Source organism: Onychostruthus taczanowskii, unplaced genomic scaffold, assembly GCF_017590055.1.
Source record: "Onychostruthus taczanowskii isolate IOZ18803 unplaced genomic scaffold, ASM1759005v1 scaffold21, whole genome shotgun sequence".
NCBI lineage: Eukaryota > Metazoa > Chordata > Aves > Passeriformes > Passeridae > Onychostruthus > Onychostruthus taczanowskii.
In genome coordinates, this window is record NW_024499351.1 from 11,444,336 (window position 1) to 11,584,512 (window position 140,177).

The 140,177-nt window shown below is 47.2% G+C and overlaps 6 protein-coding genes across 8 annotated transcripts in view; 3 read left to right on the forward strand and 3 right to left on the reverse strand.

Moving 5' to 3' along the window:
- TMEM151B (transmembrane protein 151B) overlaps nt 1-4,708 on the forward strand; it is a 10,239-nt gene extending 5,531 nt beyond the window's left edge. The window contains exon 2 of the mRNA XM_041404317.1: nt 1,576-4,708. Coding sequence (XP_041260251.1) covers nt 1,576-3,012 — 1,437 coding nt within the window. The 3' untranslated portion in view covers nt 3,013-4,708. The remainder of the gene's footprint in view (nt 1-1,575) is intronic.
- Nucleotides 4,709-15,070: 10,362 nt separating this feature from the next.
- On the reverse strand, nt 15,071-21,386 carry TCTE1 (t-complex-associated-testis-expressed 1). The gene is made up of 4 exons (XM_041404118.1): nt 21,148-21,386; nt 18,670-19,238; nt 17,162-17,611; nt 15,071-15,247 (listed from the first exon to the last, which is right to left on the reverse strand). The coding sequence occupies exons 1-4, from the start codon at nt 21,329-21,331 to the stop codon at nt 15,071-15,073; spliced, it is 1,380 nt and encodes a 459-aa protein (XP_041260052.1). The 5' UTR covers nt 21,332-21,386.
- Nucleotides 21,387-39,337: 17,951 nt separating this feature from the next.
- Nucleotides 39,338-56,503, reverse strand: AARS2 (alanyl-tRNA synthetase 2, mitochondrial). Of its 2 annotated transcripts, XR_005952656.1 has the most exons (23): nt 56,093-56,503; nt 55,547-55,735; nt 54,751-54,896; nt 53,792-53,986; nt 53,144-53,288; nt 52,568-52,713; nt 52,168-52,276; nt 51,812-51,850; nt 51,052-51,163; nt 50,397-50,524; nt 49,534-49,684; nt 47,596-47,765; nt 46,479-46,592; nt 45,938-46,078; nt 45,168-45,305; nt 44,662-44,771; nt 43,480-43,588; nt 41,863-41,985; nt 41,418-41,528; nt 40,478-40,561; nt 40,227-40,337; nt 39,986-40,102; nt 39,710-39,850 (listed from the first exon to the last, which is right to left on the reverse strand). XR_005952656.1 is itself a non-coding variant. In XM_041404382.1 (22 exons), exons 1-22 carry the CDS (start codon nt 56,501-56,503, stop codon nt 39,686-39,688), a joined length of 3,147 nt encoding a protein of 1,048 aa, XP_041260316.1. In that variant the 3' UTR covers nt 39,338-39,685. The 2 variants fall into 2 exon arrangements, 1 of the variants encoding a protein (XP_041260316.1); XM_041404382.1 differs by lacking the exon at nt 39,986-40,102 and having other exon boundaries at nt 39,338-39,850.
- Nucleotides 56,504-56,553: 50 nt separating this feature from the next.
- Nucleotides 56,554-69,355, forward strand: RNF8 (ring finger protein 8). 2 transcript variants are annotated; one of them, XM_041404386.1, is made up of 8 exons: nt 56,554-56,682; nt 59,014-59,142; nt 60,687-61,427; nt 62,513-62,575; nt 62,950-63,039; nt 64,217-64,324; nt 65,306-65,517; nt 67,349-69,355. In XM_041404386.1, the coding sequence occupies exons 1-8, from the start codon at nt 56,593-56,595 to the stop codon at nt 67,386-67,388; spliced, it is 1,473 nt and encodes a 490-aa protein (XP_041260320.1). In that variant the 5' UTR covers nt 56,554-56,592; the 3' UTR covers nt 67,389-69,355. The 2 variants fall into 2 exon arrangements, with proteins under 2 accessions (XP_041260320.1, XP_041260319.1); XM_041404385.1 differs by having other exon boundaries at nt 65,306-65,510.
- Nucleotides 69,356-71,792: 2,437 nt separating this feature from the next.
- On the forward strand, nt 71,793-98,755 carry CMTR1 (cap methyltransferase 1). Its single transcript, XM_041404383.1, has 24 exons — nt 71,793-72,113; nt 73,954-74,089; nt 77,601-77,743; nt 78,483-78,641; nt 79,076-79,168; nt 79,910-79,981; nt 81,236-81,330; nt 81,435-81,507; nt 81,705-81,903; nt 84,233-84,351; nt 84,594-84,690; nt 85,899-86,031; nt 86,966-87,145; nt 87,551-87,607; nt 88,558-88,615; nt 89,261-89,329; nt 89,494-89,625; nt 90,122-90,245; nt 90,944-91,034; nt 91,633-91,701; nt 93,120-93,167; nt 93,748-93,860; nt 94,447-94,555; nt 96,281-98,755. The coding sequence occupies exons 2-24, from the start codon at nt 73,960-73,962 to the stop codon at nt 96,411-96,413; spliced, it is 2,496 nt and encodes an 831-aa protein (XP_041260317.1). The 5' UTR covers nt 71,793-72,113; nt 73,954-73,959; the 3' UTR covers nt 96,414-98,755.
- Nucleotides 98,756-98,901: 146 nt separating this feature from the next.
- Nucleotides 98,902-111,937, reverse strand: CCDC167 (coiled-coil domain containing 167). Its single transcript, XM_041404387.1, has 4 exons — nt 111,889-111,937; nt 104,531-104,625; nt 102,088-102,140; nt 98,902-100,008 (listed from the first exon to the last, which is right to left on the reverse strand). The coding sequence occupies exons 1-4, from the start codon at nt 111,925-111,927 to the stop codon at nt 99,905-99,907; spliced, it is 291 nt and encodes a 96-aa protein (XP_041260321.1). The 5' UTR covers nt 111,928-111,937; the 3' UTR covers nt 98,902-99,904.
- Nucleotides 111,938-140,177: the final 28,240 nt, after the last annotated feature.

A 140,177-nucleotide genomic window follows, 5' to 3' on the forward strand; every position in this document is an offset into this window, starting at 1 on the left:
CCTGCCAGTGGCCTTGTGATTTCTGGTTCTTGCTTTAATTTTCCTTTTCATGCCAGAGTGAAAGTGCCCCTCCTGCTTTCTAGCAGTGTGAGCCCAATCAGTTGTTTGGGATTCCTGGATGAGAGACCTCTCCAGCCCAGCATGTTCAGGAGTGGAGAATAATGGAGCCAGGCTTAGACTGCAGTGCCATGAGCAGTGTCATTACAGCTGGAGTTGGCCCCTGCCACGGTGGAGGTGGGCTCAGGAGCTGCTGCTGCCTGCAGGTGCAGAGGGAGAGCAAAGCTTGAATCCTCTGAGAGAATTTGGTGGCGTCTGCACAAGGCTGGGGTTCTTGACCCCTTCTCTCAGGTTGCCCCTTTGGAGATTGCTGGATGAAATATTCTGTATAAGAAAGCAAATAGTTACTTTGTCTGTTCTTTCTTTGGGTAGGATGATGTCAGATCTCGCAGACAATGGATCAATACTTGAGACTTCAGAGTGTTGCAGAGTAACAGAGGTTTCCTTAACAAAGTTTTTTTCATGGGTTTGTGTGAAACCCTGCACTGTACTGTGGTAAAGGCACCAGTGCAATCCCTTTAAAAAGTCGTGTTGCTAATTTCTGCCTTTTCCTCACCATGAAGGACCTAAGAGCAGTTTTGTCAGAAGTGTGGACTGTCACATCTGAATCCCAGTGCAAGCAGGCACATTTGCCAGCAGCTGTGAGTGGCCTCTTGCCCTCCTTGCTGCTGCAGATTGTTAGGATGCTCCTCCCTTCCAGCCCGAGCACTTTTTAGGGTGTTACTCCATATTTGCTTTCTCTTCTACCAGAGGTGGCTCCATTTCAATCGTGGAAAAGTACTTTCTCATTGGGATGGTTTATAAAGCACTTGAGAAACACTTCAGAGCTCCTTAGGCTGCCAAGTGTTGCAGTGGGAATTGTCATTACCAAACACAGACCTTCCCAGCTGCAGAAGGTCTGTTTCTCCATCTTACAGGCGCACCAGGCAGCTTGTGCCGCCCTGGTGGAGGAATTGGAGTGTTGCTGTTGGTCATTACTGGGAAGCGGGGGAGAGACGTCGTGTGCAGTGGCATGAGCTGTGGTGAGGGGTTCAGGTGGGATGACATCAGTTAGAGCTGTCTGTGCTGGTGGGGTGGGTGCAAAAGCTGAGGAATGTGGAGGAGATCACCCAGACTCTTACCTGGTGCTCCAATAGCTCTCCCTGGGAAGTGGCAATGTTAGGGGTTACTCCCTGTTGGAGAAGGGAGGCGCTCAGGGTGCGGCTGACAGAGTTGTCCTCTACCACTCTCCACCATGTCCAGCTGGGCTCTGTCTGTCTCCCAGGGAGGGGCAGAGCACCAGACATGGAGGTGGGGGTGATAGTTGCCTGCACTGCATGACTGTCATCCTGTGAGAGATCCCAGTCTCTGCCCTGCCCGCTGAGGCCTGGAGGCCCATGGCATCTGCTGTTTGGTCTCTGTTTGCAGAACTAGAGATGCTACCACAGCACCCTGCTGCCTGTGCCCCTTCCCCTGCCGCTGCAGCCCACTGACTCCTCTCTTGTTTTCTCTCTCCTTCTCCCCGGTCCCCTGGAGCAGCAGCGGCCAGTGAAGCAGTCTCTCAGCAAGTCCCTGTGCCGAGAGTCCCACTGGAAATGCCTGCTGCTGTCCCTCCTCATGTATGGCTGCATGGGAGCTATGACCTGGTGCCACGTCACCAAGGTGACCCGGCTGACCTTTGACAGCGCTTACAAGGGCAAGTCCATGATGTACCATGACAGCCCCTGTTCCAACGGCTATGTCTACATCCCCTTGGCTTTCCTGGTGATGCTCTACGTGGTGTACCTGGTGGAGTGCTGGCACTGCTACACGCGCAACGAGCTGCAGTACAAAGTGGACGTGGAGAGCGTGCACGAGCGTGTGCAGCGGATGCAGCAGGCGACCCCCTGCATCTGGTGGAAGGCCATCAGCTACCACTACGTCCGCAGGACCCGGCAGGTCACCCGCTACCGCAACGGGGACGCCTACACCACCACCCAAGTGTACCACGAGCGGGTCAACACCCACGTGGCAGAGGCCGAGTTTGATTATTCCAACTGTGGAGTTAAGGACATCTCCAAGGACCTCATTGACCTGGAGAGCTACCCAGCCACACGGCTCCGCTTCACCAAGTGTTTCAGCTTTGCCAACGTGGAGTCCGAGAACTCCTATCTCACCCAGCGGGCCCGCTTCTTCACGGAGAACGAGGGCCTAGACGATTACATGGAGGCCAGGGAGGGGATGCACCTCAAAAATGTGGACTTCAAGGAATACATGGTGGCCTTTTCTGACCCAGACAACCTGCCTTGGTATGTATCTCACTATGTCTTCTGGGTGGCAGCTCTGCTGACCCTATCCTGGCCCCTGCGGGTGCTAAATGAGTACCGCACCTCCTATGTCCATTACCACGTGGAAAAACTCTTTGGGTTCGATTACGTGGCCGTGACGCCGGCCGAGGAGCGCTCCTTCTGCCGGAGGATGCCCCGTGTCAACACGGTGGACAGCACCGAGCTGGAGTGGCACATACGGTCCAACCAGCAGCTGGTGCCCAGCTACTCGGAAGCGGTCCTGATGGACTTGGTGGGGCTCTCCGGCTGCACCAGCTACTCTGCTTGCCGCTACGGGGGCTACCGGCAGAACTGCGAGCGCTGCCACAGGACTATAAGCAGCTCCTCCATCTTCTCCCGCAGTGCTCTGAGCATCTGCAACGGCAGTCCCAGGATTCCCTTCAGCAGCAGCCGCTTCTCCCTGGGCCGCTTGTACGGCTCGCGCCGCAGCTGCCTCTGGCGGAGCCGGAGTGGCAGCCTGAACGAGCAGAGCTGCCCCACTGAGCAGACACGCCTCTCCAGCCAGGTGACTGTGGAGGAGGAAGACCCCCCTCCTTATCAGGATGCCCTCTACTTCCCTGTCCTCATTGTACACCGCAACGAAGGCTGCCTGAACCATGACCACCGTCACCTCCATCGCAATGGGTCCTGCGTGGAGACCTCACTGTGAAAGCAGAAGGCGGTGAGATCTCATTGTCCATTGCCTGGCCAAGCCAGCACAGGATTTGGGGAGAGGATAGCCTAGCAAGGGGGATAGCCTAGGAGGACATCAGGATGGAGTGGACATGGCATCCTGCTCCGGCAGCCAGCAAAGGCTTCCCCCGCTGTGGCTCTGACCTCCCAGAGGGGGTTCATGCAGATGCTCCCCCTGACATGGCACAGAACTCTAGACCGATCACCACATGCAAAAAAAAACCAAACAACAACAACCAAACCAACAGCAAAACCATAATTCATGGTATCAAGACCCAAAGGGGGGAATAAAACGGCAGGCCTGATGCAGGGAGGGGGTGGCTTTGGCTCCCAGCCCTGGCTCCAGGCTGGCTCGTGCTCCAAGGAACCAGCAGCCACCAAAAAGCACCCTGCTGCACCTCTGCCCACCCTGCTTCCCACACTGGAGTGAGACCCCTCACAGGGTGGAGGAGAACAGGCCCCTTGGAGCAGGGTGTTGCTGCCTGTGACAGGAGGTCCTGGGTACCCAGGCACGTGGAGCTAAATGGCAGGTTAGAGCAAAGGCTGAAAGCCACGAATCCGCCTCTTCCCCTTCCCCCTGGCCATTCCCCACCCTCCCCACTGTTTTTTTAGACCATGCTCCGACTGTTACTTTTTTCTCACTGCTGGGAATGGCATTGCCTCCAGAGGATCCCATGCTCAGCTCCTTCGGAAGTTTCGGTGTGCCAGCTGTGAGTCAGCATCCCCTTGGTAAAGGGTTTTCTATTTGGGCATGCAGCACTAGGGAAGGGATGAATGTGCAAATCCAGATGGAGTGGAGATCTGCAGCGCTACTGGTGTGTTTGCTGGAGGAGGGCTCAGCTGGAAAGAGGAGCTGGAAACAGGAGGCCCCTGGTGAGCTGGGGAAGGGGAAGAGGATGGCACTGGCACAGACATCGTGGTATCAGGTGGCACATCAAGTGGCTGGGGACCCTTCCTGGCTTTGAAGTAAGTCCTAATTGGTTCAGCCAAGCATCAAGGAAGTCTCTGGTAGGTTCAGCTGCAGTTCACCTATTGATAATGGAGCAGCAGGTTGGTGCATGTCTGCACAAGTGAATTTTGCATAAGATCCAGCTGGGCTCTGGCTGTGAACTCTGAGCTGCAGGCTCCTGGAAGCCTCATTTTGGCAGAGAGCTCTGAGGGGATAGGAGGGACAAATGCAGAACTGTGCTGGAGCATTGAGAACTTTGGCTGGGGAAAGGAGGATCAAAAGGATTCTGTTTCTGTGTGACCCCACTCTTGGTGCAGGACCTGTGCAGGAGGCATCTGCCAAGAGGGATGCTCTGCAGAACAGAGGCTGGGGATATTGTAGAGGAAAACCTGATTAAAACCAAATGTTTTGCACAACAGAGGTTTTTGCAGGGAGGTGTCAGGCTGTTAGAAGTGAGGTGACTTCTGTGTAGCTCATTAGCTACTGGGTTCTTCTGCCTTGCTCTTGTCAGGGCAGGTTTGCTCTGAGCTTTGTGCTGCCCCTTCTGCGCTGCTGGAAAGGATCTCAGCAACATTGGGCAAAGAGCGTTCGTGTCACTGAAGCTGCAACAGTGTTTGCAGCATGCAGACACCCAGCTTTTCCTCCTCCAGCAACACATCCCCATATCTCTTGTGTCCTTGTTCTCAGAAAAGCTGTCTCCTTTTCAGTCAGCTCTTTGGGGAGTGCATGCCAAATCAGCTAGCGATTTCTCCAGACAGCACTGCTCCTCAGCTTCACCCCACTTCCCTCATCAGCTGTGGCAAACAAAAGCTAAGAGCAGCACATCTTGGGTGACAAGGGCAAGTCCATTGGCACCTGGGCATTTGTGCTTGGTGTCTGCCTCCCCATGTGTCGCAGAAGGGCAAACAGTGAGGCTCTGTATTCAGTCCAGCCATCTTCCTCCTGCCAGCCATTAGTGAGGGGTCTGGCTCTCTCATCGTGCTGCTGTACTGCTTTGCCTCCCAGGTCTTGAGGAGGCTGCAAGTGCACCCATGTACCACACTGGTCCTATTTTGAAAGTCATCTCCTGCGGGCAAGCCTGGAGTGGTCAGCACTGTGGGTGTTGTAGGGCTCCACCTTTCATTCCCCCAGAGCAGTCTGTTCTGCTCTTTGTGCCCTGCATGTCCTGGTTAGTGTCTCTTGCCCTTCAAGTCAGCTTGTCCTTCTGGATCTCGAGTGCTAAACTACAAACAGCAGTGGTTTGAATGAGAAGTCTCTTAAAATCTCACTCTGTTAATAATTCTGTCTTAGCATCTGCCCTTACTTTCACTACCAGAGCTAGACGTTGGTTTAAAGAAGAGAGTCCCTTGGAGGACAGAGAAGCATAAGGTCTCCAGCGTAGGCACATCCCTCTCTGCATTTTGTTCTCATTATTTTTGGCGTAGATTCAGACTGGGTGAAAGCAGCCCTGGGATTTCCTTGCTTAGTAATGACATTTGGTTTGCTGTGCACTCCACTTCTCTCTGCAAGGGCCTAATGTAAACCAAGGCCAATGTGGATGTTCTCTGACTCCAGGGAGATAATGGTGTGTGCTTGTGTGTCTCAGTGAATTGAGACAGTGGAGCTGCAGTGGGTCATTAGTGAGGAATGAGGTCCCTGCTTGTCCTTCCTGACATGTTCTCTTTGAAATCTGCGCTGTTGCTTAAATTAGGCTGTAATGGCTCATCTTTCTATCTCCAGCCTCCAAGGTGCCTTGGACAGATGGATTTATCTAAGTTTTGGCAGGCCTTTTAGCTCCCTGGGGCAAAGACAGTCTTCACAACAGGGACAGATTAGCAGGGTCTCTGTGGCCCCCCAGCTTTTAACACCTGCAGCAGAGTTTCAGGCACCATGTCCTTGGCTCTTTCTGGAGCTTTCCATGAGAATGCCTGGCCTTGTTCCTCTGGCCCCATTTTCACATGTGAAATCTTATTCTGGAGGTGGTCTGTCCAGGTGGATCTTCGAGGCACGGCTGCTGTTCTGACCCACAGGATCTGTACGGTCTTCCTGTTGCTGAACACCTTCCCCATCTACGTGGTGCCAGCTGCAGCCAGGTCCCAGTGCTACTGTCTGTGGCTGGTCCAGACCCACAGCACCCTGAGAAGTGGGACCTCTCTAGTCAGTATTCCCCACTGCATGCCAGGATTTCTCAGACATCCCATCCCTCATATTCTTGGTGCTACCCCAGTGCACCTGGTAGAACTGCCCCCCTGGTCCATCCCATTCCATTTTCTCAAGGGTGAAGACATGACTCAGGCTCAGGAAAGGGGGATAGTGCACTTGGACATGGCAGGGGAGAAGGACTGGGCAGCAGGGACAGGAGCTGCCTGGTGGCTTGACAGAGAAGTGGTGGAGCTGAAGAGAAACTGAAACTAGGGCTGGTCCTGGCATGTCTAGTCAGTCAGGAAAGTTCAGAGCAGAAAACTGGACTCTCCTTTCTGTCTCCTGGCATGGGACACTACCGACAAAGAGGGTTTCCTCCTGCAGTGCCCTGGGCCAAGGGCAGCTGCTGTAATTCTCCTTATGGCTCAGGTTACGAGCACAGATCCCAGAGATGGCCTGTCCCTGTTCTGGCACACGGCCTCTCCATGGTGGAGTGGTCCCATCTCCTGGCACATACACATCCCCCACCACAGCTCTGGGCTGTGCAGCAGTCAGGTGCCTGCTCTTCTTGAGGCTTGTGTCTGCTCTCTGCCGTATCCATGCTGGTGATGACGATTCCTTTGGCAGGTCATTCGATGGCCCAGTCGGCTCCTCTCAGGACAGCCTTCTCCCTTATACCTAACCTGAGTTCCCCCTGCTGTAGCTTAATCCCATTATTTCTCCTCCATTGACTGGTGAGTCTAATTGGCTCTGTTCCTTTTTCTCATGGCCTTCCTGACACAAGCAGGCCTGTTATCTGTACCCTTCTCTTCACCAAGCCCAGAGTCTTGATCTCACTTGCCGGACCCTGGCTTGAGTGGTGGTGCAGAAGTTTTCTGTGTGTAGTGAATATGTCACTCCTGCTCTGAGCCTGGCCCGGGCAAGAGGGCCAAAGGTGCGAGCAATGCCTTGGTCTGTCAGGGTGGCTGTGTCCTCGTTTCTGGTGCAGATCTCTTCGAAGTGAGCGGAGCTCACAGAGCTGCTGGCCGCTTACACAAGGAAAGCAGGACAGCACGCCTCACCCTCTGGGAAGGTCAGAGCTGGGTGCTTGTCAGCATGATGGGGGCAATAATTAGGAGGATCTCTGCAGTCAGATTGTTTTTTTCCATACATCATTCAAACATTGCAGTTTTCCATGGGCTGAGTCAGGCTCAGCATTGCACTTAGCAGTGGAGTTTCCTCATATACTAGAAAGAGGGAGGCAGGAATGCTACCAGCTGCTCTTCCTGGCCCTTCATGGTGCTAATGCAACCCAGAAGAGGGCCAGTCCTTACTGCTGCAAGGCTGGAGAATTAGTTTGGGCTATTTGGTGTTTCCTACTCTTCAATATACTTGTCAGGTACTTAAAAGCTCTCCAGCTTTTCTGAACTAGAGGAAAAGAGAGAGAGAGAGAGAGAGAAGTGTGTGAGAAGCTCTGGATTACCTGATCTTCAAGACGCATCACCACCCATTTATCTATCTTTCAACACACTGGAAGCTTCCCAAGTAGTGCCTAGCACCTTGCTTGTGCAGAACCAGTTGATGACACCAACCAGGCAAGTGGTACTACTTTGAGCCCTCTGCGTGTCATGTCTCACTCCACACCAAGGAGAGAGGTTTCAGAGAGGGCTGTTGGGGTGAGCAGCTGCAGGGGCATTCATTAGGATGGTGAGAGGGAATCTGAGCCTATGGCCAAGGCCAGGCCTTCCAGGCAAATACACAGTATTAAGGCTGGGGAAGCTGCTGTTCATCTATTGTCAAACAAATGCACCCCTCTTCCTTTCTGCTCCCCCTCAAATGCACATTAGAAATCCAGCTGGTCCCTGCCCTCTTTGTTGTCTCTTCACTCAAGAGGCTGCAGAGTTGTTTAATAACTGATGGATGCCCATGGGGTGAGAACTGCAGGAAAAGATTTATTAAGTGTAAGGTTAGGAAAGATAGGTAGCATCGATGCCAGTAAAACAGCACCTGCTGATTAGCAGGTGGGACAAATAATGCCTTTTAAGCTCTCCTTCCAGTCTTTCCAAGACTGCTGTCTAATGTCACCAGGGTGCTGCCTTTAGCAGGGGGCAGACTTTGCTGCAGTGTGCTCCTGCTCTGCTGCAGTCACTGTAGGGGCTGGGTGTGAAGTGCCACACCGCCACCGAGATGTTGTGTTACCAAAGAGCTGTGAGTCTCGAGCTGGGATGTGTCCTTCTGATCGTGTTTCATTCCTATTCAGTGGTTAGAATAAAGTCTGTAGGAATATGATCTGGATCGAGGTAATGTCAGAAATTAAACATAGTTTAAGTGATAGCTCTGTCTGGTGCTGCTGCTTCCTGTGATGCACTTGGGCCTGCACTCTCCACTGAGCCAGGCATACGTGGGGACCAAAGGCTGGTTCATAGGACCTGGGACCCCAGTGGGGACTTGGGGCTGAGCCTGCCTAGGGCTGTTTCCCTGTGGGCATTCTGGAAAAAGTGGAAAGGGGTCATAGTCACACTTCAGGTAGAAATTAATGGGCTATGTTCATTCCTCGGGTAATTTTACTGAAGCCAGTGGTATTATACTAATGTGAGGTTGGCTTAGCAGCTCCTCTGGGGGGTCTGTCCCTGAGTGCAGAAAAATTGATCTGTCACAGTGTTGCTTTAATGTTGCATTTTGTGTTGGGACTTGACCAACATGAATGAATGTTGAATATCTGTAGTTTCCACAAGCAGTGGGTTGAATTGTTCTGCTCTACTGCCTCACAGCTGCTCTGCCAAGGGGAACATTATGCCCATGGATGTGATCTCCTCAACTCCCTCAAAAGCAAGCTAACAAGCAAATTGACCTCCACAGCACCTCCACAGCACCGGGAGAAGAGCTTTCTCCCACAGGACCGTAGCCTTTCCGCCTTTGAGGTAAAAGAGGTCCCAAGGACAGAACTGAACCTGCAAGACCCGTGGCCTCGTGGCCTGCCCTTCCTCCTTCCCTCCTTACCTCATGTCAGTCTTGGGGGAGGGACAGTTTCCCTGTGGAGTGCAACAAGCTCCTCTTCCTGCGGCTCGTGAACAGGCTCTACTAACAGGTATATCATCCACCTATGCAACTCTTCCAGAAGCTGCCAGATTTTCAGGAGCCCATTACAGTGTGCAGCATGGCCATCCAGCACTGAGAATAAGCACAGCGGCTGCTGGAAAGCTAAGTGGGTTTTATTCCTCCCCCATTCCCCAGGAAGACTTTTTTTGTTGGGCCATTTTGTTTGTTTGTTCGTTTGTTTGGTTTTTGTAAACTTTATTTGGGGGAAATGAAGCTTGTGAGATATTGGTGCCCATCCTGAATCCTCCCCAGTCCTTCGAACTCTGTGAACGGATGGATCACCTACTGTGATTATAATTTAGTGGATTTTGTAGAACAAAATAACTTCACACACAGACACATGAGGTTCTTTCACTCTCCATCAGCACAAGCTGCTTCTGCAATCTTAGCTACTCACATTAGTGAAAGAAAAAGCCTATCTAGAATGTGGTGAGATGACGCAGTACTTTGTATCAGTCCCATGGTCCCAACGTCCATTAGCAGCACCGTCAGCTGCTGTGACATGAATTCAGACTTTGGATGACAGCCCATGAACCAGTCAGGGTGAAAATTTGGAAAATCCCAAGCCTGAATCTATGCACATTTCCAGAAGCAGATGCAGGGGGAGGATCAGCTGAAAGCAGGCATCACCTCCTGCTCAGCCCCGGCAGAAGCTGGTGGGCTCTGTCTGTGCTGCAGCTGCCCCCCAGGAAGAGCCTGTCCCCAGGGGCTGAGCAGAGCGGAGCGAGAGCAGCAGTGTGTCTGATGGAGCAGCACTGCTCAGCTGACTGGGAAACAGCAGTGACAGCTAGACCCCGAAATAACAGGATTTCACTTTGGGAATGCCAATGGCTTTTTCAAACTGAAATGCCACAAGAAGGCCTTAACAGCTGTGAGAAGTGTTTCACATTGCTGTTCCTTGCTTAAAAAAAAATATTTTTGGTGATGATGTGAGTTTAAACTCTCCGCTCCTTCCGTCTCTGTTAGTAAGGTGCTGTGCTGGTGGAGAAGGAATGCCCAAGGCAGATCAGGATGGTGGCCGTGGGGCTTTGCAGGGGGGTAGGTTGATCAGGAATGGAGGCCAGAGTTTAAAATCTTTCTCTGCCCCTGGAGGTGTGACATGGCCATCCACCCAGATGTGGCAGGGTGGGGTCCTGCGTGCTCATGCACAGCTGGGATCCGTGGCCCTGCGGAGGGTTGATATGTTGTGGCTGTGGTGTGGTGACACCCATCCACTCTTGCAGCAAGGGCTTTTCAGGGTGACAGAGCATTGCTTGTTCTTCGTGAGAGGAAACTCCTGACCTGGTTTCTGTGAGGAGACGGTGTGAAGTGTCACATTTGCTGCAGAGAGTGGCAGGGAGCAGGGATAAAAGCATGGAGCAAGCTGTGTTTGAGAACAAGCTAATCCACTGCTGCCTGTCTGAAACTGGAGAGCTGCCGGATCTGCTCCCTGGACAATGCTTTCCAGCTCTTCTCATTCTCCCCAAGCCTGATGTGCAAACTGTCATTCCTCTGAGCTAGCCAAAGCACTCCCCTCCCCTGAACTCCTCCGAGGCCATGCATTCCCATCATTTTGGTCCCCTCCCTGCTGGGTGCCATGAAATGCCAGCAGATGCATGATGACCACAGGCATGCTGGTGGCCAGACCTCAGCACACCCTGCTTGTGCTCAGCCTTCCAGCAGCGCTCCCTGCCCTGGCGTGCCCACTGCTTGCTTGCTGCAGAGCAACCACAGCACATCCTGGCATCACTGTGGCATCACTTTGTGCTTTCCCAGAGAACTTCGCAGCACTTGTCCTAAGTTAGAAAACAGAAGGCCTTGACGTTTTGGTGATCCTGGTCTCCAGACCAGGGAGGAGAGGAGAGGCAGGTCAGCTGTTGTGGCAGTGAGGGAGCAGGGGACAGCATCATGGCGAAAGCAGCATATCTGCTGGAGAAGTCTCCAAACATGGGCTCTGTGCTTTTCTGCTGGGGCTGAGGGCAGCTGACAAAGGGCAGATTAGGATGTGAATGCTCAGCAAGACATGGGAGGAAGAGAGCTGGTTGAGAACATTTGTAAGAGGCTTTGCAAAGGTGGTGGTTTTTACAGGAGACACAAGGTAAAATGGGGCAGGAGGATGCGGTGCTGGAGCAATGGTGCTGCAAGGCAGGGAGGGTGGGGGGGAAATGGAGCAAGGCATTTGATAGAGAAGCTCAGGAACAGAGTGGGCTTTCAAAGCAATCTGTGCATGCTCTGGCTGAGGAGAAAGGCAGGAGGTATTCCTAAGCTGAGGTTCCCAGGCCGTGTCTCGCTGTGCTGTTGGAGCAGCAATGCCACCTCCAAGCCCAGCAGTGACAGCTTGAGCACGTGTCATCAACCACGATGCCTAACGCAGCCACAAGGTGTAAATGTCACTAATGAATAAATTGCCTTGTGCCTTGGAGAGGCTAATCCATCAAAGCCAGAGACAGGGATCTGACAAGCCTGGCTATTTCAGGCGTACCCTGTAGTGAGGAGGAACGCTTCATTTCTGAGCTGTCCCCTCCACCTAGGGAAGCTGATGCAGGGCTTGGCTCTGCGCCACTTCTCATCTTCCCAGCCACACAAGCTCAGGCTTCATCCCTCTTCACTGCAACTGAAGAAGCACAAAAGGATCTAGATCTAGATTAGCCAAAAGTGCCCTGTCAGCAGGGTGGTACGTGGGGTAGCAGGTGATAGAGGTTGGAGGGAAGCTGCTGGACACAGGGCACACGTGCTGTAGGGGTGATGGAATACAGTGGTGGGTCCCCAGTGACTGGGAGAGCTTGTGTTAGTTGTCTGGGTATGTTTCAGGGCAGGAGTGCTTGGCACGATGTTTTAGAGGCATGCTGTTTCCTCCTCACCGCACTGCACTGTCCCACAGGCGGTGCACAGCACCCCCATTTTCAGGATCCCCTTTGTATGAACCCCAGCCACCAGCACTCTGGCTGACTGTGCAGAGGGTAGGTACCAAACAGGCAGGGACAGCTCAGCCTAGACAAATTTAGTTCCATGGGAGCAAAGGGAGGCTGAACACAGCAACCATTTCTGTGCACAGCCTCTGCTCATCCTTGTGGCAGCCTGCTCTTCCTCCCCAAGTCGGTGCTCAAAATCAACCTGCCATCCTGTTTGTGACATATGCCAGTGTGACACCTTGCAAATCGATGCCTGGGTCTCTGTGAGCAGAAACCGCCAGGCTTGGGAAGCTGGCCACTGTCTCCTGCTGCCGCGTGCGCTCTGCTCAGAGCAGCGGAAGGCGGGCTCGCCATCTGCTGTGGGAGGGAGCCAGCCGAGTGCCCCGGCTCCGGCCTGATGGGACACCCCCCACACAGCCCCAGGGGTGTCATTCCCTTGTGTCATTCCCCCTTCTTTACCTTCTGGCCACCCCTGTCTCTCACCATCTCTCTGGCACAAACCCATGGGTGAGGGGATGCTCCCAGCTTGTCTCTGCTGGGTGCTGCTGATGCTGTGTTGGGGGGTGGTAGCAGTGCCCAAGCTCATTCCCTCCTCCAGACAGAGGCCCACAAATGACTCCCCTTCCTCAGAGCCTGTCAGTACTCCTTGGAGATAGAACTCCTGGGAAAGCTGAGGTATTTGTTCTGGCCCTACACTCAGCACAGTAACCAGCTAGTTACCCTCCCTGTGATGGCTGGACCTGGAGCTGACAAGTGACCCATCAACACAGGAATGTTCACACTCCAGCAATCTGCTGTTGCTGTCTGGCCAGAATGTGTAGCATTTGAAATGGTTTCAACCCTTGCAGATTGGCAGATAGTTGACTGTTGGTCTTGGGGGTGGGCAAGTGCTGCAGGCTGCTTGGTTTGGACTTTGCTTTTTGGCCAAGAGGTGGATGGGAGAGAGGGCAAAGAGTTCTCCAGGCAACAGCTACCTGTTCAGGCATTCCTGCACGTGGCAGCCCGGGAGTGGGTTTGAAGGGTGCTTAAGTGGTGTTAACAGTCTCAAGCTGTTAGCAGGAAAATGAGCAGTGAATATCATGAAAAGCAAGTCAGAAGTTGTTCTGGTGATGACGTGTTTTCCCAAGGCCTTTCCATCCCTTGTCCTCACTGGCTCTGGTTGCTAATTCCTCCTCGTGTGTCTGCTAGCATGTCTGCAGGATCTCACTGCTGCCCTCCAAGCATGAGCTTTCATTGCACAACTGGCTGACCAGCTGCAGCCCTGTCCTTGGAGCTACAGGCAGGCTTGCCTAGGACCAAGCCACCCCCATTAAACCCCCACCCTCGCTGCTGGAGCTGTTGCTTCATCAGCCTGATGCTGATCTGGGTCTTTTCTGCTGTTTCTGAACATGAGTTCTCATCTCATTGAGGTGTGTTATCCAGTGAAAATATTTTGTAAATGCAAATAAAAATAAATAAGTATATTCAATACCTCGGTCTCGAGGATGGGAAACAAGTAGTGGGAGTTGCCCAGGTAGGGAGGTTTCACAGCTGCTGCTGCTGGTTAGGAATTCTTCTGGCTGTAGCCCCTGGAGCATCCATCAATAGTTGGGAAGGGAGCTACACAAACCTGTGAGGGCTTGGGGCTGAGCCCTGTCAGCACCCCTGCTGCCAGGGCAGCCTTGCACTCCATCCTTTCTGATCTATATGGGCAGACACGGTGCAGGCAAAGGTCCTGTTGGCCAGGGGCCAGTGGCACCCTCGGTGTCTGTATCCATCAGGCAGGGCAAGGCAGAAGCGGGTACATGGTGAATAAATTCTTTTGTGAACACTGGGAAATGGTTTTTACTTTTCAACTCTGTCAATATGATCTAGCTCTGTCTGTCTCTCTATATATGTACAAACAGTATATCACAATGTTGCCTTTTTTGTTGGAAATATCAAAGTACAAAGATTGTAAACCAAATCGGTGTAATAAAAGTTTCAGATGATTCACTGAGGTGGTTGCCAGCAGTGGGTCTGTGAGCACTGGTGTTGGGCAGGGCTGGGAGGCATGGAAAGCTCCTGCGTTGCTCAGAGGGTGGGAGGGGATGGAAGTTAACCCATTTGCTTAATTCCTTGATATCTCCTGAGCAGGATGGTCAGTGGACCAACTCACTCAAGTATGTGCCTTGTCCTGTCCTCAGGTGACACCGGCCTGTAGGGCAAAAGGAAGCTGCTCCATTTTGCTCCAAGCCCAAGGAAGCTGCACTGTTTTCACACTTGTGAGCTATGTGGGCCAGCAGTCCTGAAGGGACCCCTCTAGCTTGAAGTTATGCAAAACACAGATTGTTTTGGGCAGGTTTGCACAGAAGAGCACTACCAGGTAAGGTAAGCATCTGGTTGTAAAGAATTCACCTGTTGCAAGGCAGGTTAGCACTGATTAAAAGCAGAGCAACTCAAAGCAGGAAACCACAGTGGTGAGACCTCTTGATTTATTGAATTTATTTCTATTTATTTTCACCGCGCATATCAGACTCCAGAGAGATTTACTATAAATTCAAATAGATGATGGAGTAGAGCAATAGCCAGAAAAAGCTGCTGAGGAGCTAGAAACAACATTCCCTCAATCCTCTATGCCTCTCACATCCTCCTCAGCAAAATCTTAAAGTTAGGTCTGGACTGGATCATTTAGGTGGCAGAGACTTCATCTTAGCTGCTTTACAGGTGAAACAATATTCAGTTGCCTGAACTAAACTTGCTGCTGGAGCATATCAAAGCATCACAGGAGGTGAGATTTAGGGTGCAGTGGGAGAGAAGGCTTAAGAGGCAGATTGCTCTGTGGTGCCACTACAGTGCCTTGAGATCAAATGTCTGTCTCCAGTGAAGTCACAGGTTGGATGATGGGGGTCTGCGAAAGGCTGCGGTGATAGCCACAAGTTAAGTGTTTCTCAGAAAAGCAAATAAAACCAAGATCCTGAAGTAAAGTGTTTCCAAGAGTGCACACTCAAAGCTCATTGCTCCCTGGAGCACTTTATTCAGAAGGGTTCAGTGGTGGGGTGCTGCAGAGATCCCAGCCTCACCGCTTCCCGATTGGCCCACACAATTTCGTGAATGAGGAAATCAGTCTCCTGTTCCACCTCTGTGTGGCGGAGATCAAGCTCAGTCAAAGTCTTGTTTTTTGCCAGCCCTTCAAGCAGCTTCTTCCCACCTTCCTGCAAAAGGATGAGAGGGGATGGTTAAAGGAGGACACCCAAAACACAAGTGTATTGCTCCTTTTCCCTCCTCCCCAGGGCAACTTCTGCTGCTGCCAGTGGGAGGTGCATGAGATTGTGCCAAAGGGATAAAGGCCTCCACCCAGGTGCGAAATGTTGCTCACAGGAGAAGTGCAGAGGAAGAGTGTAACCTTATGCAGCTCTCTGTGACATGACACATGCTAATGACTCCCTCTGGGTACCATGTCAGGAGTTCTCAAGCTCATGCTGGTTAATAACACATCTGGCAATGATAACCTGAGAGGAGTCTGCTCCCCCCTGTCCCCTGGTTCCCAGCTTACTGCTGGCTGGAGACAAAGGGATTAGAGTGCTGTTCCTCATCTTGGCAGTTGTGAGAGCCCAGAACTGGCAGTTTTCTGTCTGGATGCCATTTCCCAGGCTGGGTTGGCTTTCCTGAGAGGAATTATCTCATGTAACTGAAGACCAGCCTTCATGAGACAGAAAATGTGATGTAGTCTCAGGGAGGCAACCCACTCAGAGGCATTTCCCCCCACTACATGAAGCACTGTATTTAGGGATGTGACAATTTGAAATTTTTTCTGCTGTTGCTATTCTCTTCCAGATACCAAATATACCTCCTGCTCCTTTTCTCCTCCATCCACATGGTCCCCTGATCCCAACACCCTGCCTTTTAGCCATTTTGCCAAAAAGGGCAGAGCAAAAAGGACTGGGAAGAGGTCTCTTTTTAGTGGGCTACAGAGGTCAGAATTGAATGCATCTCTAGCAAAACCCCCAATTTTCCCAAAGATAACATTACCAGCCACCATTTGGGCTGCCATGGAACTTCACAAATGGCTAACAGGAGAGCTCATCAGAAGGAAGATACTAAGCACAGAGATTATTATTTACTAAACAAAAATACTTCTATCCTTTCCAACCTTTGCCCCCTTCTATCATTAAACTCAAATGGTTTTCCACATCCAGGACCATAAAATTCAGAACTCACAAAAGGTTTTCTGCTATCAAATCCTTTCAAAACCCTTGTCAAACACATTGATGCCAATATTCCTGCCAGCAGGGACAGCTGGTCTTGCTGTCTCTTTATTTGACAGTGAGAATAATCGAGGCAGCACAGAAAGTTTAAAAGCCAGCATGATTGCTTTTGGCTGTCTAGTTTCAGATTTCTAAAGCTCTTTTTAATCAGCAGAAGAGAAGCGGTCTGGTTTGCAGGCATGTTGCATACTGCAGCTCTTAGGGATGCAGTAAGATCTGTGGGTGCTCTTCTGTCTAGAAAATGTAAGCCTGTGTTTTAGGAGCCACTTACAAGCACACAGACATGACACTCCTGACCCACCGCACCGCTCCCGGCCCGGAGGGTGAGTTAATGAAGCTCAACAACCAAGCCAATTTTCTAACAGTCTCCTCTGAGTGTGTGATGGACAGGAGAAATTCTGGGAAGGGTGACACTATCTGTGTGTTGCTGAGTGACAGATGGCACAGCAGATCCAAAGCAGAGAGGATATGCATGAGACCCTCATCTCATGCCGCCTATCATTAGCTACGCTCACATGTGCAAGGCGTCTGTGATTTTTCCCAGACGTGCTTCCTGATTTTCAGTTTCCTGTGGGGGAAATCCCTCTCTGCCCAAAAGTCCAAAGCCTCAAAGACACATTCAGCCCTATGAACAGAGCTAGATGTAACAAGTGAGGTAAATTCATGTTCATGCAGAGAAGGTGTCATTCTCTTTCCTGACATCTGCTACAGTCTCTTCCCTGCTCACAACTGATTGTTATCATAGCAAGAATGCAAAATGAGGGATGCATTTGCCTCTGTGCCTTTGAGACAGGCTCAGGATCTGCTTTGCAAGGCCACCACACAGGGTCACAGACTGCAGGCAGAAGAGACTTCTCTTACCAGCCCCAGGTGGTTGCATGAGAAGTTGATGCTCGTCAGAGTGATGTTCTGAGCCAGGACCTGGGAGAACACTGCCGCGGTTGGCCCTGACAGATTATTACTTCCCAGATGGAGGGACTTGAGGCTGGTGTTGGTCAGCAGGGCACGGCCAATCGCCTCCCCGCCTTTGTCCTCCACGAAGTTGAGGCGCAGATTCAGGGAGGTCAGGGTGGAGCTCTCAGCCAGGCCGTGGGCAAGAGCCTGAGCACCCAGGTGAGAGATCTGGTTGTTACACAGATTGAGGGTTTCTAGTCTGCTGTGGCTGATCAGCTTGCCAAGAGCTTGTGCCCCGTGGTCCCTGATGAGATTGTGGGACAAGTCCAGCTCCAACAAGCAAGGGTGATGCTGCAAGTTACGGGCCAGGAGCTTGATCTTGTCATCATCCACTTTGCTTCGTGTCAGCTTGAAAACCTGTGGGCATAAAAACCAGGGTCACTGCAACAGCCAATGCTTTGGACTGAGCTTTGTGCAAGATCATCATGGAGTTAAACCTATGGTCCACCAGACAGGATTCATCTCCCTTCACTTCAGACACCTTTAGCCAGCAGGCTCAAGTATTTGCTTTCCTAGTGGGCTGATACTTCCAGCAAGCAGGGCATGCCACTGATGTCCCATGCTTATTTTAGGGAAAAAGGGTTTCCTTCCTGGAAATGCCTGTTCCTCTCCTCTGACTGCACAAGATCTCTAACTGGGGGCTAAATTAAAGCAAGATAAAGCTGCCCAAACATCTGCAGCAACTAGCAGCAGAACCCAGCCCAGATCACAGTCAAACCTGTCTGAATGAACACGTGCACCAGTGATAACCACGGTACAATGTCCTCTGTGCCTGGGGCATCTTAATAGCCACAAGAGAGGTAATTTCTCTTCTGGAAGCCATATTTCCCAAAGCATGACAGTCTGTGGGGAGTTCATCCAGCTCACTCTGGCTCTACTCTGGATAGCAATGCCCACTGATGTTTCAGAGGGGCTGAGTTATCTGCATTGCAGTTGCCACAGAGCTGAAGATACTGTTAGTTCTTAGGAGGAAAATCCCTTATTGCTCTAAGGCAAGTGTGAGTGTTTCCCCATGCTGTTCTTGGGGGTCTTTGCTCCTCTGGGAGAGGCTGACATGCATTTACTACCAAAAACTCCTAATGAAAATTTCCCTCTGGACTTTTCCTCTCCTGCCTCCCAGAACTATGTGAGGAGTTAAAACAGTGGAGTGTTGCTGCCTCTTACGCTACAGGCAACAAGTTTTGTGGGAGCAAATATTTTTCTCACCGATCCCCTGACAACCCATTCTAACAAGGACACGTCAGAACAAGATACTCAGCGCTAGGCCAGCAGGTTAACATCTCTGCACTCTCTCAGAGTCTGTAATTTGCAAAAGAAAGGGTGGTACCAGCAAGCAAAACTGGTCCCTGTATTTCTATCCACAGGCAATTTGAAGATCTAGCTGAGGCAGTAAGGTTCAGTTTGGGGTATATTACTTTCAAGTTACGGCACATCTTCACGGCAGTAGCCAAGTTGGAGCAGTCCAGCTCAGTGAAGTTAAAGAGGCTCCACTCAAAGTTCATGCCACAGCTCTTCACACCATAAATGAGATGAAGCTCTTCAAGGTGAGGGAGATCAGTAATGAGATCTCTCAGGTCGTAGTGATGCATGTAGACCTCACCAATTTCAGCATCATCCTCTGTGTCAGAGAGGTCACTGGTCTCCTCCTTTTTATCCACCCGCAAAGGTGGCAGGAACTGATTGATCTCCAGTTTCCGCACATAGCCTTTGCAGAGTGGGATGAGCTCTAGGACCTCCTGGGGGTCTGTGGTGTTAGGGATGAAAAACTTCAGGATGTTCTCCAGGTGACGTTCAAAGAACATCCGTTTCCAGCTGTCTCCATAGTTGGAGACGTCACACACTTCCCAGCGCTCCATACAGCACCTCTTCCAGTACTCCTCATGGCTTACTGTGTTGGCAGTCACAGTGAGTGGAAGGCTGGTGGAGAGCCTGTCCACCACCTTCTTTTGGTGCTCAGGCAGAAGATTGTTCAAAATAGGGTTCTCTGGAAGAGACAAAAACAGTGAGAGGGTGGTCTGGGCATAGGAACAATTGCTGGCACTGTGGTTCTTCCCGGGCCCCCAGCTGTGTGCCCGTGCCCTCCCCTCTGCTGATACTGGCTCTCTCCTTGGTTGCCAGAAGCTGGAGCACAGTGCTAAGTTGGCAGAACACATGCAGGATTCCTTTGTACATTTCCAGACATTATTTCTAACTTTTACAATGGAACATCAGTGTAATTTGGTTTACTCTTGTAATATTTGGGAACTGCGCCAGAAACTGAGCTCCCCATTTAAACTTGGTTTGCAGTTTATATTCAGGGCAGGAATTCTGCTCCCAAGAGAACTAATTCAGCCTTACAGTGATGGGAGAGCTTGGCCTGCCATTTGCTGAACTTTCTCCCTTTTGGTTTCTAAGCATATTGAAGAACAGTATTTGAGAACAGCTGTGTGCTTTTCATGCAGGTCCTTGTGCCTATTTATCTTAATTCAAGCATCGGTCTTACCTCAAATTGATTCCTGTTCCTTTTTGCTGAGGCACACTCCTAGCTTTTAGGTCCACCTTTTTTAAATAAAAATTCTGTTTTCCCAGATACTCTTTCCCCAGAGTCTCTTTCCCAATACTTGCCCTAAGTCTCAGCTGTCTTCTCTGGTGGAAGTTCTTTGTGCCCAGAAATGCCAGAGAAAAGCCATGTGTACTCACACCATCAATATTTGGGCATGTGTACACAGTTGTATTGAGTAACATAAGTGAAGAAACCTATCTGTGCATGGGAAACCAGATTATGAAACACAAAGTGGTGTTAGCTTTATAGTTCCCCTGTTTCTGGGACATTCCCTTCCTAAGGACACTGACAGTTTTACCACTGTCTCTTCCTGGAGTCTATATTCCAGTGTCCCACAGCTGACACTGCGGTGACCTTCTCTGCAAAGTCCCACGACTCAAGCAGAGGTGGGACACATATGGGCAGGGCTGGGCTAGCTTCACTCAGGCTCACTCAGGCCCCACTCAGGGCAAGGTGCAGCCTCACAGCTCAGGTGACAGCACGAGGGTCCCCATGAAAAGGAGCCCACTGCTTTTACGCGTGCACAGTGCACATCCAATGCATTTGGCATCAAACTGACTGATCGGGCTGCTGGGATTGCAAGGCTGTCCCAGGTCAGACCCTCAAGTACCTTCAGCTCCTGGCATAAGGCAGCACTGAGCTCCTCTGTACTTTCTTACAGTCCCAGTGTGGACATAGCCTTAAAACTATCTTTGGTCTTTGCTGCCACTTCACTGAGTCAGCCAAAAAGACAGGCCATTCTTTTCCCCCTTCCAGTCAGTTCTCAGATGAGACATGCTTCTTCTGTTTTGCTGTGTTTCATCAGTCTACCTGCTTCAAAAGCACATTGCCTGCCTGAGGATATAACTTGTCACATCACCACCAAAAGCCATGGAGGAGGGCTGAGCCTCCATGGAGGAGGGTTTGAGGAGATGATAGCTTCTCTGGACAGGGAGCAATTCTGCATCTCTTTGTACAGCACTCAGTACAACAGGGCTCCATCCTCGAGCACTGCCCTAACTCTCTATGAATCAAGAGCAGGAAACAGCAACTGCACAGCCCCAGTCATGGTTGAGGTGAGTCCAGAAGAGCACGGATGGAAGAAGATGTGATAGAACAAGGTCAGTACAGAGTCACATCCTGGAGTGCAGCCCAGAGGACTACAACCATCCCTGGAGTATACAAATACATACTTAGCAACTAAACAGTTTGTTTAACTGGCTGCCCAAGGGGATATTTCTCCCCATCTGCTCCTTTGGCAGGGCTAGGTGCCACACTGCCTTTCAGATGCATCTGCCTGCCTTGTTGACCCTCTGCTCTCTGGGGCTGACCCTCTCTCCATGTGTCCTAGAGTAAATGTGCTCCCACTTACTTTCGAAATTGTGAGCGATGTGCTGGATGCAGAGCTCAGTGAGCTGGGGGACAGTGACCAGGGACCAGCTGAGATCCTCAGTGATGCAGCGGCGTGTGTAGAATGAGCCATCAGTGAGGTTGCCCTGAGGTGAACATGGTGAGGGAATGGCTCTGCTCTTGTCACCAGCTTCTGGCTGCTGCATCCTTGCTCAGGACCTACTTCTCCTTCAGGAGAAGCAAGGGGAAAATTCCTGGAGAGTCACCACTATGTGGTTACCTGCAAAATAAAAAGGCAGCTTTAGAAAGAAGCTAGCAATATTAATGGTCAGCTCACACTACTCTCCTGTAGCACACTTGCCCTTTGCCTGCCTCCTCTGCTTTGGACTGGAAGCAGTGCAGCCAAACAACTATTACTCAACCTCATCTTTATACCCTGCCCTGTGCAAAGAGGTCTCTAGGCACCACATGCAATAAGGAGATAATAACGTGGTGTTAAGTCAGAGTGCTGTTGAAGAGGATGGACAGGAATTGATTGTTTACTGTCTTTTCCAATAAAAGTAATAGGGGAAGCTGGCAGAAGCTAGGCTTAAAGCAAAGTGTTCTTCACACAGTTGAACTGGGGAATTCCTTGCCACAGGATGCTGTGGATGTTAAGGGTCTGCAGACTCTAAGAAAAGTCCGTGGTAGAGAAACTCTTTGAGGATGAAATACACAGAAGTCATGTGGCTCAGTGTGAGCAGCTGAACACAGCTGGGGGTGGGCAGAGTGCTGGAGGAAAGAACACACACTTGCATTGTTTTTCTACTCTTCTCCAGGTGTCTGCTTCTAGCCACTGTCAGAGATGGGGTTTTGGGCCAGCTATCCCCTGGTTTGATCTGGTATGCCTGTTCTTATGACTCTCTAAAGACAGATGCTTTACAGATGAATACATTATAAATGTATCCTTTTCCTGCTTTTCTCCATTATTCTCTGGCTGAACTCCTTCCAAACATCCATTAAATGATGAGATGGGTCAGACCTGTTCAGACCACACTGAGCCTAAGCAGATATGAGCTAAAAGAACCAGCCTGGAGCAGAAGGAAGGATGCCTGGTCCTATTAACTTTGCAGAGCTTTCCCAGACCGAAGTTTTCCATTTGCTGTTTCCTATTCCAACCTCAAGGCCAGCACTCTCAGAATCCCACATGTATGGTTATTGCCTGGAAGTTCTAATGGTTCTCTAACCAGCCAGTCTGAAAGAGGCAGAAAAGACACCAGGAAGGAATCATCCACTTGAGTTTTGGGTTCTACAAGAGCACCTAGGTCTGGTGAGCATCCCCCAGGGCACACAGACCCATGCTGATCCCCAGTCCTGGGGCTAACTGGACTTAACAGGGCTGCAGCACAGGGCTGGGCAGTGACAGGCTGCAGACACCTAAAAGAAGCATGAGGCAGAGGCGGATGGCAATGTCAGAGGTGAAAACACCTTCCTGCATGACCAAGAGGATATCTCAAGGCAGTGGTGGCCTTGCACCACCACAGAGTCAAAGGATCCTGTGGAAGAATAACTGCCATGTACTATCTTTGGCCACCATATCCCTCACCTGAAGGGTGGTTTGATCCCAACCAGCTCCTCCTTTGTGAGGGATGTGACCCAGACAGTGATCCACAGATGAACCATTTAGTCTTTCCTTTCCCTGCACAAGGTTGCTCCTTTCACCTCTGCCTTCCCAGCTGGTGCTGCTTCTGCCAGCACTGCCCTCTTCCTAAAAGCTTTGGAGCTGGCTTTGCTAGTCTTACTCCCTCTGCTCCTTCCCCCTCGAAAAGGCATCTGAGGAGGGGCCTGCAAAAGAGGGAAGAGAGGAGATCTGTGAAATGCTGAGGTCTAGAAGAGAGGAGCAAATGATCCATGCTGCAAATATGTCAGCAAAGGTTTCTTCAAATGCACTTGAGGCAGGCCTGAGAAGGACAGTCAGGAAAGGGTGGAGATGGCAGTGGCAGGGCATTCTCTGGCTCAAAGGATGAAGGGTGCCAAGGACAGGGAAGCTGTATTTCTTGGGAGGCAGTAGTGCACAGATGACAAAGGTAAAGGCTGTAGAAAAAGGGAGCCTGATCTGGTGAAGGGTGGAAGTGGAAAGAGAAGGAATGGGTGTTAGGCAGCTGTGAGAATGCTGGGAATGCTTTCCCTGCAAAGGCCCTTGTGCCTAAGGAAGGTGCTACGATGATGGGCCACCTTTCAGGGGGAAAAGAAGAGACCTGATTCTCCACAGCACACTAACCCAGCTGAGACCCAACTCCTGGTGCTCAATGGACTTCCATGGAAGGGCAAAACACAGCTAGAAGGCAGTGAGGTGGCATTAATAGAAATGATTGGGAAAATTTTCTCCTTGCTCAGTCCTTTGTCCTATTGGAAAAGCATCTGTATCATTTTATCCCCCAGGCCAATCACAGCTGATTGGAGTTTCTGATGGCTTTCCTGATCTTTTGGAAACAATCATTAAAAGCCAGCTGTTGGGGCAAGCCAGTGCAACATTTGTGGCCTAAGATTATTTCCTGTCTGTTCCAGCAGACAATGGGATTGCCTGTTTACTGATGGCAGGTTGATTTTCAGAGGGTGGGTAACCCGTGGCACATGCAGGGCTGCTGAATGGGCTCCAAGAGTCCAGGCAGGAGACACAGCTGCCCTGGGAAGAGCTGCCCAGGCTGCTGAGAGGCTTTCCCTTCATCTGAGCCCCAGAGCAAGTCAGCCCAGCTGACTCCACCATGCCCACTTGTCATTCACTACAAAACCAACAAGGCTGCAAAGCACCCAAAGCAACCCCATGTCTGTGGTGCCAGGTCTGATCCTGAGCCACTGCTCCCAGTCCATCCATTCCCACCATGCCAGCGTGGTGAACACACCTGCCACATGTCCTTACCACCAGGGAAGGGATTCCTTCCCTGCTCACCCCCTCTGCCTCAGCTGTGGGCATCTCACCCAGCCAGAGCTGAGACTCTAAGCCAGCTTCCAGAGCCGGGTTGGCTAAGCACTATTGAAACACAGGGGTAGCGCCATAATTCACTATCAATAAACCAAGTCAACACTGTTAATGCACGCTCCTTCCCACCCACTCTGCATACACCTCAGTCACCTATCCTAAAAAGGCTTTATTAGACAATATACAGTGAACAGAGCCATGTAGTAAATTCCCAATGTTTATCATTTAACACCCAGATTAGACTGAAAAGTAAATAATGCTTGAACTTCTTAAAAAAAAAAAATAAAGGAAATCCCACTTTCCTTCCCCAGGAGGAACTGACAGAAATCTACTCACACAACCAAATTATGCTGCTACTAACATGCCTTACAAATTTTCTTCAGCTAAACCTGTTTTGATCTGGAAATAAAAGATTTTTGCTCTTTTCATTCATACCAAATCCCAGAGAGACCAAAAAAGAAGAGTTGCATGGAAACTGGTGACCTTTGGCTGATGCTCCTACTAGGATTACAGAGATCCAAGAAATGGAACCACAGTAAACACTGTGCTTACTGGAGAGTTTGTAAGAGCAGGATGAATTATTTCTGAGGATGGCTATGCCCCAGCCAAGACTGCATTTGCACTGAAGCTTTGTCTGCCCATTAATTGAGGAAGCTCTTATGCCACTGCAGCAGCACCCTGCAAATGCCAGTTGTTCTGCAGGTGTGCTGACCTTAATGCTGTTACCTGCAGTGCAGGCAAGTCATCCTGAGTCTGCCTAACACCACTGATCCCACTGACACCTGTGGGGATTTGCTATGCTCTCTGGCACTTCCAAAGGCTAATTAATGCAAAGTGTGCATTTGGACACCGTGTTGCAGGCTAATCCAGGGCCTGAGACACTGCAATGGGCTTTAAGGGAGTTTAAAAAAAAAAAAAAAAAAAAAAAAAAAAAAAAAAAAAAAAAAAAAAAAAAAAAAGTGCCAAATGAGTGAGGAATCTATTTAGCTTCAGATATAATGAAATTTGTCTGTAATGGGAGATTGGGCAGAGTGAGGCCAGCTGGCCGTTGGGGAATTTGGTTCATGTCACCACTGTAATCCTGGCGCTGTGAAGGGCCAAAACTGTCCTCCTGCATCTCTGTCAGCACGAGCTGGGAAGGGCCACTGCCCTGGTGGGATGTCACAAAACCAAAAGCCCTTTCGGACCTGAGCACTGCCCACCACAGCCCCGGCCACTGCGCGCAGCTGGCTCTGCCGTGCCAGCCCCCGGAGGCTCCGAGAGGGGTCCCTTCCCCAGGGGACAAAGGAGAACGCCTGGGCGCCCCCGCCAGCCCCACCAGCCCAGCTCCGTGGGATGCCGGCCCTGCGCTCCCCCCTGCCAGCCAAGCTCCTCTCCAGAGGCCCCGAGAGGGACGGAAACTCATCGGCGCGGCCGCTTCGTCACGAGTCAGACCTGCGAACGGCCGGGGAAGAGCCCGGCCGCGGGCGCTGGCTGCGCCCAGCCCCGCAGCGCCGGGGGCACCGGGGCGTCAGACGCGCGGCTCCCTCCCGACACCGGGGCCTGGGGGATTCGGCTGCGGGCTCTGTCCTGCTGCCGGGGCAGGGAACGGAGCGGGAGCGGGAGCGGCCCGGCCCCCGCGCTCGCCACCGCCGCTGTCGCCACGGACGCGGCCGTTGCCGGGGCGCGGCTCCCGCGGGCTGCGACCCCCGGCCGGGCACGCTGCGGCTCGCGGGGCCGCTCCCAGCGCGCTGCTGCTCGCGGCCTGTCACAGCGCTGCCCGCTGCCGGGCCATGCGGGCCGGCCTGAGCCAGCAGGAAGGCAGAGGGACGGGATTCGGGATGGCGCTCCCGCCCCGGGCAGCTGCTGAGAGTTAGTGCCGTGGTGAGTAGGAGCCCCCTCTTCCAGCACCGAGGGGATGTGTGAGCTCGCCACCATGTTCCACGAGTGCTGGGTGGGGAGGGAACGTTTGCCAAAGTCCCGGACGCTCCTACAGCAGCAGCTGCTACTGTGGCATCATGGAAAGAATGGGGCAAGGTGTGCAGTGCGAATGTTTTGGACCCAGTCAGTATTCAAAGCATGAATACATTGCTATCCTTAATATACCTGTTTCCTTGAATGTTTGTACGGCTAAAGGTATGCTGTCTGTGCCTGAAATGGGCTTGCTTCAAGGCCTCATATTTTGGGGCAGAATGATATCACAGCCAGGTCTGAGGGGGAGGAAAGCAAATCTGAGAAATCCACTAATGGCAGGGAGATCTTGGTCCATCTGCTGCATGTTCGTTTCTTCTCCTCGACCTGTTAGTTTTTCATTCTGCTGTTAAGCATCCTCTACAGAGGTGGGGAAAGACCAGAATCCTCATCAAGACACATATCATGCTGTGGAATATAAAGAGTAAACAAGGGGATGAAAACATGCATCTCCTCTTTCCCATTTCTCAGATCTAAGCCTTGCAGTATTTGCCAGGGCATTTCCAGCCTGAGACAGGTTTTTCTTTCACTCCTTTGGAATGCTGATGTAGTGGGCACAAGAGGAGTGCAGCCAGCCTGTGCCCTGTGGGAGCATACATAACACTGGTGCCAGCTCTCATGATAGTTCTGCAAGTCCCATAATAGCTGGCAGTTTTAGGAAGCTGTGCTGACTTTCATATAAAATTTACCTTCTGGTCATGAAGAAGATGTTAAGAGCATGATCCCAGATCACCCCAAAGGCTCAGCAACAAAACAATAAATGCAAAGAGGCATAGATTAAAAAAAGAGATCAAGACTCTGAGGCTTCCTTTGTGAATTGCAGAGATGGAAAGTTAGACCTTGGCAGCAATGCACTTCTTTTTCTAGGTGTGGCCTGATTCTGTCACTCAGCTCCCCAGAAGACAGTGACACTCCCTGTGAGTCAAGCTGGTGTTTAGCACAGTGGGTAGTCAGAAGGCTTGCAAAGCCCTTCACAAATGCTGGCCTCACACTGACCATGTTACTCCTGGGAACACATCTCCAGGGCTTTTGAGACCTTGAAAAGCAGAAAGGAGAGCAACATAAAGCCAGGGATATTTTCTCTTGCACTGATTTCCATGCACACATTCAGTCAGACTCCTGAATTGCAAAGGAGATAGCCAAACCAGATCCACAGAAATAGCATCCCTGAGTTGCCTGCATAACAGTGATCAATTTCTGAGCTGAGCCTTCAGCAAGCCATCAACACTGAGGTTTTTAGCCCACCTCATGGACAATATAATACAAATGTCATGTTTTGGAGACTTCACAGTACAATGGAGTTCAGCTGTGTCTACCCAGTCATTGATTCCCAGAGACACCAGTGCCGAATATTGCAGTCAGTTGTCAAAATGGATGCAATCAGGTGTTGAATCATATGCTGAAAAGAAACAGTGGTAGTCCAGAAATAGCTATGTTAACTCTTTCTGTACCTTAGCATTTATTTTCATGAGTGCAGACATTGGTGTTGTTCCCAGTGGGGTGTGCAGTGGCAGTTGCTGCTTAAATGCTGTGAAGTGGGAATGCAGGGTAAAACATTGCATCCATTCCCATTCCCCTCCCCACTGTTGATAGCTGAGAGTGAGGATGAGGGAAGGTGCTGCTTCCTAGCCCTAGTGACTAAGGCACTGTCCTACCAGCAGATCCCAGGTGCCCTCTGTATCCCTCCAGCTACCAGGTCTCAGATTTCCCCTAGGCAGCACCTGTGATGGTGTTGTGCATTATCAGCTCTGCCAGCTTTGCCTGGAGTTGGAGGACAGTGTAACAACAGTCCAACCTCAAATCACAACAAATAAATTGGACAGGAGCCAGGTCCTGCAGTGCCTTGTGTGGGAGGAACACATCCCACAGGGCATCTTCTGCTGCTAATGTGAAGATTCAGGTGCTGTTCTGGAAACAGAGCTGTGGCTGTAGGGTGACAACCTTTTTTAGTGTCCCAGCATGATGGACTAGAAACATTATCCTCCCTGGCTTTGCTCAGCCACCAACACATCCTGCAGCCAAGCATTTCTCCTCTACCTCACCCTCTTCCTCTTCCTTTCCTTCTCTCCAGTTACACCAGCGCCAGCTGTCTCTTCAGGGACTGCAGGAACACATCTGGTGAGCTTTCTGCCCACAGCAAGTAGCAGGCTGTTTGTTTGCAGTAGCAGCTGGAGGTAGAAGGAGTGAAAAAAACCCCTCTCTGTGTCCTCCTGGTCAGCTCTGCTAGTGCATCTCCTGCAGCCTGCAGTGTCCTCACGTCACACCATGATGGCAGAAGTCCCCACACCAGTCGAGGATATAATTTCATTTGAGTCCTGTGCTCCGTGTGGGGCAGCCTCTCTAGCTGATGCCTGCAGCGAGGCAGCCTCCATCTGTCAGATGTGGTTCATGTCTCCGTGGGGAAGAACCGTGGGCACAGCTGAAGGTCAGGTTTGAGAGGAGCCCACTGGTGTTTGATGTCTGCCTGACACCAAAGGGATTCACTAGGGTAGGAGCCAGTGAGGTTTGTCCTCAGCACCGGAGTCTTCTTTCATTAGTGGCTTCTACCCTTTCAATGAGGAGCACAGAAAGTTGCTAAAACTGAGCAGGACTCAGAAAATTGAGGATGTTGAGGAGCAGGGACTGGCTCCAAAGCTCTATTTCCAGGCCCTCCTCTGGCTGGCTCCCTGCAGCTCTTGCTGGAAAACACTGCTTACAAGCAGCCAGCAGTTCCTGGAGTCCTGGGGGAAGCAGCAAAACAAATGACATCCTGGAAGCAGGAAAATTGCCCCTGTACAGCCAGTGCTGAAGGATGGGGGAGCAGGATGCTCTCTGTGGTGCTGCTCTCCCAAAGCTTTCTGCTCTCCCTGGGTCACAGCAGGAACCACGCAGCTGCTGACAGCTATTAATAGATGGGGAGAACGTGGGCTCTTTTTCCTACTGCTTCCTGGGATGAATGGTAATTACCCTTAATGAAACTGGATTTGGTTCTGCCTCCTACCTTCCAGCCCCCTTGCCTGTGCTGGCAGGGAGAGGCCAGCCCATCTGCTGCCTGCACTCCTCTGTGGGGAGCAGAGCTTGACAGCAGGAGTGGAGGCTCATCTCCCCGGGACATCCCCCAGGCCTTGCTCGTGGATGCTGGGCACAGGGCAGGAGGCAGAGCCTGCCAGCTGACAGGCTGCAGCAGCTCCCCTCAGCCTGGCCTTTCCAGTGCACACAGGAGCCCCGTGGGGGGTGAGATAAATGATCCCACCACGGGCTGAGCGTGCAGCTGGCTTGGATGCTCTCTCTTTGAGATTAATTAAAGAAACAAAACAGGGGAACAAATAATCAGGGAATCTGACCTATTGCTATGATTGGCATCCCCATCATCATGCATCACACCAAGGTTTGTGAAAAGGGGTATCTTTCCTCCCTTGCTGGTGCAAAACCAGCCCTAGAATATTCCTGGACTTGCCCCCCATCTTCCACAGGGCACAGTCTAGCTGCCAAAGGGTTAATCAGGATATGACCTGCACAAGGGGGATGGCTTTGTTGTTGTCACACCACCGAGCCTCTGACCTGAACTCTGAAGCAGGAAGGTTTCTTTCATTCAGGTTGCTTCAAAAATACTGCATAAATAGTGCAGGAGGTTTTCTTCATCCACTGGGAGGCTGTGCCTCCTAGGAATCACCTCCAAGTAGATGGATGCAAATGTTAAATCTTTCTTGTACATCCCAGACTCTGGCTCTGGGGCAGGATATCCTCTGCATTAGTGTTTGCCCAAGATGCTTGGTAAGGCTGCACTTCACAACCCCACCTCTGTGCTGGCCTTCCCATCTGGACAGCCACAGTGCCTCAATGACTCTTTACCACTCCCTGAAAACTGACTTTTCCTTTCTTGGTTCAGCTTGGCAGCTGGTAACACTTTCCACCATGGGGACCCCTTCCCTTCACTGACCCATACTGCTTGCAGCAGGGCAAAGGGTAAAAGGCTGCCCCATCTTGCCAAGCTGAAACTTCCCAGGCAAGACAGTTTATTTGCCTCTTAGTTTTTAATTAGTTTTTTTCCAGATCATATGTTTTCTTGGCTGAATCAAAAAAACCTTCCTGCAGGCAGGATGTGTGATCCGTGCCCAGGGACCTACTGGCTCCCATTTGCAAACCCCTGCCTCCTTGCTTCTGGAGCCCTCTCTTTTTCCCTCTCTCTGAGATCCCTCCAACGTCACACCAGAAGTTTCAAGTCCCTCTGCTGACTCCCACTCAGCCCCTTGTGTTGCATCCAAGTGCCAGATGGCACTCTAGGATCGAGAAGGAGCTGTGCCAGGCTCCCCTCCCTTTCTCTCCACCCTTCAATCTAGGGAAAAGAGACAGAGAAACAGCCCTGCCAGATTTCAGGCTGCCGTGTTTGTGCCAGCTTCCATGGTCTGCAGCCCCAGTTGCAGTGGGATTGACATGGGAGGTACTGGCACAACCCTGGAGCAAGGGGTGCCAGGGAAGAGAGGATGTACTCTGAAGCTCCCCTCTGTGCCCAGCTCTGTGTTATAATTAACAACCAATGCTGGGGACACAACCACAGCCACTGCTTCCTCCATTCTCCCCCAGCCCTGCTTCCTTCTTTTCTTGTTGGAAAATTTCTTGTTTGTCTGGGTTGCTGACCAGCACTGGGTAACTGCCTGCAAAGGTCTGCAGGTCTGAAGGTTTAGCAAGCTCCTCTTGGGCAGGACAAGCACCCAGGCCCCCTATACTGAAACGAGGAGGAGGAGGAAGAGAGGAAAAGCAGAGCAACTGCTCTGCCAGAAAGTGGATCACAGAGGCTGTGGGCAGCAGAAACATCCTGTTTGTGAGTCCTGCTGGGAGCATGGGGTTGTGTTTGGACAGCAGAAGGAACTTGAGGAGGATGTGATCAGATATTCCCAGCCTTTCTGCTTCAGATAGCTGCGTTAGCAGAGGGCCTGTTGCTTTGGCTCAGAACTGGCTGCCCCCTCGAATAAACCCTCCTTTTATGGAGGGACTCTGAGACTTTTTGCTGGCTCTTCTTGATGCTCAGTGATGGACATCTCCATTAGTACTGCCTCAGCTCTAGGGTCTCTGCTGTCACTACTGTGTCACAGCAGTCCCCACAGGTCCTGTCTCTGGAGCATGTGTCTCTTCACTGCCAGGTTGCTGTCACTCAGCTCCGTGGAGGGGATGAGGAAGACATGACCCTTAGCAGAGTCCAGGAGGAGACATGCACAGAAGATATGAGATGCATCCTGCTGCAAGAGGGCTGGTCATGAGGGAGGTAATTGATACAGAAACTCTGATCACTGAGATTTTGCTAGCCCTCCTCCTCAGTTCCTGGTGAATGGGGTGATATTGTGTCCTTGCCAAGGATGCCAGCTGTGGCCAGCTTCCCTCGGCCATGCTGTCACATTCTGCCCTGTCCTGTCCACCTGGCTGCAGGGCTCTGTGACAGGGAGATGTGGCATCACCGCTCGACCATTCTGGCACTGGCCATGTGAGCCAAGCTGGGGTGCCATGCGGGAGAAGAGAGCTGGCTGCATATTTGCGTGGAGGAGGGAAAGCTTCTAGTTAGTGACTTCTATTCCTGTCTGGGCTTGTTGCAGACTTCATGACATTCAGAGCAGGTGTGAAGCTTTTCCCTTACCAGGCTGGGGATGAGAGTTAGTGGGAGGCTGTTTTCTAGCACTCTCATGGAGATGATCCATTGGTTTTACATTGGTCTCTTTTTTTCCACAGGATGGTCCATGATTTGCATTTTAGCTTGTGACTCTGTGTCATTCCCTTCCCTGCCCCAATTTCCACCTCTCCTTGTTGTGCTGTATTTAGATAAATCCAAGTGCTTGCAACAGTGTAGGTGCTCTAGAGGGATGTGAAGCAGGATCAGTTCCTACAGCACAGGCAGTGCATTGTGAGATTTTGAAAATCCCAGAGGAGGCAGTGCATCATCCTTCCCTTGTGTGGCCACCAGAAAGCAGCTCAGAGGTCTATGGTCCTTGTTATATTTGAAATGAGGGCATCCTTCCTGCTTGCCTTTTTTACCTTCAAGGCCAGCTGGCCTGTGATGTCCTTTGCAAAGGGAACAACCAACACCCCTCACAAGCAGACACCCCTTCCCTTGGAGGCTGACCCACAGAAGAAGGAGAGGACTGGGAGGGGGGTCAGCTGGGCTGTGTGGGCTGGGGAGGTGGGGGCACGTGGGGAAGGAGGCACATTTTCCATCTCTCAGACCCGTGGTGTCTCCCAGGAGCAGCTCCATATATATCTTATACGAGGAGTTGCAGGGCCTGGTGCAGGGCAACCTGCAGGAGCAGAAGGGGCCCTGTTCACCCCATCACAGCAAGAACAACGTCGGGGCGGCCGCTGTGGTGGGAGTTGGACGCTGATGGGACAGGACAGGCTGGGAGCCAGCGCCAAGGGCTGCTGAGTTGACACTGTCCTTTGGTGCCCTCTTCCCAGCCCAGCGGAGCCCAGCACCGGCAGAGCTGTGGAGCTGCCAGCTGCCATCACTGTCCCTCCAGAGCCATGCTCTGTGACAGATCTGCTTCCTGCTGCTGCGCCCAGCTCCCGGCCACTCCCTGGCCTCACTGCAGGGCACGGGGCCATGGCAGAGCCACGGTCCCCTTGGTGCTCAGGGCTCAGCTGGTGGAGCAGGGCCCCAAAACACCGTGCTGTGTGCTGGGGGCAGCTGGGTGCGCTGCCAGATGCCCCCCTGCAGCTCTCTGCCACTGCCTCCCTAAACTCTCTGCCGTGTCCGCAGCATCACAGGCCAGCCCAGGGAGAATCACTGGGCTTCCTTCTTGTGCCCCATTGCTGCATCCGGGCTACACTGCCAGAGGGAGCTGGACTGGCATGCTGCAGGCTGTGCCAGGCTCTCTGGAAACCCTACACTTGAGGATTTGTTCAAGGGTCAGAGATTGCCTGATGCCCACAGGGTGCTTTTGAACCTCCAAGAAGCAACCTGGAGTGTTCCCAAGGACTTCTGCCATGCCAGCAATGTGCCAAGGCCAGCTGCTGCCTCTGTGTCTGGTCTGTCCCTGGGTTATGCCCTGTGGTGCTTCCTCTGGACCAGTGTAAAGCTTTCCATCCCTGATTCTAAGTCCAGCTGTCCCCCTCCACTGTAAGGCCTCTGGCTCTGCCTGCTAGGGCCAACTCATCCCGCTCAGCTGTGGTTTTTGGCTGCACTGCTTGGTGGGTCTCTCCTTCCATCTCCCTGGCTGGGTGCCCAGGGTGATGCTGCTCGCCCAGGGCTGGGAAGCCCGGCTGCAGAGCCCTCACTTGCTGTCTTTTCCACAAAGAAATGCCAATGTGCAAGCTCCATGGCCCTCAGATGTGGACAGCAGGAGGTCTCTTCTCCCAGACCCTGCCTTTGTAGGGAGGGGTTGTGCCTGTGGTGGGGACACCCCAGACATCCCAGCTCATCCTGCTGCTGCAGTGCTGTGAAAGCCAGCAACTCTTGGGTCACTCTTGGGGCAACCAGCTCCAGCAGGAAGTTCTCCTGGCTCTCTGGATGTCCAGTCTGTTCCAGGTGGGTGATTCCTGTGTTTCTAACAAGGCTGGGAAAGAAAATTAAAAACCCAAGTGAGCAAAGCAGCCAGGCTGAGCCAGGAAACGTCAGAAATGCCTCTGTCAACACTGCAGCTGAGGCAAGCAGGCAGGCAGGCAGCTTCTTAATTATTGATGGTGCTTATAAATAAATGCTGGGGTAGGGAGGAGAAGGTTATAACAGAGCAGAGGAGCCACTTCTGGGTGGGGGAGGGAACCTGAGAACTTGCTTGTTTTAAAGGTCATTTAGTTTTGTCTCTGTTTCCCCTTTTTTCTGTAAAACTCGGTGATATTTGAGTTGGTGGATTATCTTCCCTGTGCATCTTCTTCTTGCACTTGCCTAACCTGGCCATCCAGGAGGAGGAGAGAGGAAAGACACCCGTGAGGGCAGTGAGAGAAAGAAGGGGGAGGGAGGGAGGAAACACTGTGTGGAATGTGGGACAAATAGGCAAACGAGGAGACAACGAAATTAGTAGAGCAGCAAATCCCAACCCGAGTGTAAATAATTTTTCACCATGTGAAAAGAAGGTCTACGTAGGCTCAGATTTATCTTCCTGTTCCTGGAGCTCAAGCCCAGGCAACCTCTGATGTAAAGCAAGAGGAAAGTGCGTGACATGAGGCTGGGCAAGGACTAGAAGGAGATGCAGGGATCCTGGTTGGGGACTGGAATAGTAACCCAGTGTCTGCATAGCCTCAGGGACTTTTGCAGCAGGCTCAGGGTGGTGTGTCCTAGAAAAACCAGACTATGATGGCAATAGTTCTGGGATAGGGATCCCACAGCCAGCTGAAAACACAGGAAGGGTTTTGGGTTAGGATTTTGGACTGGAATTACACTAGTACTTTGAGGCTGACAGCCCCCACAGGAATCTTAAGTGATAGTGCAAGGTAGGACTTCACAACTTGTTCTGAAGCCCTCCAGCTCGCAGAAGCGAACACACAGGCACTGGGTGCAAAAGGGACTCGGGTACAATGGAGCTCCTTCTGGTCTACACCACACAGACTCCACAGGGTCATCTCCCATCCCCCTGTCTCAAGGGAGCCACTGCATGTGGTGGGCAGCAGCACCCCAGTGCCTGGGGCTGGTCATGGGTGCAGCTTTGCTCATCTTTCCACTGGAGCCTGCAATGGTTACACACCTGCAGGACAAGCAGCTCTGCAGTGCACGGGGGATGCAGCAGCACACTGGCTCTCTGGATGCAGACTGGGTATCACCATGACAGCCTCACTGCATTCCCTCTGTGCTGACACCCTGGGACGCCACAGCCACCCTCCAGCCACCCAGAATGACACCAATCAATCAAAATTCAGCCCTCAATGGAAATGGGCTGCTCCCAGCCAGGAGGGTGGGCTCAGTAGCAGGGTGCTCCTGACAACAGTCGGGATGGTGATGGGGAGGAGATGTAAGGGGAAGCAGAAACATTCTCCCAGCCCTGTGGTTCCACCAGGTGCGTTCTGGAGGAGAGAGGAGCTTTGGGTTGCAGCTGAGGAAGTCATGCCTCTCTGCAAGCGGCATGGAAACGCCAGCTGCAATCCAGGCTGAGGAGCTGAATGCAAAGTGCTCTCACACAGGGAACCAGCTGGCCGTGAAGGGCACAGCAAAGGGCTGCTGGGATTCCCCAGGAAATGCCTCTCCTGCCTCTTTGGGCTCTCAGCTTGCTGCTGTGGACAGCGTTCTGCACTGGAAACTTCTCTTCCCCAAAAATGCTCCCCAGAAGCCGGGGACCCAGAGCTGGAGGAGTGATTCAGCCATGGGGTGTTCCTGCCCAGCCCATACTGCCTGTCCCACAGCTGAACACCTCTAGCACAGAACCATTCCTCTCCTTTCCCAAGCATCTGGGATGTAGGAGGTGAGCAGCAGCACCAGCTGGACATGGCCCTGAGCTGCTCCCGAGGGATGAGAAGTCTCGCCTCACCATGGCTGCTGAGTCCATGGTTCCCCTCCAGAGCCTCGTGTGTGCTGGGCAGCAGCTGCCCACGAGTGGGTGTTGGCTGCTGCAGGAACAGGGAGCCTGTGGTGCAGGGAGAGAGCCTGCAAGTGTAACACAGAATTCCAGATATGTGGAAGCTTGGGTTCCTGGATTACACATGTACATGTGTGGTGTGACCAGTTCAGTGCACACTATCACTGTGCATGTAGAATCACAGAATCATAGGACAGTTTGGGTTGGCAAGGACCTTTAAAGGTCACCTCTGGTTCCCTGCCCCTGAGGTGCTCTCCCTCCCTGCGGGGCTCACTTTGGACATGCTACATTATGTTCAGTGTTGCTGGGAGACGGCTCAGCACCAGATCTGATAGACCAAGCCCCACAGCTTTTGAGCCTCTGGCTCAGCATGGTTTTAACATCCTCTGCATGGCTCAGCTCTGCTACTACCACAACAATCCCAGGACCTTCCTGAAGTGAGTCCTATGGCACTAAAGGTGCAGCACATAAGGATCCTGCAGCAGCCTGTCCCAAGGCTTGGGGTGGCAGGGGTGCCTAGGGAGAGCTGGGCTCCTCCCTGACATGGTGTGCCAGCCTCCCAGTCTGCAGCCCAGGCTACTGAGAGTGAAGCTCCTGCAGCAAAGTGTGTGACAACAGACATGCAAGTGCTTTCTGCTCCCCTTTTGCCAATGTCAGGTAGCTGCTTGGGGTTGATGCTGGCAAACCCTTGCATTGCAGGTGCCCTTAAGGGACCTCGGGATCCATCTGGCCTTGTGAAGGTGTTGCCAACCTGACAGCACCGGCTCACAGCAAAAACCCCATTGTCTTTTAATTAGTTTCCCACTTCCTGCCACCCCTTCTGTGTGCATGTGTTTGGAGGTGCAAATGTGTGCCCAGGATACTGCTCACACCTTAGATCTTTGATGTTGGTAAGCGAATGTAGGCTGCAATTTTGGCCAGAGAACTTTATTTCAAATTTGTGTTTCATTTCCCAAAGCCCTCCCAGCTAAGCAGTGCCTGACCTGGTGCTGACATGCAGGGCACACCAGGCACAAATGTGGCAGCTACTGCAGCTGCAGCACAGTACGTGAATGTCCTGTCCTCCTACAGCAGGGGATGTAAGTCTGTGCACTAGGACTTCACCAGGAGAACGACAGGAAATGCCCTCTCCTAGAATCAGCAGCCTGGCATGGCCGCAGCAGCAACTCCAGCATTTCTACTGCAGTGACCCATTTTACCAGCCTGAGGTGACATGGGCACCATGGATGACTCCACAGAATCACTCTTTGGTAGGATAAGATCCATTTTCTCCCTCAATTCCAGAACACTTTTAGTGCTACTGCACGTACAAGATCAGGATTTGGTTATGCTGTGACATCATTGATTCTTGCAAGCTCAGAAAGGATACGGGAAATACTGAATTTCATGTCTATAAAAGCCAAGAGCAGCAAAGGAGGAGGAAGAAAATGGGGTTCCAAAGACAGCCCCAGATGAGGCAGAGGAGCACCACTGCAGCAGCTCAGCCCTGCTTACAGACCAGGTGGTTCTTCAGGTTTATAGGTGGTGCAGGAGCTGCAGCAGCCCTGTGTGTGGCAGGTGCTGGGGCTGCTGCAAATACCCTGGGAACAGAGAGTTATTTTCCCATGGAACACAGGCGGGGATGAACAGATCTGAAATGCCAAGGCATCAGGTCTTTGCTGCTCACTCACACACAGTGCTGAGAGCCCAAGAGCACCACAGTGGAGATGGATATGGATCTCCTTCCAGCTTCCAAAAGCTCTAAGAGCTGCTCCTCTGTGGTGCCTCTAGCAGCAGCCCTCTGCCCTCCACGGGAGTGGTGTCAGGGACTCAGTAAAGGCAGTACCTGGAAGGGCAGCACCCAGACCTCTGCCCTTTAAGGGGCTGGGCAAAAGTCTATGAGGTCAGTGGCTTTTATGCTAACAGTCAAGCCAAAGCAGGTTAATTCCCTAAGGCTGCTGCTGGCAAGCTCAGGCTCTGCTTTTGGAGCATAATGCAGGAGCAGCCCAAGCCAGCATTCCTTTCCTCCTCCTCACACCTACTCTCCAACACCGAGAGGAGACGACATCTCCTGTAGCAGCTATTAATAAAGTAGCACAACAGCACTCTGGGAAAGTGCTTTCCCAGTAAGACAGAACACTCCTTCCCATTCCACCTGGTGCTGCTGGGGCCCAAGTGAAACAGGAATTGTGAACACTGGGCACTGATGCTGCTTTCAGCTGGTGGCACGAACCATCCTCTGGAACTCCACACACCTCTCCAGCACCCTACCAGCCTTGTCACAAGGGCCCTGAAGCACTGGGCTAGGTGTTCCAGCTCTCCTCACTGCTTTGATGCAGGGATGTTAGGAGCACCACTAGCACCTCTGCATCCAGAAATGGAAAGAATTTGAGAAGGCATCAAGCTGCTCTGCTACAGTGAATGCAGGCAGGCTCTGGGATGAGCAGTAACCTGCCCTACTGACAGTGATCAAAGAAAGGGGCCTGTGCACCCTCTGATGGCTGAACTCTTGGCAGCAGGGGCAGATGCCAGAGACCTTGGCTCACACATCCCTTTGCAATAAGCCCTGCTTTAAGCTTCCTGGCTGGAAGCAGCATTCACTGAACCACAGGCTTAAGGTCTGCACTCTTGCTGTAGCTGTCAGTGATTTTGGGGAGAAGGGAAGGACACCTCTAAAGGCTCCCCATTCCTTCTGCCTCTGAGTCCTCACATTTATATCTGGCACTTTCCAATGCAAAACCAGCTGCTGACAAAGATGAGTAGGAGCCACATTAAGCCATAGGGACCACATATGAGATTTTCTGCTAGACAACCACTGGGATATGGAAGAAAACCCCTTGTCTGCTAATGATGCCCCCCAAAATCCACATCCCTTTCCCCCCTAAGATAAGGTGTTCACTGAAGGGAAATGAGGCTCTGCTCTATTCCCTTCAGCAGCTATTCCCCCTCCCTCAGGCAGTTAAGTGGGAAGCCTCTCATTTGGACACGGCCATTCCCCACTACATCCTCTTCAGTAACCTGTATCTATGTGACAGCCATTTCCTGCTACCTGCTTTCCATCAGCATCACTATGCTTCTAAACCTCCTCCCTCCCCAAAAGCAGCTACTGGTCCCTCCCCCTTCACAGTAACAGGCAACCCTATCTGATGGTGAAATTCATTTGTCAGGCTAGTCCTGCTGCTTACAGGGTGAAAACCTGCTTGTATCACTATCCTGTTGCTCTTTTGGCTCAGCTACCATTTATGATCTCTATTTAGGTCAATACTGTATCTAAAATAATGATGCTTTGGCCAGCAGCTCTCAACATCACTCTAACACTGAACTCTGAAATGTCTTTATGAATTGAATTTGCTGGGTCCACCACGGCTTGTGAAAAATAACCAGTTTATGAGACGTGCTCACCTCAAGACAAAGCAGGGCACAGTCCTGCTGCAGGGACTTCCATGCTGCAACACAGCAACAGTTTTCATTCTCACAACTCATTATATCAGTGTTGGTTTTTAGGTATGAGCCAGTAAGAAGCCAGAAGGAAGGACTTGCAAGGGAGTGGCAGGAAGAAACAGAACATTCATCCAAAGCAAAGATGTGGAGAGTGGGACAATTTTGTTCCCTCACTGCTGAGGACTGGCTTCAGCTCTACCCATTCATAGCCTAACAAGCCTGAGCCCGCAAGCAAGGTGGGATTTCTCTAATTTCTAAATTAGAGTAGCATTTTTAATCAGAAGGGTATCCTGAGTTCTGCAGTAGGAAGGAACTGCTTAGACAAGAGTACATGCTGACTTCTGGAGCTGCAGGGGCAGAATGAACCCCTCTGTCAGAGCAGGAAAAAAAAAGTGCAGTTACAAGAAACATCATGATTGGATTCTCTCGACTCTTTAATGGCTTTAAGATAACAGTGCCAACTCCCCATGTTCTCACAAAATCTCTGTGCTGGTCTTGTGGCAAGATTTGCACTGTTCCATGAGAAGCAGGATCTGCTGTTGCGACTCGTGTTTTCCAAGGCTCCATCCCCACATGCTTGTGCTGAGAACAGGCAGCATCATTCTGTCAGCGGGCTCACTGCTGATCCTGGATGGTCAGAGGTCCAGTGCTCCAAGGCAGTGGTTGCAGCAATGTTCAGCTGCTAATCCTTTCAGATGGGCAGAGTATATGCTTGGTATCAAGTGTCCAGCTGGGTGCATACAGCTGTCCTGGCACCAAAAGCATCACAGTTTGCTCTGAGCGAACTCCAGTGCTGTAGTCAGAGCTCCCTGCATGCCTTTGGCATTTCCACTGCCCTTAGCCACGATGGCAGAGCCTCCTGCCTTCCCTTCCATCTGTGTACAGACAGCCACGGCCCAGTCAGCAGCAGAGAACGCGGGGAGGCAGCTCTGGGGAAGAGACACAGCCAAGTTATTTGTACTGTGGGGCAGCCTGCAGTCTGTGAATAAAGACAGGTAACAGCATCCTCTCCTCACCCAGCCTGAGGCAGCCATGACCCTGAGGACTACAAAGGCAGAGCTTACATGTTAACGCTGTGTCTTGCCCCTGGGCAAACACAGCCTGGAGGATCCAGGGATATCTGTGCCCAGCAGAGACTGAAAGCACATCTGGTCCCAGTACAGTCATCTCAGGTCCTGCCCCTGTGTGATTAACCACCAACACTGGGCAAAACCCCAGGAAAAGCCTCCAGCAGGACCTGCTGAGCAGTGGGTCCAGCCCTCTTGGCAGGCAGGTTCCCCTTGTCTCTATCAGGCTTCTGCTTACCTTGGATACCTGACAGGCACAGAACACCTCACCCGAAGCCTGAGGGCTGAGCAGCAAGACTGAGGTGCCAGGAGACTTGTCACACAGCTGGTTCACTACTTTCATTAGGATCTAGGAGAGGCAGGGAGAACAGAGGTCAGACAACAGCAAAGAAGACCCAGCATCCAGCAGAAAATGTGCCCAGAAACTCCCTCTTGCTGTTTGAAGCACCTGAGGAAGCACTGGGCCAACAAAGAATGTGGACTACTCACAGAGAGGGAATCAGCTGGGATAGTATCAATGATGACAGGCTGGTTGCAGTATTTTGCTAGCAAGATTTTTGCCGCCTTCTCAGCCTGAAGAGAGAAAAACAGAGAACTTTGAAGGGCTACAGGTGGCACAGGGTGGGCTGCATGGGGATATATCCATGTAATATATATGCAAAGGGAATGCAAGCGCTGCTCTGTGGGACAGATGGGAGATGTTTGATAGCAAAAGTCAAAGTAAGACTGGCAGACTGAAATCTCCATGTGGAGACCTGTACAGCCCCCCTTCCCCAAATGCAAGCAGAGAAGAACCCCTGTCAGAAGGGGAATAGAGAATGACTCAGTCCCCAGCCTCTCTCCTAGACCTATACAGTGCCACATGCCTCAGGAAGGCTTTGGTGGCAAGATGCTCCTACTTGAAAAAAGGGACAATTCTTCTTGAGATTTCTAAGTTACCAGTAAGTATTTCTAATCTGCTTTTAATGTAAATTGGCAGAATGCAAATACATGTGGGAAGCACAGCAAAATCCATGTAGCTGTAGGAAAGACTCTGTCCTGTCACTGACTGTGTAACTTTGTTAAGCCCACTGTGAGGACCATCACATCTTCTCCACGCATAAACACGGAGGTGATGCCTAGTGCCTATTGATGCTAGCCAAAAGTGCTGGTATGGGGGTCTGTTCTCACAGGCAGGGAAACATGGGAATTCTGCAGGTGCTAAAACCCCAGCCAGTCATTCCCTGCATTTCAACCAAGGGCCCCATAAACAAAGGCCAGCGAAACCAACCCAACACGGGGCCAGTGTTGCACCGTGCGTGATTGTACCGGTTTTCTTCTGCCTTCTCAGACTCTAGTGACTGAGTGGCTCTGAAGTGGGACAGAAACATCAGGTCCACTGGTGTGTGCTACCAGCTGGCTGCAAGTCAGTGTGCTGCTGCCTCAGTACCTGCTGCAGCTCCAGTTTCTTGATAGCTGTGTTGGCTGTTCGCTGTAGTGCTTTCAGAATGGTCTGTAGTTCTTTTCTTTGCCACTGAGGCATTGCAGTGCTGGCCACCACCTGCAAGACAATTTTCTCTGTAAGAACATTAAACTGTACCCCTAGACATGAAGAGCTATCTCTCTGGGAGGTCAGGCTGCAGCACGGCCTCTTCCCAGACCCTGCTTTAACCAGGTGACCAGAGCAGCCAGTCACTGTGCTGAGCAGTTTCTCTCTTCAGCCATCTGCAACACAGCCACATGGACACTGGCAAAAATCCTTATGACCAAAGAGGCAACAGCAGGTAGCAACCTGCCCTTGCTACTGACCATGGTAAGAAGTGAACCTGATAAGGAAAGAGTCATGTGTCTCATGTGCCCATGCTGGGCTTTCTGTACAGGAGTGTAACCCTTACTTTGGTCAACTGGCCCACTTCTTTGGAGAGGTTCTGCATCTCAGGAATAGAGGTGATCCTCTGCTTCATCCGTAGGGAGACAGAGTCCACTTCCATAGCCAAGCACTGGCCTACTTCCCGGGCCTGCAGAGATGGAAGGAATGCGTGCTTCAAATGCACCAACAGAAACAGTCCACAGGGATGGAGAAGGCAGGGAGACAGCAGGGTCATGAACACTGAAGTGCTGCTCAGAATCCAGACATCTACAGATGGTTTAGGAATGACTGTTCTGCAAGACTCTGAAAGAAAACATTCCTCTCTAGATTTGCAACCAACACTAGATGGTCACACTCAGGCAGACCAAGCTGTTGAGCTTTAGGTGATATTTATGGTTGAAATGAATGTTTCCTCAAAAATTTGCACCAAAATCATTAGGATTTCATTGAGGAAAACTGGGAAGCTCTGTAGAGCATCTTAGAAATCTTTTTCCGTTAGCAAATGCAATCTTGAGACTGCTGACTGAAGAAGCAAAAGAAACACTAACACTAAAAGAAACCTCATCAGCCATTGAAGCATATTTCCTGATTTTACCTATCCTGATATATTTCTTATTGTTTTCACCAACAATGCTACTATAAATAATTTTTTTCAAAAGCTGTTACAAGCTTTTTTCACCAGTGAAAATCCTTATGTTTTGGAGCATTTCCTCTCTACCAGACCTCTGTGCCCATGATGGTCCTGCAAGACTTCAGAGCAGGACAGCAGAGGACTGCTCTGCCTAGCTAGGCTACACAACCCTTGTTTCAAGTAAATCTCTCTGCAGTCTCCCTTGTCTCATTAACACTTGCACAGAGCTCCTCTCAGGGGCTCTCCAGGTCAGCACTTCCAGCCAAGCATGCAGATGTGCCCTGCAGCTTTTTGTTCTTCTGCATGAAGAAAAGCCTCTCTGGGACACAGATGCACAGGGGATGGCCAGCCAAAAAGGAACAGATTTGCAGGGGTGGGCTTTGCCTTTAGTCTTTCCAATTCCAGTGACTATGAGTCACTCTCCTCTGACAGCAGCCTCAAAGGAAGAGGGGAAGCTTATGGGGCACCTGATGCTTCCGAATACTCAAAGGACAGAGTGATCTCACAAACACAACAGTAGGTTGCTTACTTTTTATACAGAACCAGCCAGACCAGAATCACAGTTTAGCAGGAGAAAGACTAAAGACAGGAAGCAAAAGGGCTGTAAGAATGAGGCCAAAACCCTGTAATCATAAAGTGTAAATCCAGCTGTGATAAGCAGGAGGCAAAATCAATGCACAAAGAATTACACCTTAAAATACCTACTGGGGGGCTGAAATTTATAGACCAGAGGCTTCCTGATATTTTGTGTAAGTTTTTATCTTGGAAAAGGCAGTCTGAAGGGAGAAATGAAGGTCAAGGACACAGAGAACTAAGATGGGAGGGAATGGAGGTGAAAGTGAGGTAAAGTAGCAGAGCGGAGTCCAAGGCTGAAGCAGGAAGTCAGATGTGGCACAGCAGGGAGGCTCCAACCAAAGCAGTGGGGAGCTAATTGTCTATGAGGAACCTGCAAAGGTTGTTCCTTCTGGCACTGCCTTGACATGGCAGAAATCTCATTTCCCTCTTTCTCACCTCTTTGGCTCGTCCCCCTGTCACTGCAATGACACGGCTAATCCCTTTGACAAGCTGACGCTCGCTGATGATGGCCAGATCTTCCATTGATCCAGTTTGGAGAAGGTGCCTAGAACGTCAGCAGAGAACAGGAAAGAAAGCAAGTTGCTCTTTGCAAACAGAAATCAAGAAACCTGCTTGCTTTTTCAAAAACTCTGAAGTCCAGCAGCCCTTTCCTAATCCTAATCCCAGTACCTTGAATCCTTTGCCATCCCTAAAATCCTGATGGTACCTTGTCAGGCAAGAGACAGCAGAGTTGAGGCTACCCCAGAGGAACCTCTGTGCTACCTGCCCAGCAAGCTCCAGTCAAATGGTGCAGCCAAGTTCTGTCCTCCTTTCCTCCTTCATCAGTGAGATGTGTTTTTCTCCTCTACTCCACCACTCTCTTGTCAGGCCAGCTCCACTGCCTGGCGAGTAGACTCCAGACAAAGGACAGTTGTGCAATCTCAGGACACTGACAACATCCCTTTTCCTTCTTGTTTATTCAATGCTGGATAAGAAAACTACAGTGTCTTGGGTTCTGTTACCACAAGCAATCATTCCAGACATCTTCATAAGAATTGATCATCTCCCAAGCACTTTCTTGTCCCACTACTCCCACAAGAAGATCTCATGGGTAGAAAATTGCTCATTTCCAGCTCAATCTGCTCTAAGGCCAGTTTGTTCCTTCTTTTTTTTTTTTTTTTGGTGTCAGCACCGTCCTAAGATCGATTAATTTTTCTTCTACTCTCATTGGTGCTAAAAGCAGAAGAGGGTGAAGACAATAAATTAAAATAATCAGAGCAGTCTCAAGTTCTCACAAGCTGAATTGGACTCTCCAGCCAGGTACCCAGCCCTCTGTAACCCCAAAGGCAAAGCACCACAACACTGGTGACAAGTCACAGCTTCCCCATACTCTGCTGGTCCTCTCTGGCTTCCAGGTTGGTTTCAGACTACGAAGTAATGAAAAATGCTGTGCATTTCATTAACGTTTGCTCACCCTGGAACTTCCAAAGCTTTGTAAATAGCCCATCCTGTCCTCACAATATTTTTCCAGTGAGGAAACTTAGTTTCACAGGGACGTGAGCTTGTTGTAGTGATGTTTCTACCTCAGCCACCAGTGCCCACACACACGCCTTCTGGCTGCAAGTAAAAGTCACTTACGTCCCACAGCAGAGCTCCACAGAGGTCTGCATTGCAGCCTTGGAGTCACAGGTCAGCACATTCTCCACAGGGACCCCCAGGGACACTATCCTCACTGGATCTGGATACCCCTGACAGAGGAGACAGGGGTCAGCAGCTAACAACATGGTTTTTCAGGGGCACTTACAGACTAACTAGATGGCCTCAGGTGTCTGCCTCATCTTCCCCCTAGTCTAGAGGAGCCCCTGAGTCAGGGGAGGCACTACTTCTCCTTCACAACCAGTGGGAGAAAGAAACAATTGGTGACATGACAGGCTTTGGTCCACAAGCATAAACAGAAAACCTGTGTATCACCAGTCTCCATGTTTTACAACAGTGTCCTGAGACCTCATCTCTGTTCTATCTTCCCATCTGAGTTTTGGGAGACAATTCCTTTGCAGAAACATGTTGTGTCAACATCTTGTGTCTCAGATGATTCCTGCTGAAGGAGAAGGCTCATAAAGATGTGTGCTGCCATCCTGTCATACCTCATCCACTGCACGGAGTCCCTGAACTCTTCTTGCCAGTGTGAGTGGGACTTCAGCCATATGCACCACCTCATTTTTCTGGATCAGGTCCTGGACCACTTGTTCCACTTGCTGCAGCTGCTCCACGGTCACATGGCCCTGAGGAAGCAAATCAGCCACATTCAGGAGAAGCCTCCTGAGAGGTACAGAATGAAGGAGGGAGATCTGGGGCACAGCCACCAGATGACTCAGCTTGGGCACACCACTCTTTCCCTGCATCTCATCTTCTCGGCTTGTAAAAGGGAACTGCGAACATCATGGCCCTCCCACCTTCTCCTCCCATGAGACATAAGGATTTTTGATGCAAGAGCACCAGCCAAAGTCTTCCAAAGAGATACTAGAATGAGTGACAGGTTACCAGAGCCAGCACTCAGCCTGACCCAAAGCTTCACAAATGCTCTCACCTGAATGCCCAGGCATCAGATATGTGCCACAGCCAAGCACCATCTCTCAAAGACTCCTTTACACTATTTTGTGTCAGTCCATGACCACTGGCCTTGCTAAGTCCTTTCCTTTCTGATCCCCATTCATCCCCTCAGCAAGCCCTGCTCAGGGTCCATTCAATGCAAATGGACACAGTCACGCCCAGAGGACCAAGCTTCATTACTCAGATAAAATGTGACTTGTCTCTAAAGGAGTGATTATGGGGAGAGGGGAAAAATCCCTGGAGAGAGGGGCTGTACTGGAATTCTGGTACTGCTGAGAAGTAGGGAACTGGATTTCAGAGTCACCTTGGTATCAAAGTCGAAGCGCAGCCGCTCTGCTGTCACGTGGGAGCCCCGCTGCTCGGTGCTGTCCCCCAGGACACAGCGGAGCGCGAAGTTCAGCAGGTGGGTGGCAGTGTGGTTCGTCATGCAGGCCAGGCGCTGCGCCTGAAAGCACACACCAGCTAGCACCGAGTGCTGGCTCTCCACAGCTCGGGGGAGCAGGGGATGGCACGAAGAGATAAGGAAAAGGCTCCTATCCCCTCCTATCAGGAGATAGGAGAAGATGGAGGGAAAAAAATGGGTAGTACAGCTGTCAGATGAGTTATGTGACAGGGCAGATCTAACTCCTTTTTTCATGGGATCATCTTTGTAAAACAGTAAAGGGTAGGCTGGATACTTTTGCACAGACCACTGGCTCACTAAGATTACAGAGTCAATTGTGAAATCTCCTTCCCACTGCACCCTATGATAAAGAACAGACTCAAGAATACAAGGGATAAAGCCCTGCTGTGACTGGGTTTCTCAGGACATCACAAGGAAAAGGTTAAGAGCACTAAGTTATCACCTCATCCACAAAGAGCTGCACTTGGTCACCAGCACGCAGGGTTTCCACAGCAGTGACCTCGTGGATCACGTAGCCACCACAGAGATGAACTGACTCTACAGGGAAGAGTACATCCTGAGCAAAGAGACAGAAAAATGAGTTAGGACACAGGGAAGATCCAAATATCTGTGCTATGTACCTGCTCAGTCCTACGGGGGAACACAATTCCCACCGATCCCTAAAACACAGGGATGGGGTGGGAAAAGCAGAGAGAAGCTTACTGCAAACATAACCAAGGTGTCTCACACCTCACCATTACCCAGCTACTCACTACACAGTATGCTGAGGCTGCCAGCTTGCAGTGGAGGGGCAGTAACACCATCCAGGCTGACAAATTTTCTTAACAATTGCGCTCATCCGTGAAAAAATGAACAACATCTCCCAAGGCATGTCTCTGGCATCCAAGGTACCATTTCTGCCTCACTGCGATGGCAACAAAACTGGACCACCACTGTAGCTTGAGGAGAAGTGCTGAGCAAGGTACTGTAACCCTCTGCAAGGCTAAAAAGGCCCAAGGGTGATTATCGAGACTTGGAAACAGGGAAAGGAGAAAAGGCTGCACCCTGTGTAACTTCCCAGAACAGGGTCAAAGCTCTCTCTTTGGCAAGGCTGAAGGAACATGCTGCAGAAGTGGAGGTCCTCCCTGATGCTCTTGGGAGGAATAAGAGTTTTTGCATTGGGTCTCATGTTGGGCAGCACTTGCAGCTGTCCAGGACTGACCAGAGAGAAGTTACTCAGTTCACAGACTCTCTGATCAATGTTTGCCCTCTCTCAGCATTACAACCCCAGCTGGCAAGAACACAGCACATTTTGAAGGAAGACCTGAGAAGACTTTAGCCTTCCTCAGCAAGATGAAATTGCAAAGGGCTGTGAGAGACAACCAGAGCAGCAAGAATGCCCTTGTGAAGTTACTGCTGATTCTGCCTTACCCCACCAACTCTGACGCTATGCCAAGGGAACTGTCAAGAGTCAGCAGCTTGCAAATTAACACAGTAGAACAACCCAACCCATCACTTGGAGAATTCTGCCTGGCCTCAGAACCCATGGCAGCCTTGGGTTAGGCAGCAAAAGGCCTTACCTGCTGTCCTAAACGTATCATGTAGCCTCGGTCAGAGTCCTGCCCTCCCTGCTCTGCATAGAAGTTAGTCCTGTCCAAGATGACACCACAGCGTTGCCCTGCCTCAACCTCCTTGTGGAGAGACTGATCTCTGTACAGCATCAGGACAGTGGCCTGGCACGGGCTGAACTCTGTCAGGGGGAAGAAGACACCAGCTGTTAGTGCATACAGCCTGTCAGATTGCAACAGGAAAGGAGGGATCACTTCCTTGTGCCAACCCTGGAAATACCTGGGCTACACTGAAAGTTGGCACTTGGCCTTGGTAGGAGAGGAACAGCTACTGGCAGAAGGGACAAAGGACTGGAACTAAGTCACCCCTCACTCTCCTAATGACAGAACTGCAGAGTAGCAGCTAAGCAGGCAGGGACACCCAATCCAGCTCCACATGAGCCTGTGAAGAAAATGTGACACAGACACATCTGCATCTTACTACACTGCAAGCTTGGCAAACCTGACTGACTTTTATGAAGATGCTGTGGATAGGGGACAGCAGGGATGTCACATCCCTGGGTGCAGCAAGCTTCTAACATGCTCTCCTGTAGGCTCCCTGAACCGAAACTTGGGCACTGTGGACAAGAGGACCATAAACTGGGTGTGTAATTGGCAGGGCAGAGGGCCCCAGTGAGAACTGCTCAGTAGTTCAATGTTCAACTGATATTCAGCTACAAGCAGCACTACTTGGTGGCTCATATAAGGGACAACACCACTTAGCATCTTCATTAATGACCAGCCATGACAAAATGGGATGTACCCATATTCCACTTAATTGGCAGGGACTGGCTGAAGAACTGGACTGTTTTTTGAAGGCACCTGAGCAGTCTACGGAAATGAACTGACAGAAATCTTAGGTTCTTGGGAGCAAGCTGAATACAAGCCAGCACAGTGCCCTTGCAGCATGGAAGGCTGCCTGCCTGCTGAGCTGTATGAACACAAACATAGCCAACAGTCAAAGAAAGAGGTTATTCATCCCTATTTAGCATTTGGGAGACTGCATCTAGAGTACAGGAAATTCTGGCTGTACATAGAGAAAAAAACCTTTACACACTAAGAGTGATAAAGAACAGGGAACAGATAGGCTGTGAGATTTTTGTCCCTGAAGATACTGAAAACCTCTGAGCAATGCGATCCAACTGTGAAACTGAATGTTACTTTTAACAAGAAATTGGACGTCCAGAGATCCCCTTCAACCCAATTATTCCATGATTCAGAAGCTGAGAAGGTGGGACAGTTCTAGTTTGGGGATTTGAGCCAATGTCACTGCTAGGCTTTTTTCCTCTGTTGTGCTCTTGCTGTAGTATATATAGCCTGCATTGCCTCACTTTCTGCTTAGCGTGGGCTGCCACCAGCACACTGGGTAAAAGGGAGTTGGCTGTACACAGCCTTCTCTAATTGTCTGTGACAGCCACACCACCTCTTGCTCCCTGTGGCTTATCTTCCTGCCTTCCGCAGAGCACGGGCAGCCTCAGTTACCCCAGGTGATGAAAAGCCTGCGCTGGCACCTAGCGGTCTGCCACGGAAACAGCAAGGGCATGGTTTCACACAACCACCTAAAACCCTTGCGTAATTACCCTTCTTTCTATCGAGCACACACCCAGAAGCCTAATTGCTGGAGACAGACTTATCTCTAGAAGAAATCAACAGTCCCTGTTTCATCACTGCACCCAGTGGTGCCAACCCAGAGCTCAGCCTTGTCACCAGCCCAGAGCCTTCCTAGGGATGTACCAACAGCACTAAGAAAAGCACCCCGTTTGGGATGAGGTACAGGGGTAGGGAAGAGACATGGCAGTGGACAGGTTTGGACCACGAAGTACACGTTGTACATGCATGGGGTTCGGCAGCAAAAGCAGCCATGTGAGGGACTCCAGTAGAGCTTGCTTTGCAGGGGGGCCAGGCACTCACCGTACTGCCCGTGCTGCCCCAGCGTGTACGCGTACTTCGGAGAGTCATCCGTGGCAGGCACGTTGCTGCCCTGCAGCCAAGCCAGCGAGTGCACATCCAGGTGGGTGTTCGTGCTCCCTGCCTGTCCTGCCTGTGGGCCACCAGCCTTCCGCTGCAGCAGAGCAAAGGCACAGTTAGATGGAAGATCCCTGGGGGCAAGCAAACAGGTAACTGGAGCTGTAAGGCCAGGAACAGCTTCTTCCATCTCCATGGAAAAGGCTTGCTCAGATCCAGGCTGATGTAGGCTATTGCTAACTAACCCCCCATCCCTTCAAACCTCACAAGCACTGAATACCACTCTGTGCTAGCCCTGAGCCAGGCCATACCAACTGTTAACACATCCCTCTTGGCACAGCTTCCAGGCCACTAAAGTGCAGGAGAGCAAGGCCTCAAACCAATTACTGCACTGGGGGTGGTGGTGGCGGGTGGGCAGTGCAAGTATATCAGCACTACAGAGATCATAGAGATTTTGTAAACTCTTCATAAATAATTTGCTGCTTCAGCTGTCTAAACTGGTTCTACTATGTGTGAGAAGTTAGACTACATGACTAGCAGAGGATTGTCCTAACCTATATAAATATTTCATAACCTTCACTCCAGCATCATAAAATACCTGAAGAAAAATCACCAACCAATACTTCAGTTCCACCTTCAGATACAAGGGGATTGTGATGACACTGCTATTTCAGACTCACTTCCCCTTCAGAGAGAAGGCATGTAGCCCTGTGGTGCTCTGAAGAGCCTCAGCAGTGAACGGGATCCTGCTTCCACATTCACAGGAGACAGGTAAGGCTTTGAATTATTATGACAAGTCTCCCTCTTACCTTTGCATCTTCTAGAACAAGCTCATTAAAAGCAGCTGAATCCAAACTGATTCCCTTCTCTTCAAGCATCAAGTCAATCAGATCCAGGGGGAATCCCAAACTCCCATAGAGAGACCAGGCTACTTCAGCTGTAAGACAAAAAGAAGGTCAAGAACTCAGTGGAAACACAGAAAGCAAAGGCATCTGAAGATTTGTCTGGGTGGGACCAATCTAGTGTGTACTTTGGTAACTGGATCCACCTGTGTACTGTGTGCAACTGTACAGTTAATGGGGAAGAGAAGCCTTGGAGTTCTTGCATGTGACTGAGTATTAATAATGCTCCACAGCCCCCTTCCTGCTAAAATTCAGTGCAGCACATCTAGACAGGCAGCTGCACTGGCTGGGTCCTGTGCTACTCCTCCCAGTCGTGTCATACAATGACCTCATTGATCAGTCAATAAAACAGCAAGGGAATGCTTCTAACTTGCCTGGTACCTACTTTGTTGTACTAGAAAACAACTGCAATTTGGAGAAAGAACATCTGCTCCTCTGTCTGGGGCTAGACAGTCACAGAAAATGCAGGGGAGGCAAACATTCACCAGTTTTGACTGCAATGCTCGTGAGGACTTGGAGCAAACTGTCTCTAAGTGCAGCCCGTCAGAGGAAGGACACTCACCTGGGAAATTTGTGGAGGGCTCCATCTGCTGCACTGTCCGCTCGATGATGCGCCTCCCACGCTCCAGGGAGGACAGAAATGCGGCCTCGTTCTCATTGATGATATCCTTGATCTGCCCAAGGATCAGAAGGGTTACCCACATTTCAGGGAGTTCCCCAGATCACCTCAGCCCTGCTCAGTCAGCTCAAAGCATATCAACCAGCCTTTCTGTTCTGCACGTATCCATCACAACATGGCTCTGACACATTGAACAGTGCCAAAGTCATTGTGCCTCCTGTCACCATTCCTGTCAAAGAAATATTGACCATCCACGTGGGGAAAGCTTTAGGCTGACAAATGTTCCCTATTGGGCATTCATATCTGTGACCCAATTACAACTGTATGTCTGGAACAGCCACAGAAGTTGCTGTCAGTGGAAGCAAGCTGGGACTAGCCTTAAATCATCATTCCACTTTAGACAAAGGGTACCCGGGCGAGGACAGGCTGTACTTGCACTCAACCAAAAAAGCTACTGCAGCTTTTTTAGAGCAACAGCTGCCTTCCACAGCACATGCAGTCCCTGGTAAGGACCTAGTGGACCATATGGAAATCTGCCACAGATACTTGTGCCCAGAACATCTCAGTCCACCCATGAGAACACGGCTGCGGAGGAGGCTACGCAAACTCCTCCAGCCAAGTCCCAAGGGCGGGCTGATTTCTGGGCTTGAGAGCAATGTCTCACAAAGATAATGAGATAATGAGGGAATTCCACATTGCTCACCTGGTTGGCATTCCTTGTCAGCTCTGGATAAGCATCTCCCTGTGGAAGTGAGCCTCAGTTAGTGATAACATCCTCAGCATCTTCCTCAGGGGATCTCGCAGCACATCAGAAACATAGAAGTTATTTGCATACATTTACACATGCTTGTGCTGACTGTACCATTGATGACATCAGGCCCCCTCCCTCCCATCACAAATGATATGGGGACAAGAGGTTTTTAATGCTGGAATGCATAGCATCAGGTACACCTTCCTGGACCCTTCCCAAGATTGACTCCTGACAGTGTGCAGAAAACAAACATGGGGTTGAATAGGATGTGTGATGACTTTTTCCCCCAAGCAAACAGTTTTACTCACCAGCACTTCCACTACACTAGGCACCAGGGAGGCCAGGAGCCCAGGTGGAGCCTGTAGAACTTCAGAGCAAAAGCGTACAGCCCTGCGCAGGATCCGACGCAGCACCAGTCTGAAAGCAGAGCAGGATTCCTCAGGCAGCCTTGTGCGCACCCCTGCCCAGCTGCCACATCCAGCATCCCCCAGCTCATCTGGTCTGATTCTTCAGCATAGGCCAGCTGCTTCCAACACTCTACACTCATCCAAGGAGAAGTCTGAAGATTGGCACCCCTTCCCAGTTCTCATCTTCCTGTCTCTCCAAAAGCTCATGCACTCCCTATCTGGGAGAACCTCTTCCCTGGCTGTTCATACTCCTTTCTAGACCTAACTTCCTCCACCCCATGCCATTTCCTTGTGTCCTTACTCTGCTCCAGAGAAGCCTGGGTAGATGCCATCAGTGATGCACACGCACAGGGTGCGCACGTGATCTGCCACCACACGGTAGGCCATGTTCACACGCCCAACATCAGCATTCCCGACCAAACCTTGGTAGCTGGGTGCCCTGCAGCCCTAAAAGAGAAGGTAGGGAGACAAGTCAGCAGAAAGTAATGGCTGCAGAAGAAGTTTCAAAGCAAGAGGCAGCCAGCTACGTCTGATATCCTGTTTTTCAACAACCTTTGCACCTCATGCATCTCAGATGTACTCATTAAATCCTTCCACAACACTACAGACTGAGACTTCCGTACCTAACACAGGCCAGCCAATGCCCTGGCACTGAGAAACTTAAGACACTTTGATGGAAAAATGAATTAGCTGTGCTGATATTCCAGCAGATTTCCCATCTGGAATACTCCCTTTTTTCTAGAACACTGCATTGGACCTGGAAGGACATAACCTCCTGTCTCAAGATACTGCTCACTAACTGCTCAGAGAAGGCTGTACTATGCTACCCAGCGAGGAACTTTTGTTGAGCTGTGACTCTGAGCAGAAGCACCATCACCTTGTGAATGGCATCCAAGATGGGAGTGAAGAGATCTGTGTCATAGTTGGAACGTTTGTTCTGCAGAACTGTCACCAGCCTTTCCAGACCCATTCCTGTATCCACATGGTGCTGTGGCAAGGGAAGGAGATTCCCATCCACCTCTCTGTCAGCCAGGCAGGAAAAATAAAAGGCAAAAGATAAGCAAGGATCAGTTCATGGGCAAAAATAAGGAACAGGTGAATCAAAGAGAATGGGGGAAGTGACAGGGGATGGAAAAAGTGGGTGACCCAGCATAAGGAAGCTCAGGGACAAGAGTGACAGCAGCCTGCCTCGGCCCTGTCAGGCAGCCAGGATCTGACCATCACACAGTCAGGATAGGCTGCAATGTAAGGAACAAGGCCTCCTCCTCTTCCTCCTCCAGGCTGCTGCAGACCTCAAGAAATCTCTGGAATGCAGCATTAAGGGGGAATATGAAGTGAAGGTTGAAGAAGACAGGGAAATACAACAAAGGGGGCCAAGAGCCATGCTGGACAAATCTCCATAGCTTCTCTCTTGCTCCTGGTGTTGCCACTTTCTGGAAAACAGTGATAAGTCCAAGAATATACACATGATTTTGGAGTCAGGCTAGGGGAAAAGGCTCTGGAATTCAGATGACAAGCTTGGTACCTGCTGTACTGCATGAAAACCAAGTTCCAGATCTCCACTACATCGGGGCTACCCTGGTTCACCAGTGCTGCAGCATTTCTGCCACCACCCACATGGTCATAGTGGATCTCTGTGCAGGGACCGCAGGGACCTGTGTCCCCCATCTCCCAGAAGTTATCCTTCAATGGGAAAGGAAGCACGTGACTGGCAGGAACCCTGGAAAGGCAAATAACAGAGATGGCAGTGCTAAGGCATACACACAAACCACACAATAGCCTAGATCACAGAGAAAGTTGGAAGAAAGGAATCCTTTCTTCCTACTACAGACTCAATAAGCAAACACGTCAGAATTCCTCTGCTTCTCTGCTTCCTTCTATTCACACAGAATTACTCTCCTTAGGGATATTAAGTGAGCCAAACCATACAGGACCCTAGTCTCAGCCCAGAATGACAGGCAAACACAGCCTGTCCCCTGCTGACCAAGACAGGCTCTTTACCGGGTTTGCAGAGCATCTTGCTCTTGGAGCAGAGACAAGGCCTGAACACCATCAGTGGCACAGATATGGCTGCCCTGGGATCAAAGCTGACACACAGCCTGGAACAAGCTCCCAAAGCACAGCAGTGCTCTCTGCAATGGCTGCACCCTCCCACTGAAGCAGTCATTGCTTGCTTTCAGAGAATGTACTCTCATGATGGAGAGGAACCAAAGGATTGGAGATTCTGTACACACTTCATCCAGGCCAGCCAGTTTCAGGCACATACCCACCCCAAAATACTATCTGAGAATGAACCAAAAGCTCAAGAGACCCAGTGAGCTCAGAGCCCAGCTGACTTTTAACAGCCCAAAGAAACCAGAAACAAAATGGATTTAAAACACACTCTCTGGCTCCTACACCTGATCAACTAAAAAGCAAATGCAAGACTGTGGAAAGTGAAATGTCAGCACCTGCTGCTCAGAACTTCTTCTGTAACACACTTACCCCAGGCGGAGCCACACGTCCCTGCACTCCTCATCTGAGCTCAGCCCCAGCGAGGGGTCTCCACCAAAGTAGGTGACATAGAGACGATCTTTGGGGATCTCATAGACCTCTGTCAAGAGCTCCCACGCCATGCTACATGCCTCCTCCTGAGCAGGTAGGGAACATAAATGAAGCACAGTAATTCAGGAAGGGTCTTTAGAATGGGAGTCAAACAACAAAGAAGATAATTTCAGCTGCTTCTCTCTCTAATTTTCAGGTGTATTGCAAAGAACAGGATGCAGATCAGGAGCGTGAGATAGCTCACTGCTGCCGGTGGAAAACTGACATTCCTAAAATGTTGTGAGACCCTCACATCTATGTGTATCTGTATGCATCTATGAGCTTACTGTCAGTTACATGGATTTTCTTCTTTCAAAAGAAAAAATGTATTTGCCACCTAAAAAACCTACCATCCTTTATCCTTCTTCCCTTTTCAAACTTTCTAGTACTAAGCATCAAATGAACTGGTAACCTCTTTTCACCACATGAAGTGGTCAACACTGGCATTCTCACAGAGAACTTTGATTTTTACATGCTGGTCACAGCTTTGACAGGCTGAAGGGCTTTGAAAGTCTGCAGGACACATTCAGCGACAGAGCCCATGAGCTGACCACCTCTGTTCCAAGCCACAGAGCTCCCAGGAATTAATCTGGATCTTACCAAAACGCCTTCTGCACACAGTACCATGGCACTACAGCACAGCTCCGAATGGCAGGCTGTGTTTTCCCCTAGAAAGGGTTCCCTCCTATTACCTCACCTTAAAATAATCTCCAAAGGACCAGTTCCCCAGCATCTCGAAGAACGTGTGATGGTAAGTATCTCGGCCCACATCCTCCAGATCGTTGTGCTTCCCTCCCGCACGCACACACTTCTGGCTGTTCACCACGCGCCGGTGCTGGGCCAGCTCGCTCCGGGGGTGCACCGTGCCCAGGAAAATGGGCTTGAACTGGAAATGAGAGACACCCGCTGTGGACAGGTGCCACTCAGCGCAGGGACCTGCGCCTGGGGCTCCTGACACACACAGCGGGTCATCTGGTCCAACCTCCCTGCTTAAGCAAGTTCGTTCTAGAACACACGGCACAGGATTGTGTTCAGATGTCTCTTAACTATCGCCAGCGAGGGAGACTCCCACAGCACTACGGCACTAGGAGAGGCGCCGGCCCGGGAGGACGGCGGCGCGGGCAGCCCAAAGCACCGCCGGACATCTCCGTGGTGGGGGACACCCCAAGCCGGGCCGCGCTCCTCTGAGACGGGGAAGCGCCGGTGAGCCGGAGGAGGGGAGGTGCGGGAGCGGGGAGAGCACCTGGTTCATGCCCGCGTTGACGAAGAGGAGGCGCGGGTCGCCGCGGGGACGCACGGGGGCCGAGGGCAGGCGGCGGTGGCCGTGGCGCTCCTCAAAGAAGCGCAGGAAGGCGGCTCGGATCTGCCCCGCTGACGGGCAGGCGGCACCGCCGCGGCGGGGGCTGCAGCACCAGCGCCACGGCACCTCCAGCAGCAGCCGCCGCCGCAGCCGGGCGGCCGCAGCCATGGCGCCCCACGGCGGACGGCAGCGCCGGGGCGCCCGGAAGGGGCGGTGCGAGGGGGAGGCGGGACGCGGAGGAGAGCGGCGGGACTGAGGGAAGCACCGCGGGACGGTGGGAAAGCGCCGCGCCGCCGTTCTCGCGGCGCACGCGCGGACTCCGGTCACAGCCCGGGCTCGGTCGGGGGTGGCCATCCCATCCCACCCCGTCCCGTCCCCTGCGAGGGCGTCCCCGCCGCCGCCGCCGCAGCGATCGCTGCCGCCGGTCGCGGCGGGCGGGCGCCATGGCGGTGCGCGGGGTGCCGTGCCTGGCCTGGTGCCTCCGCCGAGTTGGGGCCAGCGGCGACTGGCTCCTGCTGGAGGCCGGCACGCAGGTGAGCCGCGCCGGGCTCCGGCCCCTCGGAGCGGGCGGGTGGGCACGGCTCTCGGGGCGCGGGTTGGTGGGATCTCGTGCTTTCTTACAGCGTTTCGCAGGAGGAAAAAGCAGCGCCTCGTCCCGGTTAAGGAGCAGCCTCTGTTCGGGGCCGTTGGCAGGGGCCGCCCGGCCTCCCCGCCGGGCCGCCTGAGCGGGCGCTGTTAGCCCCGGTAACGCCCGAGGGCGGGCAGGGCGGACCCAGGCGCTGGAGTCGCCTTGGCCAAGCCTTCGCTTGTTTATATCTTTAAATTCTTATGTCGTATTTAGATAGCGTTGTTCGTGTGACGGTAACGTAAGTGAGGACGAAGGGAGTCCATAGCCTAAGTAACAAGGCGATGCCTTTGGCGAGGTTACCAGTACTTAAGGCATAAGGTATTCAGCTGTAAACGAGGTCACGGTTAAATTGTTTTGGTTATGTTTTGGTACGGAACAGAATAGCCGTTTTCTTAGCGATTGTGTTTTTTAACTGAAAAATGGGCCCTGGTACTGTTCCTATGACCCAGCAGGCAAAGACAGGTGATGACGTCGGGGCAGTGTGAAAGGATTGCTGTTCTGGTGGTCAAAATCAGGTGGTGTTGGTGATGCTGTGGCCAAAGCCTTGTGCTCACACACGGCAAAAGGCACCCATCCAAACGTATGCTTTTGTTATTCTCCCGTCATATATTTGAAGCCCTGAGATGTGCAGATCTCCTCGGACTGGAGGTAACAACTTGCAGCCAGGTGCTGATAATTGTGTAGGGAATCCAATATGCGATGTTACTGCTCTGATTGTCTGTGCAGTGGTTGCCATTTGCAGCAGGGAGGCTGATAGCATTCTGGTGCTGTAGGTGTGCCAGGCCACAGAGCACAAACTGCTTTTGCTGGAGATTTAAATCATAATCGTAGAATATCCCGAGTATGTGGAGACCTACAAGGATCACTGAGTCCAGCTCCAGACTCTGCCCAGGACAGCCCTAAGAATCACACCACATGCCTGAGAGTGTTGTCCAAACACTTCTTGAACCCTGTCAGGCTTGATGCTCTGACCACTTTGGTGCTAAAGGACACTGCTGATATGTGGGGATGAGGTGTGATTTGCCAGTCTGCTGTGAGCAGCACTGAACTCCAGCAGGTGAGGGGTAACATCTTGGAACCCTGTTTGCTAAATGAACTTGTTCAGGGGGGAGTTTTGTGACTGGCCCTGCTTGCTCTCACTCATACTGGTATCTGAGATCCTGCAGATGTGTGTGACTGGGCGGTGAGGATACCACTGCAGGGACAAATGCAAAGCTGATTTTATGTTTGAATCCTCGTGAAGAGGGGAGTCTTTATCCATTTGATTCTCTGTACCTCTTACATATATAATCCATGCTGACAGAAAACTATGTGAAGCATTCAAGAGGTAGGCACTAACATGGTTAAGTTTGCTTTTGTCATCTTAGTTTTCTTCCTTGCCTTTGGTTATGACATGGGGGTCTAAGTTTTTCCTCTAAACTCAAGATGAGAACTGCTCAGGTAATGCAGTGCACACTTGAATTAAGAGAAGTATGCAGAGGAGGCAGCTGAGGGAGGGAGAGCAGGGATGGGCTTTAAATGGCAATCTGAAATTAGATGAGATTTAATAAGATACTGTGCAATAGTACAATTAAATTATGTCCCTTCTTCCAGAAGATACTATTAGACTTTAATCCAGTTACTTAGATCACTTTTACTGCTGGTTATGAGCTGCGTGTAGCTTAGATTCTGAGCCATAAGATCGATGGTGTGATTTACAAAAGACCTGTGTATTTAGGGCAATGTTGAGTGTGTGCTTTTTTTGATGGCAGTTTTCTGGGCTATTTTTTTTCCTGTATCTTTCCTGTTCACAAATGGTTGAACAGATGCAACTAGCAAAATAACAGGGTAAGAAGTAATCTTGAGACCCACACACAATAGTGCTAGTTTGAAGAAATGGTGTTTGGTTAGGTAATGACTGAGGTGGGACACAGATGGTTTGTGAGTGGCTTTGAGCAGCTTTGGTGCTGAGGAAGATTTTCATGAAACCAAGGTTGTAATGTGCTTCAGAGAAATCAAAATTTCCTCAGTGGGAGAGAAAGATAATACTTAGAGAAAGATAATACTTCAAACTTTGTAAGCTTCCATTTTCTATATACTCTTAAATTGAAATGAAAAAAAAAATCATATTATGCCAAACTTTTTGTAATAACCATAAGATGTTAATCTAGAGTTTTGCTGTACTTAAATTAAAATGCCATAAACTGAATTTACCATGCCATTACTGATTGCAGTAACTACAGTACTTTATTTTTAGGTGACTATTGGCCGAGGATTAGATACCACATACCAGCTGGTGTCAAAAACCTGTCCCTTGATGATCTCTCGTAAGCACTGTGTCTTCCAGCAGAATGCAGAAGGGCAGTGGACTGTCAAGGATAACAAGGTACAGAGACCAACTGAAGACCTTGTACTCTGAGATTCATGGAATAGAATCCATTGTTTTGGGTCTAGCAATCTATGGGCTATGATATAGCATAAGTGCGATAGAAGGTCCATGGGAATGTGTCTTGCCTGTTGTGCACTTCCAGCAGGAAACTTCAGTCTGCTGCAGTCGGGATGCAAACTAGATTAGTTTCTGTATGTAGATCCACCTCTTGGTTTAGCATTTTTCAGACCAGTGTGGCCTGGCCAAGGGCACTTTGCAGTCTGTGAACCTGTTTGGTGTCGCTTTCTTAAAAGATATCCTATATGAATTTTGACATAGGATTTTATCCTCTCAAAAGGATAACACTCTTGTAGTGCTAATAAAAAGATAAAGTGCACCTCCTTATTGTAGTGACACAATTGCTTTAATTATAATCAACTTCAACAAGAATCTAGTGTTGAAAAACCATGCTGTGTTCAAATGAGTTTCTCCTGAAAGTTCTTCTCAGCTGATGAGGATAAAATGTTGATGTCAGAGTCCTCAACTGGGTCTCACTTTGACTTCAGTACTCTGTTTTTTACATCATGATCTCTCCATTTTCTCATTCGGTCTGAAAACAGTAAAATGAGTATTTTGCTTTAAAACAGCACTGGTAGAACCAAAATGTTCAACGCATCATGCAGATTTGAAGGCTGTTTGGGTTGACAGCAGATTAGTCAGAAAGGAATGGAGTGGCTGCTATTAAAATTACACTTCCCCTTAAACAAAACCCTCTTGTAGTACATGTATAAACTTGAAGGCCTAATGTTAGTGCATGATAGGAAACATCTACCATAGATTAACTATTAACATGTCCTGTCTGTTTTCACTGTTGACCAGTTGGTCAGCTTCTTTCATTGAATGTCATTGAGATATGTCCGTTCCTAGTGTTTCTACAGGTCATTATGAGCACAGACCAGTTTTACTGGTTTTGAAAACTATTTCTTGAATTTTGAAATTTTGAAACCGTTTTTGTGCTTTGAACGTTATATCTAGAAGAAGATTTTCCTTTTTTACAGTTTTCTTGTATTTATAAAAAACTTTGTTTTTTCAAGGAGTATAGCCAATGCTTCTTTTTATTTACTTTTTTTTTTTCCTGGAATTTCAGGTAACATTAATTGTCAAGAATAATTGCTGTAGTATTCTATGTTCCTGGCAATGATCTATTGTGGAGTCATTTTATTATTTAGTTCTTGTTTCTGAAGCTTTTGTGCATGTTTTTCCCCTCAGAGTTCATTGTTTTCCTTCTTCACAAGCACATATGTCAAAATGTTGTTCTTGGTGCTTGTACACAAAATCTGTAACGTAAAAGAATAATGTGCAGTAGATAATGCAGTGTAGTAACTGTAATAAATTCAATGCTGAGCCAATAAACTGGATATTGCAAGGTTTATTTGAAGAGGTGGTTTGTTCTGATTGAAGCATTGAAGAGGCTGGCTGTGTTTATTTACAGCTGCCAGAAATAACTTTCAGAGGATGCTGTAACTACATATTAAATTTTGGTGTTCTGTGTTTATTGGCAGAGTCTAAATGGAGTTTGGCTTAATAAACAGCGCCTGGATCCATCAAAAGTCTATCCTATTGCTGAAGGAGACCGTATTGAGTTGGGAGTGCCTTTGGAAAACAGAGAGACGGCTGAATATGAGTATGAAGTAATTAGAGATGAATGGGAGAAAATTAAACCCTTTTTAGCTCAAAGAAGTGACCTGGGGAAAGCTAAGAGTTCAAGACCTAAACGTAAATTTAGTTTGGAGGAGTTGGAGACATGTGAATCAGAAGGCCCTTCAGACTCCAGATGCAAAAGAGACAGAATGTCCTGTGGCAATGAACCTTTAGATGAATCATGGCGACAGGCAGAAGAGGCCAAACGGCTGACAGAGAAGATGGATGTCAAGCTGCCTTCTCCTGGACCCAGTGAGGGGGATAGTGGTCCAGTGCATGGTAGCCCTGTTCACTCCAAGAAAGCTGTGACTGTCGCCCAGAAGGACCAGAAAGGCTCTGATCTTGTAGAGTCATGGACTGGCTTGAAAAAGCTGAGAAAATCTCTAGAAGATACAATGAAATTAAAGGCCAAAGTGCAGGAGAAGCAGACTGCAGTTCTAAATGTCAAGCAGAAGTGCAGGAAGTGTGATCAGAAGGAGATCCTAGTAATGGAACAGGAGCTGCAGGAGTTGCAGAACCAACTCTGCATGGAACAAGAGCATCAGCAGCAGCAGGTGGAAGAGTTGGAGAGGACATTCTGTAAAGAGCAGCAGAAGCTAGAGGTATAATGGTGGCAGTAATTTTGGCCTGTGTCTTCACTTTGATGGAATGCCTCGTATAAGGCATTGATCCAAAATAGCTCTTGAACCATACAGTAACAAAAATAGTCCTTATGTGATTTACCCCTGCTAAAGTTTTCATGGAAGTATTTAACTTAGAATGTAGCACAGTGCACGTACCAAAAGAAAGTGCAGAGACAGAAGAGATTTTGCTGCCTAGGGAGTTCAGAAAAAGGTGCAAAAGAAAGCATTTCAGTTGGTAAAGAAGCATGTTTTTAAATAGAAAAGTGAAAGTCATTGCCTGATCTCTCTTGCTTATAGAGAGGACAAGTTGAAAAGTAATCCCTTTAAGTGTGAGTTTCTCCCAGTATATGGCTGAAATAAAGCCCAGTTTGCATGGCAAGTGCACTGTCTTTACAGTCAATGAAATACTGCATGCCTTAATCCCTGGAGGGAAGGAGATTTTTTTGCTACTTTCAAACAACCCTCTCTTGCCATCTGTAACTACCTTTAAGTGGTAAGTGTATCCGATAAGTTGCTTTTTCGGTAACAGACTGAAATCTGTTTGAACTTGAGACTGCTCAAAATCTGGTTTCAAGAAAGGGAGGATTCATCTTGGAGTGAGTCTAATAATTTATTAGTTACTTCCTTAAAGTCTACTGCTAAAAGGCAAGATACCAGTATCAGAAGTACAGGAAATTTAGAGTTCTGTCCTTAGAAACAATGGGACATTTACCTGGATCTTTAGGTACCTCTGAAGTCTTTGAATGTACTCAAAGACAGAGTTGCACTTTTCAAACTGTTGCTGATCTCTTTGCTTCTATGAATATGCTGGTGCCTTTTGAGCTAGAATAATGTGGAGGTATTCAAAATATGAAACTGTAAATGATATATCCATTTTAACTCATCACAGTTACATGATAGCTCTAATTTCTGTTGTACACCCTAGAGTGAAACATCCTGCCATTTGTTGAAAATCAGTGTTGTTTGTTTAAGCATATCCTCTAAAGAGAGTGTGCAGAGTAGTAATTTTCTGTCTCTTATGTTCTTCAAGTCTCTTTTTTCCCCCCACTTCTTATCCCACCCAGGGAGAAAAGTGTCAACAAGGGGAAGAGAATCTGAAGGAGCAGCTCGCCCAGGTCCTGCAAGAGGCAAGTGATTATGAGTCTAGGTTTGGTCTAACTGTGTAACTCAGATATTTAAGTCTTTCCAAGTGTTGTGGCCTCTTGATAGAAGACAAGGACTTTGCCTTAGGTGACTGAAAAACCTAACTGTTTTCAGTGAAAGAATAAACTGGAAGAGGGAATGCAAAGTGTGATGGCACTGGGAAGGTCATAAATAACTGTCAGTGCTTTCCAGTTTTAAGTTAAGGATAAACTGCCTTAACTTAAACTGCCTTATGTGTTGCTCTTCTAGGAGGAGAATAGGAGAAATAGTGTGCTGAACCTTATGACTATGACCATGTATCTTTAATAGGATGGCTTATAATGGTACTCTTATAACTTCTGGAATGGTATTGTTACAGCATCGTGCTTTGATGGTAGAACTGAATCAAAATAAAAAAGATTTTGAGGAGATAATTCGAGCCAAGAATAAAGAACTGGAAGAAACCAAGGTAAGGAGTAATTGCATTCTTAGTTTTATTCATAAGTGAAATATGATATGCTGCATGAGCAGAGGAAATGGTTTATTTAACATTTGTCTTGGCTCTGCCTGGCCTCCTATAGTGCAAAATTTCTGTGTTTTGAGGTGGCAGCTGATGTTGGGGGAGGAGGCACCTTGACCTTTTTATAAATTGGTGTTGAACAGTTGTTATTAGATCTTTCCCAATCATAAAGAAAGCCCAAAGCACCTGAACAGTGCATTTTGGAAGAGAAATGGGCCCATTGCACCCTTTCTTTGAAAAACAAACAAAAAAATCAAACCAGAAATAAAAGGAAAAAAAAATCCACCGACAAACCAAAAGTGTTTGAAAAATTAGGTGCTTCGTTTTCACTTAAAGTGCATTCAAGTAAAATTGCATTGTGACAGCAGTTCTATAAGGGAGTGTAGGACTGAAGCAACATGGAATTTGAATAATCAACAAGGTAAGTCACAGTTCTTCCTGCCCTTGACACAAAGTGATGAGCGGAAAATAATTAAGCAGGTCCTTTCCTGTGTCTTACTTTTGGAAATTATCACATTACCCACCACTGACAGTTTGCTTTGTTTTTTTAATGTCATCTTTGGAAATTTGTTGCTGTTTCAATTATAGCTTCAATTAGAAGACTTTTCCTATTATTTTTAGAAGAGAGAGCAGGTACTTTGCCTAATCAGCCTAATTTAACTCTTAACAAGCAAACAAAAAAGTTATTAAGTTGTTAAATGAAGGTGAATGTTTTAAACTTTATTGCTTCCTTTTTTTAGTGTTTGAGGTGTTTAGTCTGTTGGGTGTTCTGCTTTTTATATCAGACATCAAAAAAAAAAATACTGATTGAAGTCAAACTCTTGCTAGGAACAGGCTGAAAAAGATTCCGAAAAGATTGATCAGCTGGTAGTTCCTTTAGGCTGAAGGGAATTTTGGTAATGGCTGTTCTCTCTTCCAAGTTCTCTGTGGTGGGTGGAAATATTCTCAGTTCTGCTGAGACTACAAAGAGGAAAGAGATTACAGATCTGGGTATGTGATGGATACCTACTCCACTTGACATGTGGAGATTTGCAGTATGATTTTCTTCCCTTGCACGCACACTTCCTGCCAATTGAGAAAACAGTTGTTCTTTGTTGATACACAACCATGTGTACTTTTCCACCAGGAGGAGAAGGAAAAGGTGAGAGCCCAAAAAGAAGAGGTGTTGAATCAGATGAATGATGTGTTGGAGAATGAGTTGCAGTGCACAATCTGTTCTGAGCACTTTATCGAGGTATGTTTAATCCTGTATGGGTTTGCCAGTAAAAAAGAGACTTGAGAAGCTTTCCATAGCTCTAGTAACACAATATTTAAGCCCTTTTCTTTAGTTGTTTAACAGTCCAAACAGACCCACAGTGAGTTCTTATGGGAAAGAGTTCATCCAAAGGTCTGTTGTCTGCCCTGACTCTTCTTTGCTTGACAGCAAAGTCAGCTTTAATGTCTGCTTAGACATGAGGTGCTTAATTCTAAAATGCACATAAGTTTGGAGCACTTGTGTAGGTTTTTGAGCTGGTGCTCTGAGTTGCTGCTGACAGCTGCTTGGGGAAGAATTATTTTGTAGTGGACCTTGCTTTAAGCTGACTAGAGTTGGACTGTTTGAGGTTTAGATATATGGAGAGGTTAGCAAAGGAAGGGAGGTACAGTATTCAGTCAAGTCCTGGGATGTTTATATTGTTCAGATAAACTCTCTTTGAGAAATTGGCCTGTTTTCATTTGATTCTACAAGTAATAGGCTATGCTTGTTGTGTAGACTGTTATTTTTGTTCGTGTTTTGCTAGAACGTCAGTTTCATTACATTATTTTTTTACTGTGGGAAACCTGATGTGTTAGCCTTGTTAAAATGGCTTAAGAGCTAGCTGAAATTTTAATTTCTGGTTTCTCAGTACATTAAGATGCCATTTTGCAGTATCTGAGTTTTTTCCATAATTTATCCTTTTCAAACTGGGGTAACTTGTAATAAAATTAATTACTTTCTTCTGTTTCTGACTTGTGATGACTTACAGTGACTCCATTAACTGACTTGTAATGCTGGCCTGACCTCTGGCATGGGGGAGTCTGCGTGTGACTCCTGTGAAGGCCCTAAAGGCTTTGGGCTCTCCAGTCCCTTTCCCTGTACAAAATATTCATCTAATATTTCCCTGTATTCAGTATGTTTTTGCTTGACAGTGCCAGTGCAAGCACGCTGTGACCGGTATCTTTCTGCTGCATTCCACAGGCTGTCACTCTGAACTGTGCACACAGCTTCTGCTCCTACTGTATCAGTGAGTGGACAAAACGTAAAGTGGAGTGCCCTATCTGCAGGCAGGAGATCAAATCAAAGACACGCTCTCTGGTGCTGGATAACTGCATTAACAGGATGGTAGAAAAACTGGATGTGGGAATGAAAGAGCATCGCCTGAGCCTTATCAGAGGGCGGAAAGGTGAGAGGTGGGTGGATGTGGCATGATGAGTACAATCTCTTATTCCATCTGTTTTGCACAACTTTCTTTGGCACCTGTATACCAAGAAGATGCTCAGGGAATGCTGCAGAAACAGTAAAAAATAATAATGAGATCTCTCAACTAACTAGCTTTACTGCACAGTAAAATAAAATTAGTGCAAAGTTTGGAAAAATAATTCAGTATGAATTCCATGGTCTGGTGGGAAAACTTAGTTTAACCATGCTAAAGGTTATGATCTTTCAAAGAGATTACTAATAAAAGCAAATATACTTAGAATGGTCCTTGAAAAATTTACTTTTGATTAAACTGTGGAGTACATAATTACAGAAAGTCAGCAGACCTGACAAGAAGCTCTGAATTCTTTTCTATGTGCTAGATTTATGTAGGAAATCTCTGAAAGAGACACTGGTGTATCATGTAAGTATGGCTGAGCAGACAGTTGCTCTGACATGTTTATTTTTGTGGAATTAAAGCCACTGTGGCTTACAGGCATCACATCTTGCCTAGTCGTTGCTAAAATACCGTGCATGATGGTGATTGCTTTATTAAAAACCCCAATATGGGTTATTCTTAGTCTGCTTCCTTCTAAATTTCTTTCTAGAGCCCTTGACATTGGTATCTAGGTGCTGAAATGTAGATGTCTGTTCGTGCTACCCCTTAAATTTCTATTGCTGTGTTAAGTAATTGTTTTGTTTTCCCTTCATGGAGATGAGTGCATGATCCTTAATTTTGCAGTGTATCAAATTGTATTGTTACCAAAAGAAAGGTGCTTTTGAAACCTTTCAGGTGTGCCATGGTGACAGAGAAATGACATCACCAAGCAGTGCTAGTTCAAGCCTGAAATTATAACCTATGTAACCCTTTCAGTCTTGTTCCCTCAGGAAGTGCTGCATTGCTGAGAGGCTGCCCGGCTCAGCTACAAGAATTGCTTTTACCTCTGTGGAACCGAGGCAGCCCTTGTGCAATGCGTGCATCTGCAGAGTGCCACAGTACTCCTAAGTGTCTGGTCAGGTAGCTGATGGGCACTAGCTGAAGTGATGCCTTCATTGCAGCCCATTGTGTGCTACACCAATGGTCTTCATCCTTGTTCAAACAAAAAGCAAATGAGTTCATAGCCTACCTTCAGAAATAACTACCAATAGGAAATAATTTAAATTTACTGTGACACACTTCAGCTGGAAGGTGAAATTGTTTCTGTGCCTCTTTTTGTGCAGTGATGGAAACATTTTGAAGTGGAGATAACCGTTTGTCTATTTAAAATTAATTCCTAAGAAATATACCTGTTAAAAGAAGAGTAATATTGGAAGTAGCACTTAAGAAGCTGTCAAGGCTTTCCGAGAAACCTTTCTAGGAGTCTTAGTAACCCCGGCACTAGAAGGACAGCTTGCAGTCTTAAATAGATGGATCTTTTCATGAGGCTATAAATGTCCTGAACAATCACTAGTTGTTTGAGAGCCCCTTACCACATTTTTTTCCTTTTCTTACCCAGCAAGACACTGAAATACTTAGCCACTTTCATTGCCAGTTGTGTCCCTGTGAAGGGGTGGAGAAGGTCTCCTCATCTGTGTTACCTTAATAGTAAAAGACATATAGAACACTTCAGAGCACTTAAGAAAACAAGCAAACAAATAACTCCCATTACTTTGTTCTTTTATGCTGGAAACTGAAATGAAAAAGACCTATTTCCTGCAGCTTGAAAGACTTATTGCAAACTGACAGTGAGAAGCTGAAATATAATTTCAAAGACAACTATTAATTTAGCACTTGTGGGTACAGTGGTCACAGCTAACTTTTTTATCTGTGTGTTTTGAATGCAGAGAAACAGAATGTGATGGTGAAACCAGCCACAGACAGTGACAACGGTGTCCCTTCTACCACCTCCTCCATCTTGTCAATGAGAAGTTGTGACAGTGAGAACTCTGAGGAGGATTCTTCCTATAGTGAAACCTACTATGCTATCTGAACATTGTTACTGCAGACTCATTGCCCCTGTGCTGCCTAGAACCAACCTAATGGTGATTGGTTGACTGCTGCTGGAGGAGGGGACTCTGCACCTGGAAGGACCTGTGAAGAGGCTGGAGCTGTAAACTAGCAGCATTTGGAAGAAGGATCTTGTTTTCCAAATGAATGTACAGAAGCTTGATCTCTACAACAAAATTGGGTTTGTGAGAGAACAGACTGCCATTATGCTGGCTAATTGACTTACAAACCCTAAACTTCTTCGTTAGTTTGTGACCTGCTCAGTGTAATGAAAGAGTTTGTATTGAATCATTGCCCTTTCCTTAATAAATTACATATTTACATCAGCATCCCTTATTTCAGGCAGCAGAGGGAATGTCCCAGGCCTTTCGAGAACTTGGCCATCCCCACCAGCAAGTAGGAGATAGGTATAGCAGGAAAAAGTGCCAGTGTGGGTTTTCCTCTTGAATTTCATATGGCAACTAGAGTCATCCCAGGCCTTTGGCATTAAAGGTGATAAAGGGTGGGATACAGACACTGTTGGCTGCAAGTGCATTGTAAGCTAGCTGCTGGCCATCGGCTTGCTCTGTTTATGTAGCCCGTTTTCCATTAGATAGGGATAGAGGAGATTAAATCTCCAGAAGTCTTTTCATATAGTGTCTTTGGTTTGTTCCCTCTTCAGGCTTTCACATAAAGGGTTTTAGAACTGGGAAGCAGCACTTCCAGAACTTTTTAGCAATGACTGTAAAAACATATAAGCAGCAGCAAGAGAGGAACCTCTGCATTTTCAGGTGTGCTGCTCACCAAATTAATGAAATCTCCTGTTAGCAGGGTAGGAAAGCAGCATCTGTAGACAACCACAAGATACAGAATGAAGCACTTCTTTTTATTGTTTACAAGTCATAACTGTTGAGCTGTGGGTTGCACTACCCTCATGCCAAATCACTTGCTCATAAGAGATTGATCATGTCTTGCCTCATCCTGTCATGTATTTGTCTATTGAGTTCCATTTTCTAGTGACTTACGCTTTTGACTTAGCTGTTACATGGAAAGGACGCTTACACTGTGAGAACAGGATGGGGAAGCCCTTCTCATCTGTAATATTTCTTTGGCTTTTTGTATATACCTTTTTGTTTCTATGTTTATTTTGTTTAAGAACAAAAATATAAATCCATTTCTGCATTAGTCTTCTTTTGTTCAGCCACTGAAATGTCTTCTAGTTGTCTTTAGACTTTTTTGAGAAAACAGATTATCTAATCTAATGACTTTGCTTTATGTTTTGATTGCTGTATGCAGTGTGACTATTGTAAAGTTAATTGAAAGACGTTTGTATTCAGGAACTGATCAAAGACAGCCCAATCTTTCAAGACTGTGACTACCCTAATGCTAATTTAATAGCTACAATCATACTTCTTACCTGCTTCCCCCAAGAAAGATCCCTTTAAAAAGGTGCATGAATGATGTCCTAAGGACGTAGTGTATTCTGACAAATTTGGTCAGTAGGATTCAAACAGGAGAGGCCTGAACTGTGGGCCAGGCAGCTTGCTTAAAACTTTAGTGTAAGGTTTCTTTTGTGAAGGAGACATTACATCTTCTGTAGTCTTCTTTCTCTTTTAATGTTCACTTTCTGTATGTGCTCTCGAGAGTTTCTTTTGTGAATAGATGCTTTCTAGAACAGTCAAGAGCAGAGCATTCCTCAAAATGCTCATGAGGTAAGCTGATGTGGAACAGGCATTTCCAATGAAGAGGAGTAGAAGGAAAATATTCTGGTTACATAGGACTGTGAATTCTTCAACTCTGTATCTCTTCCATACTGCTGTGCTTTTTTTCTCATTTCATTTTGCAAATACATATTTATTTTATCATGTTGGTGTTTATGCATATTGCAGAGAAGGATAATACTTCCCCTAGTAACAGAGTGGTAATCTTTGGTTTGGTTTCTGAGTGTGTCCTCTTTTCACTAGAACATGAAGAATGTAAGTGGTGTATTCCAAATTATTTTCACTCTTACTGGTAGGTGCACACTGTGTAAACGTCCACAGAGCAAGGTTAAGTATTAATACTGTCCACGTACAAAAGCTTTTCACATACAAAAGCAAATCTGTATATCTGCAGTGTGCTCTCCTTTGCTCTAAGGTCTGGATCCTTTCTTCTGCTTGGTTGTCTACTTGGTTCCACTTGGATGTGCCCTTGGAGATGTTATGCCCTGAACTGTTACCTGTCTTGGGATGGCATCAAGTGCTTCCAGGTGTCAGGTTACAACTGAGCTAGTCACAGATGATGCAGGGCAGGTTCAAGACTTGCTGTTTTCCCTTGGAAGACAGCTGTCAGGTAGTGTGATATTATCAGACACTTTCAGGGCAATAGGTTGTCAGCATCAGTGGAAGAGTTGGGAAGGGGCGCTAGTAAAAGGGGACCATCGCAGAGGGATGTTTGCCTCATACAGATCTGCGGAGTCCAAGACCAATCTGACAATGTTGTGCGAGTGAAATGGAGCACATGTGTGGTGAGCCTGTCACAGGCAGAGTGGGGGCTTCAGACAGCTTAAAGAAGCCCTCCTATTGAGTCACGAGGTGCAGACAGGGCCCTCTTGCTTTCTAAAATCCTTCTGAGGGAGGAGCCTGGATGTGGCTGGATCCTGTCTTAGCCCCAGACTGTCAGTGGTTCATGAGTAAAGGATTACATAAGTGTAAATGAACCTTTATACAACTTGGTCCTGGAGGATTTAAGGATGGCAAACCAGATACATAAATATGTATGATTTATTATGATAATGATTGGACAAAAAGATCTTAATCAGAATTATTTACTACACAGTATAGGAGGTAGAACAGCTCTTATAGTGCACTCTTATGTAATATTGAAGCAATTGTTTTAAAGCAATTGTATTAAAGCTAGGAAAAAAAACAGTTAAGTAGAGATAATGTTATTCATTCATGACTGTGGACTAATTTCTTTTGCTCAGTCATGAGGATTAACCTTGAGCAGCATCCCCAGTCAAGGGGATGAAATCTCCACACATACACTTCAGGAAAGGGTATATTAGAAGACTCTGCCCTTAAAATTTGGGACTGGGCTTTTATAGCATGAAGTTATTGACTGTCAGTCATAGCTAGCTGTGTCAGCTCAGCAACTTTGGATAAATTATCTGTAATATCACTTACTGGTTCTGGGTATTTTACCAGGTCTACTGCATCTTCATCTCACTATCAGGATGTTTAATTTCAGGACTGATGAGTCAGACTGGTTTCAGCATTACTGAGTATCAAAAGCAGCATGATGATCCCTTCTTCATTTACCACAGATAGCTTTTCCCATAGTTGTCGACTGTTTTTCCCATTCCAGACAAGCATCCTGCTACAGAGCCTTAGCAACAGCTGTCAAATTTAACTGCAGAATGTGTAACAGGCAATTCAATAATCCAGCTGTGCCCCCCTTCCTCCAAGTGAAGTGCAGGTTTTCTTTCCCAAAGCTATGCTCTGACTAGTCAGTTTTACTTCCTTCTCATCCTCCGTCCTGCCATAACTCAGCCTATTTAGACACACAGTTTACAGCAACTACATAACCATGAGCTACACTTCCCATGTAGGCTCCTCCTGTCCCTGATACTACCGCGTTCGCTTTGGTTTTGTGAGACTAAGCATTCAGGCTTGTGTGCTGAGCTCTATGTCCCCGGGGTTCGAGCTTAATGCAAAGTACAAGACAGCTCCCAGGATCAGGATGGAAAAGACCTCTGAGGTCATCGAGTCCAGCCCGTGCCTGAACGCCACCATGGGAGCTAGGCACTGGGAGTGCCGCATCCAGTCTTTCCTTGAACACCTCCAGGGATGGTGACTCCACCACCTCCCCGGGCAGCACATTCCAATGTCCAATCATCCTTTCTATAGAGGAATTCCTCCAGCTGTCCAACCTGAACCTCTCCTGCGCAGCCTGAGGTTGTGTCCTCTTGTCCTGGCACTGGTGGCCAGGGGGAAGAGGCCGATCCCCGCCTGGCTGCGACCTTCTGGGAGTTGTAGAGAGCGATAAAGTCATCCCTGAGCCTCCTCTTCTCCAGCCTAAAAACACTCCTCACTCCTATCTTCCGCTACGCTACACGATCGATAAACATTTTCGTATCCATATATTTACAAATTATTAAGCCTGTGCAGCGTTTTCCACCCAATTCCGGTGTTTTCAGCCGGGGCTGCCCGGGGCCCGCCGGAGGGGCCCGGCCCGCGGGCGGTGCGTCACTGCCGCGCGCCGGCGGCCGGCGAGGCCCCGCGCCAGGGGCGGGCCGGGGGCGGTGACGGCGCCGCGTCAGAGCGGGGAAACGAAAGCGGCGGCAGCGGCGGCGGCCTCGCGTCCTCCCCTCGCCGCGCCCTGCGAGCCCGAGCCCTTCGGAGCCGGCCGCCTGCTCCGCTTTCGCCGTGAGTGCCGCCCGCTCCAGCACGGTGCTGTCCGCCGAGCCCGGTCGTGTGTGGGTCAGCGCGGGGCGCGACCGCCGGCGGCTCCCGCCGTGCCCTCGCTGCCCGCCCTCCGCCTGCGGGGGGTCTCGGCTCGGCCTCTGGGACCGGGGCTGCGCGGCGGGCGGTGTGACGGCGGTGAGAGGCAGAGGAGGCAGCGAAGCTGGTGAAGGGTTGGAGGGTAAGTACTGTGAGGATCGGCTGACGGAGCTGGGGGTGTTTAGCCTGGAGAAGATGAGGTTCAGGGGAGACCTTATCGCTCCTACAACCGTCTGAAAGGAGCTCGTAGCCAGGAGGGGCTCGCCCCTTCTCCCAGGCAGCCAGGACAAGAGGACACAGCCTCAGGCTGCGCCAGGGGAGGTTTAGACTGGACAGCAGGAGGAATTTCTCCACAGAAGAAGTAATTAGACATTGGAGTGGACAGCCCAGGGAAGTGGTGGAGTCACCATCTCTGCAGGTGTTCAAGGAAAGACTGGATGTGGCACTCGGTGCCATTGCCTAGCTCCCATGGTGGCGTTCAGGCATGGGTTGGACTCGGTGACTTCAGAGGTCTTTTCCAACCTAAATGATTCTGTGAGAGGCCCGTGCTGCAGTGCAAGGGGGCTGTGGGGCATGGGTGGGCTTTCCCTCGCAGCTGCGGGGCTCCTGGGGGGTTGGGTGTCCCTAACTTGCGACTAATTTTGCATGGTTTGAAATTTGTCGGGAAGGTAGGTGCACCGAGGGACCCTTAGTGGAGTTTGGAGGGTGGGGGTCTTGATAGGAAGCTGGCAAGAGTGAGCTGAGAGTGTTGGTCTCTCATTTGGCTCTCTCAGAAGAAATATAAAATGGCTGGTTTGTTAGAGATAAACAAGGGTAGAAAACCTCTGAAGTCACCGAGTAGAAAAAGTTTGTTTTTTTGGTAGAAAACCAAAACCCTCAACTGAGACAAGAGCTGATAAAGGTGAGTTGTCAGTAATAGAACTTCTAGTGGAAGGGAAAAGATTTCTTAGCCATAGTGCAGTGAGGTTGTGGGATCATTTTGCAGTCACAGTTGTGGGGATAAATAAAGGATTTGGCCTTAAGCTGCCTTGTATGTATTTGTGGAAATAAGTTTGATAACTTATAGGTTTGAATTATAACTTAAAGGTTTGAATTGGTGACCTGGGGCATCTTTTATAGCCCAACAATCCTATGTAGAATAATAACCACTAATCAAAGTACAGTTTCTTTTTTTTTTTTTTTTTTTTTCAGTAGCAGGGAGGTTTTAGCTGGTGTGATAAACATTTTTGCCTTTAAATTTTTCACTTTCCTTGCTTGTTGTCTTCTGCAAGCCTTCCAAGTTGGCTTCTAGGCCATCCATCTTTAAGCATTAGACATTTCTCTGAGTTTATGCAAAATTTTTCAGCCACATACAGAAGCTGGATATTTTACCAGTGATTCCTGGTGAAAAACACAACTGCACACACAAGTTGAGCACACATATTTAATAAAGTTCTACTATAAAAGTTGTGCAGAAAAGCTCCTTTATTAACTAAGATTTGCAGAGGTGAGGTCATAGTTGTTTGGAGTCTCGTGAGAAATTGGTTCCACCTTGCATATTCTCCATTAGATGGATCTGACATTTTTGCAGTGTGTTTGGATAAAATGAATCTTTGATTCAATAGTAGTAATGAACTGCCCTATATTTAAGTTATTTAACTGTGTACATCTGGGTTGACTTCATCTGCTTGCATTTGGGGATAAGTAGGTTGTAGAAGTGATTTGAAATTCATAAGTTATAGGGAAATTTCCATATCAGTTTCCCATTTTATTAGTTAGACTAGGTGTCTAACTAAGGCGAGTTGAAAAGAAGCTAAGACTTTTCCCTCAAGGCATTTAAATTGAGAAGCCTAATACTGAACAGCATAATGTGATCTATGCCACCATGCTGCTATGCATTACAGAAAGTTATGCTTAATGTTTGCCAAGTGTAATCATCTCCTCCTCCTTCTCCTTCTGCCTTCTTCCTTTTCTTCTTCTTTCTTCTTCTTCTTGCATTTCAGGAAAACATGAAGAGAAGGACAGAACCCGAATTTAGCAGCCCCCAAAATAAGCAAAAGAAGAGGATAGAAGACTTGGGATTAACCCTCAGTTCTACTTCAGATGATGAAAATCAATTTAGTAACCATACTACTCAAGGTAAGGTTGGAGATCTGGAATGTGCTGCTGCAGGGGATGTAAATAATAACCAGGAACTGAGCCTACATCTCCTGAATCCTAATTGATAGCCTGAATTTCAAGGGTGTACTCTCTCTTTAGGAAAAAAAGCTGCATTATTTCTTTTCACAACCTTGGATTGGTGTGAATTATTTTAGGCTTTTTAAAAATCTTAGGTAAACCTTTTAATCTGGGAATTGTATGAATTCAGATGTAGAAAACTGGATTTGAAGGAGATGACGTGCATGATCCAAAGCTCTAAACATCCTTGTCATACTTATCTTTTCAGTCTCAGCAGTTATTTCTGGTTTGAAAACTCAGTACTGAGGCATTGTGAGTGTTACACCATAAAGAAGCATCATAATTTTGTTTAAAAAGGAAGAAAGAAATCAGTAGTCTTACCACATTTCTGCAGACAGGAGAAATTTAGATGAATACCATGGGGCCAGTTGGTTGAGGCTTCTACTTTGTAGGACCATCTCTCGTGCTGGCTCAGTGTGATTTCGCCAGGGGACAGAGTTGTGAGCTCACAGGTGTTTCTTTTCAGAAAGATTTTTTCAGAGTTAACTCATTGCCTACTTTTTCTTGGAGTGTGCTTTCTCACCTGGAGTTGGGATGTACCACAGACTCATGAGGCACGTGACCTATACAATTGGTGTCACTGTTGTGGGACACTTTAAACTCTCTCTTCAGGTTACTTCACTGCCGTGCCTGCTATGTCAGAGTCTTAGGATTTCTCATGGCCATGAATTGTCCAAGTGCCTGAACACATAAAGAAGCCTTCCCTTGTGAAAATGGAAGGGGGTGTGTGTGGAAGATGAGCGGGTTGGTGTGGGAGTAGCTGCAGTTGCAGGGTATAGTGTGTGTACCTGTCTGACAAGGCCCAAGGTGAGGGAGGAGGCCAGAGGTGCAGAATGTGAGAGCTGGGGTAGGGAATGCTCTGTGCACTTAGGGCTGAGCTAAAAAATTAAAACTGATTTTTTTTTTTCATTTTCCCCCCTCTTGTGATTATTGAGTTCATACATGAATCAAAACAGGTGTAAGCCTTGGTGTTTAAGAAACAAATTGATACAGTTCAAGGACAATATTTTGGGTAGAGTTAATTGTTTATTAGTCTGTTACACCCATTGTGGTTTCTAATGAAAGAAGGGAGGTTGGGGAAAGAAGTGATTTGAGATTTATTCTCAGCTGAGCATGGCTTAGCAAATCTTAAAAACAAGAAGAATTGTAAAGGGACTCCAATGAAACTTATGCAGTAGGTAATTGTGTTTAAGGCACTTTATGAGTATCTAGAAAATAAGATAGGTAGCAGTTAGCAAAAAGTTAAAAAGCAGGTAGCTTTAAAAGTTAATTGAAACTGTGTGCCGAAGAAGCAGAAAGCAGTAACTGACCCTAAAGCAAAAATCCTGTGCGAGTGTGTTCTTAGGTAAAAGCTCTGTGAAAGAAACAGGAATATATGTCGTGATAGATATCTGAAAATCAAGATGGATATAGAATGTTGCAAACACAGGTTGAATCATAACCTTCCTTGTCTCGAGCTGGAAGCCTCAAATGTTGATAGTGTAAAACTCTAATGTAGTACTTGTGTGGGGACACAAGTGCTGAATCTTAAAAACTGATTGCTCAGCAACAAGCACTGAAGGCACACTGAAAGGGTTTTAACTGCACTTGTGTATTTTACGGTGGTGTCTTTCATTTTTACTTCACTTTCTTGTAATGGCCTTTTTTTGCTGATTTTTCAGTTGTTTCCTGTTACTTCACTGATTTTTCCAGAACAGGAAAATGCAGAGATCTGTGAGTTGAGAGAGAAATAGTCTGTGTTTTTTCTTAAATTAGACAAATCTAAGAAAAGTTCAATCCTTCTTTTTAAGTATTATAATATCTTTTGGGTTTTTTAGCTCTTCTGTGGTGCTAAATTATTCCTTCTTAAGAGATAAACAGAAAAAGATCAACTCTGCTAACAACCCTCTGTTTTACATCAGGACAACTTTTGTAGTTCAACTCCCCCTATTTGTACAAAGCAGCACAGAATTATTTCTAGCACTTGGCGAACAGGGGAGCTCAAGAGGCAGAGGGCCAACACAGGGCATGGCTGTGCTTGCTGTGGATTGCTGCTCCTGTAGTCTGTATGAATTAGCTGTAGTAAGAAACTTGTGCCACTGCTTCATCCTCATAGTGATATTACCCCATGAAAAACAGGACTCATTGGATTGTAGGGCCTCCCTGGGCACCCAGCTGGTACAGAGCAGGCTGAGACAAATGAGACTACCATGATTCCTGCCCAGATCCCAGTTACATCCTGCCTGGAGCAAGTAGATTTGGGCAACTCACAGCTGGAGAGCAGCAGTCAGGACTATACAGCTCATACAGGCCTAGGTTCTTATCAACTAGATCCCAAGGTGGTTGTATTGTGTTTTGTTATGCTGTGTGCCGATTTGGTTTGTTCCTTACACCCCTTTCTGTTATAATGGTTGTGTGGGTTAGCAGCCCTCTCTCTCTCTCAGCCGCGGATCCTCGTCCCTGAAGGCGAAAGCCTTAGGCGCTCCCCTGGCCGAGCCCCGGATCGGGAGAGGGCCCCCGTGCTGCCGGCGGTGCTGGCCGCAGCTAGCCGGGACACACCTTAAGGTCAGCCGCTGCACAAGGTAGAACTGGGCACAGACAGAGCTTCATTATTTGGTGCCCATGAAGGTTGTGGTGCATCAGTTTCTGCTGAGGAAGGCTTATTTTGAGTGCTTGCTATGTATGTTGATATTACCTTGACTGAACCATTGACTTATTTTCATTCTCAAACCTCTCTCAAGGTATTTTAGAGAAGATTGGTGTCCTCTGGCCTTATCTTTCACTTGAGTTTGTATGTATCTGCAAACTCTAGTGGTGAAAAACTGTCTCACTTGCTGCAGTGAACTTGGGGATCCTTGCTATTTAACTGGATAGTGGGGGTCTAACTGAAGTATAATAAATCTAGCTTTCTCTTCTTTCTGCAGTGTTGGCCATTTGGTAGATGCCTGTGTACTCCATGTGAGTTTTTGGCTAAGTTAGGGATGGATTTGCACTTGCGGTTAGATAGCATATGGAAGAAAATTCAAAATGTTTCATCAGGGTGTAATTGTCACTATTCTAAGGAGGGAATCCCTGTGGACCTTCTCAGTTCCTCAGGATCATTGTGAAGGTCAGGCACACCACAGTAGTGTTGTAGTCATGCTGTGGCTGCTCTGCTGTGTGATGGGGTTTGCCCAGCCCTTTGTGGGGCCTGGAATCCATGGGGTCAGAGAGGCTGCGTGTGTCCCTGAGGCAACAGGGAAGATAACCAAGTGTTGGTTGCACAGGGTGTTATATTACACCTGCATGCTTCCTGTAACACATTTGAGACACTGAAGTGTCCTCTGTGTGTTTGGAGGATTTAATGAGTCTCACTATGTTCTAATGTGATTACTGAGATGTCTTTCTTCCATTTGATTTTTATTTTCATTCTCACTTTTTTGCTTGTTTTCAGAATCTTCGAGTAGCACCAGTGGGTCTGACAGTGAGAATGATGAAAAAAGACCAGTCTTCAGCAATGAGTTCAAACAAGACTCTCTTGTGGAGGGTACTTCATCTCGCTACTCAATGTATAACAGTGTCTCCCAAAAGCTTATGGTAGGTCAAAATAGTTTTGGATAAAATTGTTACGAACTGATGAGAGCAAAGTGAAAAGACCAGTTTGTTATAAAAAAATACTTTGATTTTGATCCTCTTTGTATCAGGGTTCTCTGTCTTTTATTTCCTTACTGTCTTGTACATACATGAAATTGACTGCATCCCCGCTTTTTGTTATTATTCTCTTATTGCTAAAATTTACCAAGAGAAAAGCCTGAAAAACTAGCAGATAATGAACATAGTTCTTTCAACCTAAGAGATGGGTATGTGTGTCAGGAGCAGCGTCTTGCATTCCTCCTCTGAGTTTTACATGGATTTTTAACTGGTATTTGAAATGTATGTGAATACATGTTCACAACAAAGAATATCATCACAATGTGATTTTTTCCTATACCAACACCTTTTTTTATGAGCCATCCATGCTTACTGCACCCTGTGATGCATGGCTTCAGACTCCTCACTACTTTTCTCTCTGAGCAGGCTCTTCCCGCCTTACTGAACCTTCTGTAATTTGCTGTCATCTCAAACATCATTCTTCAGATCTAATTTTTTTGTATCTTGCCTCAGTGAAGTGAACTCACTTGAAAGTCCTGAAAGCTACAATTGAGATTAAAAATGCTCAGTGCCTGCAAGTCACTTCAGGGTGATGTGCCATTTTCTGCACTACTCTTTGACCTTAGCAGTAGTACACAAACTTAAGTCTGCTTGCCTCAGAGTGCTCCCTTTGCTCCCTTTATAGGCCAAGATGGGCTTCCGGGAAGGAGAAGGTCTGGGAAAATATGGCCAAGGCAGGAAAGATATTGTTGAGGCCTCCAATCAGAAGGGAAGGAGAGGCTTTGGCTTGACCCTCAAAGGATTTGATGGGGAGCTCAATATTGATTGGCAGGATGAGCCAGAGGTAAGTACTTTCTGTTTTAAGCCCCATTTCTCCTGTTGTGTTCAGCAAAAACTGTGAGAAAGAATGTGTAAACTGTGTTTTTTCTTGGCAGCTGTATCTTTTCCGGTGTCTCTAAACTGTACTTTGAGTACTTGACTTCTGTTTTGCCTTGATTTTCAGACTCTAATAAAGGGGAACGTGGTGAGGTGTTTTGTTTTGTTTTGGTTTTTTTTTTTTTTTTTTTTTTTTTGTGGTGGAGGTGTTTGAGGTTGTTTTTCATTTTAAAAATAAAGAAGACATCTTTCAGTCCAGGAGGAAAAAACTCTACAGTTGGCACTGAAGTCATGGTATGACCCCTTATGCTAGCATTGGGAGACAAACTTTTGGGGAGCAATTAGTTTTTATATTTTTCTAGTAAAACCATCTTTGGCTCTTCCCATGACTTGTGTTTGCAGCCTAGTGCCTATGAGAAGGTGGACTGGTGCCCTGAGTGTACCACGGAGATCCCAGATGCTCAGGAGCTGAAGGAGTGGATGACTGTGGGGAAGGTAATTTTTTGTGTATTGGTACTTACCAGACTAAGACAAAGCAGGAGTACTCAGCCTGGGATGGGACAGTTGCCGTGTCAAATAGCATGAACTGTGAACAAGCTCTTGAGGTTGCTAGTTTAGCTTCCTGCATAAAGCAGATCCAGCTAGATCTGATCATGTTGCTCAAGGCCTTGTTTAATGGAGTTTTGAGTATTTTCAAGGATGGAAGCTTCACAGACTGTTTGGACATCTGTTCAGTGTTTGACAACCCAAATGACAAAAGAAAATTTACATATGGCTAATTCGCATTTTTTTATGTGGCTTTTGTCCATTGTTTCTTGTCATGTTGCTGTACATCTCTAGGAGCCTAAGTCAGTCTTTTTTTGCCTCCTGTTAGGGACTTGTCCCTTTGGTAGGTACAGCAATAGGATTTCCCTTTCTGCATTCTGAGCAAACTGTTCTCAGCTTTTTGTCATACACCAGATGCTTTTTGACCCTTGTCATTTTGGTGGCCCTTTTGCTGCTTTTGTTCCAGCATGTCTGTTCTTATACTGGGGAGTGCTTAAACTGGATACAGTATTTCATATGTGATCTCAAGATGCCTAACACGGGAGAAAATGCCTCAGCCTAATTGCCATGCTTTTGCTGATACAGCCTAGTGTGTGATTGGCAGCCTTCATCCATTATTGGTACATGCTGCATTCTGAAATGACAATATCATGCTTGCTAATTGCTCCCTGTGCTCTTGTCCTGTTGCAGAGGAAGTTGGTGATTGAAGATGAAACAGAGTTCTGTAATGAAGAGCTTTTGCATAATGTCCTGCAGTGCAAGGTGAGCCCCCTTTTTAGAGAGGAACTAAAATTTTGGGGAAGCAGGTGAGATAAATAAAGAGGATTGAGTAGTTAGGTAATTGACAAGAGCTCAGAATGTCCTCTGTCACCTCGATGTCACTGGGATGACCTAGCATCCTGTTTTTTATTATCTGTTCAGCAGCCTGTTTTGAACCTCAGCCTTCTGAGAGATTTTCTTGGTATAACTCCAGTTGGCAGCTGAGCCCCCTGCAGCTGCTCACCCATTCTCCCACCAGCGTGTGTGGGGAGAGCATGGGAAGGGTAAAAGTGAAGAAAAGTCATAGGTTTAGATAAAGGTAATTTAATAAGTAAAACAAAAGCCACTCAATGGAAGGAAAGCAAAACAAGGAATTAATTCACTCCTTGCCATGGACAAGGTGTTCAGCCATCTATCTTCAGGAGAGCAGGGCTCCATCACATGCAAGGGTTACTTGGGAAGACAAAATCCATAACTCCGAATGTCCTCAGTTTTCTCCTTCTTCCCCCAGCTTTACATACTGAGCATTATGGGGTATGGTATGGAATATCTCTTTGGACAGTTTGGGTCACCTGTCCCAGCTATGTCCCCTCCAAACTCCACAAGAATGCATTCCCCACCTACTTGCTGGCAGGGGGGTGTGAGAAGCAGAAAAGGTCTCAATGCTGTTCAACCACTGCTCAGAAGTAACAAAAACATCTTTATCTTATCAACACTGTTACCATCACAAATCCAAAATGTATCTCAATACTAGCTAATATGAAACTACTACTATGAAACAAATTAACTCTACCCCAGCCAAAACCGGCTCGGAGATGATAGAAAGCAGTCACCCTCCCTTAGTCGACTGAAAGGCTGAAGGCTTGGATAAACTGAGGAAATGAGCTTCCCTTCTTTTCTTGTCTGTTCAGTCTTCCCTCCTCAATTTTATCATGCCCTTGTATACTGCAGTAGAGTGTGTGTATATATATGTGAAAGAAATACTTTAGGCTGGGACTGCTTTTGAAGTGGCTAACCATATTATCAGGCTCTGGAGCTATCAGTACAGAGTTTTTCAGTGTTATTAAATTTGCTTAAGAGCTGAGGTGGCTTAGAATAAGAGTAAATATCATTGTGAGATAGAAAAGCATTTTGTATTGGTGAACCAAATCCTGCATGGAGTTTGCTGTCTAAGGAGAGGAAGATAGGAATTGCTGATGCCTACCCATCCCTCCAGCCTGTGCCAGGTCCAGCTGAGCTTTGTTTATGTTTGTGCAGAGTGTATTTGATGAGCTGGATGGAGAAGAAATGCGTCGAGCCCGAACAAGGTCTAACCCCTATGAGATGATCCGTGGAGCTTTCTTCCTGAACAGGTTTGTAGAATGTCTGGTACTGTAATCCCTTTCCCATGTATGTCCATTTTCAGCTGTGGGAGCCAAGGATGAAACTTAACAAGGCCATATTTATGTGTTCACAGGGCTGCAATGAAGATGGCAAATATGGACCACGTCTTTGACTACATGTTTACAAACCCTAAGGACTGCCACGGGGTGAGTTCCTCTAACTTTCAAATAGCAGTGCTTCCTCAGAGAATGTGGAAGGTGGGAAGAAAGGAGAATCTTTAGGATACTAGCTGGGAAAACAGGTCCTTGAAAGATTCCTCTGAGCAGTGTAGTTTATGGTGTATGTGGTTTGACTGATGGGAGCTGTTATGGGTCAGTAGAATTTCCTCAGTTTCCTTTTGCAGGTGCCTTTGATAAAGGAGTATGATGCAGAGCTGCTTTACTTTGCTGATGTGTGTGCTGGTCCCGGAGGCTTCTCTGAATATGTCTTGTGGAGGCGGAAGTGGCACGCGAAAGGATTTGGCATGACCTTGAAAGGACCAAATGATTTTAAACTGGAGGACTTCTATTCTGCTTCCAGTGAGCTCTTTGAACCTTATTATGGTATGTAGTACACCCATGAGTGTAACCGGATGTTTTTGCTCATGCTGCAGCCTCTGTATTAGTGGCAGGACTGGTGTTGATTCCAGCAGGGGGATCTAGAAGAAGCCTAGGGAACCATTTTGCAAGGTAGAAGCGGGCTGTCATTGGAGGAAAGGGTTGAGATTGGTGAGTTTGCATATTGAGTAATACTGACAAGTAATTTTCATTTTTTCAGTCATTTGTATTTGTTACCTGTCTGGTCTGGGAATATGTTTCATTGTAGCAGTTGATAGCTGACCAACTCCCCTACTGTGAACAGGGATACCTTCCATGAGATCAGATTGCTCAAAGTGCCGTCCAAGCTAGCCATGAACTAGACTGAGCATCCACAACTTTTCTGGGCAATGTGTCCCAGTGACTCATCACTCTGAGTAAATTTCTTGTTAATGTCTATTTTAAATGTACCCTCTTTCAGTTTGAAGCCATTATGCATTATTCTATCACTACACTCCCTGATAATAAGTCCCTTCCCACCTTTACTGTAGCTCACTTTAGGTACTGAAGGGTGCCTAGACTCCCTAGAGCCTTCTCTTCTCTTGGCTAAACAGCCTCAGTGTTCAGTCTATCCTTATGGGAGACGTGCTTCAGCCTCCCAATGTGCCCAAAGATCTATCAGCAGAGCCAGAGTTAGACACCTCATTTACCCGACTGTCAGCATGTTTCTGTATCAGACCTTCCTAGCTGTGCTCTCATAATTGATTGTGGGCTCTTAGTAAAGATAAACAAAACGGATTTGGGCTAGAGGCTGTATCTGAATCACTGTGACTAAATGAGCTGCTTAATCCAAGGAGGTTTGTTATGTTAGCATGTTTTACCTTGCTTTGAGACAGACTAAACAGGTGTACACAGACAATTGCTGCGTCTCATATCGTGCATTGTAACTTGTTAATCTTGATGTGTTTGAGCCCTCTATCTGCCTTGCCTTTAGGACTAGCAGGGAAAATCCAAGGATTGCTAGTATTCGTGCTTCTTATTTCAGACTGTATAAAAGAAACTGTCTTGTAGAGGGTGTGCTTTTCTGTTGTTGTGCCTTGTGTGGTTTTTTTCCCTCTCCACCACTGACTTTTGTTGGCTGCCACTCTTGACACTGACTATGAACACTCTTGGCATATGACTATGAACTCTTAGAGAATGGTTAGTAGCACTTGAGGATTAGGTCTTAGTTAAAGTTCATGGCAAGGGCAGCAAGGCAGATAAACACCTTGTTCTAATGGTGTTTGGATCTTCATAGTTCACGGCAAACTGTTGTTACGGAGAGGAGGAGATACCTGGAAAAATTAATAGCCCAATGATTTTGATTAATTTTCTCGATCCCTTTCTGTTATGCTGTAAAGTCTAGTGAAGTATGTACAGACTCTTCCACTGATGGGAAGGAAGTAGCCTGACATGATATTTCTGTTGTGAAGAATGGTAAAGAATTCCAGTGTCACTTCACTTATTGACAGGATGGCTGTGAGGAGTTTGGTTATCAAAACCATATCATGTCCTCATCTCTTCTGCTTTCTAGTCCTCCAGCTGAGGTAATAGAACCTGTAGTTGTAGAAGATTTACAGGGTCTAATATTAAACAGTTCAGCCTTACTTGAGGCACAATTGGTGAGCTCTAGAATACACCTTAGGTCAGCTTTCTAAAACACCAGCTGGGAGACTTTGTAGCTCTCTTTTAAAAGAGCCATACGGGAAAACTGTACAAGTATTTGTGCACAAATCCTACATCTTTTTCCCTACTCCCTTCATAAATTTGTTCACATGTTTTTGTTCGGGGCGGGGGGCGGGGGGGGTTGCTTTTGTAAAGCCCAAATTACACTGTGCTTGAAAATAGACTATTATGTTCCTTTGGAATTATTTGTGTTCTTAGTAGAAGGTTACAAATGCACAATATAGAGAATTTTGCCTTGTCTGTAATAATGTGTTTTTAACAGGTGAACTGTGCAGTGAAGTTGACTCTTACATTTTCAGTAGATTCAGCTATGTGCCACTCCTGCTTGGATGAGAATATTATTTTGTCAAATAGTCTTTATTTGTCTTGTGCTGAGGCTAATGTAGAACTCATCATTTGAGCATGGTTACTGTATGCTCTTGTTTCAGCCCCCTGACCACTCAATCTGAATAATTTTTTTGAATTAAAAAGCATCTTTGGTAGTGGACAAGGGACTTTGTTAATGTTTATTTCACCTATCAATGACTTTGTAATTTCTAGCTAAATGTAGATTGAATACAATAGATCATCTGCACATACTGATCTTTTGTACTTGCAAATGTATTATTGATTGTCTCCTTTTTTTCTTTAGGAGAGGGTGGGATTGATGGAGATGGAGACATCACTCGATCAGAGAACATTACTGCTTTCCAGAATTTTGTTTTGGATAATACTGATCGCAAGGGAGTGCATTTCTTAATGGCTGATGGGGTTAGTTAATTTATTTTTCTTCCTGCACTAAAACAAACCCAACAAAACAGACACCTTTGTCTGCATACAATGACATGTGTAGTTACAATATGAAATTCTACAGGCCTTGCCATTACAATTCCTGGTGCTGATTCTTTTACTTTAAACAGAAATGATCGTGATTCCCTGATTTAGTTCCTCAGAATCCTTTGCTTGACCAACAGATTTGTGGAGATACTAATCATATGCTATGCACTTTGCAGGGTTTCTCAGTGGAGGGTCAGGAAAATCTGCAAGAAATCCTAAGCAAACAACTCATGCTTTGCCAGTTCCTCACAGCACTGTCCATTGTCCGGACAGGTATGTTTTGTCCATTAATCTTCCTCCTTCTCTAAGGTGTGGGTGGCACTGGGGAATGTTGCTGTACAATTTTTATTAGTGCCTTGAAGTCTGCTCTGCCATGAGTTGCACAGAACTGAATGTGTACGCATAAGTCCTGAGATGGTTGTCACAAAGCTAAGATATCTGGTGAGAAAAATAAGCTAATCTATATCTGTTTTGCTTTTGATTAAAAGTATAACTAAAATACATGAATTTAAAACACTTAATTTGTTGGGTTATGTAGCTGTCTTGGGGTAAGGTCATGCAGTGTGATAACTGGACAGCCTGCCTGAGATTTATGGCACTAGCTGGACCAACTTCCTCAATATCCCAGCTGATTGGAACAGTGGTGTTTATCCAGTTCTTTCTTTCCTCTAGCTTCTGAAGGCTTTTCTCCTTTAAATCTGCCATCTGTGTGATAAGAGCTAATGATGCCTTACCCTGTCTTAGCTGCCCCTCTTTGTTGCTAAATGATGGACTTTACACTGTGTCTGATTCTGATGGCTCCTGTCTTCCACTGAGTTTAGTTAGCCCTTGGCACTGATATAAAAGACAAATTGTAACAAAATGATAATTTGTATCTTGTGCCCTATGTTTAGAAGAACCTGAGGCAATGATCTACTAGTCTTACATGTGATATGATGAAAGGGCAGCTTTCTTTAAGTCTTTTCTACATGGGTAGATGATAGTTCTGAAAAAATGCCTGCATTTTGCTTGAGGAAATTGGGAATATTGTTTGAAGGAGAGGGGCAACACAGACTCTTTTCTCTCTAGATGGCAAGTTGTTCTGTTTAGGTAACATCTATTAGTCTTCTCCTCTAGTCTGAGGTTCCTTGTTGCATATATCAGGGCTCCTCTTCCCTGGAGGCTTTGGGATACATGCTGCCAGGCCATAGGGCACAGGCTGGGCCGGAAGGGGAGGATGAGAGGCAGATAGAAGGTTTGCTTGTGAGACAGCCTACATGCTGATTAGATGCTTGCCAAAGGAATGCTTTACTCTCTTCTCTGCAGAGACATAGGGAAGATGTTTCATGAAGTCTTGCTGGCTCACTTCATAGCTGTTTTCTGGATGCTGTTTAATTGCACAAAAATTCTGTTACTAGTTCTGCAGAAGGATTGAGGTGCTTGGTATCTCCTTGTTTCCCTATTATCTGCTGGCATCAGTGTACTTCCTCTTTTTTTTACAGGAGGACATTTTGTCTGCAAAACCTTTGACCTGTTTACTCCATTCAGTGTGGGTCTTGTTTATCTGCTCTATTGCTGCTTTGAGAGAGTTTGCATCTTTAAACCTGTGACAAGCCGCCCTGCTAACTCGGAGAGGTGAGATGCTTGAGCATGAGGGTGTACTAAAGAAAACAATCCTCTGAATACAGTGAAAGATGGATTTGGGTAAGCCTAGTGTAGGCTTTGTGACCTGCCTCAATTAGCAGCTGTCTTGGAGGAGGAAACATTTTAGATGTTCAGTAAATTATGTACAAGGTAAAGATTATATTTGCCAAATTGTTGTTATGGGAAGGAAGCTGTGGAACTGGATATGTAACAAATCTTGTTTTGCATGAAACAACTATGGTTTCAGTGAATCCAGAGGATATATGAGAGGTTGGACATGAGCTGGCACTGTGTTTTTACTGCCCAGAAAGCCAGTTGTATCCCGGGCTGCATCCAAAGCAGCGTGGCCAGCAGGATAAGGGAGGGGACTGTGCCCTGCTACTCTGCTCTGGTGAGACCCATCTTGCAGTGTTGCATCCAGCTCTGGGGTCCCCTGCACAAGGATGGACATGGATCTGTTGGAGCAAGTCCAGAGGAGGAGCACCAACATGATTGCAATGATGGAGCACATTTCCTATGAGGAAAGGCTGAGAATTAGGATTTTTCAGCCTGGAAAAGAGAAAGCTTAGGGGTGACCTAACTGGGGCCTTCCACCACTTGAAGGTACTGGATGATCTTTAAGATCCCTTCCAACCCAAATCAGTCTATGATTCTGTGATACTATCTGTGTTTTCATTGTACCTGTCAATTTCAGAATTGGTTTGCTACTTGAGGGAGATATATGGGAGGTTTACATAGGATTGCATTTCCCTGTCTTTTCAGAGCTTAGAAGATGTACGATGACTCAGTGATAGGTCAGTTTGCATCTTTGTAAGGATATTTAGGAGGAAAGAGTTCCTGGGGTTTGGTAAGCTCCCCTCATAATGGGAGTGTGGCGGAAAAGTTTGCTGTGTGAAAGAACTGATCTCTCTGCCTTGCTCTGCAGGTACGTGGTGTGCAAAGGCCTGAAGTCAGGGATTGAAGATGTGCGGGATTACCTCTTCACAGTGAACATCAGACTCAACCAGCTGCGCAATTCTGACGTGGATGTGAATCTTATCGTCCCACTGAACGTGATCAAAGACAACCAGGATTTCTACAATTATGTTGTCCAGTCCAATGAAAAGTGAGTTACTATGGGTGATGAAGGCTGCTGGCTGTAGACAGATTCATTTAACATAGCTTTTGGGTGTAACTTCCTGCACTCATGGAAGTGCTTGTTGATGCTGCCACACTGCTGTGCTTTCGTTCTCTGAGAGGCTGAGCAGAACAGGGGAACTCTGCAAACAGAAATTCTGTATTACTGTCAGTGACTGTTTGGCCTCAGAGCACTGTGTAGAAAAGAAAGTACTGCCTAATTTGTTCCAGTGATCTTCCTGTCAGTTTGAATATGTTGGCTAAGATCCCTCATTGCTCTGTGAATCAGACTGGCTTCCCCCTGTTGTCTCAGCACTCTTTCTTGTTTGAAACAGTAGAACAATGTTGATGGCGATTAATTTGCTCCCTGACTAAAACTTTTATTCTCTTTTAGCCACTGCAAAGTTCAGATAAAGGCACTAGCCAAAATTCGTGCCTTTGTTCAAGACACGTGAGTATATTCCTCTGCCTTTTGGTGAAGACTGAATTAACCTACTATTAATGAATTGTTTTGCCCTTGTTTAATAAGTTGTTGATTTGAGCTAATATCTGTTTTGGCCTTTGTAGATAGGAAAGTGAAAAGTGCTTTTAGGTAGCTCAGTTTGTTCTCCACCTGAATTATTTGCAGAGATGTGTGGGTGTCTGGAGTAGTCCTGAAAATTGATAGTCTATTATCATCCTTGTTGGGAAGGCTTCCATGCATTGGATGATTTCCAGTTACCATAAATGAGCTTGCTTCTTAGCTGGAATGTAAGCAGAAAAGTAACTTGCAGCTGGTATTTTCAATTCAACAGTGACCATCCAAGTCGAGTGTGGTTCATAGCTGTTCATTTTTCCATTTGCAATTCAAAACATCTGTGTTACAGACGTAGAATTACCTAAAGGTTGACATCAATTTCTTGCATAAAACTAAAGCCATTGCAATGTTTCCCTGCTATACTTTTTCTGCTCAGGTGTTATTCAGGCATAATATGTGGTAGAAAGTTGAGTGAATATGGTAGTTAGAAATTGTCTTAGAGCTGATTCTACCTTGACACTGTTTTTTGTATGGCCTTCAGCAGGTTTTCACTGTTGTTCTTATGTAGAGCTGTGTACCCAGCTTTTGGAGATTAGCATAAGTTTGTACAAATACATAACTTACTGAAAACGTTTATACCCAGTGGTACTTTCATGGAATGAAGTGACGGCTGATAGTCAGTAGTGCAGACCAAAGCTAAACACAGGAACTGGAGGCTGGGGAGGGAAGACAGCATCCTCTTTCATAGAACCCGTTGTGGAGCAGTTCATGTTTGTTGTTCTCAAGCCAGATGATGAAAGTTCCACATTTTATAAGGCTGGGATATATAATGCTGCAAGATCAAGGATGTTTCACCATCTTAACAGTCTGCTGTCTTTCTTTAGAACGCTGGTTGAGCCACGGCAGGCTGAAATCCGAAAGGAGTGTCTTCAGCTATGGGGGGTAAGTAAGGTGTCAAGCAGGCAAATTGTGAAGGTGTCATTGCTGTAGTGAAACTAGAGTGGAGTTGCAGTAAAGATGGACTTTCTAGACAGAGGTTTAATGTCTTGTGGGAAAGTCAGAAACTGTTTCAAGCTGTTATGTAATCAAACAGGATGTGCCTGATTTATTGTGTATGGCTCAACTGAGCAGGCTTCTCTGCAGTTGAGAATATTTCACTGTACACAGAGTGAACTCAGCACCTAGATCCCAAGCAGCAGAGCTCTCTAAATAGTCTTGTTTTATGAGTCTGCAGTTTGTGTTTCCTAAGTTTTTGACCGCAGTGGGGCCATAGATGTGGCAGTTATTTTCACAGGATGATGGTGTGTCTTTGATGAAAGGATATTTCATCAAAACATGCATGACATCAAAGGTTTAGACTAAATCTTTCTGGAGTTGCTGGTTGGTTTCTGTGAGATGTGGTATGCCTACATTAAATTTACAAAACGTGAGACATTTTATTTGCAACATGACATCTCTTCTTGATCTCAAATCCTAAGAGCAGGGGTTTCAGGGGCAGAATGTCCTGTCATATATTGAAACCAGAAATGTTCCTTTGAATGTGCCAAAGAATAACACTCAGTATCAATTGTTTGGATTTGTATTCAGATTCCTGATCAGGCTCGTGTTGCTCCTTCATCTTCAGATCCCAAGTCCAAGTTTTTTGAGCTGATTCAGGTGAGAGCTTGCCTAGAGTCCTTTCATACAAATATAACTTTTTTTTCATATTGGAATTAAGGGATGAAGAAGGTAGTCCTGGATTATTGCTTCATGTAAAGTTATGTTTACCTGCCTGTTGATGTTTTGTGTCTATCTTGCCTTTTCCATACTTTGCTCTTTAGGGCACAGACATTGATACCTTCAGTTATAAACCCACGCCTCTGAATTCCAGCACACTGGAGAAAATTCGCCAAGTGTTAGATTACCGGTGTATGGTGTCTGGAAGTGAGCAGAAGTTCCTCTTGGGGTTAGGGGTAAGTGCTAAGAACAGTCTGGGAGTCTTGCTGATTAATTTCAATGCTGCTATTCTGCCTTGCAGTTTCATCCCATCCTTTTCTGTCCCTAAAGGCCTAAACCCATCCTCATCAGCAGTACCTGAGACTGCTAGTTATTTATGTCTCTTACTCCTGATGTCACTGCCTTTCACACTAATTAACCCTTTTTCTGTAATCTCAGCCTACACAGAGATCTGCACTTCTGCTAGTGTCTCTAATTATCTTCACTGTCCTTTTAAAGGTTCTATTTCTGGTTCTTTGTGTGGGTGTGAAAAGTCACTGGTAGATTAGAACTGGTGGTTTTGTTCCTTTGCTGTAGAGGTTAAGGTTCTTCCTTAAAACTTAGGACAAAGAAACTGCCTGTGATAGCCTAGGACAAAAAGATTCTCTGAGGGTTGCTCTGCAGTTAGAGGTCTCTTCTCCACCCCTTCCCTCAGGAAGCCTTGGCTGAATCTGACTCTGTCTTTATGTACAGAAATCACAGATCTACACCTGGGGTGGTCGCCAGTCAGACCGCTGGACAAAGCTGGATTTGAAAACTGAGCTGCCACGAGATACTCTTCTCTCTGTGGAGATTGTTCATGAGCTGAAAGGAGAGGTAGGAGCCTACTCTATCTTATCATTGTGATACAAAGAGTAGTTTCACTTAATCTCTCCAAGATACTGCAGAATAAATGCTCCATCTGTGCTGGGTACAAGGTGGGTTTTTTTTGTATATGATCTTAAGAGTAACTATTTTGGATTAAGTTCTCCTTTCTGTCTAGTCCTAGAAATATGAGCTTTCAACATTGTTTTGAAAACACTCTGGACCTGATGTGTTGCTGTTCTAAGTGGAGCTGCACGTGACATTGCCACCATGACTTAGTGTGTCTGTGGCTTTGTGGGTACATAACTGTACTGTAGTGACTGCAGGCTATGGGGAGAAGATCTTTGTGGTATATTTACAGTGTAAGGTGAAAAATCCCAGCTGCCTGGGAGTTTCCCTGCCCTCTTGCACCTCAGACAAGGATACTGTAGTGTGCTGGGCTTTGTGATACCTGATAAGGCACAGATAGCTGGTGAATGGCAGCTGTGATCCCGCCCTCTCTCCCTCCCCTAAGACAGAATTGAGTATTTGAGATGCACCAGTTCTTGGAGGATGCCATGTTCCCATATAACAGGCAGCAGGGAATTTGTGTGTTTCTAATATCTGGAAAGGTGCCTTCTTGCTAGAAGAGATGTCCTGTCAAAAAACAGGCTATAAATCAAAGCTGAAATATCAACAGTGTAAATATTAAATCTCTGTACTGCCCTCCTTGGAAAGCCCAGCGAAAAATCAGTGCCATCCACATCCTTGATGTCTTGGTGCTGAATGGCAATGATGTTCGAACACAGCATTTCAACCAGAGGTATGTAGGTTCTGGAAAAGCTTTTTTCTGTACATGTGTAGGAGTGACTGGGAAATAGTGTTTAGACTATTCTGCTAAGCAGAATGCTTAGCACAAGGAGACAAGTGCATTCAGCTGAAACACTGCTATAAAGATGAACTGTGAATGAAGCTGCTCTGAACTGAAGTACATATAGGCTTTTCCTACTGTATCTTCTCTGTGTATGAAGGCAGCTCTAGGTTCTTTCTTAGCGTAGGGTGAGCCAGGCACGGCTGGGGTAAACTGACCATTCTGGGAATGAGCTGAGAGAAAAGGAACAAGCCCCTCTGTTTCCTTCCTCAGGGATATAATGTCTCTGCTAATCCTGCTAGCCTGATAAATATATCAGTGTTCAACAGCATGTGGACTTAGAGAGTAAGCTATGGAGACTCATTCGTAATGGCAGTATCATTGGGCACTGAATTGGGAGGGTGGGGTGAGAAGAAGTCTTGCTAGACCAATTTGCCTAGCAGTCTGCATGTCCTGAGCTGTCAAATCACTTACTCTGTTGAAGCTGTTACCTACCTTCTGTGCCAAAGGCCTCCTTAAATTGCTGGATTCTCTTTCCATGTTCATTCAGGATTCGGCTGGCAGAGAAGTTTGTCAAAGCTGTTTCTAAACCCAGCCGGCCAGATATGAACCCCATCCGGTGAGTGCCACCTCCTTCCCCTCAGCCTCGCTCGCTTTGCTGTCAGTGTGTTGGAGGACATGAAGGGAAGTTAAGTTACAGGCTGAAATTCATAGTTCTGTTATGTTATGAAAGAGGCTAAAAGCTTTTTATATTTTTAAGGTAAATACCGTTAATGGAGAAGTTGTGCCCTCCTTTCACATGTTAAACAGTTATATTTTCATTATAGGTGGATTGGCTGGTGTTGATTCCAAATATGTGTGATTGTAGGTCTAGCACCCAGTGAGCTTAATCATTGCAAAGAATTCTGTCCTTGCCTGCCCTGAAGGGTCAGCAGCAGTACAGTGATGCTGACTGTTAGTAAATGCAGGACTGACCAGCACCTCTGAGGACGAGGCTTTAGTTACAACCCCCAGGAAAGTTCTTGATAAAGGGCTTCAGCTTTGGTTTTCTCCTGGCCTTCTATTTCATTAATTCTAATGCAGTGTAGCATAAGAGCATCACTGTGAAGGCATCAGTTACATATCATGCACAAAACAGCTTCTCATTCACAAGCTGAAGTGCAGCAATATTGTGAAAACATCTGGAGGAAGGGAAAGAGGATCTTCTCCTTGATGGCTTAATGAAAGGTAATGAGTGGAATCTCTGCCTAATGACAAACAGACAGTTGTAATAATTGGAGGAGCCCAAAATGCTGGGGAAGGCTGAAGGTGAAGTGAGAAGGAGAGCTGGGGAAATAGATTGTAGAGGGGTCATTTGCTGCTTTTGTGGAAAGGTGTTAAAGTGTTCCTGCTGTGCTCTTTGAAGCCTGATGCTTGTAGCAGTATGTGGGAAATGAGTGGTTGGGGTGTCCAGTCAGAGGCAGTGCTTTTTTAACTTACTGATTGTTTTTCTGTCTCAAAACCACAAAACCAGTTTGATGTAATGACAGAATGAGGACTCAAAATACTCTTTACTGATTTAGAAAAAAAGTTCTTTTTACTCCAGGGTAACTAACAAGTTTGTTGCATCTCTGAGGATAGTAATGGTGAAGATCAGATCGTTAATTTTATTGTGAGGCCAGCGTGCTGAGGCCAGAACATGACTGGGACTGGCCTTGGTCAATTTATCTGATGGGAAAACAAAAGCACCTGACTTTCACTGTTTTTACTTTTCTGTATAGTCAACCTGAGGTAAAAATGCACAGTTTCCTTAGCAGCAAGGATATTTATCTGCTGCTTACAGCAATCCAGCCATGAGCATGCAGGTGTCAGGTTTTCTCAAGCCAGGAAAAACTAGGCACTGAAGCATAAAGATAGAAGAGATAAAGAAGGGTGAACCTCAGTTGAGCCTACCTCATGCTGTATAAAACCAACCATTTGTCTGCTCCCTGTTGCTGGGCAGAAGAAACCCCACAGTTTAAACTTTTTTGAAAGAATGTTTTTGTCTTTTCTTCCCAGAGTGAAGGAAGTATACAGATTGGAAGAAATGGACAAGATTTTTGTGAGGTAAGCGATTGGTGCAAATAAAATGTCAAGGCCCTCTGAGGTTATCAGCCACTGGTGCACAGGAACGGGAGGGATGTTCTGATCTGTGCTAGTGGGGTCATGGAGACAGAGCTGTTAGAGCTCGTGGTGGCTGCTGCTTCTGAGATGCTGCTCACTCAGAGCCTCATTCTGCTACATTCTAATGCCATAGATGTGGCCAATGCACTTCATAACAGTTGGAGTAGCAGCAGTGCCTGAGTTTGGGCACAGGAGTATCAGTGGCTTCTCAGTGGCTTGAAAGGTCAAGAATTCACACTTGAAATAGGAACCCCATTTGATTAATTATGGTAGCTTATCACAGATTTTTCACCACAGCACTCAATTTGCAGCCTGATCTAGACAGGTCTGACTGGTTTCTCTTGGCCTGTGTGGGAAAGCAAAAACCTCAGTTTTTCAGGGTGTGATGATTTGATCCTGTCCTGTGCAGTGCTGTCAGTTCTCACTGTGACACTCTGGAGAAGGGGGTGCAGGTGGTACGAGGTGTGTACAAGCACAATAAAGGAAGAAACACTCTCTATCATTGCCTTCTCTCAACATTTAGGTTAGAGATGAAAGTCATCAAGAGTTCAGGGGGAATGCCCCGGCTGTCCTACACTGGCCAAGATGATCGGCATTTCGTGCCCACAGGACTCTACATTGTACGGACTATGAACGGTAGGAAGAGAGAGTCCCCACTCCCTCTCAACTTTTCTTTGTCTCTCCAAGTAAAAAGTACTGACCAGGCTTGCTCATCTTAATTTGGTAAAAAATTAATGTCAATATTTGAATGGTTAAGTAATGAGGGTAATTTGCATCTATGAGGGTAGCTTGGATTAGGGTGAGGTTTAGGGTGTTATATGTTAGTTTTTCTGTTGTGGGTCGATTAGCTATCGTGTGGATAATTCCATTTATTTACATGACTGACTACATTCTTTTTTAATGAGATCATAATTTTTCATAAAGTTTTCCAGAGTAATAGGATATGGAAATACCCTGTTTCAAATGTCAGCTTCTAAATGGAGGGAGAAGGGATTTTTCTCAGTGAATAGAGAACAGCTTGGGAAGCAGGTTATCCTGGGAGAAGGAAGGAAAAAGGAGTAATGAAAGGATCACAGTTATTCTTTATAGATTCCTCCTTCCTACTTTTACTGTATGTGTAAGTAAAATAAAGCACAGAAGTGATTTATTTCTTCTGTGATCCCCCCCCCCCCCCCCCCCGCCCCTTTTATTTTCTACCTGATCCCTGTAACCCCTCTGCTAGATCCATGGACAATGGCATACAGCAAAAAATGCAAGAAGAAATTCTTCTTCAACAAAATGACCAATGTAGCGACATACAACCTCCTTCCTGAAGCCATTGCACCCTTTCAGTGAGTATGAGCCAGAGCTGAGGCTGTGGACAGGTGTGTGTCTGCCAGCGTGTGTGTGCGTGTGCCTGGGTGTTTGGAAGGGAGCTCTGCAGTGCTGTGTCCTTGCAGTCGTTTGCAGTGCAAGTGCAGTTGGTCACCAGAAGGGTGTGCTGCAGGAGCTGGCACCTTGTCAGGCTTTCAGGAAACTGCTGATGTGGAATCATGGATTTTGCAATTAATGGCTATGAATAACAAACATGTCACAAATTCATTCTGCTGTCTGCAGCAGACTACAAGTTACTGAACCTCCTATCTGCAGGGAAGTAGAAATTGAGCCCAGCAACTGTAGTTTGCTGCATCTCTGTATTTAACGTGTATGGTTGGAAGTTGCTAATTTAAAAGCAAATCCCAGTTCATTTAGACCAGGCTCTGGAATAACCTGTGGGAAGCTGGGAGCTTTTTTTAAAGAGAGTGAGACAGTAAAACAGTAGCTTCTTGGGAAAGGATGGAGTGGCCTGTCATTGGACAATCATTAACATTGCAGCTGCTGAAAACCATCTGTATCTACTGAGTATTAACTGAGGGCATTACCTAAGTACAGCAAATCCTGAGTCTGATGCCTCAGGGCTCCTGGGTGGAGATGTTCTGCACTACCACCATTACCCAGGACTGTGCCTCTGAGTCAGAACTTCACATGAAATAGCACTGCTGATTTTCTCAGTTTGAACCTCCTTACCTGTCTTAGAGCAGCACTTTCAAGAATCCTTAAGCCTTTCTTCATGTGGTGAATGGCAGAACAGGCTTAAAAGGAGAGGCACATGATGCTTTTTCTCTCCATGTGGGGTTAGTTCTGCCTATGCACTCTGAAACAGGCCAGCATGAACCTACAGGAATGGCTGAGGAGGTGGAGGGAGTGCTTGTGTGAGACTCCAGAAAGGATGTGTTGTGGTTAGTGAGTACTAATATGTCTATAATTAGCCACTGACATGTGCTCTTGTTGCTGTGCTAGTACTGCTTTGTTAGAACAGAAGCATTAAATAAGCTATGAATATTAAGTGTCAGTAATTGTACAAAACTAAAGGCTGCTGTGTTGGCAGTAATTAGCAGCTCTGATTTCATTATGGCTGGGACTGTGTTGATGCAGTGAGGGAGTGCTGTGCTTGATGGATGGAGTGGGAGATGCCATTGCAGGACCAGAACTCTCAGCAGCAAAGCAGGGCTCAGTTATTTCACATGAGGGGAAAGAGGGAATGATCCTAGCTGCTTTTGTGCCGTGGGAAGTGCTGTTTGTTTGCAAAGCTCCATAGGACAGCTGTTACTGATTATAGTAGGTATGTGGTGAGGGATTAGGTTGCTGCTCCTGGCAGACTTTCTGAATTCTTCATTAAGGTCTTTCCATTGCCTGCAATGACAGTTTCATCCTCTGAGAAACTTAGGGGGAGGTAGGGTTTTTCCCTAGTGACCTGACTCCTTCCAGAAAATACAGAACTGAATTTGATTGAAGCTAGAATTAACAAGTTTGTTTCCATGGAAATCTCTTAGGCTTGGCTGTTGCTGTACTTTGAGGGCTGTAGAGTTTGTAAGGTGAATGAATTAATGAATAAATGCACTGGTCTTTTCCAAGGCACCTGTTCTGAGTATTTCTATGTGGCTCCCATAGCAAGGGCAGGTGTCTGTCACTTGGGATGAAAGTGTTTTCTTTTCCCTTCCCTGCCAAACTAATCTTGCTCTCCTCTCTGCCCACAGTGTCTGCCATTACAGCCGCCTCTTCTGGGAATGGGGGGAAGGTGTTAAAGTGCACGACTCTCAGAAAAGACAAGATCCAGAGAAGCTATCAAAGGAGACTGTTCTGTCTTTCATCCAAGCACACTATCCCTAACCCTGCTCTCTTGAGGGTGCAGGGAGGGGCTGAGCCCAGCTTGGATTCTTCAGGGACTGATGGGACTGGGAAGGCTCCGCAACTTCTATCCTGATATTCTCCAGAGCTGATTTCCTGGAGATGATCGAACCAGAGGGTGCTACGCAGAAGGCACAGGATGAGGCTTTACCCTGGTAGTGTATATAAGAGTACAGCCCAGGTAGCACCTGGTGCCAGAGTACCTAAGGTGCCTCCTGGAGCCAAGGCCTAATGTCCTTGTATCCTGACCTGCATGCATGAGGCCAAGGGGCTGGCAGCTTTCTTTGCTCCTATTGAAACATTCAGCAAGGTTTGTGGAGCTCTGTGTGTGCCAGAACTCTCCAGGCTTCTGCTTCTCTTGCAGTGTGGGAAGGAGCAGAGATGTTTTGATGGCAGAGCTGGGCAACAGCACATTGAAGCGGCCCTGCATTGCTCCTGGCAGCTGTCTCCTTGGCCTTGTCAAAGGCTACACTCTCCAGTGGAGGGTGTTAAGTCTTTGGTGAACTGTGGGCAAAAGTTATATATTCTTGTTGGTGTCTCCAACACTTCTGTTTATCAAGGCACTCAGCTAGCCACTGGCAATTCATATGTGATGGACAAAGGCCAGTGCAGGTGATGAGTACAGTTCCTGGCATAGATCTGATGTGCTCACACCTCTGCAAGCTGCTGTGACAAGGATTTCCCCTCTCCAGGTTAGTGACTTACGCCAAGCCAGCAGCCTGGGGCTAATTTGTGGAAATGTACCATGGTTGGTGTATGTGCTTCATGGTACTTCTGAGACAAAAGTGGTTTGATTCTTGGTACTCAACATTATTACCTAAACCTTCAGGGAGGAAAGTGGACGTGGGAGGGAAGACACAGAAAAGCTAGGATGCTGAAGTCTCTGGAAGAAATGATGGGAATGTCTAACTTAGTTAAAAAGACCCAGGGCTTCAGTAGAAAGATATCTTGACTTTAACCATGTAGGTTAATAAGAAGCAATTCTGTCCCCTGACTGTGCCCACTGGAAAGGTTACCAGATTTTCCTTTTAAAATATCAGAGAGGCTTTGAAATCCTCTGTATCTCATTTGACTCTGGAACTGCATCTGAGGTGAAGGCACGGAGCCAGGAAACTCCTCTCAGTATGGCATTTGTGTCAAGACTTCTCCATGCACTTCTGTGCCAGGCTCAAAGTTGGCTTCTGTTGCATGTTTTACCTTCACTTCTGGCTTCCATGGCACTTTGCCAAGTCTTCCACATAAATCAGAAGATAACACGTAGTTGAATGCTTTGGGACAAACAGCAAGATAGTCCCTTTTTTGTTTTGTTTTGTTTGTTCTTGGCTTGTTTTTAAACATGGATTGGCAGTAGGGAGAAAAATGATTTAGGGGTTTGTCTGAATTGTGCCTTAAAGAAAGCTATAGTTCTAGCATCTATAGCAGTTGTTTAGACTGTGTCTTTTTCTCCACATCCATATGAATGATTTGACCGAGCCTGTGCAGCAAAACATAGAAACTTTGACTTAGGCACAGGTCTGTCAAAGCAGTTGAAGGACTGCAGGCTGTTAATGCATCCTCTTGGCTGATCTGTAGACCCTCTCCACTCTAAAACATTGGTAAAACATGTATGAAAGAAATGGTGGCTCTTCCCCCTAAGCAACAAGAGGTGTGTCATTAGTAGCTTTGTCTTGGCAAAGGCACATCCATGAGGGATGGGGAGCAATCTCTCCCAGTGGGCAATAAAGTACCTCAACCTCTGGTGTCCAGGCCTGTGTACAGCTGGCTTTTTAAACCAACCAGCAGTTTGAGTTCTGAGGACCTCTGTGGACTGCCTTGAGGCTGTTCAGTGCCAGCAATGCATGCTGCTCCCCCCGCCAGGCTCCTTTGCAGTGTTGTGTCCTCAGCTCAGAGCTTTGACTCCTGTGGGCTGGCACACAGAAGAATGACAAGGAAGTAAACTAGGATCAGTGTAGGCCTTAGAGGGTACAAAAAAACCTGGTCAGTCTGCAGGAATAGATATGAATGGATACTTCAGTTACTCAGTTGTCTCTAGTTGCTCATTTTAATTTGCTTTTATTATTTTTGATGCACTGAACCTTGATTTTCAATCTCCCTTCAAGAAGGCAAGCATGAGCCACCAAGCTACTTGCTTCCCTGCTGATGAGGGTACGTTGGGAAGGGCGGGTGAGGAAGGTCTTGCTGAAGGGAGTGTTTATGTATGTTAATTGCACAATGTGTTGTTATTAGGCTTTGTATCATTTTGTGTTGTTATTAGGCTTTGTATCATTTTGTGTTGACTTCTATGCTTTCATGTTCTATTACCAATACAGCCCCTTTAGTTCACAGCAGCGCTTCTTTCCTTTGCTTCCCACACAATTTGGGCCAGCAGTGTCTGTCAGTGTGGCAACAGAGAAATGCCAGCAGAGTTAAATATTCAAGGCAGTCCCTTTTAAAGGTTTTTGTGGCAAGTTTAGAGCATTGGAATGAGAGAGCATTACAGGGGGCAGTCTCTGGCACTCCTGCAGCAAGGGCAGGCTCCTGTTCCAGTCAAAGGAAGTACACTCCAGACCACAACAGGCCAGTAACCGACTGCTGAGAGCTCACTGACCAAAGGCTTAAGTGCCTAACCTAGTCTAGGCTTACCACGGTGCAATGTGTGCCAGTAGGGAAACAGTAGGATGAGAATAAAGCAGTGGCTGAGAAACAGGACAGAACAGGGGAAAAAACCAAATAAACAAACCAGGAGATTAAAAGGTCAAATTATTTTATTTAAAGCTCTACACAAGCACTTTGATCTCTGGGGGTTGATAGTAAATTGTCTTCTGGAAATGCTGGTTCTCAAAGGCACAAAATGGCTACCAAGCTCTGAGGCACTGGAGAGGTAGGCAGACCATCTCACAGCCCAAGCAGCCATATCTCAATGTGGATGCTCCCTGCTTGCAGAGATACCTACATCCCATCTGCTTTTGTAGATGTAGGATTCCTCTGGTCCTGGAAGTCAGGGTGGAGGAGGAAGCATCTTTAGTTCAGCTCTGGGAATATACAGAACTGCAGTACCTACAGATTACCCTTTGCATCAAGAGCTTGGTCCCTTCAGTTTATGACTGTCACAGGAGCAGCCAAGGTGTGTATTCCACCAGGGCTGGGCAGAAAGCACCTGTCTGCAATCACAAAGGTCCTCTTCAAAAGGGAGAAGAATGTATTGCCTTCCTGGATCAGGCTGGATGGTCCTGACTGTGTTTTGGCTAAGATGGCGCCACCTTGAGCTCTGCTTGACCTGATTTCCAAGCACAAGTGTGCTGTGATTTCTGGTTTGTCTCCTGTCCTCCTCAATTTGCAGCAAAAAAATCTTCCCTACAACAAGGCTTGGAGACAATAAACAAGAACAGTAATTTGAAATGCTGATCCTCACCCTTGGGGGAGGCACAGTGGTGAGAGGAGGAAGAGCTCCTTGCAGGAGTCATTTGTTCAGCAGGGAGAATTCTTAAGTGCAATCACATTGTCCAGCAGGCGTAAATAAGAGCAATCAGCAATGCCATGGCCACAGCAAGGGCAGCATTCTTGCGATTTTCCTTACGAAGCACACTCAGTTCTTTCTCTGGGAAGCAAACAAAAGACTTGCCTGTGAAGGTTCTTCATGTTGCAGCTACACCTCTTTTCAAAACTCTTAGAAGCACAAAGCTACCTTGGCCATAGGCAAAAATTTTGGGAGCAGTATGCAAAGCTGCCAACAGGATGTGCTGAATGGGAAGTAAATACCCAAACTAGTAGGAACCTTTTCATTTGCTCTCATCCTGACACTCGTGGTAGCTGTGCTTGGGAATACTCCAGTGCCAGGCCAGTTCCTGTTGGCAAATGACATTGCTGTAGGCCTCGACTAAGGACAGACTGTGTCATTAGAATAACTGCTTGTTCCCTAAGAGAACGAAGGAGTCAGGAGGGCAGAGAGCTATTTCTACCATCTTCTAGATGTAACAGCCTGGTATCTCTTTCTAGTGCTAAAATTTAAATATAACTGTAGTGACCTTTGAGTGCTGCAGAATCTATACTTCCTTACATCAGAAGGATCAGTGAGGAAAAGGTCTGAACCTGGGCACTTACTCTGTTGGGGTCTGAAGCTCTTTAGAGATAGGTAAACTAGGGAGAAGGAAAGCAACCTAAGAACCACAGATGCAGAGAGAGGAAGACAGTGGCTACTTCAAGTATGGAGTCTTGCCAATCTCCATTTCTGTTTGGTTCCCTTTACCGAAGATGAGAACCCCACTCTTAGTAGTTCTGTTCCACAGACTTTGCTGGCTGGTAGAGGCAAGCAGTGAGGCCTCCAGCCTTACAGACTGCAAGGCCAAACAGCACTAAGTGTGTGGCAGGCAAGGTTGGGTGTGGACTGGCCAGAGACAGCCTGTTTTTGTTGCCGAGTTCATCTGCAGAGACCACACACGTTACTGTCTCTACAGTTTGCACAAGCAGCTTCCAGCAGTTCTCCAAGTGGTGCTGGTAATCAAAAAAGACTTCTAGCTGTTCTTTCTGCTCCATTGTTCACCTAATACAAGCATTCTCATGCAGCCAGAGAGCAATCTGCTTGAATCTGCAAGGCCACAAAGGAGGTGACAGGGTCACATAACCTCATGCACAGCAGTGCCAGCTTAAACTGATGCTGACAATGCCATTGTCAGCAGCTGCTGTTCATGGACTCAAGTGCATCAGCTGGAATAAGGAAAGATTTAGTCAGAGGCCAAAGCTGTGATGTCACCATTAGGTGAGGCTGTTGCTGCTGTCTGAGCTGCTGTCAGACTGCTCTGCTGATGGCACCAGGGATGGCTGACTGCTGGCTGGTAAAAGGGTGGCAGCAATTTCCAGTCTTCTGCTGTCTCTAGCGGTAGGCCCTTAGAGAACAGCTTTCAGTCTGTTTAAAGTAACTGTTATTCTTCTGGAAACAGTCCTCTAGCACAAGTTATAATTACAAATTTGCTGGCCATACCCCAGCTTTCAACCCTCTAGACCTAAAACAATCCTTGTGCCTCTTTCCTTGTGTGAGCTCTGCTGCTTGCAGATCTGCAGAGTACTGCCAAGCAGGTAAAACACTGATCAATACCAGGAGCCTGAAGATGTACAAAGCAGCACCTCTAGTGGAATGGAAGTCCTGTCAAGTGTGGTATCTCAGAGAGACTTTCATTCTAACTGTCTACAGTAGGACTTGCACCAAGGAAAGACCACATCCGTGTGAGTTGCTATGCTCTTCTGCTGAGTGGCCTCATAAATTGATGCAGTAAGAACCTTCCCCAAGGAAGGTATATTTTGCTACACTCCTGATAGCAATTGCCTTCTTGCCTAGCAAGCCTCTACTAGGAAAAAAAAAAGGTTGGGGAGAGGGATGTTAAAAGCTACTTGAGCCAATCTGTTAGCTATCTAAAGACTGGTAATTTGGGGTATGGGGAGGGGGACATTTTCTCCCCTTCATTAGCTGATGCTTATTTTTTTCCCTATGGAAGTACAGCTCAAGTAGGAGGATGCAGACTCCTATTATAATATGCTGACTACATTTCCATTAGTCTAGCTCCCTTTGGTTGAAGCTAAATTCAAAGGCAGAAGTCAGAGGTGGCAGGAGCTTGAAGACAAAGCTAAGCTGCAGCACTGATCCCATCCTGCCCAGAGGGACCATTTTTAATGAAGCTCTTACCATAGTTGTCAGCTTTGGTCATTAGTAAGTTTCGCTCTCTCTCCAGTGACTTTCTGTAATGAGAAGAGGAGTTCATTACCTGCGAGGCAGAACACAGCCTATTTCTTTGCTTACATGATGGAAGAGAGACTGTTCCCACTGCTGGGAATATCTGCTCAGAGGATGAGCCCCTCACCCCTCCCTGTTGGAAGGGTGACAGTTTAGAAGTACCCAGTGCAAGAGAAGAGATGCAGCATTTTAGATTATTTTTTTCTTCCCCTAAATTGCTTCCTATCTCTCCTTTCAGGAGAGCAGTGTAGGTAAACAGCTAGAAAGGGCTCTTGGGTCGTTCCCCTACTCTAGTTCCCCCTAGGTGAGGCAGGAAGTTCTGACACAGCTATGGGATGGGGCAGGGTCCTTATATCCTCTCTGGAGGATCCTGCCCCTCCACCACATTTGGCTTAGTGCTGGAACAGTAATTCTTCTCAACATTTGATGCTGGGACCCCTTTGTCAGAGGTATCCAATTTACAGAAATTGGTGAACTCAAGGAAACAAGCTGAATCCAAACCTAGTACTAATGAGGTAAACAACCTGTCATTAGACTGAAGACTCATAATAACAAAAAAGACTAAGTTAGGCCAACCCAGCCCTTGTCTTAAACTGCACAAGATGATTAATTAATATACAGATTAAAATATAAACCCAAAATAAAATTTCTGAAAGCAGCAGTGTTTCTGTTATGGCAGTGAGGACACGTCAGTCCTTTCAGACTCTGCACATAAATAAACATGCACTAACAAATAATATCCTGGTTCAGAGAAGGCAGAAAGTGTAACAGAGTTTGTTGTTCCCCTTGGGGCACAGCAAGAACAACCTGTAGGAGGAAAGAGATCCAAATCTATGTGTACAGCTAGTTAAGTGTAAGTGCAAGAAAGCAAGCTACATCAGGAGCAGCAGGAAAGGGCTCTAAAAGAAAACTGGGTGGAGAGCAGCCAGGAGGAAGTGAGAAGACATTTACCAACATGACTGAGCTGCCACTTAGAAATTTGCCTTGTGAAGAGAGTCAAGGGAAGAAGCTTTGAGAAAGAGACCTGAAGAAACCATGACAACTGAACTTCAAAGTGGAAGAGCAGAACTCCTCTTTGTGTGCTATACACTGAATCGATAATTTTGATCACAGTACCTTCCCTCCAGGGTTTTTCAAAGGGTCTGGAATAGGACAATGGAAGTTCTGTTTCTATTTCCATACAAGCTGTAAAACTCACAGAGGGCCCCAAGAATCTTAATTCATAACTCTTTGCTCTAGACCCTATATTTCAGTCAGAAGCTATCATCTATCACACCCTGTCAAGTTATCACAACTGTAGGTTTGGTTGTTGGCCACCTAAGCCCCAAATAAAGAATACAAGCAGTAACAAGGAGAATTTAGGCCAGAAAAGGATTGTTGTGATGAGGAACTACAGAGAAGAGGGACAGGAAGAGACAGGATCCTCTCTAAATATGGATGGGGATATAAAACTCCAGTAAAGGAAGAGGGGGGAGTGCAAAGGAGAGCTTAACAAAGAAGTTAAACTAAGCCTGATAAATATCAGGGGATGGAGACATCACTATTACTATGATCATTTCTAATGGGGTTCTACAGACAGTACTGTAGAGTGAAGACCAGGATGATCAGGACCACTCCCTAGGCTGATGACTGAGCTTCCCAGACTTTTTGCTTTGAGCAGAGCAGTAGGATGCTAGTGACTGAAAAAATGTCCTCAAGCAGAGAGATTTGAGAATCAGCTGGGACATCTAAAATCTCTTGTTTCACACTCAAGAGAAACAGCAGGTTCTGCCTATGTCATCTACAAAATCCAGGCCAAAGTCCTTGCTTGAGTCCCAGCTCTAGAAGCAACAACTGCTGCCTCTATGGCAGCCACAGATTTCAGGGGAATTATCCCTCTTAGCATTCCCAAGAAAAGCCAGTGTGTTAATTCATCCCTATATCCAGACACAATAGCAACACAGGCACAGGTATTTTCCCTCAGCTTCTTTTGCAGCTGGATCCCAACCTGGTTTAGCCCTCAGTAGTAGTCACTGCACATCTCCCTGACTGAACCCAGGTGGCTTCATCAAGGCTTGAGCAGCAGGGTGCAGAAAACCTTTGCCAGACTCACAGAGCAGGTTCATAACAGGCCAGGAGCCAGGCCTGCAAATGAACTGGCAAGTGTCAGGCACTACTTCTCTGGCTGTGGCACAGCTTGGAGTCAGGCTGTTAATAAGATACAGCTCTATCTCTATATCACTGCACTTCTCACAGGGGCAAGTTCCCCAAGAAAGCTTCAAGCTGTGGGAATAGAGTCTTGTTATGGGGAAATCACACATTTCCACCCCTTCAAGAGCCCTTGTTTGGTCCTGCAGCATGATGACAGCTAAGCTAAAGTGTACACACAGCTGTGTAAGCAGCTGGTCAGCAGTACCTTCCTTCGGGGCTGAGCTTCTCCCTGCGCAGCTTAAGGTCCACCTCTTCCATGCTCTGTCTGCAGCGTGCCAGCTTCTCCTCCAATCCATCAATCTGAAAAACATCACACCAGTCACCATCATTTCTTCTCCCAGTTTACAAGGACTCATTCCCATTCAGATGGTGGTAGTTCAGCCACTATTCCTCCCCAGACCAAGGGAAGAATCCCAAATCTGCGCAGAGATCATAGCACAGAGAGCTCATCATCTCCCAGCTCAGCCTGTATTCTAGCCTAGACAACTGTAACATCATCACCCTAGACACAGCCAAACCAGCCCTGATACTGCCTATTGTGTGGCCAGCACCCTTTTGCTAGGATCTGATCCTGTTCCAGCCTGCTCTAGTTTCTTTGCATGTGGATCTACAAGCAAAGGTGTGATCTTAGGTATCTTTATGCAATTAAAGGATAAAAAGAGAGACACTGGCCTAAACCAAAGCCTGAGGAACAGGGTGTTATTTTAGCACTGTGAATGGATGCAGAAATCTACAAAGCACCCTCAGCTGTCTGGTTGGGTGAAGAGGGAACAAAGGGATACTTCCAGTCTCTTTTACCCAACTAAATCTACAACAGCAACAGGAGTCTGCACAGTATGGTCAAGAGAGTATTCACCACTGGCTCCTTCAACCTGTACCAAGTGCTGGCACCAACATGTTTCCATGCAGAAAAACATTGGTTATAGTGGCTTCATGAGCTCTGTCACTGCCCACAGCTTCAGTGCCACTTGATTATAGATTCAGGTTATCTCCTTGTGTCTCTTCATCAAGTATCCCAACAGCCACCCCTGTGTCTTCCTGTGGAGGGGAGTAACCACAGCTAAGCACAGGAGGGTTCATTTCCTTGTATGCAAACAGACTGCTCAGGAGGGAATCCTACCATGGCCCACAGTTCTGGGAATCATTCCTCTCTTCTGCCTGGCAACCACAGCATAGACATCTCAAGGAAAACTTTGTCTTTCAAGCTTGCTTCCAGCAGGGAAACTAATCAGGCAATATGAACACAACAACCTAGCCTGAAAGAAAATGGCCTCGGTGCACTAAGGTGGCAATGACCTCTCTTCTGAGCTACTTAGTGCAACACTCCTGCTGTGCCTGGTTCTCCAGGGAAGGCCAAGGCTGGCAGCACAGCCACCCTGTGGTGGGAGCTTTCACACACCAGACGCTAAGAGGCAGCACAGTCCCGGGTAAAGGTGGAATGAGCTGCCTGGACACCAGCCTCAGAAGCAGCCCAGAGCACAAACACACTCATAAACAGTAATAAGGGAAACAAAATCAAAGGTAGTGATCCCTAATTATTGCTGCTTTGGGGATCAGCTCTGTTCTGATCAGCTCCTGTTAATGAGCTCATTAACAATCTCACACCTTCAGCTCAGGAAAAGCAGGCAAGCATTATAACTAAGCAGGACTGGAGAGAAGAGGCTTGACACAAAGCAGACCATGAAATGAAGTTTAACCAGTCAGTTAAATAGTCTGGAAGGAGCACAGCAGAGCTGGGGAGGCAGACATATAAGAAGGCTCAAATAAATCTTTGATTTATCAGGTAGCAATCTCAAAGTCCTGGGCTATTAGGCAACTCTGCCGGTGCTCAAGATGCCAAACTCCCCAGAGGCACATGTACAGCTTCCTGAGCCCAAGGGGAGCACCAAGGCATATCACCTGATCCCAAAGCTCAGGGAATAGCACTTCAGTGTTTGGCAATGCTTGGGTTTGCCTGGATGAGGATAGTTGTCCTCCTCCATTTCCAGCTGTGCCAGTTAAGAATGTTAACTGCAGCTGCTCATCACCATGTCATGCACTACAACTCGGTCAGCATGATGCATTGCCCCAGTCTGCTTCAGGGACAAAAAAGGACTTCACCCAGGCCAGCTCTGACCACACATATCAGCAAGTTAATTTAATAGCACAGTGTGGTACAGCACAGGTGGAGTGTTGGTCCAGTGAAATTTAAGAATGACCATCTCCCTCACCAGTTCCTACCATTTGCAAATGGCTGTTTCTGCTCCCTTAGCTGTTGGAAACCCTTACATGCACACACAGGAAAAGATTCTTCAGCATGTGTTACCTGGCTCCTCTTTAGCCTGTTACATTATTACAGTGCACCATGGCTTCTCTGGAAATATATTTTAAACTAATGCTAAATAATACATTAAAGAATTAATGAGAGCTTTAGTTAGTCAGCTGCCAACCCCACCACTAAATTATCCATGCTACTGCACTCCAATCCTCTCCTCCATGCCTGCTCCTCCTAGCTGGCAGTTGCTCTCACTAGTATATTCTCTGCCCATACTTCCCTCATTTCATGAGACTTAACAAGAGTATATTCTGCCCAGCTTTGTCAGTGCTTTCACTTTCTGCTGACTAAAAATCTCCAGATTCCACATAATACTTTAAAGTTTCAACTGGTTTTACTGCTCTTAAATCAAAACCCAAGTTTGGGTCCCCTGCTGGAGAGCAATAATTTGCTAATAAACCACATGCCCCAGAACTGCACCATCAGCTGTGCTGAGCTGGGGGCACAAGGGATAAAAAATAACCAGAAAAAAAAAGAAAAAGCAAGGAAGGAGGAACAGATTGCTGAATGAACAAAATACTTTTCTGTCAGAATCTCACTACTTCTTTTCTTCTGGCTAGCCTGGATTATTAGGGGTTATAAGGAAGGAGAAGAGTGGGGATTCACAGATGTTATCTATTCACTGTGCCTCAGTTTCCCTACTTATAAATTAAGACAATATAATCTGCCTCCTGCAGGCAGCTTATTTGAATAAGAAGACACCGACCCAAACTATGGGCAGAGCTTATCTTGATATGTCAATGCCATTGCCTTGCTTGGCATTTAGGAGCTGCTCCTGCAAGCCAGGAGTGTCTTGGCAACTCAGCCATCCAAGTAACTCTTCACTGCAGAACAAAAGAAAGAAACAGAAAATAAGCACAGGGAAAAAAAAGAGTAATGCTGGGCAACTATTGATTACTCTCTGGGCTGCTAAGGAAACTCCTAGGAGGGGCCAGAGTCTGTAAAATTGTAGCACAAGAAAACCTGTAGGGCTTTGCCATAATTCCCTGCTACAGCCAGTGCTCCCAGGAGAGCAATCCTAGAAGCAGGTGCTCACCTGAGCTTGCTGTGGATGGAAAGCTTTCCCTCCTACTAAAAAATACTTGTGGTTAGTTGGGGTACATACCTGTGCACACTGGAAGCCCACAGGAAAACAAGGAGCCAAGCTCATTTAGCTGAACCACCCTTGCACTTCACACTGCTTTATCTCTTTAGTGGCAATCTCAGCACAGTGCCTCCTAAGTTGCAAAGATGAACCTTTCCTCCTTTTAGCCCTCCTTTCCTTGAAGGGGATCCTCTGGGACAGAGCTGAAATGCAGCAAGCAGAAAGCTCACAGGACAGATCCTCAGGTTCACACAGATGGTAGCAGGGACACAGGACTTCACTCACAGCAACATTCTTTAAGTAGTTCCAGTTAAAAAGGGGAAGTGAAACATGTACTTCACATCCAGGCAGCAGATCTGGGCACACAGAGCTGCCCTTCTGAAGCTCCTCAGGAGACACTCCAGAAAGTCAAGTCCCAGCAGCTTTGGATACACACAGGGATCTAAGACCAGATGCCTCCTTTGCTCCACAGGTATGATAAGGCATTCAGCTATTTTTGCTAAATTCTGGCAACACTTGCTCATGATCTGGAAACCTTTTTAAACTAGAGAGACCTGGAATGGATTTCAATCCAAACTGATTTACCTGCTTATTACAAATTCTATTTGTTGGGACCATCTTGGGCAGAGAGCCCGAAATGGCTCACATAAAGGCAGAGACAAAGAGAGAAGTGAAAAAGAAGCAGCTTTGCTTATAGAATTGAGCTGGACCCCATTTAATACATTTTGTAGCGAATTAATGAAAGCTTTCTTTTCCAGCAGAAAGGCTAAAAGCGCTTTTCAAGAACTGGCATCCACCCTCTGCTTTTATGAATTCCCTAATTAAGATACTGGCAAAGAGCCATATCACACATACATTGACATCCAACAGCATTAGGTAATGAGGTTTTCATCTTCTGACCCTCATAAAACAGATCAAAGCCAGCTGAAGAGGTGGGGGCAAAGAAAAAACCCCTTCCCTGAGCAGTCTTTACATGCCTTGTCACCTGCCAGCACACTTGAGCTGTTCTTTCACCGAAGAATTAATGGTTCCTGCATCCACAAATTTGGCTGGATTATTAAAATCAGTCCAGCAGAGACAAATTTTGTTTAAATTCAAGTGCTAACTTGCTGTTCATGGACACACTTCCATTTTCTCCATGCTCTTGGAATCATTCTGCACGCTGGAAAACCATTTCACAGACATGCCGCCCACAGCACGCTTGGAAATATTTACCAGCTATTCAGAGCAGAGGATGATCCACCAGCAAAGTCTAAGATGGCTCATGCAGAACAACCCTGTGTGTTGCTAAAGGAGGAAAGGCTGGATCCTACCTACACCTCCTCCTCCAGCTTTGCAGGGACCATCTTGTTAGTCAGTGGCTCCTGCCTCAGTGCAGACCAGCGGCTTTGCAGGACCACACACAGATGTGACCACAGGGCACGTGAGCCAGATTTTCAAAAACTTCTGCAAGAACAACTTCACTGAGCATGAACTGTGTCAGCCTTTTCCCTTTTCTTTATGTTCCTTCATAGACACTGATCAGCCATTGCCCTGTCAGAAGCAGCAACACATGTAACAATACTTTATAGAAACACACACCTGACATTTTGCTGGCCAGGCACTGCTTTAATTTAATGAACTTTTCTGTTTCTCTGATTTTTTTCAGTTGTTGCCTGAGCCACAAGTATATTTTTAGTGGTTACAATATCCCTTGGCAAGAAGTTTCACAAGAGGTTATGGGAAGAACCAACCCCTCCTGTTTGTTCTGAGCTTGTCAGCTGCTGGTTTCATTTGATAGCCCTAACTTTGTATTAACAGTGTATGTTCATTTTTCATTTAAAGCCACAAACAGTATGCAGAGGATATAGGCTTATATTGGGTGCCCTTGCAGTCAGGTTTTCCAGCTTAAAAGGACCTGGAATGCTTGGTAGTTTCCTTCATAAAGTTCTCCACACCTTTGGTCATCCATGTCACTCTCTTGAGTAAATTCCATTTTCACTATTTTGGTAGAAAATGGACCAGCAGTCTTGCCAGTTTCATTTTCCTGAAGAGTTTCCTCAAGCAGCTCCTATGCAGCATTGTCAATAGGGCTGCCTGTCAAAAGACTAGAGCTATATGAAAGAAGTGGCATGAAATTAAACCAACACAACATTATGGAGACCCATTTATATCTATTTAAACCAGATCATACCAATTACATCTGCAATTTGTAAGTGCAAGCTAATCTGATAAGTGTCCATATAGAAAATTGCATTCATTTAGCATCATGACTTCAGTTAAACAAGCATGACTCTGCCTAGATGAGGCCTTTCAAAGCTAGTCATGCATCACACCATACTAAGACTAATTTGAAAAGTTTTCTTTACAATCATAACAGCTCAGAAGGTAATACTGAACAGAGTAATTTTAACTTATGAATCTAGTATCTTGGTTGTCATGCAAACTGAAACACAGCCCTCTTTTCCTCTGGCTTAAAGGCATTTTTTTAGTTCCTCCCTAACTTCTCTTCAGCAGTGTTCTCATCACTGCAAGTGGAAAGAATTTTATCTTGTAGTAGTGTCTTTGCACAGAGATTTTTACCTGTAACACACAAAAAAGAGTAGTTTCAAAACTAGTATGTTCCGTCCTGAAAACTTCTAAAAAAAAACCCCAAAACTTAATCTAAAGCTACTACAAGTTCTCAAACACTTTGCAGGAATTTTCTGTGGCAGCTAAAATCAGTCCCTCTTCATTCTGTGAACAGCAAGTCCCTAACAGGCTGAGCCATTTTGCGACCTCTCTTTTTGTAAGGTAGACCCTACCACCTCAACTCTTCTTGTGTGCCACTTCTCAAACCACAACCAAAAAAAAAAAAAAATCACTGTTCAATTCTCTCTGGTAGGCTCGCCAAAGGAAGCCTGGACACCCCTCTGGACTCCCTTTGGTGGTTATTTGGGTTAGAGTGCCCAGAACTGTGTTTCTCTAATGAAAGTCTAACCAATGAAACACACCACATAACCATAAACTCAACTCCCATTCCACACAGCAGGATGAGAGGGGTTCTCATCAATACATATAAATATCTTAAAAGTGGGTGTGAAGAGGTTGGTGCCAAACTCTTTTCAGTGGTGCCCACTGACAGTAGGAGGAGCAATGCCTCTAAAACACAGAAGTTCCACCTCAATGTGAGGAAAAAACCTTTTTACACTGAAACAGACCACTGGAACAGGCTGGCAGGCTATAGTTTCCCTCTCTGGAGACATTCAAAATCTACCTGGTCACATTCCTGTGTGACCTGCTCTAGGTGACCCTGCCCTGGCCAGGGTGTTGGATGAGATGGTATCCAGAGGTCCTTTCCAGCCCTAAGGATTCTGTGACGCTCACCTTTACGTTACTAGCTGATGACACATATATGACATGCCCTGCCATTTTCTGGGCCTTTCCACTCTGGTTACCTTGGTCTGTGAGCATGTGCTCACTTGAAAACACTTCAGAGAGGTGACCAGTGAGAGTCACTGAATGAATTCTGCCCCATTTCAGCCATTTGTGAGGTACATTCAGGATTTGCTGTCCCCAGTATTCAGTCCCTGAAACTTGAACTCAGACTTGAGCCCAGACAGCACTGTTCAGTGCAGGAGCCAGAAAGACACATGCTTCAGAGAGATCCTAACTAACACAACTCAGGATGTTTACAGAAAGACAAAGCTTCAACAGAGCTTACCAGCAGCCCTCCTGCCACCCAGGAAATCACGGAATGGGTAAGATTTGAAGGGACCACAGTGGGTCATCTGCTCCAACCTCCCTGCTCAAGAAAAGTCATCCTCAAACACATGGCACAGGTGCAATCTCCAGTGAGGGAGAGACAAAGCACCCAAGCACAACGAAAAGGCAGTTTCAGAAGGGAGACATACTCTTAAAACGCAGCTTTTCCCCTTTCTCCTCGCTGTGATTTACAGGCCCCTCACATGCCGCTTTCCCACTGGGCTGCTCTCAAGAAGCAGCAGCAGCACACGGCTGCCTTCCACAGCCGCACGCACACAACGGGCTGCTGGTCACGGCCCCCGCAGCACACCCACGGGCACACACACCCCCACGGCCCCTCACGGCACAGGCTCAAGGGCTCGGCAGGAGCGAGGACACCGCACGCCGCCGCTCAAGGCGGGACCGAGGATGTAGCTCCAAGCCCCCGCCGCGCCCCCCTCACCTCCTGGGCCACGCTCGGCCCCGCTCGTCTCCTGCCCATGGTCCGGCCCCGCCCGCCGCGCATGCGCGCGCCGCCGCCGTGGCGCGGGGCCGCGCGCTGGGCTGGGCTGGGCGGGTGCCATGTTGGGGGGGGCGCCGCTGTCTGCCCCCGCCCATGGAGCCGCTGCCCCGGGACCGGGGCCGGCCCTGCGAGCCCGCTCGGCCTGGTTCCGACGCAGCCCAGGGCGAGCGGCAGCCAGAGCGGCGCCTCCCGCGTTGTGCCGCTGCTGGCCGCATCCTGCTGTGCCCTCTGTAGTGGTGGCGGATGAGGGATGGCTCCGGGAGGACCAGCAGGCTGGGAAGGCCGGGAAGCTGAGATGGGACTTCTTGGTCATGCCTGGTCCTGCCTCTCCGCCCCTCAGAGACCCGGCTCCCTCGGGTGCTGTCTGGGCAGATCCGAAGTGACCAGCTGGTTTTCCCGTGAGTGGAGCCAGCGCATCCCTGGCCACTCCAAACCTGGGCTTGTAGTGCCGGGCGTCACTCAGGAAGAAGGCAGGCTCGGAAACACCAGGCAAACCCAGAACGGCTGCTTTGTGCCATGTTGGGATAAATGAGAATGTTTTTGGACATCAGGAGGGATTTCTGCACTGAAAGGGTTGTAGACATTGGAACAGGCTGCCCAAGGAGGTGGTGAAGTCACCATCCCTGGAGGTGTTTAGGAAAAGATGATGTGGAACGCAGTGTCATGGTCTAGTTGACAGAATGGTATTTCATCACAGGTTGGACTCAGAGGTCTTTTCCAACCTAATTGATTCTGTGATTGTCTTATTCAGAGTGTCCTTGGGGCTTCCTACTCAAATGCTAGCGTTGTGTTAAAGTGGCTGAGGAAAAGCTGGCTGTGTTATCTACCTGGGAATGCACCTTCATGCATGCCAGCCAGTTCAGTGCAAGATACTAATCATGATGTTACATATGCATGACAACACTTGTTCTGACCAAGAAAGCTTTTTATGAAACACTGCAATCTTGTATTAAAAAAAAAAAAAAAAAAAAAAAGCAACACCACTGAAGTGCATCCATCTTCAGGGCAGGACATGGCTGCTACATGACAGAGAGCAGCAGCGCTATTTGTTGGCAAAAAAGGAAGGCTGGGCAGCAGCACCGTTTAGTAGGCATACAGAATTTTCATTTTGACTAAATACCCTCTGCTGACTGAAATTTTGCTGGAATGGCGGGAGTGCAGATGTGTGCCACACAAGTAGTGATAACACTGATACCTAATTGGTGTGTTTCATTTTTCTTTCAAACACCCCCCCTTCCTTCATTTTTACTGTGGTAGATGGCATGTGTTGGTAACAGCATCCCTCTCATTTTATGTCTGGAGAAAAATGAGGGACAGCTGTACTCTTTTCTGCTCCCCAGTGTGGTACTTGACTCTCTGCAACAGAGTCTATGCTTCTCAACCCAAAGGAGCCAGAACTCCCATCTCCAAGCTGAGACACTGTGGGATAACTGCTTTCCAAGCAGAAGCAGCTAGTCAGAAGGCAGTAAAGAAGCTGAGTGGTACCCAGCCAGCAGCCCTGGAGAAGCATAGCATCAGGGGGAGGGAGAAAATGAAAAAGTGGGAGAATGTTATTTTTCCCCTCTTAGACAGAAGACTTGATTAGTGAGTGTAAATACAATCTAAAAATGCATAGAGGTTTGAAGAAACCCATCTGTTATGGTTTACAATGGGCTGAAATAGCCATTAGTTCAACAGAAAGCATTTTCTCCTTCACAGAGGTGAGTATTGATTCAGGGGAGGACTGTCAATTCTCACATACACTTCTCCACAGAGAGACAAACACGCACCATTTTGCGGGCAGATGGCTGTGACCTTTGTTGTCACATCTTTTGGGAAGACAGAAAAGGGGAACTGGTTCCTCCCTCATAAGCAAGGCACCATTCCCACCACTGCAAGCAGCAGTTTTCAATTTATGTATTACTCCTTCTGGCACTCCTAAATCCATCAAGCTGATAACCTCATTATGCCTGTTACGTGGTCTTGTGTCTCCTGGTTCTGCCCTCAGCTGACACCTTTTCTTCATCCATCCCTGTTATGCCTTCATTTCCTATGTAATGTCATTCATGCCATCTACATGCTAATGCAAGAAAGAAAAACTTCCCTTTTCTCTGCAAATTTATGGCATTTTTCTTCTTGAAACATGAAGAACAGATCTGGAAGTTTTTCACATGCAATGACACTGGCTTCTGTGTTTTAGAATATTCACGGACATGAGTACGAACTTGAACTACTCCATATCAAGCAGCTGCTACTGACAACATGCATATCTAAGCTGGAAATCAAAAGTTTGTAGCTTGGAGAGCAGTCATATTATGGAACACACCTCCTGCCAGAAAGATGGGAGGAAAAGGATGAAATAGTTTTTAGTAGGCTCTGGAATGGGATGGTCTAACAGAAAGCCTGTAAGGGGAAGGTGCAGGATGTGATGACACAGGTGGGCACCAAATAACATATCCAGTAATGAGGCTGGATACATTCCTGGTGAGACCCTGCTCCGTGTCCCTGGTTGTGCTGTCCCTACTGCATCCTTGCAGCCAAAATGAGTGACAAAGTGGTGTTAGAAACTAAAAATATACAACTGTCAGCCTTAAAGGAACATTCAGGATACACTGCACTACGTGTCCAGAGGCAGGATCAGATACACTGATGCCACCCAAACAGGTGTTTTCCGTACCTGTGCATAACACAGCAGGAATGCTGGCACCTCCTCAGCACCTGTTACTCTGCTCATTGACTGGCAGAATCAAAGTTTTCAGGAAGGTTTGTCTCCTCTCTGTAAACTAATTGAGCTTGTTGCGTGTTGACCTATTCTCAGCACACATGGGGAGCAATTGATCAGCAACTTCTAACAACCTTATGTATTTGAGGTTCATTATCATATGCCCTCTTCTGTTTTCTTCCTGTTAGACTCAGTCCTCTTCTTTCAATCCTATGTGCATTTTGCACCTTTTATACTGTTTTTACTTTTCTCCCATCCAGACCTAGACTAATCCAATCTAACTTGGATGTATTGAGAAAGCAAAAATTATCCCCTTTGTCTTATAGGCAGTATGCCCTACTAATGCAGCCTACTAAGAACGAAATTTGTCTTTTAATACAATACTTTCATAATGGCAATTCATATTTGGTTCACAGCCCTGTAACTCCTCAATGTTTCCTCAGTGCTGAAGTGTAGGTAGGTATTACCCATTTCTTTACTGGTGTATTTAATTTCTTCCCCTTCTCAGTTCAGTATTTTGCATCAGTTTTATGAAATTTTAGCCAGCTGAATGTGAGCTATTTCTCCATTTTGCCAAAATGTTTTTTCCCCTATTGTGCCTTCTGTCTTGCATGATCTTCCAGAGGCCAACTATACATTTTATAAACGTACTTTATTTGATTATCCAAGTCCCTGGGGAAAACAGTTGATAGATTTGTTCTTTGTAAGTCCTCCTGATCTGATGACAAACTACTGGTAGTTAGTTTCAGAGTGCATACCTGTGACAAAAAAAGCCTTATAAAGCCTTACTACACACCAGGATAGTCTGCATTGCTGGGCTTGCTCTCTCTACTATTTCAGTTACTGTGACAAAGCCAAACAGTTTACATTATTTGTTCTTGGTTTTTTCTCTGCTGTTTTTTTTGTATTACCTGATTATCTTTAAGTGATAACAAATTGATTATTTAATATTTTTTCCCACATTTATTGAGGAGATGGTTAAGTAATGACTGAATAATCAAAGTTTTCAGGAAGGTTTAGGAATACTTGCTGATTTTTATCAGGACAGTGCTGACTTTGAGGGTAATTTAATAGAACAGACATTAAGTCTTCACTAGCAATTAAGTCTTTACTAGTAAATTAAGCACTATCAGGAAATGTTCCTAGAATACAAACTCAATCATCAGATTTTAGTGTCAGCATACCCCTGGCATGCTTTTATTTGGTCCCACTAGGACTGTCTCAGACAATTTTCAGGCATGATTTGGGAGTTATAGGCAGAGGACCATTCCCAGTGGGCTGTTCAATGAGGTCATGGTTTCAGAGGTGAAGAGAGTTTAATAATATGGATGTGAGCCATTGGGTGCTAGTTTACAGGATGTATCTAGGACAATGTTCCTGGGCACTCCTGATTTACTACCTTCCTACCTCTTTTTGCATTCTCCATCTGCAAGATTCACTGTGCTTTGTAAGGACAAATGAATCAGTCCTCTGACAACTCTGAGAGGAAGCTGAGGCCAGATGTCTCACTTTATTGATGTGAGGCAGTATCTGACCCAGTCTTCACAGCAATGAAGTAGCTGGGCTAGTGCTGAATCAAGGACCTGAGCTCTTACAGCCTCTGGCTGTACCATGGGGAGCAGCCCTTTGTGTCCCAAGCACATCCTTTCCCAGCTTGCTAGACAATGTCTCAATGGACCATGAGACAGGAGGGGACCTTCCAGGAACCTTCTGAGAACAGTTGTCCCCCAGCATAGTGCGTGTCCAGCTCCAGCCCAATGCTATGTCTCCTCTCCCCTCCCAGCCCCGCTGTACCGCATGCAGCTGGCCGCTGGGAGCACAGGAGGAAGGAGATCACTGTGCTGTATTGATGGAGAAGCCTCTCTGCAGAGAAAAGCAGACGTGAGAGTAGGCAGGATGAGCTGGCCTCTGTCTGTATACTTGCACCTGTGAAGTGTTGGAGGGAAGCATCTTGATGCTGAAGGCAGCCAGGAATGGGGAATCCCTGTGACATGATGAGTCCTAACACATTGGAATAAGTAGAAGATTTCTCTGGGGAAGAGGTTGTGTGTTGACCTCCTGAGGGAAAAAAAAAAACCAAAAAACTAAGTGCAAACAAGGCAGACAACAAGCTGAGAGGTGACGTGAGCTAGAACTGGACTATGGAGCTTAATTATTCCCCCACCTTCCTCTTGTAGCACCAACATATAAATTTCCTGCCTTCTCCCCAATCTCTATAAGCAGGGATGAAATTGCTTCTTTGAAATGATGACCAGGGGACAAAAATTCCAGTGCAGACATGTCTGCCCCTACCAGCAAAGACAGTAGAATTAAATGCCACCAGGGAGCAGAAGAGCAACAAAAACCACTGTCAGATTTCAGATGTCTGAAAGATGCTCCTGTAGTGTGGGAGGTTTTTTTCCTCTGGGAAGATAAATATTGAGAATCCAATGGACTGCATCTTCAGTTTATGTGCATCATGTTCTCTGCTTCTACCTTGATGGGCTTCACACACATTCTGGGAACAGCTTGAGATGATAGAATTAATTAAACGAAATTAATCAAAACAACCTACCGGAGACAAAACTGGCATCAGTGAAATGCAGAGTTGGACCAAGAAGGGATTCTGTAGTTCAAGCTAATGCCTGCCCTCATCAATAGATTCTGTTTGGATGAAAGCCTGTGTCATATACAACTCGGTCAAACATGAGGGGCTCTGAGGGGTTGTGTGCCTCATGCAAGATCACGTCTGTCCATGCAGTGCAGTAATTGTGGTGGGAACAGATGGAGTCCTGCTTTTCACAGAGCCAGGCGCAGCGTGTAATCACAGATCTTGCTTTGATGCTGAATGAAACTGAACTCCGAATTGTGGTGTGTTAATGTGGAGGAAGCAGGAGAACTGGAGCAATGGCTTTTAGAGATGTGATCTAAGAGGGTTCCATGGGTCGACTGGATGTGTCCCACTCTGCAGACCTGGAAACAGAGGTACAGATTTGCCCGAATGGATTACTGAAATTGGAGATTGCCTTCTGCTTTAGTCTCTGCCCATTACCCCAGCACATGTCAGCCCAGCTGTTCTTATGCCAGGTACCAGTTTGGAGGCATTCTTTTGGGCCTGTCCCAGTAATTTTTGTTCTATGCTTTATGAGAGTATTTCTGTCCTCACCAAACCACACTGCATCATCTTGAGGATCTAAGAAATTGTGTAGGCATGGTTTCTATCTATTGAGCAAGGATAACAGCGCAGTTACAAGAAAAAAAAATCTGTTTGAGTGTGAAGTGGTCAGATATATTGTGGGGATGGGTCCCTTATAAATATCTGAGAATAGTGAGAGAGACCCAAGCAGCTTTATGAAGTGCTGTGTTATTGGGGCCACAACCAGTGTGCCTGAGTTTATTCTGCAGCCAGCAGAGGTGCATCCATCACAGGGACAGGCAGCGTGATGCAGAGGCAGTACAGGGTCCTGCGGGTTGCCTGGGAAGTCACGGGGAGCTGTGTATCTCTGAATCAGGGCATGGCTGAGTAAAACAATGTGCCCCACTTCTAACATTTGCCAGGTATCAGGGGAGGGACAACGTGGCCATCACAGTTACCCCAGACAAGTTTGCTTCTGATGTGCTTTAGGGATCTTGAAGAGTCTCTTGAGGAGAACCCCCTGAGCTCCCCTGCCAGTTCAAAATTGGGTGACTTGGCTTTATAACAATGTTTTTAACTTGGGGTCCCTCAGCTATGTTCAGAACCTGAGCCCTTTCTTGGAGATTTATACCCTTTAATAGGCTTCAGGGAACCAGAAAGTACTTACTTGGCAAGTAGGCTGCAGAGATTTAGGGTGGCAAGATTGGCCTGGTGGTGATGCAGAGCTTACACACTGCATTTGTGGTCCTGTGCTGGGTGTCTGGTTTCTAGCTCAGTCATCTGGTGCACAGTGTCTCCATTCCTGCCCTAGTCACCCTGTTCTCACCTGCTCTACTTCCTTGCCTGTTAGGAGATAATGCGTGGGTGGCAAATCCTCTTCTGTTCCCATCTTGACTTTTTGACTCAATTTTATGTGTGGCATTCTCCCATCTCTTGTCCCAGGGGCATTAAGATCTCTGGTTTCAGCTGACAGTGCTGTAAAAGGCATGAGAAAGCTGAATCACATCTGCTGTTTGTCAAAAGTACCATATTCTCTATTCAGATCCCATGAGGAACTTGTCCTACAAGGTTCCAGGTGCTGTTAGAGTAGTGGTGTTCAAGGATTCTGTAGTCTTGCTGAAAGAGGCAGGAGAAACCAAATCTGTACCTCTTCCCCTATTCTGCAGGCCTGTCATGTGGCAGAGAGGCTGCTGAGTGCTGTGGCCAGTCGTAACAGAGCTGTCAGTTGTTATGAGAGAGGACAGCCATGTAAATGTATTCCCTGGCTCATGCACCTTGCTGTGCAGTCAGACTGAGTCCATCCTCATCTGCAGGGACAGTGAGGGACTCATCCTCTTGTGTGTCCTGTGGTTCCTGTGGTTTTCTGGACAGTAAGATGCTTTTTGAAAAGAAAGTGCCTAATATTTATGCTAAGCACTGTCCTTCCCAGCACCCTCCTGCTTCAAAGCCCTTCTTGTTCATCCTGGTGGTCATCAGGCCCCTGTACTGCTGGGCGAACATGAGTTGACCCTTTGCTTCTCTTTTTCCCTGGGTAATGGGCGAGAGGCTTGTAAGGAATGGGGGTGCTTTGGGCTCCCTGTGGAGGGAGAATAGAGAAGTTCGCTCCTACACGAAGATGTCTGCAAATGGGAGGTGACAGCCCTGTGCATCCCTGCATGTTCTTGTCTTGTTTAGGTAGAAAGAGGGTGATCAGATCCTTCCAGGTCTTTGCTGAGCTCCAAGGGAACATGCGGCTCACTGCCTGTGATCAAGAGGCTAGTAGGGAGTCTGAAAATAGCATTATTTCTCCTGCTATCATTTCTGCTTTCTCAAATGACTTACTGGGTGATTGGTGGAGACAAATGCTCCAGAAATGGGAACCTGGAAAGAAATCTGAATGCCCCCAAGTCTGAGATGACCAAAGAGCTGAAATCAGACAGACAGACACACGCACACATCATTAGCTGCTAGCCTGCATGTGTAATCAATTGAGATTTCCTGAGCTGGGATCCAGCTGGCGCCCTAATGAAGACTTGCTTTCATTCTTGCAAGCAGACAATAAAAAACAACCCTGATACACCCCCAGCTTCCCCAGCCATTTCTGTTATATAAGTAGTCTGGCTCTTGATCAGTGGTTCTTTAATTATCTCTGTGCACCCACATAAATATACTGTGTGTGTGTTCACACAAAATCCATCTATTTATCCACCCCACAAACCATTTTGCTGGAAGACAGCATGGTCTCCTGAATTTTTTATGGCTCTGCTTAGGTTGGAAACAACCCAAAGGTCAAACACTGTGCTGTATCTCCAGTCACCTTGTCAGTCAGCACTGAGCATGGGTCTCTGATACTTTCTGAATCTCTGGATCGCCCACAGGGCACTAAATTACAGCTATTACACTGCAATTCGCTGTACAATTTTATTCTTTGATACACTACCTGCCTTTGTCTATCTGCATAGCAGCGAGAGCAGTATGCATTATTTACCAGGCTAAGTACACTGCTGCTGCTACTGAGGGGGGAAATAAAGAGAACAGGAACAGGCTTGAAAAATAAAAAGATGGCACAAATACAGCTTCCTGGGAAATGGTTTCACAGCTATGTAAAACTTTCTGAAGTTTTGCAGTGCCTTTTGCTCCCTTCACAGAGGTGTCTGTGGCCTCCTGAAGTTCTTTAGGAAGAACAGAGGTTCTACAGCAGAGGGGAAGTCCAATCTGGTCAGTGCTCTGGCTTCAAGAGGACCCCATGTCAAGTGCTGTGCCTGTTGGGGAAGAATAATGAAAAGCACATAGTGAGGAGAGCAGGATGCTGCTCCTCTCCTCATGGGATACTCCAGGCCCTTAAAGTTGCCCTGTGTTTCTTCTGTTTTGGTCAGAAATCCTTCTGGGCACTATGAAGCCATTACTATGTTACTTCAGTTGATATGTTCCAGCCTTTCTTCAACCTAGCTATGGTTTGTTTTCCCTCCAGGCTGTCCCTTTGAACCTTGAACTTACTGGGGCAGGGATCTGGGGAATAAAATCAGTTTCAGAATATCTCCATTTAGTGCAGAGATCATCAAAAAAGTTCTTCCTCTACTTTGACAGCCTGAGAAAATCAGGTTTTGCTGCCCTGCATTGGCTGCATTGTCCTTTGGGCTTCATTCCAGGGCAAGAGTCTGTCTGCCAGGCAGCTTTTGGAACGTGCCTGGGTGGAGCTGGCTGGGTGATGCTGCCCCTGGCTGACCTGCTGAGGGGCAGCTCCAGGCTTCCCTGTAGTGTAAACAGCTAGTGGAGGTGACAAGGCAGAGCTGGGCAAATCCTGGCAGGAAGGCAGGAGTGAGTGGCAGAGCCAAGGCCAGCCCCGAAAGGGCAAGCCTGGGGATACAGAGGTTTGCTGTTTCCACGTGGTGAGAAGAGGTGGGATATGCATGGTGACCCACTTGTTTCTCTTCTTCCCTGCAGATGTTCCCTTCATTTCCCCCTCATCAGCTGGCAGCAACAGCCTGACCAGCTTGCTGTGTCTCTGGTTTAAGCACTACACAGAGCAATGGTCAGATATCACCTTATCCATCAAGCTGTGAGTACACTGGGTGCTAATCCTTTAGGGAGAGTGAAAGCAGCTCTGCACAAACCATCTGAAGAAAGAACTGAGTGGAGTCATGCACTCAGACCAGCTCTTGGTCTTTTATTTGTTGAGATAAGCTGCAGACAGAGTGGTTTTAAATCTAATCTGTGGTCAGGAGTTTGCTTACTCTTTGAATGTCTTGAGGTAGATTTGGAGGAGAGAGAGAGCTGGGGCTCTGATTAGTGCAGAGCTGGTTGAAAACTATCATCTTGAATTGTGGCAGTCACTGTTCTGATTGTTTCCACTCTCCCCAGTGGCTGGAGCCTTATTCACTTTCTTTCTATCTGCTTTTCATTTCACCTGGTCCTATTATTGCTCAGCAATATGAAGTAGATTGCAGGTTGCTTTCTCTGTTTGGACCCCAAAGCAGTCCTTACAGGAGATGTATTTCTGATTGAAATTCTCCCTGTCAATTGCTGCAGGGGTGGTTCCTACACAGCATGAAGATAATTCTTGTGAAATTGCTAGGAAGAGACGGCTGTGTTTCCGTGAGGCTCAGGCTCCCACTTCCTTCCTTTTCCTGGCAATGCAATAGTGTTCCCATTTAGACATGCTTTGCACCCCCTTCAGCTTTTGGAGGCTCCTGAAGTGGGAGCATCAAAGCAACCTATGGAGGAATGTCCCCAACCCTCTCTCTTCAACAAGCAAGATTGCAGGCTGGAACACCCTAGATAGGCATCTTCCTGAAATCAGTGCTGAGAGCTGCATGTTTTCCCTTTCCCTCATGAGATAAACTAGTCCTGGGTGAATCCCAAAGACTGTGTTTCTGAAGCACAAAGCTTCAGTTGTTTTCCTGTCCCTTGTGTGTGGGCTGTGCTAGGCAATGCTGCTCTCCCTTGGGCCTGACTATGGGAACAGGAATTGAACCCCCACCTGGATGAGATACAGCCCCCTTGCTGAGACCCCATTCTAGCCTCTCAGCATTTGTTCCAGGTTGACAGTATATTTTTTAGCCCAGTCAAAATGTGTTCAGTTATGGTAATTCCTACCAGGAATTCTGACCAGGTGAATCTGTGCATACAGGTTAAACACAATCTGAAGTTTGGATGGGGTCCTGTCTACAAGCTGTGCTGGAGGAATGCAGGAGCATCCTTTTTGTTGCTGGTTCTGGAGGCTGCTCTGGCAGACCAATGTGGATACAGTCCAAGAGACTATTTAACTCAGCTGGGAGGCGGTTCAGGAACAGTTTGATGTGTTTCTGCCTTGTTTCAAGGGTGACATTTCAACCATCAGGATGCTGGTGTGAAAAGGGACTTCCCTTTGCTGTGACGTTTTCCTTCTGGGCACAGCAGAGGCTGTAGCTGTGTGAAGCAGACTAATAACCTTATTACCTTCTCCTCTCAGACTGTCTGTCTGATGAATGTAAAGAAGTGAAACATCAGCATCATTTTCTCCATCCCATCCTTCATCTGACATTTTCTGCTTTTGTCTCAGACCTGAGAAAAGCTTTAAGTGTCATCTGTCTTTTCCAGTTAGAACAGCTGGAAAACTGATTCTCCAGCCTCACTTATTAGGGATAAAGCAGCTGTCCTGATTGGGCTGATTCCTCTCCCAGGAAAAATATGGCACCTTCATGCTCTTCTGATTGCTCTGAACCTGGGCAGCTTGCACATGGAGATGAGGCCAGATACAGCTGGTCTGTGCTGCTCCAGGTTGTGCCTCACAGCCATTGCCTTGGCTGTGGATGTGGCATTGGCAGCTAGAAGGGAGACCAGGGCATGGGGGAAAGGGGCCACAGCACAAGGTTTGCATTTTCTTTGCTAATTTTATTTTCTAATTAGGAATTTGAACTGTGTGTAGCACATGCAGGTGGGATTTGAATGCTTTTTGATAACTTTACAAAAGAACTCCACTGTTCCTCGATTTCACAACCAGGAAAGAGGAAACGAGTAGGCCGACAAAGCTGTTTTGTGTCCCAGCTGCTGCTAAGACTGACAAACATGGCTTAGCCACATTTTGCTCCCAGGTCTTGGGAGGTCTTGGGTGTTTTCCACACATGTTCATCCCTGCAGTTTAACTCAAGAAGGGAGTTCTTCCTCTTGGCTGACATGCAGCCCAGCAAACACCATGCCTCACTTGCACTGGCAGATGCTCTTTTGAAGGCTTTGTGGATAAACTGACCTGTATCTTACTGGAACATGTTGGGATCTTGGCCTGGAACACCAGTCTCTGATCTGTTAAGGTTGATGTAAATTCCTTTAAAGAAGGACCCATGCTGGGGCTGAAGATGTTGAAGAACCATGAAAATGTGAGGTCCCAGAGCACTTCTGACACTTTGCTTCTGTGATGTAAGTTTCTTCCCATTCAGGGCAATTTGAAGATGGAGGTCATGTGGTTCCCTCACTGAAAAAACATGCTGTTCCCCTGTTTCACATTTTGGACTCTCAAGGTCTCTGCCAGCAGCAGAGCTTTTAGAGAACTAGAGACAAGAAACCTGGGAAGAGATCCCATTTCTCCTGGGATTTCCCGCATGCATTTCCTACACTTCCCATAGGAGTGTGCTGAAGGCAGCACTTTATGTGCAGGCTGTCCTGACTTTGGGCAGCCCTGTCAGCTGACAGCTCTGTTCGCTCTGTTTCATGACACTTCTTCACCCTCTTCCAAGAGCTCTGTGTTCACTGGTAACCCAGTGTGTGGGCAAGAAAGAGAGTGTGATAGAAAATCCAGCTTTTGGCAGCCCTAATTCTATGTTGAGCCTGGCTGCTTTTCCCTGGCTCTCCTAAGGGACTGTGGGGGGTAGTGGAGAATGCGGGTGACCTGATGGCAGGGTGAAAGACAGGGACATTAGTGGCTTGAACCCCTTGGCTCTGTGCTTCCCCAGCACAGGGGCAGATGATCCCTGTGGAACACAGGGTGCTGCAGAGCCTGGCTGCAGGAGTCCCTAACACCCAGTGCCAGGTGCCTCGAGGAGCCTAGGGTTTGGTTGGGACCTTCTGTGTCTGTGTCTCTGCTGAGGGAAATGCTTTTTCCCCACCAGATGTATGTTTGGCATTTGAAGGCAGCAGGTACACCAGCGAAGACCCATTCCATGAACTGCATTGAGGCAATGCTCCTTCCAGCTTCAAAAATGCTCAACAGGAGATCTGATTTTTAAATTAGCAAGAACAGTGTTTTTACGACTTCTCTCACAGTCCCTGAGTGGCTGCGAGCCCTGAAAGCAGCAGGGACCCCAGGCTGTCATTTGAAAGCCCTGACAATGGCAAAGTGGTTACAGAAACACTCTGGATAAGCTTGTTGGAGAAACCCTCAGAACAATTCAGTTCAGAGACTGGTATTAGCTAATTTCTGCTTTCCTGTGCCCTTTATTAGCAGCCTGGAAGCAGACACCTCACCCCTTTGAAATGTCTCCTGACTCTCCCACTCTGGTCTCCATCTCCTGTCACCAGCAGCCCAGGCACCTCCAGGGAAGTGAAGGGGAAAGCTGTGCATGGCAGATCAGCAGGTTTGGTAAGACAGCAGACACCAGGAGCTGGTAGCAGTTCAGTTCAGAGGTTAATATTCCATATGGGAGCACTCCAGGAACACAATGTGCACAATACCTGCCATGAAAGAAAAATTTACTCAGCAGGATGGTAGTTGCAGTTCATGAGGAGCCAATCCCTCATTAATTTTGTGCTGTGTGTAAAATAAAGCTGTTAATGATATTTAGTCCTTCTTTTGCACCTTCCCTTTGAGGCGCTTGAAAGCATTTTGCAGGCACTAATTAGTAGTGGGTTGCAACTCCCTGGGAAAACACAACAAAAATGTAATTTTTTATGCCTGGGTAAACTGAGGAAGAAGGACAAGGCATTTCCTACGTGAGCCCAGGAGAACACTAAGCAGCAGATAACTAGGTTGGAGACATAGTGGGGGTTTCTGTACCTGTGTGTGTGTAAAACAACCAGCCCTGTTCACTCAGAGCAGGCCAATGTGGGAATACAGGACAGACAGCACAGGTCAATCTGCAGCCATTGCAGGGTTTGCAGAAGCAGCTTGCAGGACTGCAGGAAATCCTGACCCTTGCTGTTTGCCTCTCAGCTTGAACTGCAGTAGCTCTGTCTGCCCTGCTCTGGCAGAAAGACAGAAGCAGAAATGAGAAAAACTTTTGTCTGTTAAAAGGCAGGCTGAACTGAGTACCTACCAGAATGCTTTGGAATCTTTTCTGCTGATGGTCAAAGAAGAAAAGAGGAGTGAGGAAGTGAAGATGCCCCCCTGTCACTGGGTAGCTGATGCCTCTCCAGGGTTTGTTTGTGCAAGCTCTTCACATAAGAAGATTATGACTTGCCAACATGCTTCTATTTACTGGGCTGCAAACTCAGCACATTCAACAGCAGAAAAGCAAGTCAAATTTCCCTTGTTGTACCCAGCAAAGACACCAAAAGGAGTGCTTTTAATTGGAAGAGTTCTGGGAGAAGGACTTTATTCTCCAGGTGACCAGGCACTGCTCTTTAGTGGGGTTGGGTGTGCTTGAGTTTGACTCAGCCTGTGCTTCAGCCTGAATGTGAGAGGGACGTGTGGATGGGTCACAGGCAATGACTCTTTTGTGGCCACATTGGAGATTGTTCTTTCAGAGCTTTACAGGCATAGCCAGTAATTTTTAGGCCTGGCAAGCCAGTAGCTCATCTCACCTGCATAAAACAGGCTGTAGAACTTCATGCTGGTCCCTTCTATTGTGTCCAGCTGTGGAAACAGTCACGCACATTAGCCACTGAAGTCCACTCTCCCGCTCCTCTCCACTAAGCTCTGTTCCTCACTGCCACTGGGATGATTTGTGCAGAAATATTCCCAGCATTTTATTCTTGGTTTTCTTGCCTCTGCAGTGACAGACTTGGTGTTTCCCTCCTGCCTTTTTAATGAGCGTTGCTTCTGCAGGAGCTGTTCTCCAGGGGTTCTGCTCCAGTATGCTTAAGATGTAGCATAAACCCTGCTATGAAGGGCAGTGGGATTTTGAACACAGGAGGAAGATGGGAAGTTATTTATTTTACTTTTTTGCAGTCTTATCTAAGTTCAGTAACGGTGACTTTTCATCCAGGGAAAAGGCTCGCTGTCCTCTGCTTTATTCAAGTGAGAAGAGATTCTCTTGGAAGAGTGTATTTTCTACTTAGAAAAATATTTGTCAATTATTGTTATTAAGGCCTGGTGAATGCATGGCAGCTACTGTGTGAAATGAGTTTGGCAAGCTTATTTGACATCCTAGACTGTAAAGTATAGGTGTCAGAAACCAGGAGCTGTCTCTTGCCTGGCTGCGGCCACTAAAGAATCCAACAGCCTTTGGGATCGGGGACCTTAAGAACTGCCAAATCAATTGCAAGGCGAGGTGGAGGGAGAGGAGCAGGCAGTGCTCTTTCTCAGTATTGCTGCAGAAAAATCACAGGCTTTCTGGAGGTTTCAGCTGGTTGCCTTTGTCTGGGGCTACACAAGAAGGTGAAGAAGAGGCATTTCAAGGTCTGACAGGCACAATCTGTAAGCAGTTCACTGACACCATGCCTTTGCTACAGTTTGAAAAAGGTTGACTGACTATGGGTTAATTGCTGCTGAAAAGCCTCCCCCAGGCAGCTCTTACCCTAATGTAGCAACAGCATGGCTGCAGTATCCTCTGATCCATTACAGCCTTATCTGGAGTTCTTTATTCATCTTCTAAAATCCCTTTAATTCATGTCTTCCCAGAAGACGATCAACCATCTTCTGACTTCATCCTACTTAGCCATGTGTATAATCACCTAAAGTAATTCACAAAAACAGTCCTGATACCTTGCTGCATGGGTAATAAAAATCCACTTTATCCTCCATAGGAAGAACTCCTTCTTCCTTTTTCTTCAGACAGATTAATAATTTCCTGGGGGAAAATTTATCACAACCCCCATGGGTGCCAGACTGTTCCTCATGCCTGGTATAGACTGTACTGTTCTTTGATGCTAAGTTCAGCATCGCTTCCAGTATTTTGGTAGCACTCCATCATAAACAGTTGCTTACTATTTGCTGTGTATTCTGCTCTCAATTCTTTCCTATTTTTTTTTTCCTCTAGTATCACATAGATTTGATTTATTCCCTGGGGGTAGCTGTGAGATGTGACTTGGGGTATCTCTCAAAAATACCTGGGAGCAAAGGCTACTGAGTGCAGTTGTGCATGGTGCATGAGAGTGAGCAAGCATCTGCCACTCACCTGACCTGCAAGGTCAAGCTGACTGGTACCTCTCCTGGACTCACAGAGCCCTGGATTAAGCACCTTGGCTTTCTGATAGGGGGAGAGAAAGTCACAACTAACACAGCCTTCCTTTAGGACCGTGCATCCACTTCAGCCTCTGCAATCCTCCCTTGAGGGCAGGAAACACTATCTGAAAGGCAGCCTCTCACCAGCTTTTCATTTATCACTTGTCCAATGCAAGATCCAGGAGCTCATCAAGCTGTGCTGACAAGGTTCAAAAGAGAAACCATGTGTTCTTCACACATGGTGTAGTTAAGCAGTAGAAGTCCTTGCTACAGGATGTTGTGTGTGCTTAAACTACACTTATGTTCAGGAGGAAATTGGATAGGCTCCTGGTGGCTAGATGGGCTTTGGTGGGACTGAGCCAGTTTCAGGATGTTTCTTAGAGTTCTTGACCCAAAGGGGAAATGGGTTCAGCTCCTTGTGGTGTGCTTGTGATCATCAAGCCCAAATCCCAACAGGAGCCACCTGGCTGAACACCAAGGCTGATGTCATTCCCTAGGCCTTCTCTGGGGAGAGAAGAAGAAGCCAGATGTGGGCTTGCCATGTCTTGGCTGTGCCTGTACCTGCTGAGCTGAGCTAAGGCATTTCAGGCACAGCAGCAGCAGAGTTTCTCCCAGCTGTGCCTTGCACAGTGGCTGGCTCTGGCAGCATGCTCTGAGCAGGCCTAGCAAGGGGAAGCAGGCAGCTGGAGAGTTGCCTGGTTGATGTATTGCAAGGCTCTTAGCTACTCACCGAGCAATAATTGTGCCTTATAGGCCCTGCAGGGATGTTTTAAGTGTTTGTATTTTGTGCTCACACAGGCTGCTTAATTCACGTCAATTTTTCAAGTCCAAATGGAGATGGTTTTCACCTACCTGCTTCCTTGGTGTGTTGGGCTGCTGAGACAATCTTAATGAAATCTTTTGTAGTCTTGGGATGAAGACAGTCCACAGAGAGAAGAGTTAATGTTATCACTCCTAGGCAGGGGAAGGTGGCCGCAGAATGAAGGCCTAAGAGATTGGTTACAAGTTTTCTCCTTGGGACAGGTGGCAAACCATATTCCTCTGCCACACTTTCTTCTTCTGGGAAGAAGGGATAATGCAACATGCCTCATGGGGAACCATCAGTGCTGATCTCAGTGGCCAGTAGTAAGTGAAGCTGAGGTCTTCTGAGTGAGGGGTAAATACTGAATGTAAAATGGCACTGAGACAAGGCCAGTCTCCTCTGTAAATCCCTTAAAGAAAAACTAGCTCCTAAGTATTTACTCTCCAGCTTCAGGTAAGCATAATTACTTTATAACTGGTCTTTCTATGAAAATACTGAAGTTATGGGTGATGTCAAGATGATTAGCTGAAAACCAGCCAACTCTTCTGCCAAGGAGAGATACTTTGGTTGGATTTGCAAGAGCTAAAACAATAGTCTCATCTGGCAGAAAGTAGGCTGAATTCTCCTTTCGTATGGAGATATTAAGCTGCTTCTTTGGCCTTGGGAACTGGCAGATGGTTGAACAATGCAAGGATGGAAATGAAAAGCAACTAAAATCCCTTCTACCAGACTGCTGGAATTATCATCCAAGAGCATCTCTGGTGTCTCTCTGACTCATTTTGGTCCTCTCTCTCTTTCCAGCACTGAGAGTTTTAGAGAAGGTGACAGCCACTGTGGTGGATATCCACAATTTAGAACAGAAAACATGCCCAGGAGACATCTCCCCTTTCCCCTCCTAGTCAAGCAGCAGAGGTTCTCACTGGGCCTGGAGGAGTTAAAATTCTTTCCAGAGAGATTTTATTCTGTCAAGTGTAACAGTGAATATTTTCATTATTCATATCAATGGCTTTTTCTCTTCTGAATGCTGCTAAGCCTCCATCCTCGGTAAAATCACATGGCAGTGAACTTTACCGGTTAAGTATTCATTGTCTAAAAATAGTTTTTCCTTTTATCAGTTCAAAATTCATTGCCTTTCATTCTAATTGCATGTCCTCTCTTCTGGTATCATTGGGCAGTCTATATGAGGGAACAATTTACTTCTGCCTGTCTGGGGTTATTTTCTACCTATTTTTCCCATCCCTTGCATTCATCTTCTTTCTATATTACACCACCTCAATCTCCCTATCTCTCCCCATCAGAAGGCTCTACTGTCTTCTAATCGTTTTTGCTACGCTCTTTGTTTCCTACTGTGTCATTTTGCAGAGCTGTCATAGACAAAGCCAGAAGATGGGACTCACCCTCGTGTGTCCCATGCTTCAATCCCAGAGTCAAATAGGGCTGCACTTGGGTGACACAGTGGCAGAGCAGGCACAGGCCATTATCGCAGAATCACAGAATATTCTGAGTTGGAGCTAATCCCAAGTTCCACGAGGATCAAGTTCAACTTTTAAGTGAATAGCTCATATGGGGATTGAACCAACAACCTTGGTGTTTTCAGTAGCAGTTTCCACCAACAGAGCTAGTCTGGGTCTATCAGTTTTTGTTGTTTGTATCTCATTCTTTATGCACCCAAATGCTGTGTTGACTTGACAACACACAGCCCAGAGGGCATTTGCCTTGTGGACACCCTTTGGGGTACCACATCTGGCAGGAAAGATGATTCCCATCAGCACTGCTTGCTGTGCTCCACTTGTGTCTGTCATTAAGAGCCCTGCACTATCCCAGCTGTGGTCCCTCTAACACATCACAAGGCAAGAGGCAGCTCCAAAATGAGTTGGCTTCAAAGTTATGTTGCTGTAAATACTTTTTTTGGTTGTTGTTGAATTTCCTTTTATCTGGGCTTTTAAAATGCTTAGCAAATGCAGCTTCCAGCTTCTCTTTCTGTAATCATGTGGTTTGAAAATCTATAGAGGGATGAGATGAGCTGAGATGCTCAGGAAATGGTATGCCACCAGGAAGTGAGGATTTGAGACTCCCCCTTTTCCTGTCCTTTGAGTAGTATAAAATTCATGGAAGAAAGGTAGACTGATAACACAGGCTCAACTGGCTTTCCATGGTTTCCTCCAGGACAGGTGAACACAGACACTTTTGTGTGATCTTGGAGAGGTGGCAGAGGTGCTCTTGTAATAGAGCTACACAAAGGGAGGAGGAGAATGCTAAAGACTCCTTGGGCTGTGATCATTTGTTAATTCTATTGCCCATACAGCTGCTGCTACCTGTGAAATCACTCACCAGATTGACCACTGATTGTGTTTTAGCAGTTCTTTGAACCGGTTTTTGATCTTCAATAGCTGCTTACATCTTGCTTTTGACTTCTTTTCTTTCAAATAATGCCAGTCAGCTTGAGGAATGAGATGGAGGGTTTTTGATAGTCCAAAGAAACTACCTCACTTTTCCTTTATCTGCCGTTTTGCTGACATGCACAAAGCATTCTAGAAGTTGTGTGAGGCATTAATACTTTTGCTGAAGCAGTGTTGGTTTGTTCCTGTTATATCACCACTGTCATCTAGATGTTTTATTCTTTGAGTTTTAATTATCTTTTCAGCTAATTTGCCTAGTTCAGAGTAAGGCTCATTGGTCTGTAATTCCCAGGATCATCACTAATGCCAATTTTAAATAAGATAGGTATGCTTTTACTGCCCTCTAATCCTCCTTTTATACAGTAGCTTATTTTAATGAAACATAGTAAGCATTAGACTACCTGGATAAAGCATTGAGGCTCTGTGCCTTCCTGATCTCTGGATACATTAGGTTTTTCTGGCACCTACTCTCTGAGTTTCTCAGTCCTTTGTAATCAATCCCTTTTGCATTTTGCTCAAAAAGAGTGATCCTGGACTTGCCTCATCCTCTTACTCCCCTGTCCTCCAAATGTGTGCTGGGAGGGATGCTGAGGAGAGACCACCTTCTTTCCCTGCAGTGCCTTTCCTTGCCCTAGCAGTCTCTCTGTCTTGCAGCTGACTCCTGATGGTGCTCCCTGCTCCTGGCAGTGCCTTGAACAGAGATTTCCCAGCCATTTTGATCCATGGACTGGCAGCTGTGGTCCCTCAATGGTGGTGTGGTACCCAGCAGATGTAAGGCCTCAGGTGGCCAGCATGTGCTCCTTACTCCTCTTTACTTCCTCAAAGAGGGCACAAAGGCTGTGGGGGGAAACTGCCTCGTTGCAAATCTCATTTCTTCAAGGCTGAGTTTCTGCTATCACTTCAGTGGTTCTCTGCAACCTTTTGGGGCTAGCATTTCCTCATGTCAGCTCCCCCACGGCAGCAGAACTGCTGTGGGCTGGTCACAAGGCAGGATCTGCATTTCAGACAATGGAAAGTAAGAGAGGATAATCTGCTTTCATCACTTTCTGGGTCTTCAGGCTGCCACTGTCTTGTTTCTTGCTTCCTTTAGTAGTGCTGAATTCTCATGAGTTGAGGTGAAGAGCCCCACAGAAGAAAAGGTCTTCGTGATTTGAAGCCTGCAGGGTTTGGTGCCTCACTCACGTGAAGGGCTGAAGGGCTTGCTGGGGTCGTAAGTCAGGGCAAAGGCTGTGCTGTGAATGCTTGTGGGGTAAGACAGAAGTCTTTCCTCCTGGGGGCTCAAGGTGGGCCAGGGTACCTCCAAGCCCAGCTGCAGGAGGCTAAAGAAGCTTTGCATGGGCCGCGTCAGGCTTTAGCAGAACTGTTGTTGTCCAGCTTCCCTCAGCACCACAAAGGGATGATGCACATGCTGAGGCCTTATGAATAACCTCACTGGTGAATAAAGCCTGGAGCTGATCTCTTAGTAAAGCTGGATCCTTTATGAGGCATAAGGGGAGGCAGGTACACTGCTTTTTTTTTCACCTCCTTCCATGCTGTTCTTTTCAACTAGGATTGATTTATTTACATAAGAATGACATTTAAGGGCAATCTGTTCACATTTGGTACATAGCAATTTATAACCCATATCTGCACCTTGTTTAATCCTGCTGCTCTAAAGCAAGTCTCTTTATCATCAGCTGGAAGGCTCAGTAAGTGAAATGATACATCTTTGCTCATTAAAAACACAACTCCCTTTCTTTGTGATGAGTATGTAGCATAAAATATTTTAGCATCCCATTTGCTTTTCATTTTCTCATGCTCACTATCTGTCAAATGGGTCTTTTACCTTTTAATATACTGATTTTGTGTACGCATGCATCTGCCTTTCAACAGCCTTCTCTATTTCTGTAAAGTGCTATGTCAGAAATCACAGATCTGATGGTGATTTATAGAGAGTGACTTGGGTGACCTCTTGTTGAAGTTTCTCCTAGCCTTTCCTGGTAATGTCACACTTAGGAGCTTCAGTAAATGTGTCTGAGACCTGAGTGAGTGTGTCTGAAGATGACATCTAAGCATAAACTCAGTCTTGCTGGCAGAGGATAATCTGTGGTGACTAGTAGCACATCTAAACCACACCATGATCATCAGCAGTGTCAAACCTCTGTGTCCAGCGCTGTCTGGAGATGGGGCAGACATGGTTTAATGGTAGCATCTGCTGTGTTCCACAGGAGGCAACCTGCTGATCCAGCCTGGATTGTCTAATGATTAGCAGTCTGATGGAGAAGACACCAATTGTTCCGTGCCAAGCAGGAGCTCAGCAATCCCATTTCAACCATAATAAATGGAGTAAAGGCAGCCAGCACAGCCTGGAGGAATATGCCACACAGTGAGCCACACATCTCTGCAAGCTGCATAGGCAAAAGTGAGATTTAGTTGCTGGAATATAGACAGATGCATGAGATGTTTGAGACACCCTGGGGCATCCAGGGTGTTCTCACTGGACCCAGAGCCCCCTAAGGAGCAGCTGAGGGAGGCTGGGAGTCCACAGAGTCATTTTGGTAGAGTAGTGATTAGCTCAACCGTGTGGGAAACATGTTAACTTGAACTCTTACTTTGGGTTCAGACCGATTGTGAGATGGGAAAATGAGTGGTCATAGGCACTGATATAATGACAGAAGGCATTCATAGAATGTCAGGTTATCAACTCAGACAATGGTATCTGAACATCTTCACCCTGCTCCATTGTGTCAAATTGGTTTGGATGTGGAGAGGAAAAGACTTTTTAAAAAATACACATTAGGGAGCTCTTAAACTTAAAAAAGAGAGTCCTTATCAATGCAAATAGAAACACAGATTTTTGCAGGCACTGAACATGCATCAGAATCTGCTTCTTTTCTCAACAGGATTTCTAGTTCAGAGGGGGGAAAAAAGCCGTAAAATAAAGTCATGTTCTGATATCCTCAGCAAAGTGCCAGATACCTCTTTTATACCCATCCACCTAATCTCTGCACAGAGTCAGTGTCCCGAGGACATCTACTGATGACACAGCTTCTGGAGAGATGGATTACTGCACAGATACTTTATGGACTTGCTTTCCGTGTGCGCATAGAAAATAATCTGGCAGCAACATGTAAGAAACCTGCTTGGGTGGCGAAGGGACAAATGAGGACAGTGTGTTTAATTTTAACTGTCGATGCTACATGCTGTCCTCATTTGTTCCTCCGCCAAGCTACTAGCATGTTTTTCTCTTAATTTGATCTACTACTCCTAACCTACTTTATTTCTAGCACAACCTTTTACCACAACAGTTACCCATCTGCCAGCTGCACAAACATTCTTAATGCAGGGAATAAAATAAAACATCTCCTTCTGTGCTGGAGCTCCTAAAAGCCCTAGACCAAACCTGTGGGTGATGCCTGTAGGGAAAGCAGCCCTGATGCCACCTGGAAGAGGCTCTGAGCGTCTTGCACCCTCTGGGCATAAGCCACTGGAGGCTGCTGCCATCTCATTCCCATTCTGGCCCTTCCCAATTTGCTTTTCAGTTTGAAGCAGTTGTATTACACTATCAGCATGTTCTCCCTCTTTAGATGACCAGCTGAGAGAGAGCATTAGGTACCAGGCAGTCAGTGATCACATCAGGGTGGAAGCAGACTTCAAATGCTGAATGTGGTCAGTATGGGTAATTTGCATTTCCAAACTCTGAAAGACTTGCATGCAAATGACAAGCATCTGGCATGGAGCTTTGATGCATCTTTCAAACTATGAATAACACCTGATTAGAGATTAGCAAAGTTAGGATCTCTAGTGAATAAGGGTGAAAATGGTTCTCTGGGCATGCGCTTGGCCACATCTGACCTCAGCAATATTTAAAGCTTTTGGGCAACTTGTGAAGGATGGACAAATTAGCAGAGGTAAATGGAAAAGGTCATACAATGAAACATGATTTTGCCCTTGGCAGATCATGACAGATGAATCTGATATCTTTCTTTGAGAAGACAGATGTTTTTCTAGACAAAAGAGATGTGGAAGATCTATTTATGCTTCAAATACAATTTTGATAGGATGCCACTGAGAAACCAGTGGAACTGAAGAAAATTTGGAAATCAGTAGAGCTGAAATTAAGGTAAAAAACTAGCTCAACAGGAAATGACAGCAGAGAGTATTTCACAAGAGTGTACTGACCAGGCTTAAGGGTCTAGAGATGTTTCTTAGGGATGAATCTAAGGACTGGTCTAATGTTTTCATGAACAGAAACAGTGGTGTCCTCTGGTAGAATTTGATACTTATGGAAAGATAGGAGAATCAGCAGGGCAGAGGAGGATCAGAATATCATGCAGAAGAAATTTTGTTACTTTCAAGTCTAGAGAAGCTTACAGTCTGCTACTACTAATTGCAGTGTCAGAAATCTGAGAAAATGCATATGAAAGGCTCAGCTATTGGCTGGGGGTCCATGTCCTTGAAAGAGTCATGAAGACAAAAATCCTTGGAGTGCTACTGCATCATATTGGCATCAGAAATGAAGATTGGTTTCTCACATGTGTCTGAAAGGAAGGTGCAAAGAAAGCAGAGCAAGGCTCTTTTCAGTGATGCTCAGTGGCAGGACAAGAGTGGGCACAAGCTGGAACACAGGAGGTTCTTGAACTGGAGGAAACATTTTTTTGCTGTCACGGTGACCAAGAAGTGGCACAGATTTCCAGAGATATGGTGGAGTCTCTATTCTTGCAGATGTTTAGAAGCTGTCTGGACACAGACCAGGGCCACTCTTCCAAACAACCTTTCCATGAGTTGGTGTGAAAACATTACAGCCTGGAGAAAGGCAAATGGCAGTCCTCTCAAACAAGGCATTTCCTGCAAAGAGTGGGAGTTACTACTGCTCTCAGAAGGGCTGCATACAAATAAGAGTAGGCTGAAAGAAGGCTTTGTGGGCATCAGAAAGCAGCAAAGCTCTGGAATAGTTTTTCAGCTGGTGTGGTGTAATGGGGAGAAAAAGCTCCAGTGGAATCCAAGAAGGATTTTGCCAACACGTAAGAAGAGTATGGCCATTTGCTTGCTAGGGGACAGGGGATTTGGCTCAGATACTGGATGTGTAAGCCTGTGTTTCTAAGCTGCCCAGAATGGCAAATCCACCTTTTAGGGTATTTCGCCAAACCTGAAGCCTCAGAGATGGTCCCTTGGTATCAGCAGGCAGTGTTATGTATTCTTTCACTTTTTAGGTTACAGTTTTTAAGCCCTTGCCAAAAGTTCACCTCTTCTTGTTGGCTTTCTAAATTGGGAAAAGGTACAGGTATCACAGACTTAAAATACAATCTTCCGTGCTTTTCTAGGTTGTTGTAAGCCTAGGTTTTGGGAAGTCAAATATGTCACTATAATTGGCCTGGGCTGCCTTCCTGATGCTACCTGCTCTCCACAAGAGATTTGTGCAGTATTTCCTGTTATTGGAGGGTCATCTTTTATAATAATATTCCAAATATATTTAACAGTGCACTCTGAGAAAATTACTCCATTCAGCAGTTTCACATTTCTGGGACACCTGCTAAGAAATGTAGCACTTGAGGGGCACAAAGAGTGAGCTCAAGGCTCTTATTCTGCATATTGGACCAGGAAATATTTGCATTTCCACTTTGAATTTTCCTACTCAGGCATGGTGGCTCACACCCTTCATGGGTTGCTCTGCATCCACCTCTGCTCTGTTGGAGTGGTCACTAGCCTCCAGGGGGACTAGGATGACAGGAAGAGAGGTGAAGGCATGTAGGTCTGTGCCACTTAGAGGTGACAGAAGCTGGAGAGAAGACAGGGGTCAGGGACTTGTCTGTGAGCTGACTCCCAGCTGTGGTCTCCGATGTTCCTCCCTCTGCTTGCTGTGCCTCTGTTTGTGCCTGACATGAGCCTTGGTGTTTGCCTTGCAGTGCAGGGCCTCCTGAGTGCCAGCCAGCCTGCTGCAGTACTCAGAGCGTTAGGGAGACAAGGTTTCCCGGAGAAAAGCTGATTCCAGCCAGGTCTGCACATACCTACCCCTGCCTCTGCCACAAACTCTAGGCCAGCCCACTGTGTATTGCTAGGAATTTCTAACCACAGGACGAAGAAAGATGAAATTCAGGTGCCTTCATTCAGGCAAGCATGTGATGGGTGTGCCCTAGTGCCCAGCCCTGCACTCAGGTGCTGGTCAGTGATAACATCTTGTTTTGGGCTAATGGAGGAATTGTGGCATAGACTTAGCTATAGGAAGCCATAGGGAACAGCACAACACTGATGGATCTGTCAGTGGAGAAGGATAAGGGTTTTTTCTCTGTTGGAATGTATGTGTGTATTTTACTGACAGTTTCAGCTGTAAAAGAACAGCAGAAAGATGTTTGTGCTACAAAACCATAATCTGTGACATGCTGGGGATCTGTGCCTCTCTGCTTCCTGCATCACAGATAACAGCAATGTCACAGTGCATCTCCACAGCCCAACAGAAACACCACCACAAAAGCTGCTGCAGCCCAGAGTAATGATGCCAGTGAACTCATAACTATGACTCAGAGATATTCTCCTTTCTGTGAATATGCTGCGTGCATTCAGGCTTTCCCAACTGTGATACATGTTCTGGTCAGCTGGTGAGGCAGGCTTAGAGATGCTGAGAAACTGGCTTTTGGTTCAGCTTTCTAGTGCTGCCGTGAACACACAGGAACTGAAAAATGAGAAAGGATCTGGCTTGCTTTGCTGCTGACACTAATGGCATTTTTTACTGTGGTCAAAGTCCCACCTGGCCAAGCTCACATTGCTGAGAGATGATGCAAGATGGAGCCCTCTTTGTAGCCAATGCTCAGAGCTTTCTCCAGCCTTGCCTTGCTCAGGGAACCCTGTCAAAGCTGGGATTGAAGCAGAGGGGGCTGAGAGCTACCATTCTTTCCTGTGCACCACAAGAATGTAGAGGAAGCAACCCAAAAGCCTGGCAGTGTTTGCTTTCTGGAAAAAGCTGGACCTTTTGAGGTCTTGTGCTCCTGGGCTATTTTTTGTCCACTGAGCAAGGTCTGACAGCCGGATTTGCTGTGCCAGACCCCCAGTCAGGGGGATAAAAAACAGGATAATGAGTCCACTAGCAAATACTCTATTTACCTCTTGTTTCCCCCCCACTGTTTCCAAGTTGCAGAGTTGCTGACTGACTTGTTCAAACTGCTACCTTAGTGCAAGCAAGTGATGGTGATGGGTAGAAGGTCACCCAGCACAGCCCTCCAGCAATCTGTAGATTCCTCTTCAGTGGGCTGTAACTTGAGCAGGCCTGGCCCAGGAAGCCTGCGGAGGCAGCATGGCACCCAGCGTGGAGGTGAGGGGGCATCACTCTGTTGGGTGCTCCTCAGAAGATGGTGCACAACAGGGTCATGCACTCAGCATTTCTCTGCAAGCTGTCTGAATCCTTGGCTTCTGCACAGGAGCACACAAAAGCTTTCCAGGGGAGAATGGCTGTGGAAACAGCCTATGATGCTGCTGCATCGCCTAGCTTAGCTCAGAAGGGGCTTAACTGAAGAACAAAGTTCACCCATGTACCCTGAGGCTCACTGGTGCTCACTAGAGCAGCACAGGAGCTGTGCCTGAGCTTCTCATTTGCACTCAAGTCATGTTTCAATGGATTGAGTTTGGAATCAGTCCGTGCTTCACTGAGCTGTAGCCCAAAGCCACTCCTGGCTTGTCCCCTATCTGCACTGTAAACTCCAGCCTGGGCTGGGAGACTGCCTCGGCATAGGCAGCAGGCTGCTATTATAGGCTGGATAAATGGAGCCCATGCTGGTACAAGGGGTGTCCCAAGCTTGGTACCTCCCACAGGCACTGCAGGTGTTTTAAGCCTGAACTAGCAGCAGCACCATGAGCAAAAACACACGGATCACAGAGCCTTAAGGGCTCATGACCCTCACAAATGTCTTAACTGCTTTTCTCACAGCATGTAATATAGACTGATCGGAGTGGGAGAAACCTCCTCAGGGATACATTATAGCTTCAGATTTCTTTCTGTTTTCCTTGGAGGAGTACAGCACCAGTCAGTGCCAAGAACTGGTCACACTGAGCCCATCAGCTTCTCTTTTCTTGGGGAAGCAGGCTAAGCTACTGCTTCTTAGGATTCAGGAGACTGTAGAGAATATTTCAAGACTCATTGCACCAAAGCCTCCCTTGCTTCAGAGCTTTGATACGCAAAATATGGAAACAAATCCAAGCTTTGCCTTTTCTAATTACTGCTCAGTGCCTGAGATGTGTCTCTCACATTTCTGTCTGCCATGGGAAGGTGGTGATGTGGAAAGCTGATGTATATTTAAAGAGCACCGGTTTGGCTCCCTGTTGCTGTTGGCTCTGCTTCTCCGAGAGCCTGCAGTACACCCTGAATTTCTGTAGATGCTGCTGCATGCCTACAGTCTCCCGGCAAAGCTTTCTACAGAGGGAAACCAACAAGTCCAGAGTGTCTAGAGTGAGCTGCACTTTCAGAGGGGCTCTCTGGGCTCCAGAAGGTGAAGATAAGAATGTGCAGGCAGTTCTCGGATGGCTGACAGTGGGCCTTGAGGAACCAGCTAGCTAGGATGGAGTGGGATGGGTGCTGAAAGGTCACTGTGGCTAAACCTGGTGGAGTTAAAGATTTACTGAACATCATTGCTGATCTGTGTTGCATTGCCTGTGCCACTGGGTTCCTCAGCACTGGCCGTACAGTGGTGGGTAGGGTCTGGTCTGGAAACATGTCTGTTCCTAATGCCATCCCTCCATCCTGGGATGTCAAAAAGTTTGCAGGTATCAAATTTCCCAGTGTGTGTCCCAGAGCATGCCACAGTTCTGGCCCTGGCCTTTCTCTGCATTTCTCTGTTCCCACTCTCTTGGGTTACAGGAGCCATCCTGCTCCAAAACACCAGGTCTTGGAGCAGGGGAATCCCTGGTGTAACTTTAGACTGCCATGGCCTCAGCAAAGTCATGTGCACAGTTACCAGTTGAAACTGTTGATGTACAAGCCCATGTGCTCCCCGCTGCCCTGGGGATATTAGCTGAAGACACACTAGAGATTGATATGACTACTCTTGGTTGCAGAGGGGTAGGCAGGAATCAGCTGGGTCCCAGGAACCTGGAGTAAATCCCAGCAGATGGGAAATACTCCTTTGTGACAGATGCAAGACCTTAGAAGCAAGGAGCCTTCAAAGATGATTACCCTGAGATGTGATCTGTGCCAGGCACACACAGAGTGACTGGAAATACTCACTACCCTCAGTGCCACAATGTCATGGGGCTCCTCAGCCCCATGGGATGGACACAGTGGGTTGGGGGAAGAGGGGGGAGAGTGGGACAGCAGACTTGCAGCTAGGGAAGGAGATAGGCTGCTGCACACCTCTTCTCCCCTCCTACCACCTGCAGCAAGCAATGCACAGGGTAGTGGAGGCGGTGAAGCTCTGCCTCCTTTTTCTGTACCGCTCTCAAGTAAGTCCACTCTTGTTTTATTAATGCAAGTC

Bases quoted from the DNA above. Each gene is read 5' to 3' on its own strand.
- TCTE1 (XM_041404118.1), bottom strand. From the start codon at position 21,331: ATGCAGCAGCCAGAAGCTGGTGACAAGAGCAGAGCCATTCCCTCACCA. The intron at 19,239-21,147 runs GTAAGTGGGAGC...TGTCTCTTCCAG, and splicing joins CATCGCTCACAATTTCGAAA to AGAACCCTATTTTGAACAAT. The intron at 15,248-17,161 runs GTAAGAGAAGTC...ATCCTTTTGCAG, and splicing joins CATGCAACCACCTGGGGCTG to GAAGGTGGGAAGAAGCTGCT.
- AARS2 (XM_041404382.1), bottom strand. From the start codon at position 56,503: ATGGCCACCCCCGACCGAGCCCGGGCTGTGACCGGAGTCCGCGCGTGC. The intron at 55,736-56,092 runs GTGCTCTCCCCG...TCTCATTTCCAG, and splicing joins TCAACGCGGGCATGAACCAG to TTCAAGCCCATTTTCCTGGG. The intron at 54,897-55,546 runs GTGAGGTAATAG...CTACCTGCTCAG, and splicing joins CCTTTGGAGATTATTTTAAG to GAGGAGGCATGTAGCATGGC.
- RNF8 (XM_041404385.1), top strand. From the start codon at position 56,593: ATGGCGGTGCGCGGGGTGCCGTGCCTGGCCTGGTGCCTCCGCCGAGTT. The intron at 56,683-59,013 runs GTGAGCCGCGCC...CTTTATTTTTAG, and splicing joins TGCTGGAGGCCGGCACGCAG to GTGACTATTGGCCGAGGATT. The intron at 63,040-64,216 runs GTAAGGAGTAAT...CTTTTCCACCAG, and splicing joins AAGAACTGGAAGAAACCAAG to GAGGAGAAGGAAAAGGTGAG.
- CMTR1 (XM_041404383.1), top strand. From the start codon at position 73,960: ATGAAGAGAAGGACAGAACCCGAATTTAGCAGCCCCCAAAATAAGCAA. The intron at 78,642-79,075 runs GTAAGTACTTTC...TTGTGTTTGCAG, and splicing joins ATTGGCAGGATGAGCCAGAG to CCTAGTGCCTATGAGAAGGT. The intron at 93,861-94,446 runs GTAGGAAGAGAG...CCCCTCTGCTAG, and splicing joins CATTGTACGGACTATGAACG to ATCCATGGACAATGGCATAC.
- CCDC167 (XM_041404387.1), bottom strand. From the start codon at position 111,927: ATGGGCAGGAGACGAGCGGGGCCGAGCGTGGCCCAGGAG. The intron at 104,626-111,888 runs GTGAGGGGGGCG...GATGTTTTTCAG, and splicing joins GGCCGAGCGTGGCCCAGGAG to ATTGATGGATTGGAGGAGAA. The intron at 100,009-102,087 runs GTAAGAGCTTCA...TTTGCTTCCCAG, and splicing joins GACCAAAGCTGACAACTATG to AGAAAGAACTGAGTGTGCTT.